General features: G+C 41.6%; 5 protein-coding genes, 1 long non-coding RNA gene, 1 other non-coding gene and 4 pseudogenes across 7 annotated transcripts; 5 read left to right on the top strand and 6 right to left on the bottom strand.

Moving 5' to 3' along the window:
- Nucleotides 1–9,286: 9,286 nt before the first annotated feature.
- Nucleotides 9,287–10,189, top strand: LOC148915132 (uncharacterized). Its single transcript, XR_016122090.1, has 3 exons — nucleotides 9,287–9,401; nucleotides 9,542–10,004; nucleotides 10,096–10,189. It is a non-coding gene; the product is annotated as an uncharacterized LOC148915132 (long non-coding RNA).
- Nucleotides 10,190–10,688: 499 nt separating this feature from the next.
- On the top strand, nucleotides 10,689–11,480 carry LOC148915131 (uncharacterized). The gene is made up of 4 exons (XM_089041582.1): nucleotides 10,689–10,796; nucleotides 10,894–10,963; nucleotides 11,069–11,167; nucleotides 11,294–11,480. The coding sequence occupies exons 1-4, from the start codon at nucleotides 10,699–10,701 to the stop codon at nucleotides 11,309–11,311; spliced, it is 285 nt and encodes a 94-aa protein (XP_088897708.1). The 5' UTR covers nucleotides 10,689–10,698; the 3' UTR covers nucleotides 11,312–11,480.
- A 20,171-nt stretch (nucleotides 11,481–31,651) lies between these two features.
- LOC148915130 (uncharacterized) lies at nucleotides 31,652–32,234 on the bottom strand (annotated as a pseudogene).
- A 25,168-nt stretch (nucleotides 32,235–57,402) lies between these two features.
- Nucleotides 57,403–62,461, bottom strand: LOC148915128 (uncharacterized; annotated as a pseudogene).
- Nucleotides 61,878–61,986, top strand: LOC148915129 (small nucleolar RNA R71). The gene has a single exon (XR_016122406.1). It is a non-coding gene; the product is annotated as a small nucleolar RNA R71 (small nucleolar RNA).
- A 7,392-nt stretch (nucleotides 62,462–69,853) lies between the features above and the next one.
- On the top strand, nucleotides 69,854–76,162 carry LOC103337351 (uncharacterized). Its single transcript, XM_008240509.3, has 9 exons — nucleotides 69,854–69,988; nucleotides 72,212–72,306; nucleotides 72,953–73,182; nucleotides 73,264–73,515; nucleotides 73,621–73,694; nucleotides 73,778–74,108; nucleotides 74,793–74,849; nucleotides 75,477–75,526; nucleotides 75,620–76,162. Exons 2-9 carry the CDS (start codon nucleotides 72,216–72,218, stop codon nucleotides 75,696–75,698), a joined length of 1,164 nt encoding a protein of 387 aa, XP_008238731.1. The 5' UTR covers nucleotides 69,854–69,988; nucleotides 72,212–72,215; the 3' UTR covers nucleotides 75,699–76,162.
- Nucleotides 76,163–76,744: 582 nt separating this feature from the next.
- LOC103337350 (uncharacterized) lies at nucleotides 76,745–78,876 on the top strand. Its single transcript, XM_008240508.2, has 3 exons — nucleotides 76,745–76,939; nucleotides 77,376–77,491; nucleotides 77,854–78,876. The coding sequence occupies exons 1-3, from the start codon at nucleotides 76,826–76,828 to the stop codon at nucleotides 78,335–78,337; spliced, it is 714 nt and encodes a 237-aa protein (XP_008238730.2). The 5' UTR covers nucleotides 76,745–76,825; the 3' UTR covers nucleotides 78,338–78,876.
- A 281-nt stretch (nucleotides 78,877–79,157) lies between these two features.
- LOC103337349 (subtilisin-like protease 4) lies at nucleotides 79,158–81,529 on the bottom strand. Its single transcript, XM_089041245.1, has one exon. It carries the CDS (start codon nucleotides 81,420–81,422, stop codon nucleotides 79,158–79,160), a length of 2,265 nt encoding a protein of 754 aa, XP_088897371.1. The 5' UTR covers nucleotides 81,423–81,529.
- A 2,403-nt stretch (nucleotides 81,530–83,932) lies between these two features.
- Nucleotides 83,933–101,629, bottom strand: LOC103337365 (subtilisin-like protease 4; annotated as a pseudogene).
- A 6,658-nt stretch (nucleotides 101,630–108,287) lies between these two features.
- On the bottom strand, nucleotides 108,288–110,907 carry LOC148915127 (subtilisin-like protease 3 pseudogene; annotated as a pseudogene).
- A 1,639-nt stretch (nucleotides 110,908–112,546) lies between these two features.
- On the bottom strand, nucleotides 112,547–114,858 carry LOC148915126 (subtilisin-like protease 3). The gene is given in 2 exon segments (XM_089055690.1): nucleotides 112,547–112,662; nucleotides 112,665–114,858. Coding segments are annotated over 2 exon segments (2,310 nt in total).
- Between the last annotated feature and the right edge of the window lie 8,470 nt (nucleotides 114,859–123,328).

Raw genomic sequence — 123,328 nt, 5'->3', positions numbered from 1 at the left:
ATATGGGATTGAGTCCAAAACTTGGGGAACATTATAATATGGTGGTAGGAGTGATTTGGTGGGTTTTGAGTGAAATCCAATGCCTAAAACTATACAATGCACTAACCAATCCATTTCATAACGAACTTCGTACGAACCTGAATTGTCCGATTTCGTAGACTAATTGATATGGGATTGAGTCCAAAACTTGAGGAAAATCATACTATGGTGGGAGGAGTCATTTGGTGCGTTTTGAGTGAAATCCAATGGCTAAAACCATGCAATGTACCTACCACTCCACATCATAAAGAACTTCCTGCGAACCTGAATTGTCCGATTTCTTGGACTAATCGATATGCGATTGAGTCCAAAACTTGGGGAACAACATAATATGGTGGGAGGAGTCATTTGGTGGGTTTTAAGTGAAATCCAATGGCTAAAACTATGCAATGCACCAACCACTCCATTTCATAAAGAACTTCGTACGAACTTGAATTGTCCAATTTCATGGACTAATCGATATGGGATTGAGTCCAAAACTTGGGGAACATCATAATTTGGTGGGAGGAGTCATTTGGATTGTTTTGAGTGAAATCCAATGCCTAGAACAATGCAATGCACCAACTACGCCATTTCAGAACGAACTTCGTACGACCTGAATTGTCCAATTTCAAGGACTAATCGATATGAGATTGAGTCCAAAACTTGGGGAACATCATAATATGGTGGGAGGAGTCATTTGGTGGGTTTTGAGTGAAATCCAATGCCTAAAACTATGCAATGCACCAACCACTCCATTTCATAAAGAACTTCGTACGAACCTGAATTGTCCGATTTCATGGACTAATCGATATGGGATTGAGTCCAAAACTTGGGGAACATCATAACTATGGTGGGAGGAGTCATTTGGTGGATTTTGAGTGAAATCCAATGGCTAAAACTATGCAATGCACCAACCACTCCATTTCATAAAGAACTTCGTGCGAACCTAAATTGTCCAATTTCATGGACTAATCGATATGGGATTGAGTCCAAAACTTGGGGAACATCATAATATGGTGGGAGGAGTCATTTGGTAGGTTTTGAGTGAAATCCAATGCCTGAAACTATGCAATGCACCAACCATTCTGTTTCAAAATGAACTTCGTACGACCCTGAATTGTCCGATTTCAAGGACTAAGCGATATGGGATTAAGTCCAAAACTTGGGGAACATCATAATATGGTGGGAGGAGTCATTTGGTGGGTTTTGAGTGAAATCCAATGGCTAAAACTATGCAACACACCAACCACTCCATTTCAGAACGATCTTCGTACGACCCTGAATAATCCGATTTGAAGGACTAATCGATATGAGATTGAGTCCAAAACTTGGGGAACATCATAATATGGTGGGAGGAGTCATTTGGTGGGTTTTGATTGAAATCCAATGCCTAAAACTATGCAATGCACCAACCACTCCATTTCATAACGAACTTCGTATGAACCTGAATTGTCCGATTTCAAGGCCAATCGATGTCGGATTGACTCCAAACTTGAGGAACAGCATAATATGGAGGGACGAGTCATTTGGTGGGTTTTAAGTGAAATCCAATTTCTAAAACTATGCAATACACCAACCACTACATTTCAGAATGAACTTCGTACGATTTAACCTCAATTGTCACATTTCAAGGACCAAACTTGGGGAACGTCATAATTTGGTGGGGAGTAATTTGGTGTGTTGTTAGTGAGATCCAATTTCTAAAACTATGCAATACAGTAACCAATCCATTTCAAACGAACTTCGTACGAACCTGAATTGTCCGATTTCATGGACCAATCGATATCGGACTGAGTCCAAAACTTGAGGAACATCATATTACGGTGGGAGGAGTCATTTGTTGGGTGTTGAGCGAAATCCAATGACTAAAACTATGCAATAAACCAACCTCTCCATTTCAGAATGAACTTTGTACGAGCCTGAATTGTCCGATTTCATGGACCAATCGATGTCGATTTTGTCCAAAACTAGGGGAACATCATAATATGGTGGGGGGAGCCATTTGGTGGGTTTTCAGTGAAATCCAATGGCTAAAACTATGCAATAAACCAGCCACTCCGTTTCAGCAAGAACTTCGTACGAACATGAATTGTCCGATTTCATGGACCATGCGGTATCGGATTGAGTCCAAAACTTGGGGAACATGATAATATGGAGGGATGAGTCATTTGGTGTGTTTTGAGTGAAGTCCAATGGCAAAAACTACGCAATAAATCAACCACCCCATTTCAGAACGAACTTCATACGAACTCTGAATAGTCCGATTTCAAGTATCAATTGATATCCGATTGAGTCCAGAACTTAAGGAACATCATAATATGGTGGGAGGAGTAATTTGGTGGGTTTTGAGTGAGATCCATGGGCTAAGATTATGCAATACAACAACCACTCCATTTCATAACGAACTTCATACGAACCTAAATTGTCCGATTTTATGGACCAATCGATATCGGATTGAGTCCAAAACATGGGGAACATCATAATATGGTGGGAGGACTCATTTGGTAGGTTTTGAACGAAATCCAATGGCTAAAACTATGCAATAAACCAACCACTCCAATACATAACGAACTTCATACGAACCTGAATTGTCCGATTTCATGAAACAATCGATATCGGATTGAGTCCAAAACTCGGGGAACATCATAATATGGAGGGAAGAGTCATTTGGTGGGTTTTGGGTGAAATCCAATGGCTAAAACTATGCAATGTACCAATCACTCCATTTCAGAACGAACTTCGTACGAACTTGAATTGTCCGATTTCAAGGACCAATTGATGTCGGATTGAATCCAAAACTTGGGGAACATCATACTATGGTGGGGGGAGTAATTTGGGGTGTTTTGAGTGAGATCCAATTTCTAAAACTATGCAATACACCAACCACTCCATTTCATAACGAACTTCGTACGAACCTGAATTTTTCGATTTCATGGACCAATCCATATCGGATTGAGTCTAAAACTTGAGAAACATCACAATATGGTGGGAGGAGTAATTTGGTGGGTTTGGAGTGAAATTCAATTTCTATAAGTATGCAGTGCACCAACCATTTCATTTCATAACGCACTTCGTACAAACCTGAATTGCCCAATTTCATGGACCAATCGATGTCGGATTGAGCCCAAAACTTGGGGAACATCACAATATGGTGGGACGAGTAATTAGGTGTGTTTTGAGAGACATCCAATTTATATAACTATGCAATACACCAACCACTCCATTTCATAATGAATGTCATATGAACCTGAATTGTCTGATTTCAAGGACCAATCGATGTGATTGAGTCCAAAACTTGGGGAACATCATAACGTGGTGGGGGTGACTTATTTGGTGGTTTTTGAGTGAAATCCAATAGCTAAAAGTATGCAAGACACCAATCATTCCATTTCAGAACGAACTTCGTACAAACCTGAATTGTCCGATTTCGTGGACCAATCGATATCGGATTGAGTCCAAAACTTGAGGAACATCATAATATGAAGGAAGGAGTCATTTGGTGGGTTATGAGTGAAATCCAATGGCTAAAACTATGCAATACACCAACCACTCCATTTCAGAACGAACTTCATACGAACATGAAAAGTCCGATTTCATGGACCAATCGATATCGGATTGAGTCCAAAACTTGGAGAACATCATAATATGGAGGGAGGAGTCATTTGGTGCATTTTGAGTGAAATCCGCTAAAACTACGCAATACACCAACCACTCGTTTGTCGAACCGTGCGAACCTGAATGTCGATTTCATGGACCAATCGATATCGGATTGAGTCCAAAACTTGGTGAACGTCATAATATCGTGGGGACACTTATTTGGTGGTTTTTTGTGAAATCCAGTGGCTAAAACTATGGAATACACCAGCCATTCCATTTTAGAACGAACTTCGCACGAACCTGAATTGTCCGATTTCATGGACCAATTGATATCGGATTGAGTCCAAAGATTGAGGAACATCATAATATGGAGGGAGGAGTAATTTGATGGGTTTTGAGTGAAATCCAATGGCTAAAACTATGCAATACACCAACCACTCCATTTCAGAACGAACTTCGCATTTACGAACCAATTGTCCGATTTCAAGGACCAAATGATGTCGGATTGAGTCCAAAACTTGGGGAGCATCATAATATGGTGGGGGGGAGTAATTTGTTGTGTTTTGAGTGAAATTGAACGGCTAAAATTATGCAATACACCAACCACTCCATTTCAGAACGAACTTCGTACGAACCTGAATTGTCCGATTTCAAGGACCAATCGATGTCGGATTGAATCCAAAACTTGGGGAACATCATAATATGGTGGGGAGTCATTTGGTGGGTTTTGAGTGAAATCCAATGCCTAAAACTATGCAATAAACCAACCACTCCATTTCAGCACGAATCGAACATGAATTGTCCGATTTCATGGACCATGCGGTATCGGATTGAGTCCAAAACTTGGGAACATGATAATATGGAGGGAGGAGTCATTTGGTGCATTTTGAGTGAAGTCCAATGGCAAAACTACGCAATAAATCAACCACTCCATTTCAGTAACGAACTTCATACGAACTCAATAGTCCGATTTCAAGTAGCAATCGATATCCGATTGAGTCCGAACTTGAGGAACATCAGAATATGGTGGGAGGGGTAATTTGGTGGGTTTTGAGTGAGATCCATGGGCTAAGATTATGCAATACAACAACCACTCCATTTCATAACGAATTTCATACGAACCTGAATTGTCCGATTTTATGGACCAGTCGATATCGGATTGAGCCCAAAACATGGGGAACATCATAATATGGTGGGAGGACTCGTTTGGTAGGTTTTGAGCGAAATCCAATGGCTAAAACTATGCAATAAACCAACCACTCTTTTACAGAACGAACTTCACGAACCAATTGTCCGATTTCATGAAACAATCGATATCGGATTGAGTCCAAACTCGGGGAACATCATAATATGGAGGGAGGAGTCTTTTGGTGGGTTTTGAGTGAAATCCAATGGCTAAAACTACGCAATGCACCAACCACTCCATTTAACGAACTTCATACGAATCTGAATTGTCCGATTTCAAGGACCAATTGATGTCGGATTGAATCCAAAACTTGGGGAACATCATACTATGGTGGGGAGTAATTTGGTGTTTTGAGTGAGATCCAATTTCTAAAACTATGCAATACACCAACCACTCCATTTCATAACGCACTTCGTACGAACCTGAATTGTCCGATTTCAAGTAGCAATCAATATCCGATTGAGTCCAGAACTTGAGGAACATCATAATATAGTGGGAGGAGTAATTTGGTGGGTTTTGAGTGAGATCCATGGGCTAAGATTATGCAATTCAACAACCACTCCATTTCATAAAGAATTTCATACGAACCTGAATTGTCCGATTTTATGGACCAATCGACAAAATTTTGTTGTGTTCCTTCCGAGTGCCAATATATGGTTAGTATAATGGTACAAGTAAGGGTGTCGAACCACAGGGACCGATTGGACCTCTATAAATTACTAGTTTTGAAAGAACCCTAACTAAAAATGAAAGTGACAAATTGAGAGTAGCTTGTGTTGTAAATGAAAAATAACTTAAAATGCAAGAAGAATGTAGCAACGGATGAGATATTGATGTAAGAAGAATAGGGATGAGACCAGGGATTTCAAATTCACCATTGCAAAACCAATTCCATGTTTACAAAGTTAAACCGTATTCAACTACCAACCTGTTTCCAGAGTTCGTTTCACATATATATGATCAGCCATATGATGTGTGGTTTTGATCAAATTCTCCTAATCTGCAACCTAATTGGGATGTTCAACTTTGGTTCCAGGTTTAGAGTATTAGCATGCAAGAAAATCTTAAAGAACCGAAGAAAACACACGGCAGGATGTTTGCATAGCATTCTCTTCATCCATTCACATGTCTACCAAGATTAAGCATGATGTTTACAATAACCTTAATTAGATAATCAGAGGCAACCCTAATGGTGATCAAACATTAAAATTGACAAACGAATTTAACAATAGATTCAGTGAATGAAACAAGAAATGTATTGATGAATCAATACTTTAACTTAGAAACATGGATCAATGTTGCAAGGCTACATCGAAATCTAGCTATGAATTTAGTTACACATCATGTTCACAAATATTAAAACGATAATAAACAACATGAGTGAAAATAAATTCATGAGAGGAAACCCTTGAACCAATTCTGATGTTGAACTTCTCCAAGAACAGCCTCCTGCAATAAGTCTTGATGGTGGAAATTTATGAAACGGCTAGGGTTTTAGTGTGTATGAAAGGAGAATAACAAAAAGAAGGATGTCTTGGGTTGTGAAATTCGTCCAAAATAAATAGGGTCTGTAAAAGTGGCTAAAAGGCAAGTTTTTATGGGGTAAAAGAGGCTGTCAGATATTCCAAAGAGATCCTAATAAATCAGCCTTTATTTTGCACGTTTTGCCTTATTTGGCACCTCCAAATCAGGCTAGAAATCCCCATTACTTTCCCATTCCGCTCTTAGTCTTTAAACAAGCCAGTTCACTTTGGATCTTTATTTGGACTTCAAAACAGGTCACGAAATTTCTTTCCACGTTTGAATAGTGGCCACCCAAAAATGACATGTTTTGATTTCTTTTGCCTTCAACTTGATCCTAAAGTAGGTGCAACTGCATACTAACACAAAATAGGGTAAAACGCAACATGTTTAACTCAAAAACATCACAAATAGACTAGAAATAGATGGTATAAATGTATAAATATATGAGTTATCAGTAGGTTTTGAGCGAAATCCAATGGCTAAAACTATGCAATAAACCAACCACTCCATTTCGTAACGAACTTCGTCTGAACTGAATTGTCCGATTTCATGGACCAATCGATATCGAACTGAGTCCAAAACTTGGGGAACAACATAATATGGAGGAAGTAGTCATTTGCTGCGTTTTGAGTGAAATCCAATGGCTAAAACTACGCAATACACCAACCACTCCATTTCAGAACGAACTTCGTACGAACCTGAATAGTCCGATTTCATGAACCAATCGATACCGGATTAAGTCCAAAACTTGAGGAAGATCATAATACGGTGGGAGGAGTAATTGAGTGAAATCCAATTTCTATAACCATGTAGTGCACCAATCATTTCATTTCATAACGCGAACCTGAATTGTCCGATATCAAGGACCAATTGATGTCGGACTGAGTCCAAAACTTGGGGAACATCATAATATGGTGGGACGAGTAATTTGGCTTGTTTTAAATGAGATATAATTTCTATAATTATGCAATACACCAACCACTTCATTTCATAACGAACCTCATACGAACGTGAATTGTCGATTTCAAGGACTAATCGATGTCCGATTGAGTCCAAAACTTGAGGAACATCATAATATGGTGGGGGGGACTTATTTGGTGGTTTTTGTGTGAAATCCAGTGGCTAAAACTATGGAATACACTAGCCATTCCATTTTAGAACGAACTTCGCACGAACCTGAATTGTCCGATTTCATGGACCAATTGATATCGGATTGAGTCCAAAGATTGAGGAACATCATAATATGGAGGGAGGAGTAATTTGGTGGGTTTTGAGTGAAATCCAATGGCTAAAACTACGCAATACACCAACCACTCCATTTCAGAACAAACTTCGTACGAACCGAATTGTCCGATTTCAAGGACCAATTGATGTCGGATTGAATCCAAAACTTGGGTAACATCATACTATGGTGGGGAGTAATTTGGGGTGTTTTGAGTGAGATCCAATTTCTAAAACTATGCAATCTGATACAAAGAACCTACTCCATTTCATAACGCACTTTGTACGAACCTGAATTGTCCGATTTCAAGGACCAATCGATGTCGGATTGAATCCAAAACTTGGGGAACATCATAATATGGTGGGTTTTGAGTGAAATCCAATGGCTAAAACTATGCAATACACCAACCACTCCATTTAACGAACTTCGTACGACCCTGAATTGTCCGATTTTATGGAGCAATCGATATCCGATTGAGTATAAAACTTGAGGAACATCACAATATGGTGGGAGGACTAATTTGGTGGGTTTTGAGTGAAATCAAATTTCTATAACTATGCAATGCACCAACCATTTCATTTCATAACGAACTTCGTACGAGACTGAATTACCCAATTTCAAGGACCAATCGATGTCGGATTGAGTCCAAAACTTGGGGAACATTGTAATATTGTGGGGTGAGTAATTTGGTGTGTTTTGAGTAAGATCCAATTTCTAAAACTATGCAATACATCAACCACTCCATTACATAATGAACATCATACGAACCTGAATTGTCCGATTTCATGGACCAATCCATATTGGATTGTGTCCAAAACGTGGCGAACATCATAATATGGTGGGAGGAGTCATTTGGGGGGTTTTGAGCAAAATCCAAAGGCTAAAACTATGCAATAAACCAACCACTCCATTTCAGAACGAACTTCGTACGAACCTGAATTGTCCGATTTCATGGACCAAGTCGATATCGAACTGAGTCCAAAACTTAGGGAACAACATAATATGGAGGAAGGAGTCATTTGGTGCGTTTTGAGTGAAATCCAATGGCTAAAACTACGCAATACACCAACCACTCCATTTTTCAGAACGAACTTCGCATTTAACCTGAATAGTCCGATTTCATGGACCAATCGATACCGGATTAAGTCCAAAACTTGAGGAAGATCATAATACGGTGGGAGGAGTAATTGAGTGAAATCCAATTTCTATAACCATGTAGTGCACCAATCATTTCATTTCATAACGCACTTCGTACGAACCTGAATTGCCCGATATCAAGGACCAATTGATGTCGGACTGAGTCCAAAACTTGGGGAACATCATAATATGGTGGGACGAGTAATTTGGCTTGTTTTAAATGAGATACAATTTCCATAATTATGCAATACACCAACCACTTCATTTCATAACGAACCTCATACGAACGTGAATTGTCTGATTTCAAGGACTAATCCATGTGATTGAGTCCAAAACTTGAGGAACATCATAATATGGTGGGGGAACTTATTTGGTGGTTTTTGAGTGAAATCCAATGGCTATAAGTATGCAATACACCAACCATTCCATTTCATAACGAACTTCGTACGAACCTGAATTGTCTGATTTCATGGACCAATCGATATCGGATTGAGTCCAAAACTTGGGGTACATTGTAATGTGGATAGAGGAGTCATTTGGTTTTCAGTGAAATCTAATTGCTAAAACTACGCAATACACCAACCACTAGTTATCTTGTAGTTACAAACAATGCCTGAGGAAGACATAGATCGATCAACATTATGGAGGAAAGGACATGAAGCTAAAAATGGGAAATTTCCAGATGAGAAGATAGCAGAGAAAGCTATAATAATTGTGAGTTAGAGTGAGCCAATAAGCTAAGCAATTTTTGCCATGCGGATTTTATTTCAACCTTATTTATTGTACAATCTGTTTTGTTGTATTTAATTTGCTAATTGTGATATTTATATTTACAGTATGTTTTGTTGTATCAGGACGATTTGAAGAAACAAGTACTTGAAGGGTCTCTGACCATATCAGGTAGTAATGATATCCTTACAATGGCATTGGGGAGTCCAGAGCATAGTGGACGAGTTAGAGGGTTGGGAGCTTATGTGAATCCAAGCTCATATTTCAAAGAACCAGTACGACACGGCAAGCATGTGAATGAGATCATTAAAGAGACAAGTAAAGCAACTTATTGAAGAGGAGCGAACTAAGGGGCATGCTTTGGCGAAAGAAATGGTGGCTATAGAGAGAGGATATTGGATGGATAAGATGACTCAATTAGAGGATAAAATTGAAAGATTTTCTGAGGCACAAGGTAGTCCAATTCTCCCTAATCTCTTGATTCCCACTACACATCTTTCCGACAAAGGTAGTTGTTCAGCTGCAAAGGTTCCTGATGAAAATAATGTGGAACCAAAAGCTTGCAATGATAAGAATCTGACTTTAAAGGTATATCTCACATTACTAAGTTTTAGAAAGCATTAATGTGTCTATTCTAATCTTGTATGTAGTAACATACAATTTTTTTTTCTTTACATAGAACAAAGCAAAATGCTTGAATTTTACACAGCCAAGTATGCATTACAAAATCTGCAACCAATGCCATCTTCACTAAAATTGTTGTGCCGGTTTGTCAAAGAACTCAAGGTGGCGGGAAACTATAAATTTCATCATGGAAGCAGTATGTTTGGGTCACCTGCTCAACCCATATTTTACATGAAGACATTCTACAATTTGGTGAAATATCGGAGATATCAGGCACATGCATAGTGGTATACATGAGGTAACAGGCTATATTTAATAACATATATATTTTCTGTAACAAACTGATTTTACAATGCACATGTACTTACATGAGGTGCTGAAAACGTCAAACATGTTAAGCATGATTGGGTTTGTTGACCCTGCTGTAATTGGTGCTCTAGGGTGTGGAGACATTAGTCAAAGATCACGTGTCTTAGCAACTCGGTTTTCATCAACACATCTTGACAAGATTTTCTAAATTCCTTACAACTCTAGGTCAGTCTAAAATGCTATCTAAGAGGTTTATCTAATTACTTTGAAATAAATAATGTGAAAAAGTGAATTGGTTGCCTTATGATGGATTTATTTCATATTCTACTACGTTGGCAGAAATCATTGGATGTTAACTATTGTTAATGTGGACAAAGAGACCATTTATTTCATGGATCCCCTAAATAGGATCATCATTGATGAGGAATGGAAACAAGTTGTAAACACGTATGTTTGTCAAAGTTATTTTTATTTAATTCGGCTTCAATGAAAGTTTTATGAAATTATTATCTTTGATTACTTGTCATTCTCTTTGTTGATGAAGTGCCATTAAAGTGTTGAATGTGAAAAGGAATAGGAAAAGAAGAAAAACACCGCAGTGGATTATTTTGATGGTAAGTCCCCATCTAATATAGGATAAATGATCCATTTGTTATTTGTTGTGTAAGCTTATATTGATTGTTAATCACGTCTTACAACTAATCAATAATTATGTGTAGGGAACTCCTAAACAACCAACAAATACGGAGTGTGGATATTTTGTGATGCGTTATATGAAGGAGATCGTTGAAGATAAAAATTTGGAATTTGCATCTAAGGTACTAAATATCCATATAGCATGGTAGAATAGTACATTTAATTTGAATGGAAACTAAATCTTTGATTAAGACTGTTTTTTATATTATGAGACTTGGCTAAGTCTTATTTTTGATATCTTGTTACAGTGGAGCAAACACAAATGATTGTACATATACCCAAAATCAAATTGATGAAGTATGGCGTGAGTGGGCAGATTATGTGATGACCAATTATGTGTAGATTAGACCTCAAAGTGGACAAGTTTTTTTTTGCTCAGAATAGTAGACAAGGCATATCAACCACTCTTTTGGTTCCTTTTGCACATGATTACGTGGCAATCACTTTGGTTGTCATTTTGTGAATGGTAGAATTTTCACATAGAATGTACAAAGTTTTAGATTGCCTATAGACTTAAATTGTTGTAATTGAACCAATTTTGGAATTGTATGGTTCAAATACTTTTCATATTGAAATATGAATACATCATTGTCCGCCTATATTTGTTAATTTTGGAATGCAACAATATTAATTTTATAAAAAAATCATATTCAGTACTAAAGGAATATCATTATTACAACGGTCACTTTCTTAACTACAACGGTTACCCATTCAAACAAATGTAGAAATTCTTTATTACAATGGTTAAACCCAACAACCGTTGTATAACAAGGACATTTACGACGGTTATTATGAAAACCGTTATACAAAGTTATCAATAACCATTGTGCAAAGAACCATATTACAACGGTTATTGATCAAAACCGTTATTGAAAGTTCTATTTTACAACGGTTATTATATAAACCGCTGTGTAAATGACCATATTACAACGGTTATTAAGCGTAACTGCGTTGTTGAAAGTTCTATTTACAACGGTTAGTTTGAATAGTAAGATAATATTATACAACAGTTTTGCTCAATAACCGTAGTAAGGATATACTACAACGGTTATTGAGCAAAACCGTTGTTACAAAGGCCATATTACAACAGTAGTTTTTTATACATGTTTTTATATGAGAATTGACAACGGTTAAAAACCGTTGTAAAGTGACATATTACAACGGTTTTTGACCGTTGTCATAAATAGTTAGAAAAGACGACTCTCCTAACCTCAACGATTTTAGAAGACTTTCAACAACGGCTATAAACCGTTGTCTATTAACTTTATTATAGCAGTGCTTGGGCAACATCATAATATGGTGGGAGGAGTCATTTGGTGAGTTTTGAGTGAAATCCAATCTCTAAAACTATGCAACACACTAACCACTCTATTTACGGAATGAACTTTGCACGAACTTGAAGTGTCCAATTTCTTTGGCTAATCGATATTGGATAGAGCCCAAAACTTGGGTAACGACATAATATGGTTGGTGGAGTGAATTGGGTGAGTTTTGAATGAAATCCAATCGCTAAAACTCTGCAATGCACCAACCACTTCATTTACAGAACAAACTTCAGACGAACTCATGTCCAATTTCATTGGCTACAATGAAAATTGGATTAAGCACAAAACTTGGGGAAAATTATAATATAGTGGGAGGAGTCATTTGGTGAGTTTTAAGTGAAATTCAATCGCTAAAACAGTGCAATACCTCAACCACTCCATTTACAGACGTCAGACGTATTTAACATGAATTGTCAAATTTCTTCAACCAATCATTATTGGATTGAGCCCAAAACTTTTGCAACATCATAATGTGGTTGAAGGAGTCATTTGGTGAGTTTTAAGTGAAATCCAATTGCTAAAACTATCCAATACACCAACTATTCCATTTACAGTACGAACTTGAAGTGTCCAATTTCTTTGGCCAATCAATATAAGATTTAGTCCAAAACTTGGGTAACGTCATAATATGGTGGGAGGAGTGAATTGGTGTGTTTTAAGTGAAATCCAATCGCTAGAACTATGCAGTACACCAACCACTCCATTTACAGTACGTCTTCGTACGAACATGAATTGTCGAATTTCTTCAACTAATCAATATCGGATTGAGCCCAAAACTTTTGCAACATCATAATATGGTGGGAGGACTCATTTGGTGAGTCTTGAGTGAAATCCAATTGTTAAAACTATGCAATACACCAACCACTCCATTTACAGTGCGAACCTAAAGTGTTCAATTTCTTCAACCAATTGATGCCGGATTGACCCCAAAACTGGGGCAACATCATAATGTGGTGGGAGGATTGAATTGGTGAGTTTTGAGTGAGATCCAATCGCTAAAACTTTGCAATGCACCACCCATTCCATTTAGGGAACAAACTTTGTACAAACTTGAAGTGTCCAATTTTTTGTTGCCAATCTATATCAGATCGAGCCCAAAACTTGGGCAGCATCATAATATGGGGGGAGGATTGAATTGGTGAGTTTTGAATGAAATCCAATCGCTAAAACTCTGTAATGCACCAACCAATCTGTTTACGGAACGAATTTCGTACGAACTTGAAGTGTCCAATTTCTTTGGCCAATCGATATCGGATGGAGCCCGAAACTTAGTCAACATCATAATATGAGGGGAGAAGTCATTTGATGAGTTTTGAGTGAAAGCCAATCGCTAAAACTCTGCAATGCATCAACCATTCCACTTACGAAATAAACTTCATATGAACTTGAAGTGTCCAATTTCTTTGGGCAATCGATATCGGATAGAGCCCAAAACTTGGGCAATATCAAAATATGGTGGGAGGAGTCATTTGATGAGTTTTGAGTGTAATCCAATCGCTAAACCTATGCAATACACCAACACTCCATTTACGGCACGAACTTCATATGAAGTTGAAATGTCCAACTTGCAATACCTCAACCACTCCATTTACAGTTCGTCTTCATACGAATGTGAATTGTCGAATTTCTTCAACCAATCAATATTCAACATCATAATACAATCGAAGGAGTTATTTGGTAAGTTTTGAGTGATATCCAATCGGTAAACCAATTCAATATGCCAATCACTCTATTTAGGGCACGAACTTCATACGAACTTGAAGTGTCAAATTTCTTTGGCCAATCAATATCGGATTGAGCTCAAAACTTGGGTAACATCATAATATGGTGGGAGGAGTCATTTGGTGTGTTTTGAGTGAAATCTAATGGCTAAAACTATGCAATACACCAACGACTCCATTTACAGTACGAACTTCATACAAACGTGAATTATCCAATTTCTACAACCAATCAATATTGGATTGAGCCCAAAACTTGTGTAACATCATAATATGGTGGGAGGAGTCATTTGGTTTGTTTTGAGTGAAATCTAATGGCCAAAACTATGCAATACACCAACCACTCCATTTATAATACGAACTTTATACAAACTTGAATTGTCCATTTTCTTTGACCAATCGATATCGGATTGAGCCCAAAACTTGGGCAACATCATAATATGGTGGGAGGAGTTATTTGGTGAGTTTTGAGTATAATCCAATCACCTAAACTGTGCAACACACCAACCGCTTCATTTACAGTACGAACTTCGTATGAACGTGCATTGTCCAATTTCTTTATCCAATCGATATCGGATTGGGCCCAAAATTTGGGCAGCATCATAATAAGGGGGCGGAGTCATTAGTGAGTTTTGAGTAAAATCCAATTGCAAAAACTGAACAATGCACCAATCACTAAAGCTTGGGTAACGACATAATATGGTGGGAGGAGTGAATTGGTGAGTTTTGTGCGAAATTCAATCGCTAAAACTCTGCAATGCACCAACCACTCCATTTACGGAACAAACTTCGTATGAACTTGAAGTTTCCAATTTCTTTGGCCAATTGATATCAGATTGAGCCTAAACCTTGGGCAATGTCATAATATGGTGGGAGAAGTGAATGGGTGAGTTTTGAGTGAAATCCAATTGCTAAATCTTAGCAATACACCAACCACTGCATTTACAGAACGAACTTCATGCGAACTTGAATTGTCCAATTTCTTTGGCCAATCAATATCGGATTGAGCCCAAAACTTAGGTAACATCATAATGTGGTGGGAGGAGTCATTTTTTGAGTTTTGAGTGAAATCCAATTGCAAAAACTATGCAACACACCAACCACTACATTTATGGGACGAACTTTGAACGAACTTGAAGCATCCAATTTCTTTGGCCAATCGATATCGGATAGAGCCCAAAACATGGGCAATGTCATAGTACGATGGGAGGAGTGAATTGGTGTGTTTAGAGGAAATCCAACTAAATAAACTATGCAATACACTAACCACCCCATTTACGGAACGAACTTCGTACGACCATGAAGTGTCCCATTTCATTGGCCAATTGATATCGGATTGAGCCCAAAACTTGGCCAACAAAATAATATGGTGGGAGGCGTTATTTGGTTAGTTTTGAGTGAAATCTAATCGCTAAAACTAAGCAATACACAACCCACTCCATTAATGGAACGAACTGCGAACGAACTTGAATCGTCCAATTTCTTAGTTCAATTGAGATGGGATTGAGCCCAAAACTTAGGCAACATTATAATATGGTGGGAGGAGTCATTTGGTGAGTTTTGAGTGAAATCCAATCGCTAAAACTATGCACTACACTAATCACTCCATTTACGGAACGAACTTCATACGACCTTGATGTGTCCAATTTCTTTGGCCAATGTATATCGGATTGAGCCTAAAACTTGGTCAACATCATAATACAATGGGAGGAGTTATTTGGAGAGTTTTGAGTGAAATACAATCGCTAAAACTATGCAATACACCAACCACTCCATTTACGGAAATAACTTCGTACGAACTTGAATTCTCCAATTTCTTTGGCCAATTGAAATTGGATAGAGCCCAAAACATGGACAACGTCATTGTATGATGGGAGGAGTGAATTGATTTGTTTATAGTGAAATCCAATCACTAAAACTATGCAATACACTAACCACTTCATTTACGGAAACAACTTCATACAAACTTGAATTGTCCAATTTCATTGGCCAATGGATATCGGATTGAGCCCAAAACTTGGTCAACATCATAATATGGTGGGAGGAGTCATTTGGAGAGTTTTGAGTGAAGTCTAATCGCTAATACTATGCAATACACCAACCACCCCACTTACAGAGGGAACTTCGTTCGAACCTGAATTATCCAATATGTTTGGCCAATCGACATCGGATTGAGCTAAACTAATCTGCCCAATTTCATTGGCCAATCGATATCGGATTGACCCCAAAACTTGGTCAACATCATAATATGGCGGAAGGAGTCATTTGGTTAGTTTTGAGTGAAATCGAATCTTTAAAACTATGCAATATACTAACCACTCCATTTACGTAACGAACTTCGTACGAACTTGAATTGTCCAATTTTTTGGTCCAATCGATATCGGATGGAGGACAAAACTTAGGCAACATTGTAAAATGGTGGGAAGAATCATTCGGCGAGTTTTAAGTGAAATCCAATCTCCAAAACTATGCAATGCACCAACAACTCGATTTATGTATCGAACATCGTACGAACTTGAATTGTCCAATTTCTTGGTCCAATCGAGATCGGATTGAGGCCAAAACTTCGGCAACATTATAATACGGTCGGATGAATCATCCATTGAATTTTGAGTGAAATCCATTTGCGAAAACTGTGCAATACACAAACTACTCCAATTACAGAAAGCACTTTGTATGAACTTACACTGCCCAATTTCTTCAGCCAATTGATATCGGATGGTGCCCAAAACATGGGCAACGTCATAATTTGGTGGGAGGAGTGAATTTTGTGTTTTCAGTGAAATCCAATCCCTAAAACTATGAAATACACTAACCACTCCAATTACGGAACGAACTGCGAGCGAACTTGAATTGTCCAATTTCTTGGTTCAATTGAGATCGGATTTAACCCAAAACTTGGGCAACATTATAATATGGTGGGAGAAGTCATTCAGTGAATTTTAAGTGAAATCCAAATGCTATAACTATGCAATACACCAACCACTCCATTTATGGAACGAACTTCGTACGAACTTGAATAGTCCGATTTCTTTAGATAATCGATATCGGATTGAGCCCAAAACATGGGCAATGTCATAATATGGTGAGAGGAGTGAATTGGTGAGCTTTGAGTGAAATCCAATCGCTAAAAATATGCAATAAACCAACCAGTCCATTTACGGAATGAACTGCGAATGAACTTGAATTGTCTAATTTCTTGGTTCAATTGATATCGGATTTAACCCAAAACTTAGGCAACATTGTAATATGGTGGGAGGAGTCATTCGGGGAGTTTTGAGTGAGATCCAAATGCTATAACTATGCAATACACCAACTACTCCATTTACAGAACGAACTTCGTACAAATTCAAATAGTCCAATTTCTTTGGCCAATTAATATCGGATTGAGCCCGAAACATGGGTAACGTCATAATATGGCGGGAGGAGTGAATTGGTGCGTTTTGAGTGAAATCCAATTGCTAAAACTATCTAAAACAACATCCACTCCATTTACGGAACAAAACACAAACAAACTTTAATTGTCCAACTTTTTGGTTCAATCGAGATCGGATTGAGCCCAAAACTTGGGTGACTTTATTATATGGTGGGAGGAGTCAATCGGTGAGTTTTGAGTGAAATCCAATAGCCAAAACTATGCAATACACCAACCATACCATTTACAGAACGAAGTTCGTACGAACTTGAATTGCCCAATTTCTTTGTCCAACTGATACCAGATTGAGCCCAAAACAAGGGCAACGACATAATATGGTGGGAGTTGTGAATTGGTGAGTTTTATGTGAAATCCAATCTCTAAAAGTATGCAATGCACCAACCACTCCATTTACGGAAAGAACTTTGTATTAACTTGAATTGTCCGATTTCTTGGTTGAATCAATATCGGCTTGAGCCCAAAACTTGGTCAATATCATAATATGCTGGGAGGAGTCATTTGGTGAGTTTTGAGTGAAATCTAATCGCTAAAACTATGCAATACACCAACCACTCCATTTACAGAACGAACTTCGTACGTACTTAAATTGTCCAATTTCTTTGGCCAATTAGTGTCGGATTGAGCCTAAAACATGGGCAACGTCATAATATGGTGGGAGGAGTGAATTGGTGTGTTTTGAGTGAAATCCAATCGCTAAAACTATGTAATACACCAACCACTCCATTTACAAATTGAACTTCGCACGAACTTAAATAGTCCGATTTCTTGGGCCAATCGATATCTGATTGAGCTGAAAACATGTGCAACGTCATGATATGGTGGGAGGAGTGAATTGGTTTGTTTTGAGTGAAATCCAATCACAAAAACTATGCAATACATCAACCACTCCATTTACGAAACGAAGTTCGTACGAACTTGAATTGTCAAATTGCTTGGTTGAATCAATATCGGATTGAGCCCAAAACATGGTCAACAACATAATATGGTGGGAGGAGTTATTTGGTGTGTTTTGAGTGAACTCCAATCGCTAAAACTATGCAAAACCCCAACCACTCCATTAACGGAACAAACTGCGTTCGAACTTGAACTGTCTAATTTCCTAGTTCAATAGAGATCAGATTGAGCCCAAAAGTTGGGCAACATTATAATATGGTGGTAGGAGTCATTCAGTGAGTTTGGAGTGAAATCCAATCTCCAAAACTGTGCAATACACCAACCACGTCATTTACGGAACGAACTTCGTGCAAACTTCAATTGTCCAATTCCAAGGTCCAATCGAGATCAGATTGAGGTCAAAGCTTGGGCAACATTATAAAACAGTGGGAGGAGTCATTTGGCGAGTTTTGTGTGAAATCCAATCACTAAAACTATGCAATACTCCAACCACTCCATTTATGGAATGAACTTCGTGCGAACTTGAATTGTCTAATTTCTTTGACCAATTGAAATTGGATTCAGCCCAAAACTTGGGCAACGTCATAGTATGGTGGGAGTAGTGAATTGGTGTGTTTTCAGTGAAATCCAATCACTAAAACTATGCAATACACTAATCACTCTATTCACGGAACGAACTGCAAACGAACATGAATTGTCCAATTTCTTGGTTCAATCGATATCGGATTGAACCGGAAACCTGGTCAACATCATAATTTGGTGGGAGGAGTCATTTGGTGAGTTTTGAGTGAAATCTAATCGCTAAAACTACGAAATACACTAATCACTCTATTTATGGAACGAACTTCGTACGACCTTGACGTGTCCAATTTCTTTTGCCAAATGAAATCGGATAGAGCCCGAGACATGGGCAACGTCATTGTATGATGGGAGGAGTGAATTGGTGTATTTTGAGTGAAATCCAATCACTAAAACTATGCAATACACTAATCACTCTGTTTACGAAACAAACTTCATACGACCGTCAAGTGTCCAATTTCATTAGCCAATCGATATTGGATTGAGCCACAAAATTGGTCAACATCATAATATGGTGGGAGGAGTCATTTGGTAAGTTTTGAGTGAAATCCAATTTAAAAAACTATGCAATACACCAACCACTCCATTTACATAACTAACTTCTTACGAACTTGAATTGTCCAATTTCCTTGGCCAATCGAAATCGGATTGAGCCCAAAACACAGCCAAAGTCATAGTATGGTGGAAAGAGTGAATTGGTGAGTTTTGAGTGAAATCCAATCTCTAAAACTATGCAATACACCAACCACTCCATTTACGGAATGAACTTCGTATGAACTTGAAGTGTCCAATTTCATCGGCCAATCAATATCGGATTGAGCCCAAAACCTGGTCAACATCATAATACATTGGGAAGAATCGTTCGGTGAGTTTTGAGGGAAATTCATCCACTAGAACTATGCAATTCTCAAACCACTTCATTTAAAGAACGAACTTCGTACTAACTTGAATTGTTTAATTTCATTGGCCAATCGATATCGGATTGAGCCTAAAACTTGGGCAACATCATAATACGGTGTGAGGGGTCATTCGGAGAGTTTTGAGTGAAATCCAATCGCTAAAACTATGGAATACACCAACCACTCCAATTACAGAACGAACTTCGTTTGAATGTCTATGTCCAATATCTTTGGTGAATATTTATCGGATTGAGCCCAAAATTTAAACTGCCCAATTTCATTGGCCAATTGATATTGGATTGACCCCAAAACTTGGTCAACATCATAATACGGTAGGAGGAGTCATTTGGTTAGTTTTGGGTGAAATCGAATCTTTAAAACTATGCAATACTCTAACCACTCCATTTACGTAACGAATTTCGTACCAACTTGAATTGTCCAATTTTTTGGTCCAATCGAGATCAGATTGAGGCCAAAACTTAGGCAACATTATAATATAGTGGGAAGAATCATTCGGTGAGTTTTAAGTGAAATCCAATCGCCAAAACTATGCAATGCACCAGCAACTCCATTTCCATAACGAACATCGTATGAACTTGAATTGTCCAATTTCTTGGTCCAATCGAGATCGGATTAAGGCCAAAACTTCGGCAACATTATAATACGGTGGGACGAATCATTCGTTGAATTTTGAGTGAACTGCAATTGCTAAAACTGTGCAATACACCAACTACTACAATTACAGAACGCACTTCTTATGAACTTGAATAGTCCAATTTCTTTAGCCCATCAATATCGGATAGTGCCCAAAACATGGGCAACATCATAATGTGCTGGGAGGAGTGAATTTTGTGTTTTCAGTGAAATTCAATCCCTAAAACTATGCAATACACCAACCACTCCAATTACGGAACGAACTGCGAACGAACTTGAATTGTCCAATTTCTTGGTTCAATTGAGGTCGGATTTAGCCCAAAACTTGGGAAACATTATAATATGGTGAGAGGAGTGAATTGGTGCTTTTTGAGTGAAATCCAATCGCTAAAACTATGTAATACAACAGACACTCTATTTACAAAACGAACCGTGAATGAACTTGAATTGTCCAACTTTTTGGTTCAATCGAGATCGGATTGAGCCCAAAACTTAGGTAACATTAATATATGGTGGGTGGAGTCCATCGGTGAGTTTTGAGTGAAATCCAATAGACAAAACTATGCAATACACACCCCATTCCATTTACGGAACGAAGTTCGTACGAACTTGAATTGTCCAATTTCTTTGAGCAAGTGATATCGGATTGAACCCAAAACAATGGCAACGTCGTAATATGGCGGGAGGAGTGAATTGGTGAGTTTTGAGTGAAATCCAATCCCTAAAAGTATGCAATACACCAGCCACTCCATTTGCGGAAAAAACTTTGTACGTTGGATTAAGCCCAAACCTTGGTCAACATAATAATATGGTGGAAGGAGTCATTTGGTGAGTTTTGAGTGAAATCTAATTGCTAAAACTATGAAATACACCAACCACTCTATTTACGGAACGAACTTCGTACGTACTTAAATTGTCCAACTTCTTTGGCCAATTGATGTCGGATTGAGCCTAAAACATGGGCAACATTATAATATGGTGGGAGGAGTGAATTTGTGTGTTTTGAGTGAAATCCAATCGCAAAAACTATGTAATACACCAACCACTCCATTTACGGATTGAATTTGGTATGAACTTGAGTAGTCCGATTTCTTTAGCCAATCGATATCTGATTGGGGCGAAAACATGTGCAACGTCATAATATAGTAGGAGGAGTGAATTGGTGTGTCTTGAGTGAAATCCAATTACAAAAACTTTGCAATAAACCAACCACTCTATTTACGGAACGAAGTTCGTACGAACTTGAATTGTCCAATTACTTGGTTGAATCAATATCGAATTGAGCCCAAAACATGGTCAACATCATAAAATGGTGGGAGGAGTAATTTGGTGTGTTTTGAGTGAACTCTAATCGCTAAAACTATGCAAAACACCAACCACTCCATTAACGGAATGAAATGCATACGAAGTTGGACTGTCTAATTTCTTAGTTCAATCAAGATCAGATTGAGCCCAAAAGTTGGGCAACATTATAATATGGTTGGAGCAGTCATTCAGTGAGTTTGGAGTGAAATCCAATCCCCAAAACTGTGCAATACACCAACCATTCCATTTACAGAATGAACTTCGTGCGAACTTGAATTGTCCAATTTCAAGGTCCAATTGAGATCGGATTGAGGCCAAATCTTAGGCAACATTATAAAACTGTGGGAGGAGTTATTCGGCAAGTTTTGAGTGAAATCCAATCGCTAAAACTATGCAATACACCAACCACTCCATTTTTTAAAGAACTTCGTACGAACCTGAATTGTCCATTTTCAAGGATCAATCGATATCGGATTGAGTCCAAAACTTGGGCAACATAATAATATGGTGGGAGGAGTCATTTCGTGAGTTTTGGGTGAAATCCAATGGCTAAAACTATGCAACACACCAACAATTCCATTATGGAATGAACTTCGTACGAACCTGAATTGTCCAATTTCATGGGGCAATCGATATCGGATTGAGTCCAACACTTGGGGAACATCATAATATGATGGGAGGAGTCCTTTGGTATGTTTTGAGTGAAATCCAATCTCTAGAACTATGCAATACACCAATGACTCCATTTCTGAACGAACTTCACGAACCGTAACTGTCCAATTTCGTTGACCAATCGATATCGGATTGAGTCCAAAACTTAGGGAACATCATAATATGGTGGGAGTCATTTGGTGTGTTTTGAGTGAAATCCAATCTCTAGAACTATGCAATACACCAACGACTCCATTTCGAACGAACCGTGCGAACCAGAATTGTCCAATTTCGTGGACTAATCTATATCGGACTGAGCCCAAAACATGGGGAACATCATAATATGGTGGGAGGAGTCATTTGGTGTGCTTTGAGTGAAATCCAATCTCTAGAACTATGCAATACACCAACGACTCCATCTCTGAACGAACTTCGTATGAACTAGAATTGTCCAATTTCTTGGACCAATCGATATCGGATTGAGTCCAAAACTTGTGGAACATTATAATATGGTGGGAGGAGTCATTTGGTGTGTTTTGTGTGAAATCCAATCTCTAGAACTATACAATACACCAACGACTCCATTTCTGAACGAACTTCGTAACCGAATTGTCGAAATTCGTGGACCAATCGTACCGGATGGAGTCGAAAACTTGGGAAACACCATAATATGGTTTGAGAAGTCATTTGGTGATCAAATCTCTAGAACTATGCAATACACCAACGACTCCATTTCGAACGAACTTCGAACGAACTGTCCAATTTCGTGGACCAATCGATATCGGATTGAGTCCAAAACTTGGGTAACATCATAATACGGTGGGAGAAGTCATTTGGTGTGTTTTGAGTGAAATCCAATCTCTAGAACTATGCAATACACCAACGACTCCATTTCTGACCGAACTGTCAATTTGAATTGTCCATTTCGTGAACAAATCGATATCGATTTGAGTCCCAAATTTGGGAAACACCATAATATGGTGGGAGAAGCCATTGGTGTGTTGTGAATGAAATCCGATTTCTAGAACTATGCAATACACCAACGACTGTTTCGAGCGAACTTCGTACAACTGAACTGTCCAATTTCGTGGATCAATCGATATCGGATTGAGTCCAAAACTTGGGGAACATCATAATATGGTGGGAGTCATTTGGTGTGTTTTGAGTGAAATCCAATCTCTAGAACTATGCAATATACCAACGACTCTATTTCTGAACGAACTCGTGCGAACAGAATTGTCCAATTTCTTGGACTAATCTATATCGGATTGAGCCCAAAACTTGGGGAACATCATAATATGGTGGGAGAAGTCATTTGGCGTGTTGTGAATGAAATCCAATCTCTAGAACTATGCAATACACCAACGACTCCATTTCTGAACGAACTTGAACGAATTGCCCAATTTCGTGGACTAATCTATATCGATTTGAGTCCCAAATTTGGGAAACACCATAATATGGTGGGAGAAGTCATTTGGTGTGTTGTGAATGAAATCCGATCTCTAGAACTATGCAATACCCCAACGACTCCGTTTCGAGCGAAGTTCCTACGAACTGAATTGTCTAATTTCGTGGACTAATCGATATCGAATTGAGCCCAAAACTTGGGGAACAACATAATATGGTGGGAGAAGTCATTTGGCGTGTTGTGAATGAAATCCAATATCTAGAACTATGCAATACACCAATGACTCCATTTCTGAACGAACTTCGTACGAACTAGAATTGTCCAATTTCGTGGACTAATCTATATCGGATTGTGCCCAAAACTTGGGGAACATCATGATATAGTGGGAGGAGTCATTTGGTGTGTTTTCAGTGAAATCCAATCTCCAGAACTATGCAATACACCAATGACTCCATTTCTAAACGAACTTCGTACGAACCAGAATTGTCCAATTTCGTGGACCAATTGATATCGGATTGAGTCCAAAACTTGGGGAACGTTATAATATGGTGGGAGGATTCTTTGGTCTGTTTTGGGTGAAATCCAATCTCTCGAACTGTGCAATACACCAACGACTCCATTTCGAACGAACTCGTACGAACCAGAATTGTCCAATTTGGTAGACCAATCGATACTGGATGGAGTCCAAAACTTGGGAAACACCATAATATGGTGGGAGAAGTCATTTGGCGTGTTGTGAATGAAATCCAATCTCTAGAACTATGCTAAACGACTCCATTTCGAACGAACTCGACGAACTGAATTGTCCAATTTCGTGGACTAATCTATATCGGATTGTGCCCAAAACTTGGGGAACATCATAATATGGTGGGAGGAGTCATTTGGTGTGTTTCTGGAACTATGCAATACACCAACGACTCTATTTCGAACGAACTTCGAACCGAACTGTCCAATTTCGCAATCGATATCGGATTGAGTCCAAAACTTGCGGAACATTATAATATGGTGGGTGGAGTCCTTTGGTATGTTTTGAGTGAAATCCAATCTCTAGAACTATGCAATACACCAATGACTCCATTTCTGAACGAACATTCGTAACTAGAACTGTCCAATTTTGTGGATCAATCGATATCGGATTGAGTCCAAAACTTGGGGGACATCATAATATGGTGGGAGTCATTTGGTATGTTTTGCGTGAAATCCAATCTCTAAAACTATGTAATACACCAACGACTCTATTTCTGAACGAACTTCGTGCGAACTAGAATTGTCCAATTTCGTGGACTAATCTATATCGGATTGAGCCCAAAACTTGGGGAACATCATAATATGGTGGGAGGAGTCATTTGGTGTGCTTTGAGTGAAATCCAATCTCTAGAACTATGCAATACACCAACGACTTCATTTCTGAACGAACTTCGTGTGAACCCGAATTGCGCAATTTCTTGGACCAATCGATATCGGATTGAGTCCAAAACTTGGGGAACATTATAATATGGTGGGAGGAGTCATTTGGTGTGTTTTGAGGGAAATCCAATCTCTAGAACTATGCAACACACCAACGACTCTATTTCGAACGAACCGTGCGAACTGAATTGTCCAATTTCTTGGACTAATCTATATCGGATTGAGCCCAAAACTTGGGGAACATCATAATATGGTGGGAGAAGTCATTTGGCGTGTTGTGAATGAAATCCAATCTCTAGAACTATGCAATACACCAACGACTCCATTTCTGAATGAACTTCGTGACGAACCAGAATTGTCCAATTTCGTGGACTAATCTATATCGGATTGTGCCCAAAACTTGGGGAACATCATAATATGGTGGGAGGAGTCATTTGGTGTGTTTCTGGAACTATGCAATACACCAACGACTCCATTTCTGAACGAACTTCGTACGAACCAGAACTGTCCAATTTCGTGGACCAATTGATATCGGATTAAGTCCAAAACTTGCGGAACATTATAATATGGTGGGCGGAGTCCTTTGGTATGTTTTGAGTGAAATCCAATCTCTAGAACTATGCAATACACCAATGACTCCATTTCTGAACGAACTTCGTACGAACTAGAATTGTCCAATTTCGTGGATCAATCGATATCGGATTGAGTCCAAAACTTGGGGAACATCATAATATGGTGGGAGTCATTTGGTATGTTTATGTGAAATCCAATCTCTAGAACTATGCAATACACCAACGACTCTATTTCTGAACGAACTTCGTGCGAACCAGAATTGTCCAATTTCGTGGACTAATCTATATCGGATTGAGCCCAAAACTTGGGGAACATCATAATATGGTGGGAGGAGTCATTTGGTGTGCTTTGAGTGAAATCCAATCTCTAGAACTATGCAATACACCAACGACTCTATTTCTGAACGAACTTCGATGAACCTGAATTGCCCAATTTCTTGGACCAATCGATATCGGATTGAGTCCAAAACTTGGGGAACATTATAATATGGTGGGAGGAGTCATTTGGTGTGTTTTGAGTGAAATCCAATCTCTAGAACTATGCAATACACCAACGACTCCATTTCGAACGAACTTCAGACCTAATTGCCGAAATTCGTTGACCAATCGATACCGGATGGAGTGCAAAACTTGGGAAACACCATAATATGGTTTGAGAACTCATTTGGTGATCCAATCTCTAGAACTATGCAATACACCAACGACTCCATTTATGAACGAACTTCGTACGAACCAGTAATCTGTTCTAATTTCGTGGACCAGTCGATATCGGATTGAGTCCAAAACTTGGGTAACATCATAATATGGTGGGAGGAGTCATTTGGTGTGTTTTGAGTGAAATCCAATCTCCAGAACTATGCAATACACCAACGACTCCATTTCAACGAAATTGCACGAACAGAATTGTCCAATTTCGTGGACAAATCGATTTCGATTTGAGTCCCAAATTTGGGAAACACCATAATATGTTGGGAGAAGTCATTTGGTGTGTTGTGAATGAAATCCGATCTCTAGAACTATGCAATACACCAACGACTCCGTTTCGAGCGAAATTTGAACCAGAATTGTCCAATTTCGTGGACCAATTGATATCGGATTGAGTCCAAAACTTGGGGCACATTATAATATGGTGGGAGGAGTCCTTTGGTCTGTTTTGGGTGAAATCCAATCTCTCGAACTATGCAATACGCCAACGACTCCATTTCGAACTAACCGCATTTAACCGAATTGTCCAATTTCGTAGACCAATCGATACTGGATGGAGTCCAAAACTTGAGAAACACCATAATATGGTGGGAGAAGTCATTTGGCGTGTTGTGAATGAAATCCAATCTATAGAACTATGCAATACACCAACGACTCCATTTCTGAATGAACTTCAGACGGAATTGTCCAATTTCGTGGACCAATTGATATCGGATTGAGTCCAAAACTTGGGGAACATTATAATATGGTGGGAGGATTCTTTGGTCTGTTTTGGGTGAAATCCAATCTCTCGAACTATGCAATACACCAACGACTCCATTTCTGAACGAACTTCGTACGAACCAGAATTGTCCAATTTCGTAGACCAATCGATACTGGATGGAGTCCAAAACTTGGGAAACACCATAATATGGCGGGAGAAGTCATTTGGCGTGTTGTGAATGAAATCCAATCTCTAGAACTATGCAATACACCAACGGCTCCATTTCTGAACGAACTTCTGTTTATTCAATTCCTAACAACTAAAATGAGTTATTAAAAACAGCAACGTTAATTCTCGCAAGTGCACAAACCGTTTATAGTATAGCTTATGTAAATACTAGGTCGATCCACAGAGAACGGTGATCGAGCGCCTTGAAGACCCTAGGAGGAATCGCACCCAACTGAACACTGGAGGACCTCGAATCGGTCATTTTCCATGAGGACATCTCTGATCGACAGTCGATCGACACCTCCCTCTCACAAGAGCTTCGCCTGATCTTGTTGCTTTCCTCCGCCTCAAGTCTGAAGTCTTTGCTTGGTCTTATAACGACATGCCGGGCATATCACCTAATGTCATCTCCCATAAGCTAAGATTAATCCTGCCGTCCGACCCGTTCGCGTAAACATCGTGCTTATGACCCAGAGTGGTATGAGGCCATGAAGGCTGAGGTGGATAAACCTGAGCACCATTGGATTCATCAAGGAGGTGGATTATCCCACATGGCTAGCCAATGTGGTAATGGTACATAAACCAAGGAAGGGCTGGCGCATGTGTGTAGACTACACAAACCTCAACCGGGCCTGCCCAGAAGATAGTTTCCCTACCCGTATTGAGCTAGTTGACGCCAAATGACCACGCCTTCTCACTTCATGGATGCTTACTAAGGGTACAACAAGATCTTCATACACCCTCGAGAACCAAGCTCATACGCCCCTTATCACTAATCGTGGCCTTTATGCTACAAAGTCATGCCCTTCGGCCTCAACAACGCCGGGGCTATGTATCGTGTCGTGAACAAAGCATCTTCACTCCACTAATTGGCAACACCATGGAGGTTTATGTTGATGACATGCTGGTCAAGAGTCGCACTGCTGACCAGCACATCTCCAACCTCTCTGCCATGTTCACCATTTTGAAGCAGTATAGGATGCGGCTCAACCCCACCAAGTGTGCATTTGGGGTGGCCTCAGGCAAATTCCTTGGCTTCATGATCAGCCAAAGAGGTATTGAGGCCAACCCAGAGAAGATCCAAGCTATCTTGGACATGGCGATACCCAAGATCAAGGACATTCAGAGCCTTACCGGGCGTGTCGCAGCCTTCGACCAGATTTATCTATAAGGCCACTGATCGTTGCCCCATTCTTCAAGGCACTTAAGGGTAGCAAGCGCGGCATTACCGAATGCCGAATGTGACCAGCCTTCGCGAACTCAAGGCATACATGAGCCGAGCCCTTTATTGTCAAACCTCGAGTTTGGGGACGCCTTCACCATCTATCTCTTTGTCTCGGCCACAACGGTTAGCTCTGTGCTTATTCGACCACACGAAGGTGCTGAGCATCCGGTCCACTATGTGAGCAAAAGATTGCAAGATGCGGAGGTTCGATACCCGACATTGAGAAACTTGCTTTCGCCCTGGTGGTTTTGGCTAGACGCCTCCGACCATACTTTCAAGCTCATACCATCCATGTCTTAACCAACCAACCATTCCGAAAGTGTTGCGTGGCTGAGACTTCGGGAGGTTAGTTAAGTGGGCCATTAAACTTGGCGAGTTTGATATCCACTACAAACCCCGCCAAGCCGCAAAGGGTCAAGCCGTGGCTGACTTCATATCCAACCACCAACCCCATATTGTGGCCAGTTCACAGATTACAATCGAGCCTACTCCTACCTCAAGCCAGTCCACGTCGCCAGAACGCACCCTAGACTTGACTTAGCCCTTATGAACCTTGTATGTAAATGGCTATTCCAATGCCTGTGGATGTGGAGCTGGCCTCGCTCTCATCTCCCTGCATAAGGTTGTCCTTGAGTACGCCCTCCGCTTCAAATTCCACGCCTCCAACAATGAGGCCGAATACCAAGCACTTAGCCGGCCTTCGCTAGCCAAAGAGATGGATGCCAAGCAAATCCAAATATTCAGCGACTCGCAGCTTGTTGTCCACCAAGTCAACCCGGACTTCATGGCCAAGGACGTCTCTATGACAGCCATCTCCAACATACCCGTCATCCGCACAACTTTCAATGCTTATCTCATAGGCCGTGCCACGCTCTGAGAACAGCCATGCCGATGCATTGGCAAGGCTAGCCTCGGCGATGGAGCAGGGCATAGGTCGCAACATCCACATCGAGTTCTTGGACCAACCCAGCACACGGGCACCACTCATCCGTGTCATCGATCACAGCCCTACATGGATGGACCCTATCACTCAGCTTCTGCGTAACTGCATTACCTTCGATCTTGCTGAAGCGCGGAGTGTTTGCTATCTTTCCGCTTGATACTTGATCATAAATGGCGCCTTATACAAGCGCGGCCAGCCTCCCCTACCTTCGGTGCTCGACCCTGAGGAAGGTACCTACGCCCTAAGGGAGATTCATGAGGGCATCTGTGGCAACCACTCAGGCGCTCGCTCCCTAGCACACAAGGTCATTCGCAGGATACTTTGGCCATCACTTCACACCGATGTCCGACCTTCACCCGTATGCGATAAGTGTCGCGATTTGCCAATATCCTCAACTCCCACCTGAGCCATTGGCAGCCATGGTCAGTCCTTGGCCATTCACACAATGGGGACTTGACCTCATTAGACCTATGCCTGAGGGCAAGAGCCAGGTCAAGCACGCCGCCGTGGCCGCCGACTACTTCACTAAGTGGGCTGAAGCCGAGGCCTTAGCCACCATCACGCAGTCGCATTGAGACGCTTTGTCCGCAAAATATTGTATGTCGCTTCGGCATCCCCAACACCATTGTCACGGACAACGGCCGACAATTTGACAATGCCAAGTTCAAGTAATTTTGTTCCAACCTCAAGATAAAGCTTTGCTTCACTCCCCAGCCCATCTTCAATCTAATGGCCAGGTGGAAGCCATGAACAAGATCATCAAGAGAACTCTAAAAACCAAGCTTGACAAAGCTAAGGGTTGCTGGCCAGAGCTACTCCCAGAGGTTCTCTGTCCTAACGCACCACCTTCTCAGACTCAATGGGAGAAACACTGTTCTCCCTTTCCTTTGGTACAAGCCGTGGCACCAGTGGAGATTGGCCAGCCCACATACCGAACCTCCACTTATGAGGCCGAAGCCAATGACGAGCAGCTAGCCCTAAACCTCGACTTCATTGACGAGCTTCGTGACCAATCCAACATGCGCAATGTTGCGTTTAACAACGATCGCTAAGTACTACGACTCCCGAGTCAAGCCCCGTGCTTTCAAACTTGGGGACTAGGTCGTGTGCAAGGTTTCCTTGGCCACCAAGAATCCCACTGAAGGTACCTTGGGCCTAACATGGGAAGGTCCTTATGAGGTTACCAAAGTCTGCCGCCCTGGCACTTATCAGCTTCATGATACCAAGGGAAAGACCTTGCCTCATCCTTGGAATGCTGATCACCTCAAGTACTACTATAAGTAAACATACCTAGAGCTTAGGACATTATGTTTTCTTAGACTTTGGTCTCGAGCCTTGACTCAACCAATTCTTGTACTTTTGCCTTCCGGCACATATTAAATGAACGCCCGACCTTGGCTCATTCTCATCAATCACATGGTTCTCATTTTGCTAAGCACAATTGATATCAAATGACAACAAGTATCATAGCAAATCAAGGTAACCTTGCCCCAGGCAAGGCAAAATGTTCATACATAAGCAAATAAACATCAAGTGTTTAAACTAAAAAGCTAGAATACATATAGAAGGCAATGCCTTTAGGACTCGGTAGATAGAGCGTCCGTGGTGGCCGGCTCGCTCGCTCGAGCGCATCAATGGTGGGACTAGATGAAGGAGGCTCGCCACTCATGTCAAAGTTAATCTCCACCTAAGGGTTGAACATCGCCACCCTCTCCTCCCAACGCAACTGCATCGCCATCATTTGATCCATGATGTAGCTCCTCACCCTCCGAACCTCGAAATGACTCGATCGCTCGACTCGAGCAGCAGCTACCTCCTCGGCCCTCGACCGCTTCAAGCTCTTCCATCTTCTTGGCCATCGCCGCTTTCTGCAGCACTAGGTGTTCTTTTCTTGGATGGCCTCCTGCGCCTCCGCTATCTTATCCTTGGCCATCTCATTGCGCCTCTTCAACCTCTAGATCTCCTTATCTGCCTTGGCCATATTCACGTACATCTCGCCATAAGCCTGCAACACAACGCATGATCAATCAAAGGAAAATTTGAATCATATAAACAAATTCTTAAAGTATGACAACTTACATAGGCCTGGGTAAGGAGCGTCCTTTGGGCCCGATTTGCATAGGAGGTAGCCGGGTCCTCGCCAAAACCTCTGGGTCACTCTTCACGCCTTCCAGGAAGACGTTCACCAAAAGAACCTCCTGCCAATGCATGGCCAAGTTCACCTCCTTCTTTTGCCGATGCAGCCCAGAGAAGTCCACCTTCTCCACCCCCTAGGCGTAAACATCATCCATACCAAAGGGGAGCTTCAAGTGGCGCCATGCAGTCAAAAGGAGGAAGCCTCGCCTGCCCTATCACGCCCGATGAGCTTCCTCCAGCTCTCTTCTTTCCCAACACATCGCAACCAGTGCCTTCATCATCTCTGGGACGCCTTAAGATCGCTAAGCACCTCCCTTCTCCACCCTCTTGGCCCGAGACTCTCAACCATTTCTGCATCTCGGATCATCAAGATCCATGGCCACGCTCAGGCTTCCCTTTATGATACCTCACTGCACATCAAAAGCCAAGTCCGTTTCAACCACAACAAGAATCATAAGACAAACAACAACAGTGACCTGTACTTACTCCCTTGCAAGAGTCCGACTCGCAGCTCTTCAGGTGACTAAGTTTTTGCGCCACGCTGGTCTCGACAACAATGACCTCACTCACAACCTCGCCTTCTCGCTCCTTGGAGATCGGTCCCCACTTCACCGAACCTGCACCACAGTTTAGATATCAACTTAGCCATTTATACTTGCACAAGCAAAAAATGAAGACCCAAGAGTCAGAGCACAAGTAAAAACACTACAAAATAACTAGTCTTAAGGGATGAGGCTAAGGACCTATAGACTGGAAGTGGGTTGGAATGTGTCTGGAGATGGTCTTCCCTGGAGGACACTCCCAATCACCATAGGCTAAGCACCATCTGTTCCGCCAAGACTTCTGCGTACTCGGCTTATGCCCAATAAAATAACCTATCTCCTTTGCCTTCCAGCAATTGACTTGTACCCAGCCAAAGGTTCCCTGTTGCTTGGAGATCGAATACAAGTACATAAACTGCTCAAATATTGGCTCCCCCAACCCAACCAACCACCAAGCAATATAAACTCCATGCAGCCAAAAGTTGGAATTGTATTGCCCCGGCAAGATACCCCAACTTGGCCAACATCATCTGTACCCAAGGATGAAACGGTAGTCTGAGGCCATGCTTCACCTTACTCCTAGCAAGCTTGGCGACCATAGGCCATGCGGCCTTAAAACTCCCTTCACCTCGGGCGACAGAGCGGCGTTTACTTCCACGCCAAGAAGGGAGAGGCCGAATAGGGCGGCCATGTCTAGAACGGTCGGCGTCATCATGCCAAACCGGAGGTTCATAGTGTTTATGGCCGACGACCAGAAGCATAGGGCCACGGCCAAGAGAGACCAGTCCATGACGAGTGGCCGATTGAGCAGCGTGATCAAGTGGTAGATGCCTTGATCCTTCCATTGCTGGCCGAAGAAGTGCTCCATCCTCAGCAACCATTTTTCCTAGTCTGGGGTCGAGGTTAGCCATTAGGGCTGCGGCCTGGCGACATTCCAATCTGGAAGTCCCCTCCGCCAAAGGCCGAGAGGTCCACCAGATTGTTCTTCAAATGAGCCACCAGCCTCTCTGGCATCCCGCCATCTACAGAGGGGCCAAGGACGCAGGAATCGTGGCAGCGCCGTCATCATCGCCCAGGGCATGACGATGTTGGGTAGGATCTGAGCCTCGATGTCTTGGCAAATGTCTTCGAACCTGCCTGAAGACTTGGGACCAAGCTTCAATGATGTAGAGGTGCTTGTTTGTGCCTAATAAATCACGGTCATAAATCGACCAAGAGACCTCCTCTCGCCCTAGCACCTACTCATGAACTGAACGCCACGCTGTTAGGCCTTCGCCTTCAAAACAAAAGAAAAGCTGCAAAGGCGAATCCTCTCGGCCCGCGATCGCAGATATGGGTGAAGCCGGAGGCCGTGAAAAGACACGCACCAAGATACTCGTGGTCAAATCACCACGTGGCCTCGTGGTCCCACGCCCCATTTAATGAAGTAATGCCTCTGACTATCGCAGTAAGCCCACTAGTCACAAGAAGCATTTAATGCACGAGGGGAGAGGGGAAGTGACTGAAGTCAGGATTTGGTAATGGAAATTAGAGTGGTTAGGCACAAACATTCTCACAAGTATGCTTACAACTTAAGGTCAGATCACCAATCACCATACCAGGGCATTAAATGTGTTCCCACGGCCAAGGGGGCAGAACCCATGATCGGGACGGTGGCCGAGATTTACCCGGATCCATGGGAGTCACATCACCATGCTTCACGATCCCAAATGCCGATTTGACTACCCACTTGCCCCGATCAGGCTCCACCACGCAGATCTTTTCAGCCTCGATTGTCCCTCCATGACTCCCCCTATAAATACTAAGCTCAAGACTACATTCAAGGGTTCAAACACCAAACTAAAAGCCTCCCACAGAGCAAATTATATTTTCCTGTAATGCACTTTCAATACCTTTATTTGCTTTCCTAGGAGTAGTGGTAGATTGTAAGGAAAATTCATTCATCAATATATCATACGACCCTTGATTTTCAAGGCGTCGGAGCACCATCTCTATTGTCATCTCATTCACCTCATATATCATACGACTGTCGCTCTCTAAGCAACGTGCCGGAGCACCGCCCAAAAGCCAGCCACCAACACCACAACTAAACGGCCTTGTAGCTCAGGCCGTGAACCTGATGGCCGAGATCGTTCCTTTTTTTGCCATAATCGCTTGATTAGGAGTCAAACTCGAAACAGGCGCATCATTTAACCATCTTCTACCCAAACCTCATCACCATCTCGACGCACGGTAGACCGTGCTGGCATGCCCTCGCACAACCGCACCGCATCCAAAATAAGAACGTATGTGTTAACGCATATCCTCGCCCGAGCACCAGGCCGTGGGATTGCGCAGACAAAGGCTTGGAGGCCATTGAAACAGATTGAAGTAGGGTGTGTTAAAGGAAAAAGTCAAGAAAGGGTGATGAAGACGAAGCTACAAAGGAATCGAACACTCGTAAAAGGGCAAGAGTTCGTAAATTTTCTCGAGAAATGCAGTAAGAAGCTGATCAAGTCGTTGGTTACTAACAAAGGGATAATCGCAGTAAAGAGGTGGAGTGCTGAAATGTGAAGTTCGAAAGGGTTGAAGAATTGAGAGAATAGTTTGGCAGAGTTTGGGCGTCTGAAAATTCTGAAAGCGTAAGGAAGGAATGAAGAAGGATAGGCTTTTATATTGACGCTAGAATTCGAAACGAAAGGGCATGGTCCTCTCGAGAGACGTAACGGTTTGACAGCATGCTCAATACGCGATGATGTGTCAAGCCCAAAGGCCATCGCTTCAATTGACGACGGCGACGACTCGTGCGAATCAAGGCAATAATGGCTCGCACGACGCGTGCTTGCGCATTTAATGCGCCGACCGACTCACGATTTAAGGCGCCACCGCCAATCACTTCAGAGGCAAGGGTCAATCCCTTGAATCCATTTGGCCTCGCCAAAGCCGACCAAGAATCCAGGATGTGAGGGCAATGTTTGTGCCTAATAAATCACGGTTGTAAGCTGACCGAAGGGACCTCCTTTTTCGCTTTAGCACCTACTCATGAACTGAAATGGCCACATTTCGTTAGGCATTTCGCCTTCCTCAAAACAAAAGAAAAGCTGCAAAGGCGAATCCTCTCGCCTCGCGATCGCGGTATTATGGGCCGGCCGAAGGCAAAGACACTGCCAAGATACTGTGGTTAAATCGCCACGTGGCCTTAGGGTCCCACGCCCCATTTAATGAAGTAATGTCTCTAACTATCGCAGCAAACCCACTAGTTGCAAGGAGTATTTAATGCACGAGGGAAGAAGGGAAGTGACCTGAAGTCAGGATTTGGTGATGGAAATCAGAGTGGTTAGGCGCAAGCATTCTCACATGTATTCTTACAACTTGAGGTCAGATCACCAACCACCAGACCAGGGCATTAAATGCGTTCCCACGGCCAAGGGGGCAGAACCCACGATCAAGGCGTTGGCCGAGATTTACCCAGATTTATGGGGGTCACACCATCATGCTTCACGATCCCAAATGTTGATTTGACGACCCACTTACCCCGATTAGACTCTACCACGCAGATCTTTTCAGCCTCGATTGTCCCTCCAGGACTACCCCTATAAATACTAAGCTCAAGACTACATGCAAAGGGTTCAAACACCAAACCAAAAGCCTCCAACAAGGCATATTATATTTTCCTGTAATGCACTTTCAATACCTTTATTTGCTTTCCTAGGAGTAGTGGTAGATTGTAAGGAAAATCCATTCATCAATATATCATACGACCCTTGATTTTCAAGGCGCCGAAGCATCATCTCTGTTGTCATCTCATTCACCTCATATATCATACCACTGTCGCTCTCGAGCAACGCACCGAGCACCGCCTAAAACCCGCCACCAACACCACCACTAAACGCCCCTGTAGCTCAGGCCGTGAACCCGACGGCCGAGATAAGTTCTCGCCGGCCACAATCGTTTGATTAGGAGTCGAACTCAAAATAGGCGCATCATTTAACCATCTTCTACCTAAACCTCATCACCATCCCGACACACGGTAGATCGTGCTGGCATGCCCGCGCACAACCGCACCGCATCCAAAAGAAGGACGTCACATGTTAACGCACATCCTCAGCCCGAGCACCAGGCCGTGAGATTTGCGCAGCCAACACTAAAACTATGCAATACACCACCCACTCCATTTATAGAACGAACTTCGTATGAATTTCAATTGTCTAATTTGTTTGGCTAATCAATATCGGATTGAGCCCAAAATCGGGCAACGTCATAATATGGTGAGAGGAGTGAATTGGTTTGTCTTGAGTGAAATTGTAACAACTCGATCCTAAATCAATTTTTAGTTGTTAATTTATTCATGTAAAATACTATTTTTCCCCTAGAATATTTTAATAGGTTTAAAAGTTGACTTTTTGATCAGGAAGGAATTTGCAAATTTCAAATGTATCGTTGCGTGGAGCACGTCTAAACGAGTCCGTAGACATGTAGTGGGCTCGAATCGAAGATATAACGAGGAAGTTAGGATCAAAATACTCCTAGGGGCAAAATTGTAATTATCCAAAAACCAGATTTTTAAGCTCTCTCTCTCCCAACGAACTAGCCCCTCCCCAATTTTTCTTCCTCCAGTCGTTTCTTCCTCAAGCCACCATCATCGTCACGAGTTGCCACCAGCCACGAGGTCGGGCTCAAATGAACCGCCACCATCCCAGCTTCCTATCCCGACCTTCCTCCACTGCCAACCTCCAGCCCTGTCGTCAGAAAATTCAAGAATCTGACCAAAAATCATTCGGTTTGTAGCCTACTTTTCTTGCTCTAGTTGATGGTTAGGTAGGATTTGATCAATTTGTAGCGTAGGTCGTTCAATTTATAACTCAAAATTTGGCCGAATTTCGAGTTGAAATTCCTGCCAGTTCACCATTTTTGGGTAGGTGCAAGAACAAAAGTGGCTCCAATTGATGTCCTGAACCTAGGCAGGAAGCTTGGCTTAGACACGCACAGGGTTTTGCTTGGATTCTAAAGTGGAATTCGGGTCGGGTCTTGTCAGAAATCCAATCACTAAAACTATGCAATACACCAACCACTCCATTTACGAAACAAATTGTGAACGAAATTGACTTGTCCAATTTCTTGGTTCAATCGAGATCGGATTGAGCCCAAAATTTGGTCAACATCATAATATGGTGGGAGGATTCATTTGGTGTGGTTTGTTTGAAATCCAATCTCTAAAACTAAACAATACACCAACCACTCCATTTATCTGAACAAACTTCGTACGAACTTGAAGTGTCCAATTTCTTTGGCCAATCGATATCGGACTGAGGCCAAAACAAGGGTAACTTTATAATATAGTGGGACGAGTGAATTGGTATGTTTTCAACGAAATCCAATTGCTAATATTATGCAATAAAACAACCACTCTATTTAAGGAACAAACTTCGTACGAAGTTGAAGTGTCAATTTCATTGGCCAATCGATATTGGATTGAGCCCAAAACTTGGTCAACATCATAATATGGTGGGAGGAGTTATTTGTCGAGTTTTGAGTGAAATCCAAATGCTAAAACTATGCAATACAACAACCACTCCATTTACATAATGAACTTAGTACGAACTTGAAGTGACCAATTTCTTTGACCAATTTATTTCGAATTGAGCCCAAGACTTGGCCAACATCATAATATGGTGGGAGTAATGAATTGGTGTGTTTTGAGTGAAACCCAATTCCAAAAACTATGCAACACACCAACCACAGCAGTTACGGAACGAAATTCGTACGAACTTGAAGTGTCCAATTTCATTGGCCAATCGATATCGGATTGAGCCCAAAACTTGGTCAAGATCATAATATGGTGGAAGGAGTTATTTGGTGAGTTTTAAGTGAAATCCAAACACTATAACTATGCAATATACCAACCACTCCATTAACAGAACGAACTTCGTATGAACTTGAATTGTCCAATTTCTTTGTTCAAGCGATATCGGATTGAGCCCAAAACTTGGGAAACATTATAATATGGTGGGAGGAGTCATTCAGTGAGTTTTAAGTGAAATCCAATTGCTAAAACTCTGCAATACACCAACCACTCTATTGACGGAACGAACTTCATACGAACTTGAAGTGTCCAATTTCTTTGTCCTATCGATATCAGATTGAGTCCAAAACTTGGGCAACGTCATAATATGGTGGGATGAGTTATTTGGTGAGTTTTGAGTGGAATCCAATTGCTATTTATGGAACGAACTTCATGCGAACTTGAATTGTCCATTTTCTTTGGCTAATCGATATCGGATTTAGCCAAAAACTTGGGCAACATCGTAATATGGTGGGAGGGGTGAACTGGTGTATTTTGATTGAAAATCGCTAAAACTATGCAACACACCAACCACTCCAGTTACGGAATGCACTTCGTACGAACTTGAATTGTGCAATTTTTTGGTTCAATCGAGATCGGATTGAGCCCAAAACTTGGGGAACACTATAATAAAGTGGAAGGATTCATTGGGTGAGATTTGAGTGAAATCCAATCACTAAACTATGCATTACACCAACCACTCCATATACGGAACCAATTTCGTACGAACTTGTAGTATATAATTTCACTGGCCAATTGATATCTGATTGCGTCCAAAACTTGGTCAACCCCATAATATTGTGGGAGGAGTTATTTGGGGAGTTTTGAGTAACATCCAAATGTCAAAACTAAGCAATACACCAACCACTCCAATTACGGAACGAACTTGAATTCTCCAATTTCTTTGTCCAATCGATATCGGATTGAGCCCAAAACATGAGCAACATCATAATATGGTGGGAGGAATGAATTTGTGTGTTTTGAGTGAAATCCAAATGCTAAAACTAAGCAATACACAAGCCACTCCTTTTACGGAACGAACTTCGTACGAATTTGCACTGACCAATTTCATCGGCCAATCGATATTGAAATGAACCCAAAACTTAGTCAACATCGTAATATGGTAGGAGGAGTTATTTGGTGAGTTTTGAGTGGAATCCCAATGCTAAAACTATGCAATACACCAATCACTCCATTTACGAAACGAACTTCGTACGAACTTGAATTGTCCAATTTCTTTGGCCAATCACTATCAAATTGAGCCCAATACATGGGCAACATCATAATATGGTGGGAGGGGTGAATTCGTGTGTTTTGAGTGAAGTCCAAACTCTCAAACTATGCAATACACCAACTACTCCATTTACGGAACCAACTTCGTATGACCTTGAAGTGTCCAATTCCACTGGCCAATCGATATGTGATCGAGCCCAAAACTTGGTCAGCATCATGATATAGTGGGAGGAGTCATTTCGTGAGTTTTGAGTAAAATCCAACTGCTAAAACTATGCAATACACCAACCACTCCGTTTATGGAACGAACTTGGTACGAACTTGTATTGTCTAATTTCTTGGTCCAATCGAGATCGGATTAAGCCCAAAACTTGGGCAACATTATAATATGGTGGGAGGAGTCATTCAGTGTGTTTTGAGTGAAACCCAATTCACAAAACTATGCAATACACCAACCCCTCCATTTACAGAACAAACTTCGTACGGACTTGAATTGTCCAATTCATTGCTTCATTCGATATCAGATTGAGCCCGAAACTTGGTAAACATAATAATACGGTGGGAGGAGTCATTTGGTGAGTTTTGAGTGAATTTCAATGGATGAAACTATGCAATACACTAACCACTCCATTTACAAAATGAACTTCGTAAGAACTTGAATTGTCCAATTTCTTGGGCCAATCAATATCGGATTGAGCCCAGAACATGGTCAACACCATAATATGGTAGAAGGAGTTGTTTGGTGATGTTTGAGTGAAATCCAATTGCTAAAACTGTGCCACACTCCAACCACTACATTTAAGGAACGAACTGCAAATGAACTTAAATCGTCCAATTTCTTTGTTCAATCAAAATTGGATTCAGCCCAAAACGTGATCAACATCATAATATGGTGGGAGGAGTCAGTTGGTGAGTTTTGAGTGAAATCCAAATGCTAAAACTATGTAATACACCAACCACTCCATTTACTGAACGAACTTCGTACGAACTTGAATTGTCAAATTTCTTAGTCCAATTGAGCTCGGATTGAGCCCAAAGCTTGGTCAACATCATAATATGATGGGAGGAGTCATTTGGTGAGTTTTGAGTGAAATCCAATGGATAAAACTATGCAATACACCAACCACTCCATTTACGGAATGATCTTGGTACGAACTTGAAATGTCCAATTTCTTGGTCCAATTAAGATCGGATTGAGCCCAAAGCTTGGGCAACATTATAACATGGTGGGAGGAGTCATTCGGAGAGTTTTGAGTGAATCCCAATTTCCAAAACTACACAATACACCAACCACTCCATTTACGGAACAAACTTCGTATGTACTTGAATTGTCCAATTTCTTGGTTCAATCGATATCGGATTGAGCCCGAAACTTGGTCAACATCATAATATGGTGGGAGGAGTCATTTGGTGAGTTTTGATTGGAATCCAATGGCTAAAACTATGCAACACACCAACCACTCCATTTACAGAATGAACTTGGCACGAACTTGAATTGCCCAATTTTTTGGTCCAATCGAGATCGGATTGAGCCCAAAACTTAGGTAACATTATAATATGGTGGGAGGAGTCATTCGGTGAGTTTTGAGTGAAACCCAATGGCTAATACTATACAATACACCAACCACTCCGTGTACGGAACAAACTTTGTACATACTTGAATTGTCCAATTTCTTGCTTCAATCGATATTGGATTTAGCCCGAAACTTGGTCACCATCATAATATGGTGGGAGGAGTCATTTGGTGAGTTTTGAGTGAAACCCAATTCGCAAAACTATGCAATACACCAACCACTCCATCTACGAAACAAACTTCGTACGAACTTGAATTGTCCAATTTCTTAGTTCAATCGAGATCGGATTGAGCCCAAAACTTGGTCCACATCATAATATGGTGGGAGGAATAATTTGGTGAGTTTTGAGTGAAACCCAATTCACAAAACTATGCAATATACCACCCACTCCATTTACGAAACGAACTTCGTACGTACTTGAATTGTCCAATTTCTTGGTTCAATTGAGATCGGATTGAGCCCAAAGCTTGGTCAACATCATAATGCGGTGGGAGGAGTCATTTGGTGAATTTTGGGTGAAATCCAATGGCTAAACTACCCAATACACCAACCACTCCATTTACGGAACGAACTTGGTACGAACTTGAATTGTCTAATTTCTTGGTCCAATCGAGATCGGATTGAGCCCAAAACTTGGGCAACATTATAATATGGCTGGAGGAGTCATTCAATGAGTTTATAGTGAAATCCAATGGCTAAAAGTATGCAATACACCAACCACTCCATTTACGGAACAAACTTCGTACGTAATTGAATTGTCCAATTTCTTGGTTCAATCAATATCGGATTGAGCCCAAAACTTGGTCCACATCATAATATGATGGGAGGAGTCATTTGGTGAGTTTTGAGTGAAATCCAATGGCTAAAACTATGTAATGCACCAACCACTCCATTTATGGAACGAACTTCTTACGAACTTGAATTTTCTAATTTTTTTGGACAATTGATATTGGATTGAGCCCAAAACTTGGTCAACATCACAATATGGTGAGAGGAGTCATTTGGTGAGTTTTGAGTGATATCCAATGTCTAAAACTATGCAATACACCAACCACTCCATTTACAGAACGAACTTCATACAAACTTGAATTGACCAATTTCTTTGGCCAATCGATATCGAATTGAGGCCAAAAAAAGGGCAATGTCATAATCTGGTGGGAGGAGTCATTTCATGAGTTTTGAGTGAAATCCAATTGCTAAAACTATACAATACACCAATCGCTCCATTTTTGAAACCAACATCATACGTGCTTGAATTATCCAATTTTTAGGTTCAATTTCTTTGGCCATTGATATCGGATTGAGCCCAAACTTGGTCAACATCACAATATGGTGGGAGGAGTCATTTGGTGACTTTTGGGTGATATCCAATGGCTAAAACTATGCAATACACCAACCACTCCATTTACAGAACGAACTTCGTACGAACTTGACTTGACCAATTTCTTTGGCCAATCGATATCGAATTGAGCCAAAAACAAGGGCAACGTCATAATATGGTGGGAGGATTCATTTCGTGACTTTTGAGTGAAATCCAACTGATAAAACTACACAATACACCAACCACTCCATTTACGGAATGAACTTTGTACGAACTTCAGTTGTTCAATTTCTTTGGCCAATTGATATCGGATGGAGTGTAAAACTAGGGCAATGTCATAATATGGTGTGAGGAGTGATTTAGTGTATTTTGAGTGAAATCCAATTGTTAAAATGATGCAGTACACCAACCACTCCAATTATGGAACGAACTTTGTACGAACTTGAATTGTCCAATTTCTTGGTCTAATCGAGATTTGATTGAGCCCAAAACTTGGGCAACCTTAAAATATGGTGGGAGGAGTCATTTGGTGAGTTTCGAGTGAAACCCAATTCGCAAAACTATGCAATACACCAACCACTCTATTTACGGAACAAACTTCGTACAAACTTGAATTGTCCTATTTCTTGGTTCAATAGAGATCGGATTGAGCCCAAAACTTGGTCCACATCATAATATGGTGGGAGGAATTATTTTGGTGAGTTTTGAGTGAAACCCAATTCACAAAACTATGCAATATACCACCCACTCCATTTACGGAACAAACTTCGTACGTACTTGAATTGTCCAATTTCTTGGTTCAATCGAGATCGAATTGAGCCCAAAGCTTGGTCAACATCATAATACGATGGGAGGAGTCATTTGGTGAATTTTGGGTGAAATCCAATGGCTAAAACTATGCAATACACCAACCACTCCATTTACGGAATGAACTTGGTACGTACTTGAATTGTCCAATTTCTTGGTTCAATCAATATCGGATAGTGCCCAAAACTTGTCAACATCATAATATGGTGGGACGAGTCATTTGGTGAGTTTTGAGTGAAATCCAATGGCCAAAACTATAAATACACCAACCACTCCATTTACGAAACGATATTCTTATGAACTTGAATTATCCAATTTCTTTGGCCAATTGATATCGGATTGAGCCCAAAAGTTGGTCAACATCACAATATGGTTGGAGGAGTCATTTGGCGAGTTTTAACTGATATCCCATGGCTAAAACTATGCAACACACCAACCACTCCATTTACATAACAAACTTCGTACAAACTTGAATTGACCAATTTCTTTGGCCAATCAATATCGAATTGAGCCCAAAAGAAAGGCAACGTCATAATATAGTGGGAGGAGTCATTTTGTGAGTTTTGAGAGAAATCCAACTGCTAAAATTTGGCAGTACACCAACCACTCCATTTACGAAACCAACATCGTACGTACTTGAATTGTCCAATTTCTAGGTTCAATCGATATCGGATTGAGCCCAAAACTTGGTCGACATTATAATATGGTGGCAGGAGTCATTTGGTGAGTTTTGAGTGAAATCCAATGGCTAAAACTATGCAATACACCAACTACTCCACTTACAGAACGAACTTAGTACGAACTTCAATTGTTCAATGTCTTTGGCCAATTGATATCGGATGGAGTGTAAAACTAGGGCAATGTCATAATATGGTGTAAGGAGTGATTTGGTGTGTTTTGAGTGAAATCCAATTGTTAAAATGATGCAATACGCCAACCACTCCAATTACAGAACGAACTTTGTACGAACTTGAATTGTCCAATTTCTTAGTCTAATCGAGATCGGATTGAGCCCGAAACTTGGGCAACCTTAAAATATGGTGGGAGGAGTCATTCGATTAGTTTTGAGTGAAATCCAACTGCCAAAACTATGCAATTCACCAACCACTCTATTCACGGAACGAACTTAGTACGAACTTCAATTGTCCAATTTCTTGGTTCAATCGAGGTCAAATTGAGCCCAAAACTTGGTCAACATCATACTATGGTGAGAGGAGTCATTTGGTGAGTTTTGAGTGAATTACAATGGCTGAAACTATGCAATACACCAACCACTCCATTTACAAAACAAACTTCGTACAAACTTGAATTATGCAATTTCATTGGCCAATCGAAATCGGATTGAGCCCAAAACTTGGGCAACATTAGGATATGGTGGGAGGAGTCATTCGGTGAGTTTGGAGTGAAATCAAATTGCTAGAACTATGAAATATACCAACCACTCCACTTACGGAACAAATGTCGTACGAACTTGAATTGTCCAATTTCTTGGTTCAATCAATATCGCAATGAGCCGAAAACATGGGCAACATCATGATATGGTGGGAGGAGTGAATTGGTGAGTTTTGAGTGAAATCCAATCTCTAAAACTATGCAATACACCCACGACTCCATTTACGGTACAAACTTCGTACAAACTTGAATTGCCCAATTTCTTGGTTCAACCAATATCGGATTGAGCCCAAAACTTGGGCAACATTATAATATGGTGGGACGAGTCATTCGTTGAGTTTTGAGTGAAATCCAATCACTAAAACTATGCAATACTTCGAACGAACTTTTATTGTATAATTTCTTGGTTCAATCGAGATTGGATTGAGCACGAAATTTGGGTAACATTATAATATGGTGGGAGGAGTTATTCGGTGAGTTTTGATGAAATCCAATCGCTAAAATCATGCAGTACGCTAACCACTCCACTTATAGAATAAGCTTCGTACGAACTTCAATTGTCCAATTTCTTTGGCCAAACGATAACGGATTGAGCCCAAAACATGGGCAACGTCATAATATGGTGGGAAGTGTGAATTGGTGTGTTTTATGTGAAATCTAATTGCTAAAACTTTGCAATACACCAACCACCCCATTTACGGAACGAACTTCGTACAAACTTGAAGTGTCCAATTTCATTGGCCAATTGATATAGGATTGAGCCCAAAATTTGGTAAACATCATAATATGGTGGGAGGAGTAAAGTTTTGAGTGAAATCCAATTGCTAAAGCTATGTAATACGCCAACCACTCCATTTAAAGAATGAACTTCGAACGAACTTAAATTGTCCAATTCCTTAGTTCAATCGATATTGGATTGAGCCCAAAACTTGGGCAACATTATAATATGGTGGTAAGAGTCATTCGGTGAGTTTTGAGTGAAATGTAATCGCTGAAACAATGCAATACACCAACCACTCCATTAGCGGAATGAACTTCATACGAGCTTGAAGTGTCCAATTTCTTTGGCCAATCGCTATCGGATTGAGGCCAAACCTTAGTCAACATCATAATATGGTGGGAGGAGTTATTTGTTGAGTTTTCAGTGAAATTGTCCAATTCCTTAGTTCAATCGATATTGGATTGAGCCCAAAACTTGGGCAACATTATAATATGGTGGTAAGAGTCATTCGGTGAGTTTTGAGTGAAATGTAATCGCTGAAACAATGCAATACACCAACCAATCCATTAGCGGAATGAACTTCGTACGAGCTTGAAGTGTCCAATTTCTTTGGCCAATCGCTATTGGATTGAGGCCAAACCTTAGTCAACATCATAATATGGTGGGAGGAGTTATTTGTTGAGTTTTCAGTGAAATCTAATTGCTAAAAATATACAATACACCAACCACTCCATTTGCAGAACGAACTTCGTACAAACTTGAATTGTGAAATCTCTTTGGCCAATCGATATCGGATTGAGCCCAAACCTTAGTCAACATCATAATATGGTGGGTTGAGTCATTTGGTGAGTTTTGAGTGAAATCTAGTAGCTAAAACTATGCAATAGACCAACCACTCTATTTACATAACGAACTTCATACAAACTTGAATGGTCCAATTTCTTGGGCTAATCGACATCGGATTGACCCCAAAACATGGTCAACATCATAATATGGTGGGAGGAGTCATTTGGTATGTTTTGAGTGAAATACAATCGCTAAAGCTATGCAATACACCAACCCCTCCATTTACGGAACGAACTTCGTACGAACATGAATTGTCCAATATCTTGGTCCAATCGATATCGGATTGAACCCAAAACTTGGTTAACATTATACTACGGTGGGAGGAATCATTCGGTGAGTTTTGAGTGAAATCCAATTGCCAAAACAATGCAACACACCAACCACTCCGTTTACAGAACAAACTGTGAGCAAACTTGAGTTGTCCAATTTCTTTGTTCAATAGAGATCATAATGAGCCTAAAACGTGGTCAACAACATAATATGGCAAGAGAAGTCATTTGGTGTGTTTTGAGTGAAATCCAATTGCTAAAACTATGCAATACACCAACCACTCCATTTACATAACAAACTTCGTACGAACTGGAATTGTCCAATTTCTTGGTTCAATCAATATCGGATTGAGCCCAAAACTTGGGTAACATTATATTGCTGCAGGAGGAGTCATTCATTGAGTTTTTAGTGAAATCCAATCGCCAAAACTATGTAATACACCAACCACTCCATTTACAGAACGAACTTTGTACAAACTTGAAGTTCTTAATTTCCTTAGCCAATCGATATCAAACTGAGCCCAAAACTTGGTCAACATCATAACATGGTGGGACGAGTTATTTGATGAATTTTGAGTGAAATCCAATCGCTAAGACTATGCAATTGTTGGCTGTGCAAATCTGACGGCCTGGTGCTCCGGCCGAGGGATGCGTTAACAAGTGACTTCCTTCTTTTGATGCGTGTGGCTGTGTTCGGCATGCCAAAGCACGGTCACCGTGCCGAGATGGTGATGAGGTTCGGGTCGAAGATGGTTTAAATGATGCGCCTGTTTCGTGTTTGACTCCTGATCAAATGATTGTGGCCGAGAGAGGAACTAATCTCGCCGTTGTTCACGGCCCGAGCTACAAGGCCGTTTAATGGTGGTGTTGGTGGCGGGTTTTAGGCGGTGCTCCGGAGCGTTGCTCAGAGAACGACGGTCGTATGATATATGGGGTGAATGAGATGACAACAGAGATGGTGCTCCGGCACCTTGAAAATCAAGGGTCGTATGATATATTGATGAATAGATTTTCCTTACAATCTACCACTACTCCTAGGAAAATAAATAAAGGTATTGAAAGTGCATTACAGGAAAATATAATTTGCTCTGTGGGAGGCTTTTGGTTTGGTGTTTGAATCCTTTGAATGTAGTCTTGAGTTTAGTATTTATGGAGGGAGTCCTGGAGGGACAATCGAGGCTGAAAAGATCTGCGTGGTGGAGCCTGATCGGGGTAAGTGGGTAGTCAAATTGGCATTTGAGATCGTGAAGCATGGTGGTGTGACTCCCATGGATCTGGGTAAATCTCGGCCACGCCTGATCATGGGTTCTGCCCTCGATCGTGGTAATGCATTTAATGCCCTGGTCTGGTGGTTGGTGATCTGACCTCAAGTTGTAAGCATACTTGTGAGAGTGCTTGTGCCTAACCACTCTCATCTTTATTACCAAATCCGACTTCACTCACTTCCCTTCTTCCCTCTGCATTAAATGCTTCTTGCAACTAGTGGGCTTGTTGCGATAGTCAGAGGCATTACTTCATTAAATAGGGCATAGGACCCTGAGGCCACGTGGCAATTCGACCACAATACCTTCTTCCATGTCTTTTACTGCTCTCGGCTTTGGCCCATAATACCCGGTCGCGAGGCCGAGAGGATTCTACCTTCGCAGCTTTTCTCTTGTTTTCGTGAGGGCGAATCGCCTAATGAATCGTGACCGTTTGATTCATGAGTAGGTGCTATGGCCGAGAGGAGGTCCCTTCGGTCAGTTTATGACCGTGATTTATTAGGCACAAACATTGCCCCCACGTCCCTGGATTCTTCGATTAGTTTACGACCGTGATTTATTGGGCAAAGGCCGAATGGATTCTAAGGGATGAACCCTTTGCATTCCTCTTGAAGTGATTGACAGCTAGCGCCTTAAATGCCTAGGCGCATGCGCAAGCACGCTTTCGCGAGCCATCATTACCTGACTTGCGCGAGCCATTGTTTCGTCTCGTTAAATGAAACCACGGCTTTCGGGCTTTTGACACGCCATCGCGCATGCGAACATACTATCAGACCACGCTTCTCGAGAGAGCCACGCTTTACGCCTCTCGAGAGAGTCATGCCCTTTCTTTTCGAATTTAGCGCCAATATAAAAGGCCTTGCCTTCTTCATTTTTTCTTTACGCTGTAATCCTCGACGCCCAAACTCCGCCAAACCCTTCTCTCAACCTCAACCTTTCGAACCTCGCCTCGATGCCTCCTTTTTCTCGAGTGCTTGGTTCCCGCCATTCTAACTCGCTCTGATGCTCCTCCCCATTTCTCCAAAACCGGGTTGAGCCAAACCACGATCCTCGCCGTGGCTTGATCCAGATGGTTTTTCCTCTCCCGCTGTCACTAACTATCCTTCCAAACTCGGGAGAATGACCTCCCTCCTTATGGGGCCGTGAAGAAACTGAATGCGATTGATGAAGATGGGTGGTATGATGATTCTAACTTGGCCACGCTGCTTGGTCTAGTACCTTGGCCACACCTGTCCAGAGTGACGCCTGCCCATGTCTCAATGACGGCCTCGGCTTCAACTTGGCCATACCCATGTCCAGAGTGACGCCCCGCCCATGTCCCGAGTGATGGCCTTGGCCTCAACCTGGCCGTACCCATGTCCAGAGTGACGGCCTTGGCCATGGCCGTAGCCAGTGAAGATTTGGGCGGTGGAGACACCACTTAGGGAAGAAGCGTCTCACTGTTCTAGCGAGGGGATCAAGAAGCGACCGTTCATAGATTTAGAATGCACTCTATTTTTCGCACATGTATGTTTATATGTTTCATTCGGCCATGACCGGCCGTTCTTTTTGTAACCATGACCCCTTTCTTTTAATCTAAATAAAGTATGACTCCCTTTTTCTTCTGACCGAATGCATGTTTTTGTCTCTTTTTTTTTTCTTTCATCTTTGTCGATTGTAAACCTCATAACCCGCTCTGGGCCGCCTCCCATAATGACGGGGTATATCTCTTCAAATACTGGCCGCTTATTGGCAAGTTGTGCCATTCTCCATCCCTATCTCTTAACTGAAATGCACCTCGCCAAGAATTCGCTCGATAATAAAACAGCCTTTCCCAGTTAGTTGAAAATTTGCCGAACCGAGGGTCCTTAGTCCCGATAGGAAGCACAAGACGCCATACCAAGTCACCTTCGGCGAAAGTTTTTGCTTCACCTTCCGTTGTAGGCCCGCGATCTACTTTTGTGCCTGGATTAGGTTATAAGCATCGAGTCTGGATTGCTCCGAGTCTTCTAATTCCTGAGCCATGGCTTGCGCATAGTCCTTCTCTTCCTCGTCCAAGTCGCTCGGTCACACGGAGAGACCAACCTTTAACTCCATCGAACGATGGCGCCATGGCCGTAGGTTAAGGCATAAGGAGATGTACCAGAGCCGATCGTTTTGAGACTCGGTAAGCCCAAAGGACTTCAGGGAGTAAGTCGCCATGCCCTAGGTTTTTCCTTAATCATTTTCTCGAGGATACCCTTGATTACCTTGTTGCTCGCCTCGCTTGTCCGTTACATCTGTGGGTAGTAGGGTGTCGAGTGGACCAATTTGATCCCTATCCTTTCGGCGATTCTCGAGTCTCGGCCGATGAAAATCGGGCCGCTATCGTCATGATGGTTTCGGTATACCAATCTATGGACGATGTGATTTTTGAAGAATCACCACCGCGGCGCTTAGGAATAGACCGACAGGACTCACTCACCCATTTAGTGAAATTGTCTGCCACCAAAATCCTGCATGCCGTTGACACGCCGGGTAGATTTTGCGTATAATATCCACGGCCCATTCTCCAACGCCACGATTTAGTGACCGGTGGAGGGCTTCACCGGCACCCTTTATATGGGTCAGATTTGACAGCTTGATACGCCTTTCGATACTCTATGCAGTTCTTTAAAATGGTCACCAATAATAGCATGCCTCAACCAACCATCTCATCTTGATGCCGATCAGAGCTTACAAATCCTTTGTGGATTCACCATAATAACCTTAATATCTTCGCACTGGGCATAGGAGCAATAAGTCGTCCGATCCTTTTCGATACACTGCTCGTAGATCAAATAACACCGAGCTCTAAACAAGTAGTCCTCTCATGGTTGCCGGAGGGATCGCGCAGATATTTTACTATGGGGTAGCGCCACGGCTTGGCCGCCTCGACTCGCCGGTACTTCGCCGATGATACTTGCGCCGCTATTCCTCGCCACAAAGTCGATGTGGCACGCCGATTCTTATCACGCGCCGTGGTCGCCGCTCGGAATGTTCACACCGACGCTACCTAGGCTATCTCGCTGGCCTCATGGTTTTCACCGCAGATGTGAACGGAAGGAGATCCTAGAAAACTCGCCGGCCGATTGAGGGCCATCACATAATACATGGTTAAATTCCCGCCGTAATCGTATTCCCACCGCTGGTTGATTACCGCTAAGAATCACCGAGACCAGACACGGGTCGCTTCATTTCCTTTAGAATTTCAAGACCGATGATGAGCGCTTCATATTCGGCCCTGATTATAGGTGCATTTGAAATCAAGTTGGAATGCAAATTGCCACCTTTGTCCTTGGGGACTCAATCACGGCCCGCCCCGGATCTAACCTCGATCGGCTTCATCAAGCACATAGTCCAGAGTTCTTCTCCATGCGGGCCATGCCAATCTCGACCTCCAACTTTTCCCGCCTCGAGCCGGGTGGTGGGCCAAGAAATCGCCAATGCCTGACCTTTGACCGACTCTGAGCCACATATTGAAGGTGAATTTGGACAATGCCATCGCCCACTTCGATTCGCCGCAGATGATCACCGAGTGAGCATGTATTTGATGAGGTTGGTCTTGGAGATGATCCAACGACCGAAGGAAGCATATAATGGCGCAACTTGGTAGCCGCGAAATAAGGTGCCAAGCATAATTTCTCGATCGGTGAATAGTTTAGCTCGGCCATGTTAAGGGTGCGCTCAGATAGTGCATCGCTTGCTCTCATTCGCACTTGTTGTTCGAGCCGCCAGATAGCCGATAGAGCCCTCGCCAATGTAAAGCCTCATGGGTTTCTCTTTCGCGCATAAGGACCAAGTGGTTGAGATAAATATTTTTGATGTCGCCGAGGGCCGCTGATGTTCTGCCCCGCTTCACACGACTCATTCTGTGTCTTTCAGCTTTGAGCAGAGGAGTCAATGGCAGGATTTTCCATGCCAAATTGGATATGAACCGTCTCAAAAAGTTGACCTTACCGAGGAATGACTGGAGTTCCTTCTTGGTCCTCTGAGGCACTGCCGTAATGGCCATGGCTTTAATTGGGAGTTTCACTAAAACACCCAAAATGGGGGTTGAAATTATAAAAAAACCCAAGCACTATTTAAACATATAAACACACCCAAAACCCATTATTACACACACTCAAAACCCATTTATAAACACACCCAAAAAGTTGACTTTGGGGTTGATTTTGGGTGTGTTTCTATGTTTAAATAGTGCTTGGGTTTTTTTATAAATACATGTCTAAGATTGGGTTTATTTATAAATTTGTATTGTTTTTAGCTACCTCGATCCCTCGCAGAACCAAGAAACTGAGAAAGTTCCTGCAGTGACGCCAAAGCACATTTCTTAGGGTTCATCTTCAGCCGTGTCCGATTCGATTGAAAGCCTGTCGGAGATGCTTCACGTGGTCGGCTTTGGATGGGGATTTTACAATGACGTCGTCGATGTAGACCTCAATGGTTCGGCCAATTAGGTCGTGGAAAATAAGGTTCATAGCCCGTTGGTACGTTGCGCCGGAGTTCTTCAGGCCGAACGGCATGACCAGCAATTCATAAGTCCCGATTGCGCCTGGACATCTGAACGCCGTCTTGTGGACATCTTCCTTGGCTATGAAGATTTGGTTGTAACCAGCATGGTCGCCCATGAAAGATAGGAGCTCATGCTTCGCGGCTCAGTCCACCAGAGGTCGGACATAGGCATGGGATACTCGCCCTTCGAGGTCGCGAGGTTTAGATTTCTGAAGTCGGTGCACACCTCAAAGCCCCCGCCTTTTTCAAAACTGGTACGATGTTAGCCAGCCATTCAACGTACATCGAGCCAGCAGATGAAGCCGGCTTTGAGGAGCCGCTCAATTTCCTCTTTGACCTTAAGTCGCACGTCGGTCGAGAATCACTCATCGACTATTGAAAGGCCTAAACCCTTCCCTAATCTTTAGTTCGTGCTGTATAAACCAAACTTCTTGGCAATCCAGGCATCTCATGATAATCCCAAGCAAAACAATCCTTATATTCATGGAGCAGGCCGATAATCTCGGCTGCTAACTCAGGGTTCAAAAGTCTGGCTTACAAAAAGAGGCCGTGGTTCGGACTCGGTCCCTACATTTATTTCTAATAACGGGTCTTGGACCTCGGGCCTATCCTCCATCTCGGCGGCACCGCCTGAAGTCGCCAAAGGCTGAAGTGTCCGCTTTATCCGATTCGTGGAAGAATTCGATTAGGTTGATCAACGAGTTTGGCTGTAGGATTCCTCCGCCAATGTTCCAGCTGGTCTTTCCAAGAGGTCGGCCACGCCACCGCTTCTCTTCTTTAGTGGTTTTGTCTGTCATCTAAAGGCTAGTGAGGGCGATCAATACGCCGCCAATCTCGCCGAACATTCTCGGCGCCTAACTCCAAAGATTCTCGGCCGTTGTCCCGTCGGTCGGCCGCTTGCATTGTGGCCGTGAGGACAACCCATCCAACGCCGTTGTCAGAATCCGCGCTTGCACAAAGCATTGGTTTCGAAGGGTTTCGCTGGCCGGGTGTATAGATACCCCCGGCTGTCCAAAAAAAAAACAGTTGGAAGAGGGAGGATGGTATGCATCCGGATCGTGGATCCAGTCACGACCGGGCAATATATTGTAGTCCACACTGGATTCGACTACGAGAATGCCGCGACTTGTCTAGTCGGCCACGGTGATTTTTAACAGAATACCCCGATGGTCTTAGATTTATCGCCGACAAAGTTGCTCATAACCACGTTGCTGGGGATGAGGTCCTCTTTGACTTATCCAGCTTCTTCATCAGGGAATAGGGAAGGATGTTGACCGTCACCCCACAGTCAACAAAGACCTTGGACACGGGCACACCCTCTACATGAGCCGAGATGTACAACGGCTTGAGGTGTCGTGATTTGTTTGGCTTGTCCCCTGGGTATTACCTCGTTAAAAGCTACGGCCAACAACTCTTCCTTTGTTTTTTGCCTTTGATCAAGCCGCCTCGCCACGCCATTATCCAGCCGCTGGTCCGCCTCCCGAGCCGAAAACTCATATGGTAGCACCAAGACCATGTTCATGCTGACCTCCTTTGGCTCTTGTTGGTTTCCCCTACCAGCCTCCTCTTTGCCCTCACAGCCACCACTGGTTTTTCCTCAACCACCCCTAGGACCTCGTATTCTTTGTCGGAGATTTCCAATATGGAGTCGCCTTCGGCCCCGTGTACAAAGAAAGGGTCGCCGAGGCCCTCGACCATAGGCCTCGCAATTCCTGCAGGTATCGTCCGTGGATGCTTTGATCTTAGGGGGTCCGAGGTCTCGACCTCCTCCTCGAGGGCTTGTCTAGCCTTAGCTAACGCATCCCCGTCTGCTAAGTAGTCATCAAACGCACTTACCCGGCCCTTTCTTCTGGCCAAACCAAGATAGTGTCGGCCGAGTCACAGAAAATATTGCCGAGGTATTCTGTTGCTCCCGCTAAAGGGTCTTGTCCTCCACCTTCCCCGATCGGGTCGGTAACCCGCATCCTCTTGCCCTAGCCTCTCGGTTTCTCGTATACGGCCTTAATGGCCGAGCCGACTACTGTAATGAGGAGCCCCTCCGCCTTTAGCGCTTTTGAGAGCCAACTCCACGATTTCACTGCTCTTGGGGTCATGCCGATAGGTCGGTGGCAAGTGGTCCTTATGGAACTCCATGAAAAATGGGGTCCTTCCATGGTAGACGTCGATGATACCTCATATGTTTTCTCCAAGGCCGCGACCTTTGGTTCGACTAAAACAGCCACCACCCGCTGGAAAACCATCCCGCCTAGGCGCCACGCCCTGGAGGCTTGATGCCGCAACCTTCGCTGTGGGGAACGATTGGTACGAATAATGGCTCGTCTGCGGTCGCCATCTTCTTTGGCTTAATCCCTCGACCGGGCCGTCAGATCTTGGCTCCGAACTTGTCTTTACATCCTTCACCGGTTTTTGTTCGGCTCGGTGTTGCCCTGTGTCGAGCATGATACCAACGGTCATCCCACGACCGGTGGTTTCAAAGTCTTTACCACCTAGAGCGGATTCGCTTTGTGGCATGCCAAGGTATCGGGCTTTGTGCCCCTAGTTGGTCGGAAACCGCCTTGCTTGGTCGGCCGACGGCCGATTGGGCCGAATTTCTTCATAGGCGGTCAAGATGGCTCAGCCTTTCTTTTGTTCTCGGCAGTCCGAGCCGATTGATCTCGACTTGCACCGACCGCACGATACTAGTTCGCCTGTTTGGCCAATGGCTCCTTTCCTTTGCCGCCGACGAACTTCCCTATATTCGCCCGAGCCGAGCGCAACCATGTTGATGACATGTGGAGGGAATGGCTTGAGCCCGACCGCATGGCCGCTTTTTCGAAATTGAGCTTTTCGTCTATCAACTTATGGATGACGTCTCGAGAACAACGCAGTTGTTGGTGGTATTTGCAAAACGCCTTTCCTTTGAGCTCTTCGGTTTTCAATTTTATGGTCAAGGACAATTTGACCTTTTCTCGCCAATGAGGTCAAAGATAGCTTCGCCCCGGCCAAATCAAAGTGTAGGCCTTCGCTTTCGAGTCGCGAACTTGGCATCGGAATCTTCGTGCGATTATTGTCGGCCTTGACAAGTCCTTTGCAAGCGAATGTTTTGTCTATGCCGACTCGCCGAGCTCATCTCAACTTCGTCGCTCTCGCCTCGGGGCCGTTTCGGCATAGCCGACAACAGATTCCGATAGTAAGTCCCTTTTGAAGCCGTCCTCTTCTGCACCTCTTCTTTGTGAGAATAAAATGTAACAACAAGTGAAATTATATTCATTAAGCCAAAATTATATTATAAAGTCTCCAAAATAATAGTAAAAAGATGTAATTTGAGACTCTCATCACAACCCCCAACCAGCTTATTGCTAGTCCCTAGCTATTCAAGCGACTAAAAGAAACTCAAATTTAAGTAAAAATGACAAAAATAAAATAACAAATAAAACAGCTAAACCACTTTCGCAGGATACGATTGCATTTAGCGTATGCAACAAGCCTTTAAACCCTTAGGTTACCCCTAAAGGACGAGTTGTAGTCTCGTGAGGGTTTCCAGGGATGATACCCACAAACATCAAGTATGAGGCTAGCACAATTATTCAGAAACATGAAATAAAATAAAATTTGGAAAATAATTTCAACATCTGTCACCAACAAAAAGGACAAAGCACAAAGTCCAAATTTTCAATTCATGAACGTTAAAAGGGAGAACACTTATTTAACATTTCAAGTTAATCCCACCTCGAAGTCCCAAATCATTTATAATTAGCTAGCAAATTTTTCACATGTTTCCTTTGGTGTAAAGTGAATCAACACAATTGAGTGGCATTAGCTAAATTCCAATCATACCAACCTTTTGATCTCAAGAGTTGTTGAACTCCCTTGTGAGAAACAAACCAAGGTTTTTATTTTTATTTTTATTTATTTTTAATATACTATTCTTTCCTTTATGTGGGCTGTGCAATGCTTAGCTCCATTAAGCTTTCTAATTAACCCATATAGCGAGTGTTAGGCTAGTGACCCTCAAACCAAAAAGGCTTTTAAGGCACTAGGTGTAGAGACACCCCTAAGAGCTTACTAACTCGAGTTAAAAAGGCTACGAAACTAAACTAGCCACACAAAATTATTCACACCCAGAACTTCACCGTTTGACGCAAACACTCACTGCTGATTAGGCAAGAGGCCTAGTTACTAAGTAGAAGCTTGAGTAGAACACTATTATTTCATGAACCTTTTTTTTTTTTTTTTTTTTATTTATTAATTTTTTTAAAAAACCAAGATGAGTCAAAAGCAAGGTCGTCCAAGTTTACCAAAGACAAAAGATTAAGCACAATTGGTTTTTAACTTTATACCCCGCAAAAGGTGTCAGTGTGCTTGTGTCAATTGTCAAAGTATAACTCATGAATCATCCACTAACTAGAAATAAATGAAAAAGACACAGAAGTGGGATAATTATCATATAATTCATATGTTCTCAATCTTAAAATCATTCATGAATATCAAATAAATCTAAGTGCAATGTAATCTTGTCACATGCATGCATCAGAAAAACAAACAACACAAAGGCACTAACCTCATAAACAATATTTTTTCTTCACACTTTTCAGTTTTTTTTAATTTTTTTTTTTTGTACAATTTAAATAAATGACGAAAATAAACAAAAATAAACAAAAACAAAATACAAAAACAAAACCAAACCAAAAACCAAAAACAAAAACAAAAATGAAAGGAAAACTAACATGTTGCAACAAGAAAATAATACAATAAACACATCTTCTCCATCCCTAACCAAAGATTGACATTGTCCTCAATGTTTAAACATATAAGCATAATAAAAAGAAGAGGGTAGCGTTACCTGAGAATTGACATCCAAAGTAAAAGCCAACAATGTGTTAGTGTAAAAACAAAATAAAAAAAACAGAAATGTCGAATATATATATTTTTTTTTCAAGTGAACAAAAATTTCTAAACTAATTATATACAACAGATGGACTAAGGGAAGTCCAATCAATCCTGGTAAAATGTTCGTTCAAAGAAACTGCCTCATCTTCTCGAACACATCTCCCCAAGTAAGGTTTAAGTCGTTGGCACATTAACCTTAAAATATTTCCATTCTTGGGATCCTCAACTTCAACAAAGTCCCATATGGGAAAACTTTTTTAACAATGAAAGGCCCTGTCCATTTAGTTCTTAATTTTCCAGGAAACAAATGAAGTCTAGAATTATACAAAAGAACAAGTTGAGAAGGCTCAAAATTTTTCCTCAAAATATTTTTATCATGAAAAACTTTAGTATTGTAAATTCATGAGTTCTCATATGCATCATTCCTGACTTCCTCAAGTTCATTCAATTGGAGTTTTCTCAAGGTACCTGCATCTCCAAGACTAAAGTTAAACAATTTGATAGCCCAATATGCTTTATGTTCTGATTCAACAGGTAAATGACAAGATTTACCATAAACTAGCCTATATGGAGATATACCAAGAGGTGATTTGTATGCAGTACGGTATGCCCACAAGGCATCAGTTAGTCTCAATGACCAATCCTTCCGGGTTGGATTCACCGTCTTTTCCAAAATTTGCTTGATTTCCCTATTTGCAAGTTCTGCTTGGCCATTTGTCTGTGGATGGTATGGAGTGGAAATCTTATGGGTTATCCCATATTTTTTCATCAAAGCTTCAAATGGTCGGTTGCAAAAATGTGATCCTCCATCACTGATGATCGCTCTAGGAATACCAAACATGGACAACACATTTTCTTTCAAAAATTTCAAAACAGTTTTATGATCATTCTTCCGACATGGTATGGCCTCAATCCATTTTGAAACATAATCCACAGCAACAAGGATATATAAGTAACCAAAAGATGGAGGAAAAGGACCCATAAAATCAATGCCCCAACAGTCAAAAATTTCAATAATTAAAATTGGGTTAAGAGGCATCATATTACGTCGAGTAATTTTTCCCAACTTTTGACAACTTGGACAAGTTTTGCAAAATTCATACACATCTTTAAAAAGTCTAGGCCAATAAAAACCACATTGAAGAATTTTGGCCGAAGTCTTTTTGGAAGAAAAGTGACCTCCACAAGCCTCAGAATGACAAAAAGATATGACACTAAATATTTCATCATCAGGAACACATCTACGGATTACCTGGTCGGAATAATATTTGAAGAGATACGTTTTCTCACCTCAACCATAAATTTCTTTTTATCTTGTGAGGTCCAATGAGGTGGAATAAGACCTGTACTAAGAAAATTCACAATGTTAGCAAACCATGGTAATGTAGAAACACTAAACAATTGTTCATCAGGAAATGAATCTTTTATAGGCAAATATTCATAAGGCTCCTCAAAAGATATCCTAGAAAGATGGTTTGCAACAACATTCTCCACTCCTTTCTTGTCCTTGATTGTAAGATCAAATTCTTGGAGAAGCAAAATCCATCTAATCAATCGTGATTTGGGTTCCTTCTTTGTCAATGAATACTTCAAGGCCGAATGATCTGTAAAAACAACAATTTGTGAGCCCAAAATATATGCCCTAAACTTTTCCAATGCAAAAACTACAGCAAGCAATTCTTTTTCAGTTGTAGTGTAATTTTTCTGTGCACTATTCAAAGTTCTGCTTGCGTAGCAGATGACAGAGCTTCTTGTCTTTTCTTTGGCCTAGCACTGCACCAATAGCACCATCACTAGCATCACACATTATTTCAAACGGCATGGACCAATCTGGGGCTGCATTACAGGAGTTGATGTTAGCATTTTAATCAATTTCTCAAATGCTTCTTGACATGCATAATTCCAATCAAATTTAGCATATTTCTCCAAGAGATTATTCAATGGCCTTGCAATTGTACTAAAATTTTGTATGAATCTTTGATAAAAACCTGCATGTCCTAAAAAAGATCTAATATCTTTAACAGTTTTAGGAATAGGCAGATTAGCAATTAAATCAATTTTTGACTAATCTACTTCAATTCCTTTGTGAGAAACAATGTGTCCAAGTACTATGCCGGATGTGACCATGAATTGGCATTTCTCCCAGTTAAGCACCAATTTTTTCTCCTTACACCTGATAAGAACATTTTCCAAGTTAGATAAACAGTCAGAAAATGAATCACCAAACACAGTAATATCATCCGTGAAAACTTCTAAATATTTATCTACCATGTCACTAAATATGCTTATCATGCAACGTCGGAATGTAGTTGGTGCATTGCAAAGACCAAAAGGCATTTTTCTAAAAGCGAAAGTTCCAAATGGGCAAGTAAAAGTTGTTTTTTCTTGATCTTCTAATGAAATCTCAATTTGATAATATCCTGAATAACCATCTAAAAAACAATAATACATATGCCCTGCAACTCTTTCCAAAATTTGGTCAAGAAATGGTAAAGGAAAATGATCCTTTCTTGTGACTGAGTTCAATTTACGATAATCAATACACATTCTCCATCCAGTAGTGACCCTAGTTGGTACCATTTCTCCATTATCATTTTCAACTACTGTGACTCCTGATTTTTTAGGAACAACCTGTGTATGACTTACCCATTTGCTATCAGAAATTGGATATATGATACCTGCATCCCAAAGTTTAAGTACTTCTTTTTGCACAACTTCTTTCATTGTTGGGTTAAGTCTATGTTGAGCCTGCCTAACTGGTTTAGCATCTTCTTCAAAAAAAAATTTGTGTGTGCAAACCAAAGGACTTATACCTTTAATATCAGATAAAGTCCATCCAATAGCAGTCCTATGATCTTTCAAAACTTTAAGTAACATACCTTCATGCAAAAGCTCTAGTTTAGAAGATATTACCACAGGATAGGTCTCATCTTCTCCCAGAAAAGCATATTTAAGTCTAGCAGGAAGAGGCTTCAATTCACACTTTGGGGCTTCTTCTCTTGATGATTTTGTCTCATTACTCACAGTTGGCAGCTCCTCATATTTTGGTATCCAACCATTATGTTCTTGTACCTGTGCAGAATCCAACAAAGAACAAAGATATTATACTTCAAAATCTTGTGCAAAATTACAATCCCCATTTACTAAACAAATTTGCAATGGATCAGAAGGAAAAGAAGAATTAAAGCAATTTTGAACAATCGTCTCGATCATGTAAACTTCTTTGTCATCTTCATTGTTTGTTGGCTGCTTGCATATGTTAAATATGTTGAGCTCCAATGTCATGTTCCCAAATGATAGTTGCATAAGTCCATTCCTGCAATTTATATGAGCATTAGATGTAGCAAGAAATGGTCTTCCAAGAATAACAGGAATTTGAGAATTAGAATACACAACTGGTTCAGTATCCAAAACTATAAAATCAACTGGAAAATAAAATTTGTCTACCTGAACCAGCACATCTTCCACCATACCTCTTGGGATTTTGACTGAACGGTCAGCCAATTGCAATGTTATTGAGGTGGGTTTTAATTCACCAAGACCCAATTGCTTATAAACCGAGTAAGGCAACAAATTAACACTAGCACCCAAATCCAATAAAGCTTGTTCAATGATAAAATTTCCAATAATACAAGAAATTGTGGGACAACCTGGATCTTTGTACTTGGGTGGAGTATTAGTTTAAAGAATTGCACTTACATTTTCAGTTAAAAATGCGGCCTTATCAACATTGTGTTTTCTTTTGATAGTGCATAAATCCTTTAAAAATTTTGAATATGAAGGAATTTGTTTTATAGCATCCAAAAGAGGTATATTGATTTTCACTTGTTTAAAAACCTCCAAAATTTCAGGATTTTGAATTTTCTTTCCAACCTTAAGTGCTTGTGGGAATGGAGCAGGAAAAGGGCACTTAACAATTTCAGAATCATTATTTTCTTTTTCATTATTTTTGGATTTTTCTGAATTCTTTTTATTTTCAACTGTTACTAAATCATCTTTCCCAATTATTTTTCCACTACGAAGAGTAGTGACAGCCTTCACATATTCATGCTTATTTTCATTCAAAGAAGAAGAAGAAGAAGGGTATTTACCTCTAACTGTGCATGTGGATTAGGTTGGACTTGAGAAGGAAATTTACCCTTTTCTTGAATTGACAGTGAAGAAGTGAGTTTGGAAAGAGTGCTCTTAATCTCACCAATGTCATGTGCATTCTTTTGATTTGTGGCAGTTTGGCTTTGTATGAATTGCTTCATAACATCTTCCAAATTTGATGACGATGATTGTCCTTCCACCTGTGGAGAATAATAAAAAGAATTAGATTTTTGTTGAGGCACATTATTATTAGTATTATTTCTCCAACTGAAATTTGGGTGGTTTCTCCATCCTGGATTATAAGTTTCAGAAAAAGTGGATGGTTTTTTAAATTGATTCACAAAGTTTGCTTGATCATGCAACATTTCTCTGAAAGCTGGAAGTGTTGGACACTCTTTTGTTACATGTCCCATGACCCCGCAAACTTCACAAATCTCAAAAATTTCTTGACTTGCAATTGAATTAACTTTTTGAGGCAATTTTGATTTTAGAGTTTCAACTTCCCTAGCCATTGTTGCCAATTGAGCTTTGAGACTATCTTCCTCCTTAAGGTGATAAATACCGCCGCTAGAAGGATTAATGGAAGATTTTGCCTTTTGGGAATTAGGCTCAAATGTGTTGGGAGTGCTCCAAATCTGAGATTTCTCTGCAATTTCATCAAGAAAATCAAAAGCATCTTCAGGATCTTTATACATAAAATTTCCATTGCACATCATCTCAATAAATTGTCGATCTTTAGGTGTTAAACCATCATAAAAATGACTTACCACCCTCCATCTTTCAAAACCATGGTGAGGACATAACATTAACAAATCTTTAAATCTTTCCCAAGCTTGAGGTAAAGACTCATTATCTTTTTGAGAAAATGTGGTCATTTGTCTTTTCAAAGAATTTGTCTTTTGAATTGGGAAAAATTTCTTGAAAAATTCAGTTTGCATTTCAAGCCATGTTCCAATTGTTCTTGGCCTTAGAGAATAAAGCCAAGTTTTCGCTTTATCTTTCAGTGAAAATGGAAAAAGTTTTAGCAAAACTGTATCAAGCCTACACCCTTGTGTTGGAAAAGTTCCACAAACTTCCTCAAACTCACGCACATGTGAATATGGATTTTCAGATTCCATTCCATGAAAAGTTGGTAAAAGTTGTATCATGCCCGGTTTAAAATCAAAAGTTTGACCATTCAACGGAAAAATGATGCAAGATGGCACACTTGTACGAGCAGGATGCAAATAATCATGTAATGTCCTAACAAGTGGATTCTCATCATTATGAACACTACGATTCTCATCATTATGAACACTATGATTATCTTCATCATTTTGGGGGCCTTCCAATGCATTATTATTATTATTATTATTATTCTCAGCCATTTGTGATGAAATTTAGTCAAATTGAGGTTTCTTTGCAAATCTACCAAACCGATCACGATATCTCATAAACAAAATAAAGAAGTAACAAATAAATAAATAAAATCTAAACTAATTTTTTTAAAATTTTTTTAATATTAAAAAAACTAAGACAAAAACAAACAAAAATAAAAACAGAAATGAAAAATTGAGTTTGATAAGCCTTACCGAATTAGCTTTGGAAACTAAAACCGCAAACCTTAACAATGAATTTCCTTGTGCTACTTTTCGCTTCACCGCTCCCCGGCAACGGCGCCAAAAACTTGTTGCGTCTACCCAAGTGCAAGTAGTCACACGTAGTAATAATCTTGGAAGTCCAAGTATCGTATCCTCAAGGAGCAGTTAGGCAAATATCTGCACACAAAGAAATAATTAAACGTACCACAATAAAAGTGACAAGCAAAATGGAAAAGTAATTTGATTTGATTGTTGTGGAAAATTGAGTTTAAAAATGAAATATCAATAATGAAAATGTTGATGCATCAAGGTTCAATTCTTTAAACAAAATATGTTTCATGCTCTTTAATCCAAATTATAACTCGATTAAAATCATCATTGAGAAACTTTAACCGGAAGATAAAGAAATTAAAACCAATTTAATTTTTCAATGTAATCTTTTATTAATGATTGTTCAGAAAATGGAGTTGCTTAATATCTACTCTTTTAATTTAAAAGCATGCCAAGTCAGTTCTTAACAATGAGAAAAATATAATTGAACTCATGAAAAGATAATAGCACTTAACATCAATCAAAATAAAAGGATATGAAAATATTGAACAACCAAAAATAAAAGAATTTAGCAATTCATACCGTATATTGGATTAAAGAACAATTCACAAACTTACTCAAAGAACATTCCCTTTAGCCTTAGCTAGAGTTCTAGCAACTCATTACAAAGGAAAACATAAACTAAATGGATAAAGAAATCTGTCGTAGGGGTGCCCTTGCCAAATAAGTTGATGGGTGATTTATAGTAGTCAATGAGGTGAGTGGGAAGTTAATACATTCATGGTGGGTGATGAAGGGTTTAATTGAGGGATTAATTGGATTAAACATGTGTTGATGGTGAAGAGTTAGTGGAAAAGAAATAACGGTGAGGTAAGTGGGCGTTAAATGGCTATGAATGACATAAAATAGGCTCTTTAGCTTCAACGGTTTTGTCTTCTCTTCTCCCTCTTTACTTCTCTTTATAATCACAATAATCCCACAATCAATTCTTCAATTAAATCTGCCAGCAATTCTCTTCACACCTAGCTTGAACTTGGACAAATGTATGTCTTCATCTTTTGGCTTTCCAACTTCCTACAGAAGATAAATTCACCTAATAAGTTCACCAAATTAATATAGAAAATTCATAAATCCAGTTGGTGAGAATAAAATGTAACAACAAGTGAAATTATATTCATTAAGCCAAAATTATATCATAAAGTCTCCAAAATTATATCATAAAGTCTCCAAAATAATAGTAAAAAGATGTAATTTGAGACTTTCATCACCCTCTCTGGTAGGTTCGTGCGGCACCAGTTCCTACAAGTTTTGAACCGCTGTAGGTAGTCGCAAGGCGATTCATCCGATGCCGCTCATCCTTGCCAGCTCGGCGACCGTTATCTCTCGGTTGGTCGATAAAAACGTTCATGGAATATTCTTTCCATGTCAAACCAATCCTTCACCGAATTCAGTGGAAGGTTTATGAACCATGAGAACTCCGCACGGCCGGAGAGTGAACGAATAAACGGAGCCTCAGGCGTCTAAATCGCCTCTCGCACTTGGGCCGTGAAGCGCCTATGTGTTCAATGGAGGAGGTCCGCCCATCCCGGAGAATAGAATGAATTCGGGCAATCGATAGTTCTAGGAAAAGGGTCCGATCAATTTCTGGTGGGTACGGTTTGGTATACCTTGGCGCCAGCGTCTCGAGCGAGCCGTCCTCGATCATTCGCGGACGTCTTGAACCGGAGTCCCCGAGGGGCCGCTTCTTCGGGCAGAACCGCCGCGGAACTTGTTGCCCCTCGCTTTGCGGCCTTATCGCTAGGCCACTTGAACGAGGTTAGGCCGCTGCGACCGAGCACGGCGGCACTAGATACTGCGTTGTAGGTTTGACCAAGTGCGCATGTGTTGTTGTTAGAATGGCCAAACCGCATCGAGGGTGGGACTGGCCGATCAAATAACAACGCCTATAATGGTGAAACGGTCGATTGCTCTGACCGCATCTTGCGTGATGAGGCATCGGTCGCGCTGCTTGGGCTTGGATGGTCTGGACGGCCACGGTGAATCGGGCCGAGTTGCCGGACGAATGCATGGGGCTGCTTTGCCTTAGTGATACTGCCAAAGTGTGGAGTGGGTCGTATGATGTTTCGTGGGCGGTCGGTCCGATTCACCCATGTTACCGGGATTGCCTCAGCTATTTGTCGGCGGTGAGAATGCCGCCGTAGCCCGACGCGGGTGCGGGCAGAGGTGTCGAGGTCTTTGCTGCCGTAGGGCTCAAACCTCTCGTGCTCTTGGCTTCTCGTCCGGCTCGGGAGGCATCACGGATGACGTCACCGACATCTTCTCTGAAAGATTGTCCGTAGCTCGAGGAGAATCTGTCCATTACGACCATAAAGGATGTCTCTATCCTGTAGGCCTGCTTAGCCATCAGATCCTCCACTACTACTTGCTCTCCCATGGACTCGGCCGCACGATCCGTCATTGTTGGAATCTGGCCGAGATTCTAACCGCGTGTTCGGTTTTGGCGATAGTGATTGGTGAGGTAGAGTCAGGAGCCTCGGAAGTCATTTCGACTGTTTTATGTTTGAGCTTTGCTGTGCCCTAGTTTCCACCATAAGTTTTTAACAAAGTCCCATCAAGCGTGCAAAAGTGTTTGCTGTGCAAATCTCACGGCTGGTGCTCGGGCTAAGGGATGTGCGTTAACACGTGACGCGTCCTTCTTTGGATGCGTATGGTTATGCGGCGTGCAAGACGGCCATCTCGTGTCGAGATGGTGATAAGGTTCGGTCGAAGATGGTTTAAATGATGCGCTGTTTCGTGTTCGACTCCGATCAAACAATTGTGGCGAGAGAGGAATTGATCTTGGCCGTCGGTTCACGGCCTGAGCTACAAGGCCGTTTAATGGTGTTGGTGGCGGGTTTTAGGCGGTGCTCCAGCGTTCTTTGAGAGAGCGACGGTCGTATGATATATGGGATGAATGAGATGACAACAGAGATGGTGCTCCGGCGCCTTCAAAATCAAGGGTCGTATGATATATTGATGAATGGATTTTCCTTACAATCTACCACTACTCCTAGGAAAGCAAATAAAGGTATTGAAAGTGCATTACAGGAAAATATAATTTGCTCTGTGGGAGGCTTTTGGTTTGGTGTTTGAACCCTTTGAATGTAGTCTTGAGTTTAGTATTTATAGGGGGAGTCCTGGAGGGACAATCGAGGCTAAAAAGATATGTGTGGTGGAGCCTGATCAGGGTAAGTAGGTAGTCAAATCAGCATTTGGGATCGTGAAGCATGGTGGTGTGACTCCCATGGATCCGGGTAAATCTCGGCCACCGCCCTGATCGTGGGTTCCGCCCCGCCGTGGTAATGCATTTAATGCCCTGGTCTGGTGGTTGGTGATCTGACCTCAAGTTGTAAGCATACTTGTGAGAGTGCTTGTGCCTAACCACTCTGATCTCTATTACCAAATCTTGACTTCAGTCACACCCCTTCTTCCCTCGTGCATTAGATGCTTCTTGCGACTAGTGGGCTTGCTACGATAGTCAAAGGCATTACTTCATTAAATGGGGCGTGAGACCCGAGGCCACGTGGCGATTTGATCTGCAGTTTCGACCATGTCTTTTATCGCTCGGCTTTGGCTCATAATACCGCGGTCGCGAGGCCGAGATGATTCTGCCTTCTCAGCTTTTCTCTTGTTTTCAAGAGGGCGAAATGCCTAATGAATCGTGACCGTTTTGGTTCATGAGTAAGTGCTAGGGCCGAAAGGAGGTCCCTTCGGTCAGTTTATGACCGTGATTTATTAGGCACAAACAGCAATACACCAAGCACTCCATTTACAAAACGAACTTTGTATGACCTTGAATTGTCCAATTTTTTCGTCCAATCAAGATTAGATTCAGCCCAAAACTTGGAAAACATTATAATATGGTGCGAGGAGTCATTTAGTGAGTTTTGAGTGAAATCCAATCGCCAACCACTCCATTTATGGAACGAACTTCGTATGAACTTGAATTATCCAATTTCTTGGTCCAATCGATATTGGATTGAGCCCAAAACTTGTGTAACATTATATTGCGGCAGGAGGAGTCATTCGTTGAGTTTTAAGGGAAATCCAATCGCCAAAACTATGCAATACATCAACCACTCCATTTACAGAACGAACGTCGTACGAACTTGAAGTGCTTAATTTCCTTGGCCAATCGATATCAAATTGAGCCCAAAACTTGGTCAACATCATAATATGGTGGGAGGAGTTATTTTGTGAGTTTGAGTGAAATCCAATCACTAAAACTATGCAATAAACCAAGCTCTCTATTTACAAAACGAACTTCGTATGAACTTGAATTGTTCAATTTTTTCGTCCAATCGAGATCAGATTGAGGCCAAAACTTGGAAAACATTATAATATGGTGGGAGGAGTCATTTAGTGAGTTTTGAGTGAAATCTGATCGCCAAAACTATGCAATACACCAACCACTCCATTTATGGAATGAACTTCGTACGAACTTGAATTATCCAATTTCTTGGTCCAATCGTTATCAGATTGAGCCGAAAAGTTGAGTAACATTATATTACGGCAGGAGGAGTCATTCGGGGAGTTTTGAGTGAAATCCAATCACCAAAACTATGCAATACACCAACCACTCCATTTACGTAACGAACTTCGTACGAACTTGAATTGTCCAATTTCTTGGTTGAATCGATATCAGATTGAACCCAAAACTTAGTCAACATCATAATATGGTGGGAGGACTGATTTGGTGAGCTTTGAGTGAAATCCAATCACTAAAATTATGCAATATACCAACCACTCCATTTACAGAACGAACTTCGTACGAACTTGAATTGTCTAATTTCTTGGTTCAATCGATATCGAATTAAGCCCAAGCTTGGGTAACATTATATTACGGCAAGAGGAGTCATTCGGTGAGTTTTGAGTGAAATCTAATCGCTAAAACTATGCAATATACCAACCACTCCATTTACGTAACGAACTTCGTACGAACTTGAAGTGTTCAATTTCCTTAGCCAATCAATATCGGATTGAGCCCAAAACTTGGTCAACATCATAGTATGGTGGGAGGAGTTATTTGGTGAGTTTTGAGTGAAATCTAATCGCTAAAACTATGCAATACACCAACCACTGCATTTACGAAACGCACTTCGTACAAACTTGAATTATCCAATTTTTTCATCCAATCGGGATTAGATTGACCCCAAAACTTGGAAAACGTTATAATATGGTGGGAGGAGTCATTCGGTGAGTTTTAAGTGAAATCCAATTACCAAAACGATGCAATACACCAACTAATACATTTACTACACTAACTTCGTACGAACTTGAATTGTCAAATTTCTTTGGCCAATATATATCGTTGATCCCAAAACATGGACAACATCATAATATGGTGGGAGGACTGAATTTGTGTGTTTTGAGTGCAATCCAATTGCTAAAACTATACAATATGCGAACCACCCCATTTACGGAACAAACTTTGTACGAACTTGAAGTGCCCAATTTCATAGGCCAATCAATATCGGATTGAGCCCAAAAGTTGGGCAACATTATAATGTGGTGGGAGGAGTTGTTCAGTGTGATTTGAGTGAAATCCAATCGCCAAAACAATGCAATACACCAACCACTCAATTTATGGAAAGAATTTCGTACGAACTTGAATTGTCCAATATCTTCGTTCAATCTAGATCGGATTGAGCCCAAAAATTGGCTAACATTATAATACAGTGGGAGGAGTGATTTGGTGAGTTTTGAGTGAAATCCAATCACTAAAACTTTGCGATACAACAACCACTCTATTTACGGAACGAACTTCGTACAAACTTGAATTGTCCAATTTCTTTGTGCAATCTAGATCGGATTGAGCCCAAAACTTGGGCAACATTATAATATGGTGGGAGGAGTCATTCGGAGAGTGTTGAGTGAAATTCAATTGCCAAAACAATGCAATACACCAACTAATACATTTACGAAATAAACTTCGTACGAACTTGAATTGTCCAATTTCTTCCTCCAATCTAGATCGGATTGAGCCCAAAACTTGGGCAACATTATAATATGGTGGGAGGAGTCATTCGGTGAGTTTTGAGTGAAATCCAATTGCTGAAACTATGTAATACACCAACCACTCATTTACGGAACGATCTTCGTACGAACTTGAAGTGTCCAATTTCATTGGCCAATCGATATTGGATTAAGCAGAAAACTTGGTCAACATCATAATATGGAGGGAGGAGTTATTTGGTGAGTTTTAAGTGAAATCCAATCCCAAAAACTATGCAGTGTCCAATTTCACTTACCTCTTTTTGCTTGTTTTTGCGAAGTCAGTTTTTAAAACCAAAACCTTTCTCTCTCTCGTCCCACCTACGCAGCCTCTTTTTCTCTCTCCTCTATTCAGAAAACAGTCAAGGCCTCCTTGGCTTGCGGCGATGATTCCGCCACGTCTGGCAGTCTCCACCATGAAATTGGTTACATTCTCTTCGTCTTTCACTCCTTTACACATCTATACCAATTTCCAGCCCCAAATATAAGAAAAATTAAGCCAAAATTCAAGCCAAACTCAGCCCAAATTTGGGCAGCTTCAAAACAGTGATTTTGTGGTCTTTTCCGGCCAATTCTGGGCGCCACAGCTCATGTAATTACATCCAAAATACTCTCTTATCTTCCCTTGGTGTTATCCCTTGAAAATTCAAAGTGAATCCATTCCAATTTCTTTGATTTTGAAACTAAAATTTTCTAGGTTTTTAAGAGATAGAAAACTTCGTTCGAGAGCTTTAAAGGTGGAATTGATCGTTGATTTAAGATATAAAGTTACTTCTCTTGATGTGCTTAATCCGTAGGTAAGATCATTGGGCGAATGTTTGGAGTTTTTTGATCGTCAGAAAATTACTCAATACATCTGCCGGCTGTGGCGGCCCGTCAGCGAGGTGTCAAGGTTGGGTTTTTGCCCATCAAGGCCCCAAATGGCAAAAGGACAAAAAGAAAAGAAAATTTGTAAATGAAAATATCCATTTGACTTCTACCAAAAATCTTAAATGAGGACACGTGGCGGAAGTGACCCATTTCATCTGCGGTCTCCCTCACCGACCTGTAATGCTAGCACAAGTGAGTTCAGGAGCCGTAAGCTGTTGCTTTACAACTACCAAGTACTTTTCGAAAACTAGGGCTTTGGAGGAAGATTACACAGACAACGTTACACACTACACAACACATACTCCTCGTACTCTTTCACTTCGTCTCTCTTCAACTTCTTTGTCTTCTCTCTCTAAAAAGGTAAGAATGTTTCTGTTTCTGTTCTTCTTAACGTGTTGTTCTGCTTAAATGGGTTTTGATGTTAGCTTGTGCTTTTTTTGTGTGTGTTTTGCATTGGAGGGAAATTCAATTCTTTGAGGTGTTGAATTGGGTTGGGACAATTTTGTGTGAGTTTATGACTAAATGGGTGAATCTTGTTTTGTATGCTCTCATTGATTGTTGAGAGCAAATGTGGTGAAGTAAAATGAAGAAATGATTATTCCAATCTTTATGCAAATTTTGTGTAAGAGGTCAAGAAAAGTTGTAATGGAAGTCAATATTTGTTTATTTATTTATTTTATAAAAAAAATTCCCTTAGTTATATCTGCAATGATTGAGGTTGAGTTATGAATCATAGAGAGTGCTTTGATGGCTTCTTGGCTTCTTGGATTCAGGCTCTTAATAAAACGTTGTTGTCCTAGAGGTGGACTCTCTGCTTTATACTTTCAAATGAGTAGGAACTTGGTTTTAGTTCAATAGCCACTTTTCAGTATTAGATGTTAATGATACATAAACTATGGGATTTGCTAAAATTGATGAGCTAGAGTGGTGTTTAAGAGAGGTTTTGTATAGTAGCAATGCTGGAAAGTTATCGCTATACACTGATTATATTTTGAGTTGGATAGTGACTTTGGTTGAAACTTCTCTAATTGAAAATTTGACATGCTATTTTTGTGAGAACTACCCTCTTTGTAATTTTTGAAATTGTGATCTACATGCAAAGAAATTTGTTACACTGTACACAGCGTGCCAATAACTTTTATTTAGTATGAAGTTGTGGGGCTTGCTTCTTATAAGATAGTCGAATCCTCAGTTATTATAAATACCCCTTATTAGTAATTCATTATGGAGAGTTTAGATTTGTGATATTGAGTAAAGCTTATTTTCCAGAGATTGGGGACTTCTTGGTGTGAAGCCAAGACATCGTTTTCCATCTACTTTCCGTTTTATCATTGTGTTCGCTTCGGCTAAATTACCTAAATACTCAATTCGTCCATATCCTACGTCATCGAGGATTAGGAAATGCTTTTTAGCAGGTTCTTAGAACTTACTTAAACTTCGGACAGCTAGTTTTTATCTTTCTTTTTTTTAAATTATGAGAAATAATAAGGGAGTTTCACTAAAACACCCAAAATGGGGGTTGAAATTATAAAAAAACCCAAGCACTATTTAAACATATAAACACACCCAAAACCCATCATTACACACACTCAAAACCCATTTATAAATACACCCAAAAAGTTGACTTTGGGGTTGATTTTGGGTGTGTTTCTATGTTTAAATAGTGCTTGGGTTTTTTTATAAATACATGTCTAGGATTGGGTTTATTTATAAATTTGTAAAATAATAAACAGATAGGTAAGCATACCCCATCTAGTTAACGAGTCATAACCTTAATTTTGGGCACTGTAAAAAGCTTATGCTTGAGTTTTCACCTTTGTGATATCAGTGCTGCAACTTGCAAGTGCTAATAAAGTTTTTATTTATATATTTATATGGGTTGTTAGTCTCAACTCTTCACTATTTATGTATGGTAAAGACAACAACAGACTGCTTGTTTCTTTTCATATTGAATCCCCATCTACCATATTTCTTCGTCTGTAATGCTATGCAGATTTTGTACTCTTTAGTCATTCTTGCGTATTCAGCTTGAATGGGGATTATACTTTTTGAATTAGACTCTGTTTGTTTTGATGCGAATTAATTCAGCAGAAAAATTTTCGTATTGAAAACCTTTATGATGCCTGTTTAAGTGGAAAAGACTTTCCACTTGGCAAATATTTTTTGGGATACATGAGCTTTTCTGTAGTTCTTGTCATGTAATGTTTTATTTTTTAATTGGAAGTCTGGATATGTTTTCCGAGGAAAAATAAAGGATAACTTTTTTTTTTTGGGTGAACAGAAAGGATAACTTTACCTAACCTTATGTTGAGTTAAAGCCTTGACCAAAACACAATAATGAAGAAAAATAATCTTGATGGAATTTAGGTAGAATTCAGGGGATTCCCCTAAAAATGATAGTTTCTGTTTAAACAGATGGACATAGTTCATTTGGCTTCCTTTATAAAGATATTTTTGAATTTTTTTGACCATATTTTCTTTTTTGTTTTTGTTTTATTGGTTTCTCCTACCTTACCATAGTTCTGCATAGTCTCCAGTTTATGCTTACATTTCACCTGCATTTATGACGTTGTACGTTGATAGGGATATGTCTTGTGATACTGCAAAAGAGAATGCATCTGTAGTTGACTCATCTGTTACTGAATGGAAACAAGACATGGGAAACTCAGATGATCCAGGTAACAATAATGGAAGTTCTTTCTTTTTATAATTTCATGCCACTTTTGATTTTGATATACTTTTATTAGTTTGACATAGATTAGCTGTTTCACAAGCAAATATACATTATTGATGTGTTGAATGCAACAGTTTTAAACTTTTCAGCTACTACTGATGTTTAAGATCTCTGTTGTGGAAGTGTTCCTTTATAAGTTCTTTGGTGAATGTACAAAGTATGATGTTGTGCATCTACACTGTTTTACATTTTTCATTGTGTAATACATTCTCGGATCATCATATAGCTTGTATTGTTATGTGCATTCGACAAATTTCCAGTTTATGTGGGCTTGGAGTTGGAAGGTGCAGTTGATGATTTTTCATGCTGTACTTGGTTTTCAAAGATGTACTGATATCTTTCATTTATATATTTTTGACAATACATATATTTCTAGGAGATTAATTTCAGTGTTTTTAACTAATATAAAAATGCTTTTGCCTTTACTTCTTCTACAAGGTAATATCATTTGAAGCAATTAGATAGATAGATATTGGCTGCTTGATTTAATCATCTTCAGTTCATGTATGCATCATGCAAAACTTTGTAATACATTTTCTAATTTTCATCTCAAGCTGTGATCTGTGGATGATATGATATTTTCTTGTCAGATAGTTCAAGTCACAAAGTTAATGAGGAGGGTAATCCTTCTAAGTCAGAAGAAGGGGGGCATTGTCATGATCAGGGTGGAAAAACAACTGGAAGAAACAAGGGTACTTTGTATGATACAAGATATTTCATCATTAAGAGTTTGAATCATCAAAATATCCAACTATCAATTGAGAAAGGAATTTGGGCTACTCAAGTCATGAATGAACCAATTTTGGAAGAGGCCTTTCATGTAAGATCGTCTATGTTTTAGTATCATGCTTTTCTTTTCCAATCTAGATACTTTATAGGGAAGCATATGGTTGTGTTGCAGAATTCTGGTAAAGTAATTTTAATATTCAGTGTCAACATGAGTGGTTCCTTCCAAGGGTATGCCCAAATGATGTCTTCTGTTGGATGGAGGCGAGACAATGTATGGAGTCAAGGAAGTAGTAGAAGTAATCCATGGGGGCGCAGTTTTAAGGTCAAATGGCTGCGGTTAAATGATCTGCCTTTCCAAAAGACTCTTCATCTCAAGAATCCATTGAACGAATACAAACCTGTTAAAATTAGCAGAGACTGCCAGGTTTTTAGTTATTATATTAAGTGTCTTCTGATTCTTTTTGTTGTTTTTTTATTCTTCTTGGAAGAGTGTTTTAAAATATGACTTGGAAGTTCTGTATTCTTTCAGGAGTTATCTCCAGATGTTGGAGAAGCGCTTTGTGAGCTTCTTGATGGGACAAATGATGTGAATGGACTGAATAGGTAATAATTTCACGCTTCAAGATGAATTTACTTATTTCTAAGCCAGTTCATGAGCCTTTTGTTATGACTTTATTTTGGAACAGTACTGCTATGGATGATTTTCCATCAAAAAGGCCTTGTATAGAGCCTCCATGTTCATTAGGTGAGGAAGAGTATAATGTAGGCCCCATGCATCTCTCATGGTCCCAGGCACCCATGCACTATCCCTCCTTGCTTTACCAACATCAGGCTGAAGCAAATTTGCCTGTCAACTCTGTTGCATCAAAAGTTACAAGGGCCAAACATTCTCGCATTAATGGACACCATTCTAATATACGAGTGGACAGGGATTTGTCATCTCGGTTTGATGTTTGGGGTTTGTCTGCAGAAAGCCGTCTAGCAAGTGTTCTTACTGAGGATGATTTTCTGGAAATGGTATTATGTTTCTATCTTTGTATCTTTATTTCTGGACTACTCTTCTTTTTTCCCCATATCTTCACTTTAGGCCTGTAGTACTGTTTAAAATCGCCCTTGCAAATTAGTGAACTTAGAGACATGAAAGGCAAATGGTGATATCCCGTTGAAAATAATTTGAAGCTGAACTTAGGACTTGCTCGTTGTAGTATGTTAAGAAGGTACGGGCTTTAAATCATTGAGACCAAAAAAAGAAAAAAATTTAAGGAAAATGTTTATTTTGATTTACTCTTGTTGAAATTGTTGAAGTTCCCAGCCATGTTTTCTAGTCTCTCTCCCTCCCTCTCTCTCTTCCAAAGTCTCTTTTCTAAAGTTGTGTATACATTATTGGGAATTGGGCCTGGGGGTTAATGAAGCTGAACTAGCTCACTGTAGCTTAACTAGAGTATTCTAGTTTTGCTCGCTTTATTCATAAGACTTCCATTCTGAATGCTCTGACAAGGAAAGTTCACATTTTTCATTTTTTTAAAATCTTTATTTGTAATGTTATATTTTCATTCTACTTTTGATATTTAATCTTATTTGTCATGTTAAATCTCCATCTTAATTTTGATAATTTAAATCGTAAATCTGTTCTGTTGAGAACAATCTTGTCATATGTTATTGGAATGTTGTCTCTGATAATTGTACTTCTTGTTATTGCAGTCTTATGAAGAATACCTGGAGGCCCAAAGTAGAAGTAGCAAGGAATTATCTCTGCCTGTCAGTATGCTATCTAAGATTATCTAGTTGACTTTACTATGTGGTTTATATCCAAATATGTGACAGTATGATAACTTTAAAGCCTTGTCTTCTTTATGATCAATTGATGCGTCCCTTGCTCATAATTTCTGGTTTTTGAAAAGCAGTCTCATAGCCAGACTTGTATTTTTATTTTCCCTTTTTTGTTTTGTTTTCAAGTTTATATATTTAAGTGCATATTTCCTCAGTGGATTTAATATTCTTTATACATTTAATAAAACCTGGAAATAACTGGATGCCTATCAGTTGGACATTCTGGCTGATGATCATAAAATTCATCATAGGAATTAACCTCACTTGTAGAGGGACTTACACCATTCAGTGAGAGCCTCGAATGCTCTTATGTTATCAAGATTGTCAGGATCTTTGATTGCATCCTTCATTGGAATGTCTCTTGCTTTATTCTATGTAGAAATGCTCTTGCTGAAAATATTAGTGTTGGGATAGATTATTCATGTGCTTGTAGAACATTCCCCTTTGCTCTAGAATTTGACTTCAGTGCCCTGTCCTTTTATCTGATTGGACTGCACATTGTCTCTGTAAGTGGATAGAAATGCAAATGCTTCTAAAGTAACCCCTATTTGACAGGGTTCGAGACCACATGTGTCATCAAGAAGTAAAATGCAGGAAGATGATTTGTAAGTACAATTTTATTGCTTAAATGATGAACCGAAAGTTGAGTATTAGCTTGGTGTGTAGCTTGCTGATTGGCTTCATGAATCATTCTGCAGAAGCTCAAGCTATGGAATTGACCGCAGCTGCTCAAGGAAAAGGGCTCACCATTCATCCCATAAGAAATCACAATGCTAACGCAGCTGTGACTTCCCTTGGTCGTTTTTGGATAATAGCTTTGTCATCTGATGGAGTTTTGCGTTTCCTTCAGGCAATCATTCAGTGAAGTCATTTCTTTATCTGTAAACCGTTGTGTCCTGTTCTTGTACACACGTCTGTTGTTTAATGTTCCATAATGTGACTGGTGTTGGGGCTGGTTACTAAATTGTACAGTCATTGAATTGGCAACATGGCCCCTACCCTTCCTCCTCCATGTTGACCTAGATTAGATAAATGAATGCTATGAATTCAGTGGTGCATTTTTATATGGTCACTGACTCAGAAGCGTAGTTTGTTTGGATGTAAAATTGTTGACGTGCTCAGATGCTGGTGCATGAATGATTGACATGGATGTAAATGAAGTTAGAGCCTAGATGCGTGTATGTGGAACTAATTCACAGAAGCTTGATGATCAGTGTTTACTGAGATTTATTTTTCAGACAGGGATCAGTGTTTTCTAATTATGTAATTGTCGTGTAACTCCACACCTTGGCGATAATGTAAGGAGCTGCTGTCTTGGAGATGGAGAAGCAGGAGGTATCGCTTCTATGCAAAAATGTTTAGTTTAGGCAACATGCGACTGGCTTTGAGAACTAGGGATGCTTGGGTATGTTGTAAGCTTTTGATTTTGTTGTCTGGTCCATACAAAGTAGAATCCAATTCAGGCATGCATGGAAACCAAAGGTTCCAGTACTGATCATAATCAGCATTTGTTACAAGGCAAAACATGCGAAGCTTGTCCTTAAAAAAAAAAAAACCAAACCATTAAAATTTATCTTCATAAAAGTAGAATTATGAAGGGATATTGCTTGCCTCCTTCATTGGAATTACGGTTTATCGCATGTACAAAAATAATTCGTCAAAAACAAAAAAATGAAAAATTTCTTCACACATGTCAAATGCCATTGGTAGGAATGTAGCGTTCCTTGGGGGGGAAGGTGAATTCTCCATATTTCCTACATTTTATTAGGGACACTAATTTCCCAAGGAAAAAACGTATTCAGTCATAGAAAAAGAAAAATAAATAGCGAATATAAAAAGTTATTATGGCTGTGGCGGTAAATAAGTGAAGGGGTCTAGAGCAGAAAACGCAAAGCGAAAATCCGATGGAGTGCTCGTACGTTCCCCAGGTTAGCAAAGAGGAGGTGATAGCGAAGCTAAAGGACGACGGAGACTTCGACAGACTCCGCCGCAAGATCATTCAAAAGCTCAAGCACAACGTACGCACCATCTCTCTCTCTCTCTCTCTCCCCTTATTTGATTCTTTTCTCTTTCCTAGGGTAACGAAATTCGCTTGCTTCTCCATTTGTTTCTGTTACTTTGAAGAAATAAAAAATTAACCAGTGCTTAAATGCTAAAGCTTAGGGTGTTGGTGAGAATGCTGGAATTATATTCAATTTTGTCACACTATGAAAATCAAGTCTTTTCTACTGATTCATGAAGTATTAAGGGAACATTGTTTTTTAGCCAAACAATGTGAATGGGTTTCTCTTTTTTTATGTAATTTAATTTTAAATTTGGCCACAATTTGGACTTTAGGATTGGATTGGGGTACATTGAAAGCATGCATGAATGAATGTTTGGCAATTTTTTCCTTTTATGTTCCTGAGCCAAATTTGTGAGTGGATGTTCTGAAACAAATGCAATTGATTGCAGGATGAATTGCGTGAAAATATTATTACAATTGTGAAGCAATCGGCAGCGCTTAATCGTGAAGGTGCCGAGAATATGAAACCCAGACAACTTTCTGATGACATTTATCAGGAGGTTGGGTAAGTAACCACTTTCTCTCAATGACTTTAATGTGACTGATGACTGTATACGTTTATGTGGTGGTGGTTCTGTATCTCTTTGATGAAATACTAGAATATGGTTTTTTTGGGTCTAAATACTAGAAGATGGTTTACTAATTTTAAATGGAAGAAATTTTGTTCTGACTTGATAAGTCTCTGGTATCACTCTTCACAGTTTAATGATCGTAACATGGTAATTTTGTCTTCCTAGACTTCATGCTATAGTCACAAACTTTTATTTGATTTCTCTTCGATTTGGTTGTTGTCATAGGATACAAAGGTAAAATCATGTGAGATCCAATATTGACAATTTTTTCTTTTGGTGTGCTTCCAATTGCTAGGGACCAAGTAATGAGCCACATATCTGATGGTTTGTGGGGTATAATCAGATCAAGTGATGGCATGAAAAGTGAAATCACAGAAACTGTTGAATCTGTCTACAATAAATTAACTAACCCGAAAGGGAAAGCTGAGAGTGAAGCTTCCACACGTGATGTTCCAGTTCGCAAGGAAGCTGACAATAACTGTTTAGTTGTTGCTGCAGCCAAAGAAATTGATTATACGTTGTCTGGCAATGAACCAAAAGCACCACCGGGATTTTCTTTATCTCATAATCATCTGATAAACAATAATGATGAGTTACAGCTACCACTGCGTCATGTAAAAGGAGCCATGGAAGAACAAAAGGAAAGTTCACACCAGTTACAGGATAAGCTGAATGCCGATGATAACAGACTTGTGCCTGGATTTTGTACAGACATGGAGCACAAGCAGGCATGTGATGCTGGTGATGAGGATCCTGATGTGCCTCCTGGTTTTGGTTGATGAGTTTTCACGGTTATTACATAGCCATAAAATTTCAGAGACAATGCATTCAAGTATGCTTCTATGGTAACTACCTGAGGAAGCTTGCATTGAGTTCTTGCGGGGGGAAAGTTTCTATGCAATTTCCTTGAATAGAATGTGAGATGATTCATACTATTGACATTTTGTTGCATGAGGGCATCTGGCTCCTGGCTATGCAGTGTATTTAAAATGACTAGCTTCCTTACACCTGATGCCCTGATGTGTGAGCAAAACATGAAATCTGTATGTAGGTTTGGCAGGTCATGTGCAAAGAAGCTTGACAGCATTTGCAACATTTATCATTCTTGAGCAAGGTTTCTTTTCTCCACGTCTAATTCTTTACTGAAAGTGTGCAACATCTGGGTGAGAAAATTATAGGGTCATCCCAGTGTAAGTTAAGTAATTAGATTTCTATCAGTAGTTTTCATTACTGAATTAAAAATAAAACTTGAGTTAGATGTGAGAAAGTGCATTGGATTATGGTATTTCTATATTTGTGACATTGTTTTCTTTCTAAACGCCGCGTATTATATTTAATTTTTATTTAATTTAATTTTAATTATTCTTTCAACGGGAAGCAGCAGACCCAAGATTTCTCTATCTCTGGTAACTTGGGGTGTCAAATGGTTTCTTTTTGCCCTTTGCTTAAATTCTCCGAGTGGTCTTTAAATAGTTGTCATGTTATTGAAAAAACATAAGGAAATGAGTAGGTACAAATATGTTTGATCACATACAGCACCATGAACTTTGATGAAACTACAAGTCACCACGTGCCCACTATATGATATGCATCCATTACTTACTGGAGTTTAACAGAAATTGGACTCCTAACGACGTGTTTAGCAGAAACCCATGTTAGAAATCCTTGAGTAAATTCACCAGCTTTGCCTCTTGAACCAATACGGCTGAATGTCACTGAATACGACAGCTTCTGGTTCACCTTTGAGAAGTAAAGTGTTTTGGGATTGATACTCACATAGACTTCTTCTGGTGCAGTAACCTTGACTGCATAAGATGAATATGCCTCACCAACGTTTGTCACAGTTCGTGTGAATGTCTGAGATGGTCCCAGTGTGACAGAAAATGAAGGGTAGTTCAGCTCTCCTTCAGATATGCTTGATACCTTTGAGCACTTTGTTGGTCTGTGCACAAGGATACTTACTTCATCGTCTTTGTAGCCCAAGCCACAAAGATAAGGGATATAATCATCAGGTTGAATATCATATACTAATCCTGGGTCATTTGCCTTTGATGGATTGACATGGCCTGCACCGGTGGCTAAGACATCTGCAGGCTGAAGTGTTTCATCGGGAATTGGTTTTCCTTCCAAATTTAGAAGATCAGCTGAAGTCATTATAGCAGATTTGATGGCAGCTGGTGACCAGTAAGGGTGAGAGCTCTTGAGCAAAGCTGCAATTCCACTGAGATGCGGGCATGACATTGAAGTTCCAGAAATTATGTTGAAATTGATTTTTGAATTTGTGGTGTTGTCCACAGGGAATGGCCATGCAGCAAGAATGCTTACGCCTGGTCCAATAATGTCTGGTTTCAGAATACCTGGACTTGCCAGGCTGGGGCCTCTTGAAGAGAAGGAAGCAACGGCGGGAGTAGATGAGTCTCCGATGACAGTTCCTTTGAATAAGATTGTCGCTGTTGGTGTTGCTGTTGAATTTATATACGCTTTGATCTTCAGTCCAGCTGCATGGCTCACATGTGTTGCAGGAAGAACATGAACATCAGCTGATGTACTGAAGCCATCGGTTTCTTCGTTCACAAGAATCATGGCAGCACCTCCAGCATTTTTCACTTCCTCTCCCTTGGCAATTCTTCCTATTCCCCCACCTCGTTCACACAAAACTACCTTACCTTTAACACTGAGACCTTTCAAGGATCCTTCAGCGCACAATGCAGAATCTGCTTTACCATTTGCTCCAGCATAAACAAGTGGCAACAATGTTGAAGGGAAATCTTTTGGCTGGAAGAGAGATTCGCCATCAAATTCTTCTCCATTTCCAAGCTTTGCAGTGGCTACAATACGTCTATCTATGGTGCTTGCTCCGACTGTTAGAATCCAGGGGGCTTCATTGGAAAGAGTGCCATTAAATGGGCCAGAATTTCCAGCTGCACAACTTACAAATATTCCCTTTTGGATTGCTGCAAATGAGCCTATTGCAGTACTGTCTTTGAAAAATGGAACTGAAGCTTCGCCAAGAGAGATTGAGATCACATCAACACCATCCTGAACAGCCGCTTCAAGTGCAGCTAGTATATCGGCCTCGGGACAGGGTTCTCCGAAGCACACTTTGTATATTGCCAGGTGAGCATAAGGTGCTATCCCAACTGCTGTACCTTTTGCATTTCCCAGCACATCAGCATTCTGCACAAATGCACCAGCAGCTGTGCTTGCTGTGTGGGTCCCATGTCCGTCTATATCGTTTGGTGCCTCGGGTTGATCTCCTTTCAATGCCTGAGCTGCAAGATTGAAAGCCCTTGCACCAATTAATTTGTTATTGCAGTCTGATGCATTAAAGTCACACCTCCCTTTCCATTTTGCAGGTGGAGGGGGAATTCCCGCACCACTAAATGAAGGATGGTTGGGCTCAATTCCACCATCCAGTACTCCAATGATCACTCCCTTCCCGAAATTGGATTCTTTCCATATACCTGTCTGTTGATGCAGCCCCAAGAAGTTGGGTGTGTGTGTAGTTTTCCGATGCAATACTCTCTCGGGATGTGCTGCCACAAAGCCATCCATCTCCGTCATTGCTCTCACTTCCTCCTGAGTGAGTCTAGCTGCAAAACCACTGATCACTTCTTGGTACGAGTAAAGCATGCGTGGCTGATCATCTGAGCTTGCTGTGGTAATGGCCGGCAGGAAAGATTCATGCCAGTTCTTCAGGTCTTCTGTTTGAGCAAAAACCCTGCCCTCTGGTTTCCTTACATGGACAATGTATGTTTGCAAATTGCTCCATTTAGTAGTGGTTGGAAAGAGGTCATTTTGCTGAGCAATTGCACAATAGAAGCTAAACAGGAAAATGAGAGTAAGAAAAGGGATCAAAGCCATGGCGAGCAAAACCCTTGTGAATGAGGTAGAAGGGGATAGTAGCTGATGCCTATGCTTCTATTATCTGTTGGGAAAGGATCATTTATAGGGTAAGGAATCAGAGAATTGGCCGGCATTTTCACAAAAGTGTCGAAATGTATCTGTTGGAGCTTTATGGTTCGGCTCCCAGTGAAGTTTATGCTATTGTAGCCTTATTATCGTCTTGTGTCCCATGGAGAATTTTATTTAGTGACTCTACTTCTCTTTAGGCGGCAACATGGATGCTGTGCAGGGTTTTGTCTGGTACTTTAGTTCGAGTTTAGTACTGTGTCCGACTGTCTTGCCAAGCTTGATTTGGTTTTACACTAGTACTGCATGTTTGACCAGTTCAAGGATGCGTCCATATTTCCTTCCAACCTTTTGTTTTGAACTGGACGGTTCTTAGCATATCTGTAGGTTATTCTCTTCTAGAAGGACCCAAGCCATTATATTTGTGTAATAATGGGTGTCACATTAATCAGCCATTTGTGTGATTTTTATTGTGTTTAGACTTCCATGTCCTTTACTGTTTGGTTATATTTTGGCACCAGCAACAATCTCATAGGCATTAGAGAAGGCATTGCGTTGTATTTGGAAGCCATATTTCTTGGTGAATTACTGGTTTCCCTCTTCTCATCTATTGTGAGAGTCGAGAACTTTTATATATTTTGTATGTGCTTAATTTCTCCTGTGGAAGTTGCTGTTGGAAATGTTTTCTTAAGGGCATTTTTTTTTTTGGGAGATTCACTATAATACCCAATATAGAAGCCCAAATTATAAATAAATAAATAAAACCATATATGAAATGGATTTTAGAAATACACCTAAAGCCCATTTATAACATAACAAAAAGGCTTTTAACTTCTTTTAAATTACAAAACTGTCATTGATTTCTTAAAACAAACCTAACTCAAAAACCTCATAAAAAAGCCCAAAACACTCAATGGGACATCAAAGTAATTTAATAATTAAAATTAAATTCAATAGCATCAGCTGTCATTTTTTGGGTGTTTTTTGGGTATGTTAATAGAAATTAAATGGTGTAAAGTTTATTTATAGTTTTAGTTCTAAGAAGGGGTATATTACTAAATATCTTTTTTTTAAATGTAAACTAATCACGTGACACTTTGCAATTATAGAGAACAACGCATGTTTAAAAAGGAATATATTAAGCATATATGGGTTAGGCCATTTGTTGAAAATAGCGTGCCCGGCGGCCCCGGTCCCTTAAACCTGAGCTTAATCCCCCTCTTAGTAGTTTAGTTTAGAATATCAATTTGTAAAATATATAGGGTATATAAAAATTAATTTGTAAAATATATAGTTTCTTTAATATGTGCTTCCAAAATTAGTTATATCTAACCAATATTCATTAGATATAAGTGATTGCTGTATTCCTCTTTAGTAAATTTAGGTCAAAGAATACATTTTCGGTTTGTTTATTACCTATCAAATGTGCTAGACATGAGTATATGCCCCTTTTAATATTATATGAAGGGCAATGCTGCTGCTCATATAAACAAATTTGAATTGTTATTTCTTTAGTTTTCCTTCTTACCCTCCTCATCCAGAGCTCCCAGTTTTTAGTATAGTCTTAGCTTGACCTCTGAAGATATGGTTTGAGGTTAAAGAGCAGTCTGATATGGAGAATGAGGCGGAGTGGTTTTATGATGCTAGTTTTGATATTATTTAAAATAGGGTTTCATTAGGTGGAGATGAAGAAGACAATGGTGGTTGCAGTGGTTTGTAAATGGTAATTACTTTGAGGTTAAAAATTGTGGAAGCTTTGGATAATTACAGAACATTCGAAGAAAACCAAGTATAACCGAGCGGCTACATCAGATTCGCTAGCTGCATTTAGTTATTTTTTTATTAAAAATCTTATAGCCGCACGGCTATACTATTTATGACACGTGGCAAACCGGGCGCTAGGCCCTAGAAGTCAGGCGGGAGGTCCTTGACAGTATAGCCGTTAGTATAGCCGTGGGGCCATACTGCGGGTTAGTATAGCCGCTCGGCTATACTATGGTTTTTATTGTAAAAATAGTATAGCCGATCGGCTATACTATTTTTGACATGCCTCCCAGCGTGCTTTTTTTTTTATAGCCGCGATTTTTTATTTTAAAAACGGCTATACGAGTTTTTGTCGGCGGGTGCTAGCGCGAGTCCGCTGTCCTTTTTAATTATAAATAGTATAGTCGTGTGGCTATACGCTGGTTTTTTTAAAAGCCCGCTATACTCGGTTTATATTATTAAAAATAGTAGAGCCGCGTGGCTATACGATTTTTGACACATAGCGAAATGAACGCTAGGCACCAAGCGGGCCTTTTTTTAATAAATAGTATATCCGTTTGGCTATACTTGGTTTTTTTTAATAAAAAGAGTATAGCCAATTGGCTATACTACGGTTTTTTATTATAAAATATAGTAGTAGCCGGGTGGCGATACGCATGATTTTTTTATTTTTTTAAAGTGTTATTGTTAATGACATGTTAATTAAACATGACAGATATCGGACTTCTAACACTACGATAAAAAGAAACCCACTTCCGATATCCTTCAGCAAATTGGTTTCTTGCTTCCCAAGTACTGTCGTTTGTTTGAGTAGATGTCATTGCTGTCTGCTTCACCTCAGTGAATGCAATTACATCAGGCACGGTGATATCAACACCGTTGAGAATGCAGAGCCAACATTAGTCACTGTCCTTGTGTCTGGGCCTGGGACCGTATGCAACCAAAAGTGAAGGATAGTTGAGTTGTGCTGCAGGTATGCCTTTTGGACTTTAGCACTGTATGTTGTGTTGTGTGATCATACCTATCTCACTGTCTGTAAGATTCAAGTCACAAAAGTAATTGCCATACTCATCAGGATGGATGTCGTAGACTAACCTCATATCGCTTGCTTTTGATGGGTTAACATGTCCAGCACCAATAGCAATGAATTTGGCTGGAAGAAGATCAGAATCAAGAATTGGGTTTCCTTCAAGATTTAAAACATCAGCTGCTGTCATGATTGCAGATTTTATCGCGGCCGGAGACCAGTCAGGGTGCGCACTCTTGATCAAAGCTGCGATGCCACTTGTATTTGATCCCTCTTTGATTTGATTGTTGCCATAATGTTACAAAGTAGAATCATGTGATTTCTGTCATAAGATTACAAATTAGCGGGGAAGATCAGTCTGCAATGGAGAAGCCAGTACACCATATCCATATGTGTGGTCATTTCTTTCTTTCATAGGACAGCACATTTAGTTACTGAAAGTTGACAAATTTGCATGGTACTTAACCTGTCTTGGGAGCCTATCTTAATTTGGCAGATTCAAATTTTGGTCTTCACTCAAGGCTTGGTTATCTGATATAAGATACTATTTGAATATGAGTAACACTTAAGGTCAATTGGAATTTTTGATATATTTCATTTGCTTTCTTAAGAGGAACAACTAGAACAGCCTGTCTAAATGAATTCAAGTGCTTCCCCTTTACTTGGTCAAGATATAAGTGCACACGAACTTTTCTTCTTTTAATTTTTTCTAGTTATACAATAAAACATATTTATATTAGAAGGATGCATATATATTGATATCACTTTCTGGGATACATATAGAGGTTGCTGTAGAGTTTAAACTGAACTTTTCTAAGGTGTGAGTAGCAGCATCCTATCGTCATTTTTGAATGCGACAAAAATTGGGCTACTAACTGTTGGTGTGTAATCCTTCAGCCGAGTTTTTGGAGCTAAAGGAATTGTGTCTGCTCTGTTTTCATTTCTTTTAGTAGTTTATTTTTTTTTTTCTTCAGCTTTATTGTGCACCCTTGGATCACAGTCCAAGTGTTTTAATCTCTAGCATAGGATTAAGTGACATGTGTAAGCATCTAATAGGATGCTAGAACTTGAGCTTATTGTAAATATGGTACAGGGAAGAATATCTCTTTTTTTTCTTCTCTCTGCCTAACGATTATAACCAAACAGTGGAACAAATATGAAATATACAGAAGCATTTTTCATTCTCTAGAGCAACGCTCTCTCTCAATTTTTTCTGTGATTTTCTTCTTTGCTCCCAAAATATCCAAAATATGAAATGCTGAAACAAAGAATTCTAACATGGTATCGCGAGCCAGGTTCGATTGCTTGAGCTGGGCGTGAATCTGTGATTGAATCGGAGAAATTGGGTTTTGTTTGAGCTAAACTTGAGCTCATCCTGAAGATCGCGATTTCTCAAATCCAATGTCTAATATGGCAGGATCGAGTACCTCTGAGCTGCGAACTCCAATTTTCAATGGAGAAAATTATGAGTTATGGAGTATCAGAATGAAAACTATTCTGAAATCTCATGGTTTATGGGATCTGGTCGAGAATGGGTTAAGTGACCTAGATCTGAAGAAGGAGAAAGAGGAGGCTGTAGACACTGAGAAGTCTATGGTGGTTCAGACTCTGATGAAGGATGCTCGTGCACTTGGATTGATCCAAAGTGCTGTTTCAGATCAGCTATTTCCAAGGATTGTGAATGAGGAAACTTCGAAGGGAGCTTGGGATATTCTGAAGCTGGAATTCAGAGGAGATAAACAGGTACGAAATGTCAAATTGCAAGGGCTGCGTAGGGAATTTGAATATACCCGCATGAAGGATAGTGAATCTTTATCTGTATATCTGGTTAGGTCGTTTGATATAGTAAATCATATGAAGAGTTATGGTGAGGAACTATCTAGAGAGAGAATTGTCCAGAAGCTATTGTTTAGTTTGCCTAAATCTTATGATTCTATCTGCTCTGTAATTGAACACTCTAAGGACCTTGAAACTCTTGAGGTTCAAGAAGTTGTTGCTTCACCGAAGAGCTTTGAGCTCAGATTGGATAGACACACTGAGAATTCTACAGAAAAAGCCTTCTCTAGTCTGAATGTTGGTAGGAAAAACCCTGAAAATGGAATTGCTTCAGCAGATCAAATACCTCAGAAAAATTGGAAATCCAATGACGGAAACAAAATGGCCTGCAAACATTGTGACAAATTTCATTATGGCAAATGTTGGTATGAAGGGAAACCCAAATGCCATGGTTGTGGGAAGCCTGGACATATGATCAGAGATTGCTATGGACACAAGAATGTGCAGAGAGTGAATTATGCAAATCAGGAGGAAGATTGTGGCACTTTATTTTATGTGTGTAATGCTGCAACTGATGTGAAGGTAAATCACTCTTGGTCTATTGACAGTGGTTGTAGTAACCACATGACAGGAGATGAGGGACTTTTGGTCAATATTCAAAGGAATTTGAGCTCTAAGGTGAAGATGGGAACTGGAGAAGTGGTCCCAGTTGCTGGAAAAGGGATTTTGGTGATAAAAACTAAGTTAGGCAAGAAGCACATTCATGAAGTAATGCTTGTACCTGGCCTTGAAGAAAATCTGCTTAGTGTTGGGCAAATGATGGAACATGGCTATCACCTTATGTTTGGAGGAAATGTGGTGAGTGTTTATGACAATCAGTCACTAGAAAATCTGATTGTGAAGGTGCAGATGACAAATAACAGATGCTTTCCATTGACAATGATGCCTGCGAGTGAGTTGGTCCTAAAAGCAAGTGTCACACATTGCTTGCAGACATGGCATAAGAGGCTGGGGCATTTAAATGAAAGAAGTATAAAATTGCTTGAGAATCAAGGGATGGTTCATGGCTTACCTCACTTGGAGCAGAAGTTAGTTGTATGTGATGGTTGTATGCTTGGAAAACAAGCATAGGGATTCTTTCCCTTTGGAATCCACTTGGAGAGCTTCAAACCCTTTGGAATTGGTTCACACAGACATATGTGGACCAATGAAAACAGAATCACTATCTGGAAACAGGTACTTTCTACTGTTTACAGATGATTTTACTAGAATGTCATGGGTGTACTTCATCAGAAATAAGTCAAGTGCATTGGAATGTTTTAGAAAATTCAAAGCTATGACTGAGCTGCAAAGTGGGTATAAGATAAAAGGCTTGAGAAGTGACAGGGGTGGAGAGTTTCTATCTGGAGAATTCAACAAGTTTTGTGAGGAATCTGGTATTCAAAGGCAGCTAACTATGGCATATTCTCCACAGCAAAATGGAGTGGCCGAGAGGAAGAACAGGACAGTAGTGGAAATGGCCAAGTCCATGTTGCATGAGAAAGGTGTTCCCTATGAGTTTTGGGCAGAAGCTGTAAATACAGCAGTCTATTTGCTGAATAGATGTCCTACCAAGGCTCTTAACAAGATAACACCATTTGAAGCTTATACTGGCAGAAAACCTAGGAATTGCCCATTTAAAAATATTTGGATCTCCTTGTCATGTGCTTATTCCTTCAGCATTGAGGCATAAGCTTGAAGAAAACAGTCACAAGTGTATTTTTGTAGGCTATGGTCTCTGTGAAAAGGGATATAGGCTGTTTGATCCAAGTACTAGGAAGATAATTCTGTCCAGAGATGTGCAATTTGATGAAAATGGCTTATGGAAGTGGGAAATACAAATGAAGAAGAGATGGTAGTCCCTTTGCCTACTGAGAATCAAAGCTGTGAACCAAGTCAAAGCTTGGATACATCACTGCAAATGGATGAAGAAGTCACATTACAAGCTAAACCAAGTCAAAGCTTGGATACACAAACTCAAATAGTTGAAGATACCACTCTGCAAGATGAAGGCATAGGTGAAAGTTCTCATTTCTTTGATCACACACCAAAGAAATGGAGAAGTGTAAGTGAAATCATGGCTAAGTGTAATGTGTGTATCGTGGAACCTGAAAATTATGAAGATGCAGCTCAAGATGAGTCATGGAGAAAGGCAATGGAAGCTGAACTGGAAATGATAGAAAAAAATGACACTTGGAAACTTGTCGAGAGACCATTTGCTAAACCTGTGATTGGTGTTAAGTGGGTCTACAAGACTAAACTGAATCTAGATGGTACTGTGCAGAAAAACAAGGCTCGTTTAGTGGCTAAAGGCTACTCACAAAAGCCCGGTATTGATTACAATGAGACTTTTGCCCCTGTGGCAAGGCTAGACACCATTAGGACTTTGATTGCTCTTGCTGCACATAAGGAATGGAGCTTGTATCAACTAGATGTGAAATCTGCATTTCTTAATGGAGTTTTAAAGGAGGAAGTATATGTGGAGCAACCACAAGGATTTGTAAAGAAGGATGAGGAAACAAAGGTATACAAGTTACACAAAGCTTTGTATGGTTTGAAGCAAGCACCAAGAGCTTGGTATGACGAGATTGATGCCTATTTCAACAAGGCTGGTTTCAAGAAAAGTCCAAGTGAGGCAACTTTATATGTTAAGGCAGAAGGTTCAGATGTTCTTATTGTTTCTCTATATGTTGATGACATAGTGTACACGGGTAGCAGCTCTCAAATGAATGAAGAATTTAGGAGAGATATGATGGAACACTATGAGATGACAGATTTGGGAGTATTACACCATTTTCTTGGAATGAGGGTGATACAGTCTAAACAAAGCATTTTCTTGCATCAGAAGAAGTATGGACAGAAGCTGGTTAAAAATTTGGTTTGAAAGATTGCAAAATAGTGGCTACACCACTTGCAATGAATGAGAAGTTAAGTAAGAATGATGGAAGTAAGGCTGCAGATGAAGGAGAATATAGACAAATTGTGGGCAGTTTGCTCTACTTGACTGCAACTAGGCCTGACATAATGTTTGCAGCTAGCCTCTTGGCAAGATTCATGCACAATCCCACCAAGAAACACATGGGAACTGCTAAAAGGGTATTGAGATACATTCAAGGAACAATAGACTTTGGAATTGTATTTGAGAAAGGAAACGAAACTACTCTTATTGGCTATTGTGATAGTGATTGGGCAGGAAGTGAAGATGACATGAGGAGTACCTCAGGGTATGCTTTTACTATGGGATCGGGAGTGTTTTCATGGGCTTCAATTAAGCAAAATACAGTTGCTTTGTCTACAGCAGAGGCAGAATATATAAGTGCTGCAGAGGCTACTTCTCAAGCAAAGTGGCTGAGATTTGTACTTGAAGATTTTGGAGAAGAACAGATTGAAGGAACACAGATAATGTGTGATAACACATCAGCAATTGCTATGGCAAAGAACCCTGTTTTCCACCAGAAGTCAAGGCACATTAACAGAAAGTTTCATTTCATTCGAGAAGCAATTCAAGCCAAGGAGATAGAACTTGTCTACTGCAGAACTGAGGAGCAAATTGCAGATATTCTGACTAAAGCTTTGCCTAAGGACAAGTTTGCATACTTAAGGGAATTACTTGGTGTTAAGTCGGCTAAAGGATTAGAAGGGAAATGTTGGTGTGTAATCCTTCAGCCGAGTTTTTGGAGCTAAAGGAATTGTGTCTGCTCTGTTTTCATTTCTTTTAGTAGTTTATTTTTTTTTTCTTCAGCTTTATTGTGCACCCTTGGATCACAGTCCAAGTGTTTTAATCTCTAGCATAGGATTAAGTGACATGTGTAAGCATCTAATAGGATGCTAGAACTTGAGCTTATTGTAAATATGGTACAGGGAAGAATATCTCTTTTTTTTCTTCTCTCTACCTAACGATTATAACCAAACAGTGGAACAGATATGAAATATATAGAAGCATTTTTCATTCTCTAGAGCAACGCTCTCTCTCAATTTTTTCTGTGATTTTCTTCTTTGCTCCCAAAATATCCAAAATATGAAATGCTAAAACAAAGAATTCTAACACTAACACCATGTTCAGCAGAAATCCATTGCAGGGAGCCTCGAGCAAATAACTTATGGCCAGCACTCTGACTATAGCCCTCATCCTCTAGGCTGAAAGTCACTTTGTAAGTTGTGTCTGTTTCAGCAGTGAACACAATCTCCTCAGGCTTTACTTGAATGCTTACTCCCTCTGGAGAAACAACCTTCACAGTGTAATTTGATGAAGCTCACCAACATTAGTTCAAATTGTGATTCGTATGCTTTTATCTTGGAGCAGTTCACTGTTTTTTGTGTTATTGCTTCTACCTCTTTGTCTTTGTACTTGAAACCGCACAAATAAGGAATGTAATCGTCTGGTTGGATGTCATAGACAAGCCCCAGATCGTTTGCTTTGGAGGGGTTAACATGGCCTGCACCAGTGGCAAAGAGTTCAGGGAGCATAATTGTAGTCAAGAATGGGCTTGTCTTCATGATCAGTACATCGCCAGTTGTCATCATTGCACACTTAATAGCAGTGGTGACCAGTCAGGGTGTGAGCTCTTGAGCAATGCTGTTGTACCATCGACGAGGACATGACATCGAGGTACCCGAACTCACCGAAAATGATGAGTCGACGGACGGTGCTCCAAGAATATTTCCTCCAGGTCCAATAATGTCCGGTTTGAATCCCGGGGCTTGCTGCATATGGACCTTGTTTATACCCAAAATAAGCAACCTATGAGAGCCAGACACGTGGAATAAAACCGCGCTCCACTATGGTAGCCTTCGACACCATCCCTACTGAACCCGTGGCTAAGGCAACATTTCCTTCGGGGCATGTGGCAGTCCCACAATTGGAGTCCACAGTCCTACATCGAAATTTTAAACAACTTGCACACCTCCCAAGGTCTATAAAAGAGAATAATTATCCCAAGAAGGAGGTAATCAGAACTTACGGCATACTGCCTATTGATCTGTAGTCTAACTTTACTAAATCCGTGATTTACTTAAGCATTGAGAGCCTTCGGCGGTACCACACCGGTGCCCTAGGTCTTACTGAGCGTTTGCTATCTTGCATCACATGCCCTACCGAGGCCCGGGAATACCGAAGGCTCCATATCACTAAGTTACGCGAAAGTGCCAAACCATTTTTGCGTCAAGTAGCTTGTCCGTGGGAATCGACAGAAAATTGACCCATATTTGTCCGTAATACATGGGGACCACTTTAGTACCAACGCTCTTATCGGAGGAGGGGTTACCGCTCGCAGGCCAAGCGGTGCTACCTGCGCTGCCCCTGCACTCCCTTTGGTAATACACTAGTAATTCAAACTACGAGGCAGAGCTTCGGCTCAAATCACTTCCCTTCGGAAGGATATGGCAAAGCTCCAAGAACATAACAACCTCCTCGCGTCCAAAGTAGACGAAACCCCGGCTGCTCAATCAACAGAAACGCAGAATATCCAAGCTACGGAATCTTCCCAGTCTGCGGACTCCCAATCGCGTAAGAAGGGGAAGATGGGGCAAAGGCAACGCCTGCAGCTTCCAAAGCAGTTGGTAGTCCGGCTCCACGGTACTAGCCTCACATACCGAAGAAGGTTTACACCGATTGTCGCCATCGAATCAACGACAAGGGGGCCGAACGGCAGAGTCCCCTATCAGGATTAATGCCCGCTGCGGGACTCACGGATGAGGGTCCTTGAAACAAATCACCCCTTAGAAAGGTCTAAAGGTTTGAATCGGAGGTAGAATCTGACGATGAATATGTCCCCTCCAAGGGCACCGAATCGAACTGCCTTTCGAAACTCCCACGGAGTATTGGAAGGCAAGACCATCGAGTCCGTGGAGAACTTTCGAAGAGTATGGTTTCGAGGAGGTCCCGAGCAGAGACCCCGCTATCCGTCTGCTCTTCCAAAAGATTCGAAGATGGAGAACGATAGAACCCGCTCCCAAGAGCCCGATCGGGCAAGCCGGCCAGACCGTTCACCGAACGCATAAAATGTTCGCGGCGGGATAGGGATATACAGCCACTTCGGATACCGTTCTACACGATGTCGAAGACCCTTAACGCACCTTCACTCATTCCAATCGCAATGGATGCAAGGGTCTAGCGACGAAGGGCAAGTGTCGTTGTTCCCATCCTCCCTTACCAAGCGCATTAAACTGGTTTTACCATTTGGAGCCGGGATGGTAGACTCCTTCGACGAATTGAAGCAGATTTTCCTTAATCATTTTATGATCCGACAGATCACCGTCACTGCCGATGATCTGTATACGATTCGACAGAGAGAAGACGAACCCTACAGGAGTACGCAGCACGCTTTAGTCACGAGTACCTGTGTCTCAGAACCGACGATAGGGCAGCCTACGATGCCTTTAAGAGTGGCTTTCGGTCCTCTCACTTTCGGTACCTCGTACACAGCAGAATGGCGCACATATGACGAGTTAATGAAGCAAGCGGCGATCCACGCCAAGGCGAATATTTCAACTCCAAATTCGGGCCTTCACTCGGCAAGATGAGCCAACATTAAAAGGTTATCCTGTGCAGAGATCACCATACCCCACAAGAAAGTGTGACGAGCCTTCGACAGGGCACAAGCGAAGGATGACCGTGATAATCAGCAGGGAAGTTCAGAGAAGGGACGAGGAAAATGCGGTCGCAATGACCACCGAGCACCATTGCCGAACCACGATCGCACGTGGGAAGTCTTTACTTTGTTGAACACGACCTATGAGGTAGTCTTGATGAATGAAAACGAGATAATACCCAAGCCAAATAACCGAAACCCCAATCGGCAGGACAATCGGGATACGAATAAATTCTGTCGATACCATCAGCATAACAATCACAACACTGAAGACTGCATAAGCCTAAGGAAGATCGTTGAGAGATTGATTCGAGAGGGATGGACCAATATATTGCTAGACCTCAGCAGTCACTAGTTCCGAACGCAAACCGACCAATCAACATGATCAGCACCATCAGCGGAGGTCCCACTTTGGCGGGATTATCAAACCGATCGGTGAAGCATTACGTTCGTGCAGCTCACTACCCTCAAGTCTTCGGCATAGAGGTCAACCAGCACAACAAGGTGCCAAAGGTGGGATGAGAACCTATCACTTTCTGTGAGGAAGAAGAGGAAGGGGTCATTTATCCCCATGACGACCCGATGATCATCCGGGCTGAAATCGTTGACTATGATGTGGGACGGGTGCTGATCGACAATGGAAGCTCAAACGTAATCTTTGCCGATGCTTTCAAGGGAATGGGAGTGGCAGATAGCCTGGCAGATAACCCCATTGTTGAGCTTCAGGACCTAGTCCGGCCGATCAGCAAAGGTCGTCATCGCCCATCGCCTTCGGCGTTCCCATGGAAAACAATGATCTACGACCAATTCCTTATTTTTGACTACCCGACGGCATACAACGTCATCATCGGACGAACGGCACTCACCGAATCAAGGCTCACCTGTCCATCCACATTGTTGATGAAGTTCCCTACCGCAATGATATCGGCATCATCCGAGGAGACCACCACGGACGTGCTATGCGATCGCTCAAATTAGTAGCTTGCAAACCTCCGGAAGCCATGTCGTGCATGGGCTATCGAACGTAGCGGGCCTATAGACGACCCAATAGAGGAAATGCCAACACCGATAGCGACCCTGCCGAAGAACTCAAAACAAGAATCGAATGAAGAGTATCCCGACCGGTGTGTAAAGATCGGCACCACCTCAAACCCCACCACCGGACGCAGTTCATTGACTTCTTGCGACACCATGCCGAGGTCTTTGCTTGGTCTTATGACGATATGCCCGGCATATCCCCGCACGCCATCACCACAAGCTCAAGATCTCCCTTCCTATAAGCCCGCCGCAGCGGCGTTCTTATGATGCCGAACGGCACGAGGCCATGCGCATCGAATTTGACAAGCTTAAAGTCATCGGCTTTATTAGGGAAGCCACGTACCTGTCTCGCTTGCAAACTCGGTCATGGTTCGAAAGGGCAATGGCGGATGGCGAATGTGTCAAGACTATACTGACTTGAGCAAGGCTTGTCCAAATGATAGTTTTCCTTTGTCCAGGATCGACCAGCTTGTTGACGCGATTGCCGGTCACGAGTTGCTCAGTTTCATGGACTCCTATTCGGGATACAACTAGATCTTCATGCACCCTGCCGACAACGAACATACGGCATTCATCACAGATCGGGTATCGCATAACGCTATGTCGCTCGACTTGAAAACGAGGGCAACATATCAAAGGCTTGTCAACCGAATTTTTGCCAAACACATCGGCAGCATCATAGAGGTGTATGTCGACGATATGCTAGTCAAGGCCGAACGATAGGGGAGCATTTAGAAAACCTGGCCCTCATGTTCAGTATACTAAAAGATTACCGAATGAGACTAAACCCAACGGCGCGCCGTGTGTCTTCAGTGCAAGTTTCGATTTTATGATCGCTAGAGAGGAATCGAAGCCAATCCTGAGAAAATGAAAGCCATAATCGACATGGAGATGCCGAAGACGCATAAGGACATTCAAAGCCTTACCGGACATGTCGCTGCCTTAAAGCATTTCATCTCCAAGGCCACCGATAAATGTGTACCGTTCTTTAAGGCCTTGAAATGGGGCAAACAGAATATCACATGGACTGCCGAATGCGACAAGACATTTCAAGACCTAAAGAACTATATGAGCAGAGCATCGAAGCCACTTCGTGAGAGGTTCTGCTTCTATCTCTCGGTATCCAAGATCGCCGTCGGTTCAATATTCATACGCAGACCGAGAAGGCGGAGCTATCGATATTTTATGTCAGCAAAGCACTGCAGAGCGCAGAGCTTCGGTATCCCCCCTTGGAGGAGCTAGCACTAGCCCTTGTTGTCTCAGTTAGAAGGCTCCACCCATACTTCCAGGCGCACGAGATCACAGTTTTGACCAATCAACCGCTTCGGCAAGTACTACAAAAACCAGAAACATTCGGCCGATTGATCAAATGGGTGATCGAGCTCGGGGAGTTTGACATACAGTTCAAGCTAAGGCCTACCGAGAAGGGTCAAGCTGTCGCGGACTTCATTTCCGAACGTTGAAACCGTGGATCCAGAAAGGTTGAATGCCGAATAATTTGATCCTTCCATTCCTGTATGGACCCGCACGTCGACGGCTCGGCAAATCAACAAGGGTGTAGGGCTGGTCTGGTATTGACTACTCCAGACGGAACAAAGATCGAATATGCCCTCCGATTCAACTTCAGAACCTCTAACAACAAGGCGGAGAATGAGGCTCTCTTGGCCAGCCTTCGGCTAGCCAAAAGCATGAGGGCAATACAAATCGTTATTCACAGTGACTCCCAACTAATAGTGAATCAAATAACGGCAGACTACGCAGCGAAGGATGCCTCTATGTCCGCCTACCTATCAGCAGCCCACCAACTCTTAAAGAAGTTCCAGGCCTACGAGATTCGCAGTCCCGGATCGAAAACGATCACGCCGATGCACTCTCACATTTGGCTTCGCAATAAATGATAAGATCGGAAGGAAGGTGTCGGTGGAGATACTATCCCAGCCAAGCACGACAACTGCTGAAGTATGTACCGACGGTACGAGGGCACATGGATGTTTCCAATTTATGCTTTCTTAACAAGCGGGACTCGCCACCGACAAGTCCCAAGCACGGAAGCTACGCTACCGATCAGCGAGATACATAGTCAACGCGATTTATATCTCAGACAAATGAGGCTGTACCACGTCGTATCGAAATGCCTCACCGAGGAGTAGGGAACTACGTCCTTCGGGAAATCCATAGCAGAGTCTGCAGTGACCATTCAGGGTCCCGATCGTTGGTACACAAAGCCTTCCGGCAGGGGTATTTTTGGCCGACTTTGCACCAAGATGCAAATGCGTTAGTAAAAAAGTGCGACAAATGCCAATGATTCGGTAGTGTGCCTTACATTCCTGCCGAGCCTCTATCACTGATCGTAAGCCCATGGCTTTTCGCCCAGTGGGGACTAGACTTGATCGGTCCGATGCCACAAGGCAAGGGACAGGTAAAGTACGCTGTTATTGCCATGGACTACTTCACCAAATGGGTACAGGCTGAAGCTTTAGCAACAATAACGGCAGATAGAATGGAAGATTTCATTTGGATGAACATTTGCTACCGATTTGGTATCCCCTATGCCACCATCACCGATAACGGCAGGCAATTCGATTCGGAAGTCTTTAGGCAGTTCTACACTCGCCTCAAGATCAATCTTTTCTTCGCTTCGCCAGCTTACCCCCAATCGAATGGTCAAATCAAAGCAATGAATAAAATAGTGAAGAAGCTACTAAAACGACAACTTGACAAGGCCAAAAGAGCCTGACCGGAAAAACTTCCAGAAGCATTATGGGCTATCCGGACATCCTACCGAACGACAACTGGGGAAACACCCTTCTCTCTTACCTTCGGTTCAGAAGCAATGGTTCTTGTGGAGATCGGAGAGTCCTATTACCGAATAGAAACCCATACTCCCAAAGCAAATGAGGAGGCACTTGCATTAAGCCTCGACCTGATCGAGGAACGCCGAGCGTAGGCCAACCTTCGGAATGAAGCCTATAAACACCGCGTCACTCGGTATTACGACTCCAGAGTTAGATCCCGCTCTTTCGAGTCGGTGATTGGTTATGCGAAAAGTCTCTCTGGCAACTAAGAACCCCACGGAAGGAACCCTTGGACTTTCTTGGGAAGGACCTTACGAGATCATCGGCATCCAGCGGTCGGGAACATATCGGCTCAGAGATTCCAACGGAAAGGCCCTCGGTCATCCTTGGAACGTAGACCATTTGAAATATTATTTTAAATGAAGTCACCTAGCTCACGGTAGTATAAAAGTGTAACTCATGAAACTGTAACCTTGCCTTCGGCACCATTTATGAAGAAGTTTTCGGCTTATTTTGCTCACAACCTTCGGTATAATGAATCACTTTTTCATTAATTAACGCAACACCTTAAGCCTATTTTCGAGTTATCAATCTCTAAGCCAATTACCGATCGGAAGTTAACTTGGGAATTTGTCTCTTACTCTCAGCCTTCGCTAGTAAGCTTTTATTTAGCCATCGGCACGTAAAAGTAGTTATGTCTTACCGATTACGGGTGCACTCATTTTGTGTCTGATACTAGCCTACGGCAGTTAATCCTGTAGTTTCTTTTCCATAATTAAAGGTGTTCGGGTTCTGTCTCTAACTAGCCTTCGGCAGTGAGAGTCTACTCCCGATTCATTTACAAAGCGATTGAGCCCTAAGGTTGTTACCAACCTCGAGCTCACTTGGAACTTGCTAAGTGATACTAGTTAGCCCTCGGCAACAATGTGAGAACACAGTTAATTAACGAAAACATAAATACTACCGATAGAGTAGACACTTTAAGATTTAAAAATAGCTTAAAATTAAAAAGATGCCCTCGGCACCAAGATGTTCAGAAGAACTGCCTTATGGCAGATACGATAATACAAATTATAAAAAGAAATAAATAAAAACTCCTAGGCGGCGGCATCCTCATCGTCGGCGTTGGCACCCTCAACGGCAGCAGCTTGGTTACAAAGTCCTTAGCGGTGAAGGCCTCTTTCAAGGCCATCCCCTTCGTAATCCTCGATCATCTCTTCGGTGAGGCCTTCCGAAAGGGGAGGAGGGTCAGCAATGAACTTAAGGTTGAGCTTTCGTCCGGGATTGTACCTTTTGAATCTGTAGAGCAGATCCGCCATCTCCACACCGACCTCCTTGTCCAGTGGGATGGAGAACTCGATCGACTGACGGAAGCTCCTTATTACCTCCCGAACGGCAGCGTCAATCTCCGAAGTCTTGGCCCGCTCCGATTCTTCTAGTGCCACCTGGACGGCATCCTTTGCCTCCTCGGCCTCCTTTGCCGCCAGCTGAGCCCCTTCCATAGTTGTCATCATCTCCGCGAGCTTGGCAAGGGTCCGATCTTCGATCCACCCCACCGCAGTCACGCCTCCGCCTGCCGTTCGCCTTCTTGCCTTGAAGGCCTATCATTAGGCGCCGCTTGGAGGACTCGTTCATCCTCTTCGCCTCGGCAGCCCTCCTTTCTTCTGTCACGCACAAGCAAGGATCGATAAGAGTTTTATTCTAGCGATAACGAACTCACGATGAACGATTACACTCAGCAGGGTCGACAAGTTGTGCTTGGATGAGGTTGGCCGTGAAAAGGAACTGGGGTACACCTCTTAATGGCGTGGACCTTGCTCCTCGCCCTCTCGACTTGCCGAATCTCGATTGGGTAAGGATCGGCTGCTTCAGTTCGCCTACAAGAAAAACAACAAAAAGAAGACGGTTAATCTCAATAGAGGTATTACCGCAACGCATCAACGGCATGTCATCCTACGGTAACTGGAAAGTCATAGGGATAGGGAATTGACAGCTGTCCCCAAGGCGACTCCCGCCTCCGAAATGGGCACCGCCGATTCCTCCATGACTTATGAGAAGTCGGCACCGCGCCACAAAGTGACCCGCTCTGTAGCCCGAGATTCGCTGTACTCCATCCACCGTGGTCGGCAATCTTTGATTTTGTGATGTGTCAGATACGAGAACTACTCGTATGAGGGCTCTCCTTCACCAAGGCTGTTATTACTCCCATCAAGGCCACCCGAGTTTGGGTTAAATTGGCCAGAGCGTAGCGATCGGGCTAAGATTCTCTGAATCTGCTACAACGGCAATCGAGTGCCTTGAATGAGGACGTCCGTAAACAAAACCACATCGCCGTCCCTTCGGTTTGCTAAGCGATTCGGTGGCACCCGGAATCCTCATTTTTACCGAATCTGGGATACGGTACTCCACCCTATACTTAGCGATCTCCCGCTCGGTTATTTTGTTCGGCACCAAATAGTCAACGCCGAACAAATGCTCCTTCGGCACTCCCATAGGCACCCTCGGATACTAGGATATACTACGAAACCCTAGGGCAGGAAGAAGGTTCGCAGCTGCCTCACCACGGCCGGACGTGGAGGTTTTCGATTAGCAGCGCCGACTCATCGTCTCACGTTTACGCCAAAGTGGCTGCCATCACGGAAGATCGCAGCCAACGGCTTTGGCTGCCTTACCATGAGCCCCTTACCGATCCCGTGGGTAGGGACGGAGGTTGTGACTTCACCGATTATCTCCACATCGGTGTCTTCTCCATCCTCGGCACCGATGTTTTCGGTAGCCTCACTTTCCGAATCGAATGCAGCTAGATGACTCCCCCTCGAAGGCATTTGGCTCACCCTCGTAAAGTGACTCGCTATCAGACATCTACAAAATAGACAAGGAAACTAAGGCTCATGCCGAATACTAGCCTACCGACCCCTACATCGCTACATATGGTGACTAGACTAAACGGAACCCTATGGTCAGTCTAGTTCATGCCAAGGAAGGACGTGGCAGTAATAATTAGAGGGGAGAGTTAAATAAGGGTGCCGAATGGTACCTTAAATCGAGCTGTATAAAGATCACAAACTATGTTACCGATCGCCTTTGTCGAAATTCGCCCTGCTTGCCGTTGGCTATGTTGGAAATCGCCTAATCTACCGTTAGAACATCTCAGAAATCGCCTTGAATGCCGTAAGCTCGCGTCGGAAATCGCCTCAACAGAGCTCTCGTTTCTCACAAACACAAAGTGAATTCCTCTCTGGAGTCACCCTTATTTATAGGGTTCGCAACGGTACACCTCGAAAAACCAAATAGCGACACGCGCTGCGCCTAATGAGTGCTCGCGCCACGTGTCACTCACCTTGTGGGCGATCGACAAGACGCGAGACATGGAAGACGGCGCCAACACATCTCTTCGCATAAACTCGGAGCGACTTTTCGACTTCCCGACTTCACTCGAATGAACACCAACGGAAGGGCCAAGGTTGAGCCCTCCATCTGCTAGATTATCGAACGGCAGACAACATTTCCTGCCGAAGATAATTTCAAGTCCCTTTCCAAGAACTCTCGCAAGAGAACTTGGGGGACTCCTGTTTATACCCAAAATAAGCAGCCTATGATAGCCGACACGTGGAATAAAACCGCACTCCACTATGGTAGCCTTCGGCACCATCCCTATCGAACCCGTGGCTAGGGCAACATTTCTTTGGGGACATGTGGCAGTCCCACAATTGAAGTCCACAGTCCCACATCGAAATTCTAAACAACTTGCACACCTCCCAAGGTCTATAAAAGAGAATAATTATCCCAAAAAGGAGGTAATCAGAACTTACGGCATACTGCCTATTGATCTATAGTCCAACTTTACTAAATCCGTACTTACTTAAGTATCGGAGAGAGTACCACACCGGTGCCCTAGGTCTTACCGAGCGTTTGCTATCTTGCAGATTGCATCCCCTACCGAAGCCCAGGGAATACCGAAGGCCCCATATCACTAAGTTACGCGGGAAAGTGCCAAACCATTTTTCTGCGTCAATAGACCTCTTGAAGAAAATGAAAGCACAATGGGAGAAGATGAGTTTCCTGTTTGAGTTCCTTTGTATAAGATTGTGGCAGTAGGTGTTGAGGTTGAATTTATATAGGCCTTGATTTGCAACCCTACTGCATAAGTCACATGTGTTGCAGGTAGCACATGAGTTTCTGCCGAGATAGTATAGCCATCAAGCTCTTCATTTATTGAGAATCATGGCAACCCCTCCATATTTCTTCACTTCTACCCCTCTAGCAATGCCGGCTTCCCCTCCACGTCCCTGACATAGCACTACCTTTCCTTTCATCATGTCCATGACATTTGCCAACGTTCCCTGATAGCAGAATTCAGATAACGTGTGGTTGCTTGTGGTGGGGTATACAAGAGGTGGCAATGTTATTGGATTCAACAAACCAAGAGGCTGGTAAAGGGATTCACCTTCAAATTCTTCTCCATTTCCACACCGCGCCACGGCTCTGAAACTCCTATCAATGGTGCTTGCTCCAACAGTAAGGATCCATGGAGCTGCATTTTGCACTGTACCATTGAATGGACCAAGATTCACAGGCGAAGCGCTCCCGAGGAAACCCTTTTGGATTGCCGTTATATCATTTACCAAAGATGGGATTGGACCAACGCCAAAGGAGAAGCTGAGCAGATCAACACCACCCTCAATTGCTGCATCAAAGCCCGCCAGTATGTTACTACATACTATGGTTTTTAATATAGCTGGGCGGCTATACTACTGTTTTTTATTATTTAAAAAAGGTATAGCCTTTTTGTCACATGGAGAACCGGGTGCTAGGCGTTGGGCGCCAGGTGGGTGGACTTTTTTAAATTATAAATAGTATAGCCATGTGGATATACTCGGGGTTATTTTTAATAAAAAAAAAAGTATAATCCTAGCTCCCGTTTCATCACGTGTTCAAAAGAATATAGCCGCGCGGCGATACTATTTTTAATTAAAAAATAGTATAGCGCGGCTATACTACTGTTTTTTTATTGTACAAAAATAGTATAGCCCGTGGTGAAGCGGGCACTAGGCGTCAGGCGGGTGGTCCTTTTTTTATATTGTAAATACGGCTATACTATTCTATTGCTTTTGCCTGCTTTGCTGTCATTCTTGCCGCAAACCCGGTGACCACATTTCGATATGAATGAACCAGGTACCTAGGTATGGATTCGGGTTCACGGTTTCTGTCTCCGTGGGCCAAAATAACTGGTGCCAGCTTTGTAAGTCTTGCAATTCTGAAAAATCTCTGTCATGTGGCTTTTTAAGGTGAACAATGTAGGTTGCTACAGTACTTGGAGATGGGGATTCTATTACCTGTGTTGAACAGATTTATGAGAAGGAAAGGATGATTAGAAGAATAAGAACTTCCACAAATGACAGCAAAACACACATTTTGTTTTCTGTTCTTGTAGGTATATCTTGGCTCTTACCTTCTGTAATTTAGTACTCGATATTTACTTCAACTTGGTATTCCGATTTCGAATAAATACTGTCGATTTTAACTTTAGTTTCTATCAATCTAAACTTTTCAATTTCATTGATGCTGTTCTTACTATCACACCTGTTAACTTCAATGGAAGAAAAAAGAAAGAAAAAAGAGCTAATTAACCTAAATTATATGTCAAGTTATATGGATTCAACCCATTTGTAGGCATGGTAGCTTGTTTCTCTTATGCCAAGGGACATTGCTTGTTGCAATGGACCAAGCGGTTTTGGCAAAAGTCATCTTTCTTGAAGCAACTCTATTAGTAATTTTTTATTTATAAGTGAAAAGGTTTTCATGATGAGAATATAATAAATAAAATAGTTGTAAAATATTCAACCAAGACCCTTCGAGTGAAAGAAAGAAACAATATCTACTTTTATCTCTTAATATTAGTGCCTATCACCGTTTGATTTTAGGATTATCATTGGACTCTTACTTTTTGTTTGTAGAAAAGTCACATAGAACCTTGATTAAGATGGGAGGCTTTTCTTTCTTTTGGTTAAATGACAGGCCTAAACCGACAACAAACTAAACTAACAAGGAATGAGCCGGGGCTGAGCCCTGACTAAAACATCAGTAGCCAAAATGTTAGTAATAGGAGGGGGAGGTACGAAGGCTTCTGGGCAATTGACGTTCATTCTTTAATAAAGAATGGACGGTCGATGTGCCTATCGATAATGAGTCGATATTATTGTACCAACAAAATGTACTACATTTTCAAAGAAATCAAGGCAAAAAACTTGATTTGAGGTCTATGCACAACACTAATCGATGGAGAAACTTTTTGTATGATTTTAAATCGTCTATATTAAGCATGAGATAGTGAAACATTTTCCCAAGAGAACTATAAATTGTTTTAAGTGTTTTACTAGGGCTAAATGGGTTGGGTGAGGCTGACCCTAAAACATGTGGTCATGTGATTATGTAAGTATTGTGAACTGTTGAGTATATATTGAGTTCATCTAGACTATATAAAACAACTATAAAGAGTCTCATTATTGATTAATCTTTTACCATTATTACGAGTGATGTCCTTAGCGTTTTTTTGGTCAAGACGTCCTTTTTTGTTGTTCATACAATTGATATTGAGGAATGTAAGAATCGATAACTTAGGACCTCATGTGCAAATGTAAATATTCTTAAGTATCTTAGATACGCCTTGCGGTCAAAACATCCTTGAGATACGCCTTGTGGTCAAAACTTCCTTAGGTTATGATAAAATCCGATTAAAATCGAGCCACATTGGCCAAATGATTAAACTTATGTCCTCATGCTATTTTACAGGTTTGTTTAGTTAATAGACAGTAGGGGTTGGACCTATTCTTAACAACTAAAATGAGTGATTAAAAACAATAACTTTAATTATCGCAAGTGCACGAACCGTTTATAGTATAGCTTATGTAAATACGAGGTCGATCGCACGGAGAATGGTAACTTAGTTCCAAGTTAAATTACTTAGAATGTTAGAAAAACATAGAACAAAGAAACTGACTAACTAGCTAAAGACAAGGTCGAATTCAACAATGCCTCTTGCTAATTACTCAAGGTCTAGGACAGAATCCTAGCACCACATACGCACTCGAAATGGGGGGTTTTGTTGTTGAAATGAAAAGAAGAAAGTGAAATGAAAGTGCTCGAAAGTAAATACTGGCAGCAATCAACAAGTTGTGAAACAATGATTGAGATGTGTTAAAGCCTTGGAATCCACCACCAGTTTTCCTATCCAAGTTCTGAATGCATAGAAATTGACTTACGCTTCATCAACAATAGATTATCACATACAAGCCTATGGTATCTAGGTGCAGGATGCATAATTCTCCTAAGGCATGTAATCGTGCATGGTATCTACACAACACGTGATCTCTAATATGCAACCTAAGCATGGTATCTACTTAGAAAAAAGCATACAAGAGTCATTAAGCTCTATGAGAATATGATAATCACACAAGTCCTAGAACATAGTATATGTCCTAGTCAACATATGGTTATTAACCCCTTGAATGATTCGTAGGCCATTCATGTGTTGCTTGTGAAAGGAGCGTAGAATTGGTGAATTTAAACCCCTTCACAACCTGTGCTAGATGCATAAATCCTAGTTAGCTACTCCAAGAAAACATACATCAAGCACATAATAAATTGGAGATTAACAACTTGATAATGAAAGTAAGGAAATCAATTAACTATAAAATCATCCATAACATTGAATATTCATGACTAGGGCTTCATCCTAAGCCCTAACTAAGTGGATTAGTTAAACATAACTATGAATACAGAAAATAAGAAATACATAGATAGGATAAAGAGAAGAGAAGAACTAGCTGGCAGCAATGTAGTTCCCAGGACAGCTCCAAGCTCTCTTCTCTCTTTGTGGTGAATCTGAATGTGTGTATGAGAGTAATGGATGAAGTGAATGTGTGTGTCTACCCTCCTTGAATGAGTGTGCAGCTCTCTATTTATAGAGTGCAATTTTATCCTCCCTTTTGGCTGATGAAGCACACCTCTCTTAGCTGCTCCCAACTGCTCTAGCTATCCATACATGCCAACTGCTCCAACTGCCCATACTTGCCAACTGCTCCAGCTGCCCAATACATGCTTTGGTAGACTATTCTTGGTTTCTATATGGAAAGCTTGACTTTTGTTCATCCTTTTGAGTTACTGAGCTGATTTGACTCTCATGTTTGGCTGCCCATGTGTAGCACATGGCTCTAGGGATATAGCCACATTAAATGTGATGGCAGCCAACATGACATTTCTGTGAACTTGGTTTATTCTTTGACGTGTTTAGGGATCCAGATTTATCCAATCGGGCTGAAATTTGGATATGTTATAATAGACACCCATTGGAACAACTTCTATCCAGGATGTCTCCTCATCCGACCTATGTAAGTTGCTGAAATGAGGCCTGCAAAATGACCTACGAAACTGGACTGACAAGGTGTGTGGCTCAAATTGGTTGTCTTTAAGCTCATATTCCTCTTATCCCAATCAGCCCTTAACATGCATGAATTGTATCAAATGTTATCCCCTTTCTGTCTTAACCTACAAAACACACAAACATAGGTAAGAGACTCAAAATAAAGAGAAGCTAAATAAAATTACTAAGCAAAGAAGACATGCAAATGTGTGAAAGTATGAGCTTATCAGGTGGGCATTTAAATTGGAAAACATAGTAGAATTAAGTCGAAAAAACAAGAAAAAAATTGGGTGGACCAAAAATCAAACCGAACCAATTTAGTTCGATTCTGGTTCTTGTAGTGAAAAAACTGAATCCACTGTGTATTTTTATTTTTTCAATAAAATATTTAGGCAAAATTGTAGTAATGGTTCTTGTTTACTTTGGATTTGCTAGCTTCTTGGTCACTTCTTATAGCTATGTGTTTGTGTATTGGCAAAATTGTAGCTATGAGTTGGGATTTTGGTTCGTTGGGGAGATTAATCATTTCTCTCTCTCTCTCTCTCTCTCTCTCTCTCTCTCTCTCTCTCTCTCTTTTGCTTCTGGTTCAAGGTTCAGGGTTTGGTGAGGGGGAAGAGAAATTAAGGGGGGAAGAAATCAGTCTGTGGAGAGAGATAGGGAAAGAGAAATTAGGGGGGGAGAAATCGAGGCTGTGGAGAGAGAGAGAGAAAGAGAGAGATTTGATTTATATTTTAAATTTTTTGTGTGAAAAGACATTTTTGCCCATGCCAAGTAGGACTTGTCATTGCCATGTCATCATTTTGAACAAAAAAGTTGAGTGAGATGATGGAAATGACGATTTCTCAAAGTAGAGGCATAATTAAAGTACCACCATAACAATTTAATAATATGAGGGACGAAAACTAAAGTTTGGTATTAGTCCAGGGACCATTGGTACATTTTTGCCAAATATTTAATTCCAATGCAAAATTTCTAAGCCCATAACTAATATTTCTCCAAATGCAACTCCAAATCACCCCTTGCATGAAAGCCATTTGTGAATTTTTAAGCCCAAAATATAAAATTTTAGTTGGGTTTTATTATAAAAAAATTCAAAAAATAGAAAAAAGATTCTGGTCCAAAACCCAAAAAATGGAAACTGAACGATTTATGGGCAAATTAGACAGAAATGGTTTTATAATTTTTTCGTTAAAATCAGACCAAATCAGACTAAATGAATAGTGCTATTCTGATTCCAATTTCAGGTGAGAATCGGACCGTACCCAACCCTAACGGACATTGGATTAAACTTAGGGTGATTTTATTGACACCACAAAATTTGCTCTTTGCACCCCACATTCTCTTTACACCCCACTGAATTTTAGTAAAATTTAAAATTACTCACTACACCCTATTTTTCTTCCTAAATTGTCCTCATGAACCTCATTCCTTAACTTACATGTGTAAATCTCACCAAAGTCGTTATCTTGTTTCAGTGTTAGTCCACCGAATTTATTTCCGTTTTTAAGTGGCTGTCCACTGAATATGTTTTCATTTTTCAGTGGTAATCCACCGATTCTATTCAGTTTTTTAGTGGTAGTCCACCGAATTTGTTTCCATTTTTCAGTGGTAGTCTACCAAATTCGTTACTTGAGTTTTTACTTAATATTGTTTTTTAGATATGAAGAGGACCCGCAGAGGTACTATTGAGGCTTCATCATCTCGACCTAATAGACAACGTCCCACAGCCTCAACAAGGAGACATAAAGCGGCGAGGTTAGCCCCTTAAGAGGACCAGCCCCAACATGGTCCCCCAGACCACTTTAAGAATACTACAGAGGTTGAAGATGTAGCTACTACTTATGATAGTAATGTTGAGGTAGATGTCGAGCCTACTGAGCCATCTCAAGTAGGTGTAGGTCCCATTAATCCATATTTATTTACGAGTTTTAAAACTCACATAGCAGCTACAATTTGGAATAACTAGGTAAGTCATTTTACTGTAATAATGGAAAGCAGAATATAAGTCTAGTTCATGGTAATTAACCTAAATATTTTATTTGTATTTGGCTAGGAACCCTTAGGTGCATGTCGAAGACATCTATCCTTCTTGAGTGGAATTGGTGGGCTAATCCAAATAATAGTATTCGAGAGCAACTTATTAGGTGTTCTTATCGGAATGCAGATAAGATTGTTGTATCTAGCTTCGTTGAGAGGTGGCATCCCAAAACGAACATCTTTCACATGCCTTTTGGTGAGATGACCATCACATTGGATGATGTGTCATCTATTTTAAGGGTGTCACCTTGTTTTTGTTCCTTCAATGGGAGTAAAGTCAAAATAGCTTACATTAAATTTGTGGTCGACAATAAGTTACTGAAAAATAAATATATTCGGTTCGTTGCCACTGAATTGTAGGTAAAAATTCAATAATACACCACCGAACACCGTTCCATGTTATGGTGGATCTTCACTGCATCTTAAGTTAACGACCAGTCAAACACAACCGAAATAGGTGCAATGTTTCGGTGGCATCCCGTTAAATTTACCTATTCAGATCTTGAACGCGACCAACGACCATCATGAAATCCTAAACTTGAAAAACGCCAAAAATAAACTCATACCTCATTCGAAGCCCCTCTAACTTCAGTCTCATCATTCATGAATAAATACAAGATATTGTTTCACCAATATAAGTGTATAAACCTCATTAGGGTTGTAAGAACATGATGGTTTAAGAAAAAAGTCTAACTAGAGTTGCAGGAACATATGTGGTATAGTGAGCAAATTTAATTTTTATTTTAAATATTTTTTATCCTTAATGGCAATTATGTACAAGGGTAAAATACATTATTCATATTTAAAATTAGTATAAAGCGCAAAGAGCAAATAATAGAGTACCAATAAAATCACCCTTAAACTTATGATATCTTTCATTAGTAAGTAGAAATGTTATTAAACCAAAAACTAGTTGGTGGCTCTTTTTACGACTATCACATAATGTACTCCATAATCCTTTGGTTCCAGGATTTGTTGGTTGAAAAAATTAGTAGACTTCAAATTCACCCGAAAATTTAATCAGTACACCCGGGCTCAAAAAAAGAAAGAACAAGAAGAACAAGAAGAATTCTCATTTCCTAAAAACCCAGCACAACTACCACATAAAACACTCTAACCCCTACTCTGAACTCTGAAGCCAAGGAGACGGATGGGGCAGACGCCATAGGAGTGCATGGAAGTCCATTAGTCTTCAGAACACTGCATTATGGAAGATTGGATTCTGAAACCCAATTGTCAATTCAAGGTATGTATCCTATTAAACCTTGCAGACTTGGCTTGAAGCACCTATAATTTTGTCTATTGGGCGGGTTAGATAATCCCCAAATTTTCAGTTACCATGTAAACCACTGCCCGAATTTATATATTGGTTGATGCCATTAATATATTAATATTAGTGCTTGCCTCCACAACTAGCTCTATCTGGGAAAATAACATTAAAGAACTCTGTTTTCTTTTTGGTTGAAACATTATATAAGAAATGGTTGGCCTCACAATCACAATCAGAATCCTACACACACAGAGAGACATTGGTATGGAGGGGATTGCAAGTTAAAGATCAAATCTTGAAGACTAGAATGGCACCAATGGAGTAGTACTTATTTTGGGTTTCAATTTCTTCTGTTATTCTCTGCAAGCTTGTGACATTTTCTTCTGGGCCCAAGTTTTAAGTTCATTGAGTGCTGAAGGTAGCAACTATTCGGGTGGTAACAGAATGTTTATCAGAAACCCATCTCAAATATCCCTCAGCAAATGGGACACCGTCCTTCCCAGCATCGTCGTGTGCGTTGAACTCGACATGGTAGGTAATTTTCTGGTTAACCTCTGTGAATGTGAGCACCTGAGGATTTACACTCATGCCCACTTTAGGTGGTACTACAAGAGCCAATTCGTAAGTTGAATTAGCCGGGCCAACATTCGTCACCGTTCTTGTGTAATACTGAGTCTGAGTCTCTGAGGACCCGGTTTTGATAGAAAATGTAGGATAATTTAGCTGTGCTTCTGGTACGGCTCCTACTTGAGAGCAGTTCACTGTTTGTTGGGTGATGACCTGTATCTGCTCGTCTGTGTAATTCAAACCACACAAGTAAGGAATGTAATCCTCTGGTTGTATGTCGTAGATGAGCCCTGGGTCATTTGCTTTTGAAGGGTTAACATGGCCTGCACCAAGGGCAAAGATATCTGCTGGAAAAAGTGTTTGGTCAACAATGGCAGAGCCTGCGAGGTTTTCTACTTCAGCGGTTGTCATGATTGCTGACTTAATGGCAGCTGGTGACCAGTCAGGGTGGGAGCTTTTGAGCAAGGCTGCAATGCCACTTAAGTGAGGGCATGACATTGAGGTACCTGAAACCATGTTAAATGTTGCCTTGCCTTCTGTTCCATTGTCCACAGAAACAGGCCATGCAGCTAGGATGCTAACACCGGGACCAATGATGTCAGGCTTCAAAATTCCAGGGCTTCTAATGCTTGGTCCTCTTGATGAGAAGGAAGCAACCTTGGGAGCAAGTGGATCTCCGATTACAGTGCCTTTAAACAAGATTGTGGCTGTAGGTGTTGAGGTTGAGTTTATGAAGGCTTTGATATTCAAACCTGCCTGATAACTCACATGTGTTGCAGGGAGGACATGAGCATCAGCTAAGACGCTATAGCCATCTATCACTTGGTTCACAAGAATCATGGCAGCACCACCAGCTCTTTTCACTTCTTCCCCTTTGGCAACTCTTCCTCTTCCTCCTTCGCACACCACTATTTTACCTTCAAGATTTTCAAGGGATCCTGGACTGCACAAAGCTGATGATGGGTTGCCATTTGCGCCAGGATAAACAAGAGGTAACAATGTTGAATTAAAATCTTTAGGCTGGAACAAAGATACGCCGTCAAATTCTCCATGATCTCCAAGCAAGGCTGTTGCTCTTATGCTCCTGTCAATGGTGCTTCCTCCTACTGTGAGAATCCATGGGGCCTCATTGGATAAAGACTCATAGGAAGGACCAGAATTTCCAGCTGAACAACTGACAAAAATTCCTTTTTGAATTGCTCCGAATGCACCTACTGCAATTCCATCTTCATAGAAAGGAAATGAAGGACCACCAAGTGAAAGGGACAGCACGTCCACACCATCTTCAACAGCAGTATCTAGAGCAGCTACAATGTCACCTTCTGTACAACCATCCTCAGAGCAGATTTTGTACATTGCCAAATGAGCATAAGGTGCCATGCCAGCCGCTGTGCCATTGGCCATTCCAAAAGCATTGGCGCCTTTCACAAAATTCCCTGCAGCTGTGCTGGATGTGTGGGTGCCATGGCCTTCATCATCAACTGGAGGGCCTCCTGTAGTTTTTCCGCTTTGGAAATTTCTTGCACCAATAAGCTTGTTATTGCACACTGTTCCATTGAAGTCGCACTTCCCTTTCCATTTAGCTGGAGGAGGCGGTACTCCTTCATCACTAAACGAAGGATGATCCGGTCCGATCCCAGTATCCAAAACTCCAATTATTACACCTTCACCGTAATTTGCTCCTTTCCAGACTCCCAATCCTTGCTGCAACCCCAAGAAGTTAGGACTATGAGTAGTGTGCAAAGGCAGAATCCTCTCTGGATGAGCAGACACAAACCCTTCTTTCTGTTCCATTGCCTTTACTTCCTCTGGCGTCAGTTTTGCTGCAAATCCAGTGGCCACATTGTGGTATGTATGAACCATTCTTGGCTTTGTCAGCTCGTTTGAGTTTGCAATAGTGTCCGGCAAAAATGTTTGATACCAGCTCTCTAAATCTTCATGAGATTTTGCAAAAAACAAGTTCTGGACCGGCCTTTTCACCCAAACAATATAAGTTTGCATGCTACTTTTGCCCTCATCTGTCTCCGCAGCAACTGCTACTGATAAATAAAACATGACACTGAAGCCAAGAAGATATATAATCTGCAACATCACACACTTTTTGTTCTCCATCTTTTGATCAAGAAGAATTTGGGAGTACAAGTGCTCTGTGTTTGTCTACCACTAATGCAATTATATATAGAAGATAGCAAGAGATCGAGCTGGAAAAAGCCTGCATTTCTTGTACAGATTGAAGGTGAAGGTTGGCTTGGTGTGACTTGGTTAAATTAAAGTGCTCATTGACATAACAGTCAATATAGAGGACTTGGTAATGCTCGCAAATCCATAGTTACTTACACCAAACTGGCGATAGGCTTTATGTTATAACTTACACTAGATTTATTAGCAATTTGGTGCCAACTTTTGTTTTATTTTATTTTTATCATTCTTGTTAAAATTCATTGTTGTTCTTGGTACGTAGTTTTGGAGCTTGCTGCTGATACAAGTTGAGAATGTCTCCTGCGGGGAAAAACTTGATCAAAATGAATTATCAAATAAGCAGGCCAATATTTTTAACTTACATATTTGAGCTCACTGCAAGAGTCAAACCATTGAGACAGGTCATGTAAGTGGTTAATTTATTTTTATTTTTTATAGTGTGCTGAAGTTATCATCCGCACCAGTTAATAGTGTTCAAATGGTCATATAATTGGGATTAAATAAAGAGTTATTTACACTAACAGGGTTATTAAGAAAACTCATTTTGCTAGAAAAAAAAAAACATGTTGTGAATTATTACATTTAAGTTCCAAGTATACCATTGTTATATGAACTACATGTTTTTTTTTTTGTTCAAGCGAACTACGTGTTAGGTAGTGGTTTTTATCTTTCAATATTATAAGAAGTTTCATGTTCAAATCTCCTCCTTCAGTCAACAAATGTATACCCTTAGGTGATGTTTGGTGGCTTGGTTTGGAGTGGATTGGTCAAGAGCAATATAGGAATTACATATTTATCATAATTTAACCAATTGCTCTCTAATTTAAACACACCTTTCTTATTAATTTGTATTGCACTTGAACTTACATATAGTGTATGTGACCCATAGTGTATGTGAACCTGCTGCAAAGCCGAAGAGAGAGAGAGGCCCTGCATTAAGGAAGATGGGGTTCTGAAACCCAAATTCTACCCTGAAGACTCACATTTTCCTTCCACCAAGACAAGCAATCATATCAGCCTCTGGGTTTGCTTCTCTTCTGTCCACTGCACACACTGACTGGACCTCAGCTTCGAGGTAGTATCATCTTAAACTTGCAAACTTGACTTGAATTGAAGTGCCTACAAATTTGTACACAATGCCCAAATTTGCAGTTTCTAGTTTCTACCGTAAAAGGCTATAGTTAATGCCATTCATCAAAAATGAAGAAAACAAAAAGATAATAAAAGCTAATCTCATTAATATATTAGAGCTTCACTCAAAGCTAGCTAAAGCTCTATATGGAAAAATTGATAAGCAACAAACAATCCTTTTTATTTTTTTGCTGTCAATTTCAAATTATTGCTGAAACATCATGTAAGACATGGTTGACCTCACAATCACAATGCTGCACAAGCAGAGGAGACATTGGTTTGGAGGTCTTCCAAGAAAAATATCAAATCTTCTAGGACTTCATTCAATTACACCACTGGAGTTGCACTTACTTTGGGCTTGAGTTGTTTCTGTTATTCTCTGCAAGCTTGTGACAACTTCTACTGGGATCCTATTTTAATTTCATTTGCTGGCAAAGATAACAGATATTGGGCTAGTAACAGAATGCTGATCAGAAACCCATCGCAAATATCCCTGAGCAAATGGTACACCATCCTTCCCAGCACTGTCTTGTGCAAAAACTCCGCTTCGAATGTAATCTCCTGGTTAACCTCTGTGAATTTAAGCACCTGAGGGTTCACACTCATGCCCATGTTCTGTGGCACAAAAAGATCCAAGTTGTAAGTTGAATTAGCCGGGCCAACATTCTTGACGGTCCTTGTATAATACTGAGACCGAGAGTCTTCGGACGACCCTACTATAATAGAGAATGAAGGATAGTTTAGCTGTGCTTCTGGTATGGCTTCTACTTGAGAGCAGTTCACTCTTTGTTGGGTGATGACCTGTATCTGTTCGTCTGTGTAATTCAAACCACACAAGTAAGGAATGTAATCCTCTGGTTTTGTGTCATAGATGAGCCCAGGGTCATTTGCTTTTGAAGGGTTAACATGGCCTGCACCAGTGGCAAAGATGTCTGCTGGCTTAAGTGTTTCGTCTACAATGGGCTTTCCTTCGAGGTTATGTACTTCAGCAGTCGTCATGATTGCAGACTTAATCGCAGCTGGTGACCAGTCTGGGTGGGAACTCTTGAGCAAGGCTGCAATGCCACTTAGGTGGGGGCAGGACATTGAGGTGCCTGAAACCATGTTAAATGTTGCCTTACCTTCTGTGCCATTGTCCACCGAAACAGGCCATGCTGCTAGGATGCTAACACCGGGACCAATGATGTCAGGTTTCAAAATTCCTGTGCTTGCAATGCTTGGTCCTCTTGATGAAAAGGAAGTAATCTTGGGAGCAAGTCCGTCTCCAATGACAGTTCCTTTGAACAAGATTGTGGCTGCAGGATTTGACGTGGAGTTCAGATAGGCTTTGATTTTAACACCTGCAACATAACCCACATGTGTTGCGGGAAGTACATGAGGGTCAGCTAAGGTGCTATCACCATCAGTCTCTGCATTCACGAGAATCATGGCAGCTCCACCAGCTCTTTTCACTTCTGCCCCTTTGTCAATTCTTGCTACTCCTCCACCTCTCTCACACAACACTATTGCCCCTTCAACGTTTCCAAGTGATCCAGCATCACAGAATGCTGATGATTGTTTTCCATTTGCGCCTGCATAAACAAGAGGTAAAAATTTTGAACTAAAATCTTTTGGCTGGAATAATGATTCACCATCATATTCTGCTCCATTTCCAAGCACTGCTGTCGCTTTTATGCTTCTGTCAATGGTGCTTGCTCCAACTGTGAGAATCCAGGGTGCCTCATTTGCTAAAGAAGCATAGAAAGGACCCGAATTTCCAGCTGAACAACTGACAAAAATTCCCTTTTGTATTGCTCCAAATGCACCAATTGCAATCCCATCAGCATAAAAAGGAACTGAGGCACCTCCGAGCGAGAGGGAGAGCACGTCCACACCATCTTCCACAGCAGTATCAAGAGCAGCTAAGATGTCACCTTCAGCACAACCCGCCTCTGAACAGACCTTGTAAATTGCCAGGTGAGCATAAGGTGCCATGCCAGACGCTGTGCCGTTGGCCATTCCAAACACATTGGCACCTTTCACAAAATTTCCTGCCGCTGTGCTGGATGTGTGGGTGCCATGACCTTCATCGTCAACTGGAGGGCCTCCCGTAGTTTGCCCACCTTGGAAATTTCTTGCACCAATAAGCTTATTATTGCAAACTGTTCCATTGAAGTTGCACTTGCCTTTCCATTTAGCTGGAGGAGGGGCTACTCCTTCATCACTAAATGAAGGATGATCAGGTGATATCCCAGTATCCAGAACTCCAATGATCACACCTTCACCATAGTTTGATCCCTTCCAAACTCCCAATCCTTGGTGCAGCCCCAAGAAGTTAGGACTATGAGTAGTATGCAAAGGCAGAATTTGCTCTGGATGAGCTGACAAAAAACCTTCTTTCTTTTCCATTGCCTTTACTTCCTCTGGCGTCAATTTTGCTGCAAACCCAGTCGCCACATTGCGGTATGCGTGAACCATTCGTGGCTTCTTCAACTGGTTTGAGCTTGCTATAGTTGTGGGCAAAAATGTGTGATACCAACTCTCTAAATCTTCATGAGATTTTGAGAAAAAGTATTTCTGGACTGGCTTCTTCACCCAAACAATATAAGTTTGCATGTTATTCTGCTCCTCATCTGTCTCAGCTAGCGGTTCCAGCACTGCCTCTTCATTAGCAACTGCCACTGATAAATACAACACGAAACTTAAGCCAAGAAGATATATTATCTGGAAAGCTAAAAACTTTTTGTTCTCCATCTTTTGATGAAGAAGAACCTCAAAGTGCAAGTGCCTTGTGTTAGTCTACCATTTGAGCTCCTATATATAGCGGACGGCAAGAGATGGAGGTGAAATGTGGGGTTTGAAGGAACATTCGCCGGCATTTCTTGTACCGATGATGGTGATTCAAGGTTGTGAACGTATGCTTGTTGTGACTTGGTTGATTAAGGGGCTGCCAAATGAGGCTGAGCATAAGAGTCTAAACTGCGGCACATTTGGAATTAAAAAACAGGACTTGGTAATGCTCGCTAATTTCTCTCAGTTATACCAAAGCGTCGATAGACCTTATGTCTGGATTTTGGAGGCTGTTCTGTTAGTCTGGTGCCAGCTAGTTTATTGTTCTTATCAATTAATTGAGACAAGAGTGGCTAAAATAACAATTGATGATTTTGATTCTTATTTGGCACTATATAATGTCAAACAAAATGGCTGGCATGGCCTAAATATGAAGACAATAGTTTAACATTTTCTTTTCCTTTAGGGGGATTTGAGAAGTGTGAGAGTCGGATAATTTCCACACATTGTTTTTAGGTGTAACTGTTTTACTGAAGTTAATAAGTCCACACATTTTTTTTTTTGTTTTTTTGTTTTTTTTTTTTTTAATTTTAAGGGAAGGGAATGCTTCATCATGACCAAGATCTAGAAAATCGATTGTTTTTTTATCATTTTTATCTTAGGGCAATATAATAGCGGTTTACCACACAGTTTTAAAATCCCTTTTTTTTTTTTTTTTGTTGAATCTCTCAAATTATAGCAATTTTCGGTCAAGTTAAGTTGAATTTCTCAAATTATTGAGACTTTCTATCAAATTGTCGCCCTTTCTTCATGCAAAGGTTAATTGCAATTTGCAACCTTGGATCTGTTCAGAGGGAATAACAATCAACACGATGAGTCTCATGTCTTGCTAAATAAGTCATCCTTGAAATGTTTAAAGAGTTCACGCTAATAGTTGACAAAATAAACATCTCAAGTTTCACTCAAATCCTTTCTTCTAATTTCCATTGCTTCTCTCAAATTTTCACTGATACCGATTTTGTGTCAATATTTCGATGAAAATCGATTTTTAAAACCGGAGGTGATAAAAGGGATGATTTGAACTTACAGAGCCCTTAACAAAATTGCAGCTAGGGTAGACTCAGCTTTAACAAGGCTCTTAATCCCCCTTGACTTTATATATTCACAGGTAAATTATTATTACAATATATGAAAATACATTATTATTTGTAACTATATTAAGATTGAATGATTATTACCTACTTAGAGTCAAAGATCACAGATATTGGGCTAGTAACATTATGCTTATCAGAAACCCATCTCAAATACCCCTGACCAAATGCTACACCATCCTTGCCAACACCATCTTCTGCAATAAACTCCACATGGTATGTAATCTACTGGTTGACCTCTGTGAATGTAAGCACATCAGGTTTCACACTCATGCCTATTTTATGTGGTACAAGAAGATCCAAGTTGTAAGTTGAACTAGCCGGGCCAATGTTCCTCACTGTCCTTGTATAATACTGAGACTCAGTCTCATTGGATCCTGTTGTAATAGAAAATGAAGGATAGTTTAGTTGTTCTTGTGGTATGACCCCAATTTGAGAGCAGTTCACTGTTTTTCGGGTGATGACCTGTGTTGATGCTCAAAATGGTTAGGCCAAGATTGAGTCCAACTTAGTGATGAGGTGTGATGGATGATGAATGAAGGTGAGGACCTTAAACATGTGTGTAAAGACTTGGGCAAGCGATAAATGTAAAGAAGACAAGATATACGTGGTTCACCCTTAATGAATGGGCTACGTCCACGGAGAATTATGTTCTCATTATAATAGTGTATGATTACATTTGTACATGAGGTTGGACCCGAATATAAAGATGACAAGTGAGATGCCCAGGCTAGGGATCTAGAAGAGTCCTCGGACCTAGGGTCTAGCTCTGAGACCCGGATCATCTTCTAAGTGGAGAGAGGAAGTCCCCTTTTCACATGGATACTACTCCCTATTTATAGGGAGGTGAAAGTGGGAGGTTTGTGTAGATTTCCGATGTGGGACTTTGTGCAAGTCGCTATGGTGGTGACACGTGTCTGCCTTTGTGCTAGTTGTTTTGAGGCTGGATATGCTCGGTTGATTATGGTGTAAACAGTAGTCCCCCAAGTTCGCGGTCAAGAAGTAACTTATGGGTTGGGAACTTGTTAGATTTTGTATAATCATAACCGAGCATTCCAAGTTCAGTGGGAGCCGTAGGGCATTCCTTAGTCCCCAAAGTTGGCAAGCTAGAAGTTGTGTTAACACTTGAAAGGTATAATAAAAGTTGTGTGAGCATTGGACCTGTTGGTAGCTGGGTACCTAGACTTTTGGCAAGGAGCCCGGGACTGAGCTTTGTGGGGCTGAGCTTTGGTAGAGGTCGTGGCCTTGAAGTTTTGGCAAGAGGGGCCTTGGGGAGCAAATTTTGAAGAGCAAGGAGCTGGGCCTTTGGAGTATACTTAGGTTCCTGGTAAAGATCTGGGATAAAAAAGGATGGGCCTTAATAGAGAATTTGGAAAAATTCCCCTTGGAGCTAGGCTTTGGCAAGGGACCCAAGTGATTTGGGCTTAAACGATTTTGCAAGGGCTGAGCCCTGGGCTGAAATGAGAGAGGTGGCAAAAACAGCCTCAGATGGTCCTTGCCTGCTCGCAAGGGAAAATTGGAGTGGGGTTTCAACGTGGATTTTTGATGTGGCTGGGCCCCTTCTTTTTGAGGCATAGCTGGGCTGTTTTGTGGCTGGGCCTTTTTTTTTTTCTTTTGAAAAGATTGGGGCCCTAAAATTGTATTTGAGCACCCAGGACAGATGGCATGACCATTCCCCGTTCGGCAAGGGTGTGAGTGCATCGAGTTTTGGCTTAGGGTGGGTAAAGAGATGCGGGCCTTCTTTCTCTTTCCATGGTCCTTGCCGTTCGGCAAGGGACCAAAGTGTCTTGTGGTAACGGGTTTACAGGCCTGGGCCCCTAAATGAGCTTCAACAAGACTTTGTTGACTGGTGTTTTGTGGGAGAGGAGCAAGCATCTAATAGCCGTTACAGCCCTTGCCGTTTGGCAAGGGTGTGTTTGGAGAAAAAATTTCGGAAAATAAAGAGTGGGCCTTTGGGGTGTTTTTAGGTACTTGCAAAGTCACTCGAGCTAGGTTCAGCAAGGCCAAGAGGTGTGGTGAGCTAGGGTCCGCTTGCTTGCTTTCCAATTTCCCTTGCCGAACGGCAAAGGAGGGCTGAGTTTTCTTGAGGTCTCCTTCGTGAGAGCCGGGTGCTAGTTGCCTTTGGGCCGAGACCTTGAGAGCTTTGCATGGATTGAAGGGCTGGGTTCGAAGGAAGGAGAAGGTGCCGATCGGCAAGAGACGTTCGAACGGAATTTTGGTGAGGTTGCACCTTGGGTCGTGGGTTTCGGCCAGAAGGAGAGAGTCTAGGTGCAGGTTTTCGCGAGTTGGAGCTGGGTCCGTATCCTTGCTGCTCAGAGTTTGAGCACACATCCTAAGCTTTCGCAAAGTTGGATGAGGCATGGGTCACCCGAAAGTTGGGCTATCTTTCAAGGAGGCTTCCTCATATTTTCATCATGGTAAACCCAAGATGGAGATCGCTGCTCGGGTGGGTAATCTTGAAAGAATTCGTAGTAAGGTCCGAGGGGACGAAGGTAGGTTTGGCAAGGGCAGCTTGGGGGAGAATTTATGCACCGCTCGATCCAATGAGTGGTTTGGGTCTTGCGAAGATTCGTCAGTCGCGTCTTGATTCTCGGACGGTGAGTTGTTTCCCGACCTCGGTAAGGTTGGTTTGGTGAATTGGTTTTGTTAAGCACTAGCCTTGCCGTTGGGCAAAGCAAGGCACAAGGACCAATTTTTGTCGAGAGATCCACGGTGTTTGACAAGCTTCGCACCAATCCTTCCGTGATTTCTTTGAGTCTTTGAGTCCGTGAAACACGGACTGCAGCGATATTCGGGCGTCGCGATTTTTGAAAGAGGCTAGGCTGCTTGGGATTTCGAGGAGCTGCTGAGGAATTGGTGCTGGTCTTTCCGCTCGGCAAGGTGCGTTAAAATTATTTGAGAGTCCTCCTTTGGGTCTGAACGGGCTTGCCGTTCGCAATTTGTTGCCTGGCTCGTGTGACCTTGAAGTCTTGGTTCGGGCAGAGTTAGCAAAGAGCCATGTCAGAGTGGTCGGGCCTTTGGAGCTAGGTCTTCGGCAGGTGTTAAAGTGAGCTTTTTATGGGTGTCTTGATCACAAGTTAAATGTGACTTGGAACCGGGTAGAGCAGCGGTGGTCTTGCTTCGGCAAGAGGTGTGGTCGAGAGCCTTCAAGAACCTTTAGCAAGGCACTTGCAGATCGGCAAGGGCCTTGTGAGTTTGGTGAGCTTCCGGTTTAGACGTTTGGGTGTGCTGGGTAGATTCGGGAGCCTAGGAGTTTGAATTTGTTTACACCATAATTAACCAAGCGTGACTAAAACACCAAGGTAGACATGCCTTCCTCCCTGCCAAAGGGAGATGCTCTTCCGAAGGGACAACCACTTGCCGAAGCTCGAACCGCCAAACCTTAAACACAGGAGACACGTGTCATCATCACGGCAACTTGCACAAAGTCCCACATCGGAACTTTGTGCAAACCTCCTACTTTTACTTCCCTATAAATAGGAACAGAATCAAGAAAATGGTAACTCTCTCTCACTATTATCAAGTATTTTGCAATAGTCACCACCCCTAGTCGACTAACACGGAGAGCCTTCGCCGGCATTTACACCGTGTCCGGCTTAACGATCGCTTCCTATCTTTGTCTTCTCGGCTAGTTTCATCAAGGCCAGCCCTTCTCTTGCTAAGGACAATCCCCTATCTCTTAGCTGGGACCTTCCGGAGCATCAAGCTTACGGCGCCATTCGGGAAACCAATACTTAAAACCCATTTTCTAATCAGCCTAATGGTTCACCTATCCGCCCTCCGCTTTTCTTCACTCCATACTCAGCCATGCTCTAACGAGGATAGCCGCTGATGCCCAGCGCAATACCCTCAGAGGGTACCTCCCGTAGGGGACCACCGGCGAGGTCAACCTCCGTGCCGAGGTGGAGCTCCTCCACGCCAAAGGTCGCTCAAGATGTCCGAGAGGTGACCATCTTCACTGCAGGAATGTTGAGCCGAACACGACTCACAGATCCTCGGTTTAAATCGAACGGAATCCAAGCCCAGGCTCTAACGCAGCCTTACCCAGAACCCCGAGTGCACACAAACCAAACCAGCCGGAGCATTCCCACCATAGCCCTCCAATCCAGCCTAGGCCCAGCAAGGTTAAGGACCCCGTCCATCCGGAGACGACCAAGTCGCGCTTTCTCGTATCTCCCGCCAAGGAACCGCATCATGAACCAACGAAGGTCTAGTGGATTGCGGACCGTATTCGAACCGCCGACGGACCCTTCTTATCCCCGTTAATCTCCAAGACCCAAAGGTGACACACCTAGGCCCCCCACCAAAACCAACCCATGTGCCTACAGAGAGGGTATGGGGACTGATGACTGGGAGCATGATTACTCAAGAGCACGAGCCTCATCACCGAGGAGTTCGTGGACCTCGACTTTATCTAGCTCCCGCCAAACACACACACCGGACCTCCAAGACTCGAGACTCTCCTCATGCCGACTCAATGAGACTTTCTTGAGAAGGTCCGCGTCTGGGAATGAGCAGCAAGAAGAACCACCAACCCTCCAGCGGCCACCACCGAGCCTCTTTACCAGCGCATCCCACTCCACTCAGAGAAGGAAATCCAGCCCCTCTCGATCGCTTTCTACACCGCACGGAGGATCCTCACCCACATACATTCTTTCCAGCCGCCATGGGATGCAAGGGCTTAACTGACGAGGGCATGTGCCTCCTTTTCCCATCTACCTCGCGGTGCGCCCCGATTGGTTCTACAGCCGAGCCCCGCACCATCAATACGCTTGACACCTGGCAGCTTTCTCGGACCATTTCATGATCCGCATCGATCGCTTCTACTCGCGGGACGACCTGTACATGCTTAGGCAGGTGAGGATGAGCTCTTCGAGTATGTCCGTGTTCAGCCACGAGTACTCCCACGCCTGCGAGACCGATGATCGGCCGCCTTTGGGGCTTTCAAGAGTGGCCTCCGAGAGTCTAACTTTGCACCTTGTCTACAAAGAACCTTGGAACACGATGCTGAATTAATGAAGCAGCAGCAATGCACAAATGAGTATTTCAACTCCAACGCGTCCCACCACCCAGACATCATCCTTTCACGATCCCCACCGCTTCAGACCCACCTCACCTACCAACATTCTACTCCCGGTACCTGTGGTACCAAAGACCTCAAGCGGAAGGATAACTACCAGATACCTTCAACAATAACAAACGGGCGATATAACAACCACCACTAAATCCAATGGTCAACTCAAGACAGGTGTGATCGGCTCCACTCTTCTCACCCAAGCCTAGATTCGAGGTCTTCACCACCCTGAACACCACCTACGAAAATGTCCTGGTGAGGCACCTATCATACCCAAACCTCCCCCCCGGAGACCGGGCAGCAAGCCCATGCCCAACACGGGTGTCTTCTGTCGCTTCCATCAGTTCGGTGGACACGACACCGAATCTTGTGTTGCCTTGCGCAACATCATCGAAGGACTTATTCGCGATGGGAAACTGGATAAATATGTGCACAATCTCCCACCCCCACCTAACCCTCACCAACGGCAGATCAACATGATCTCAACTATCAGTGGTGGTCCCACCCGTTGGAACTCTAACAACCCATCAAACATTATGTCCGCTCCACCTATACGCACTGTGTGTCTTCAATGAGCAGGACGCTTGTCAAGACCATAAATCAGCTGGCCTCATTACCTTCTGTGAGGAGGAAGAGCGCGGTGTTATCCTCTCACGATGACCCAATCATTATTCGCGCCGACATTTCTAACTTTGATGTGGGCGATCCCGTGGACACCGCGCCCGTCACCGTGATGTTTGCCGAGGCCTTCAACGAGCTCCAGTCCCATCCACCTGCCGACAAGCATCACACCCTAGTGAGCTTCTCGTGAGGTGGTCCAGCCCATTGAAGCATTCATCTCCTAATCTCTATTGATCGGCACCCAGCTGAGGACAATCACCACCCTTCTCATTATTGATCGCCCCATGCCTACAATGTCATCTCGCCGCCTCGCCATGGCCCAAATGAAGGTCTTCATTCCACCCATATGTCGCTGCTCGTTTCTACGCTCATGGCATTGCATCGGTGGCGCGGAGACTACTTGGCGCCCGGTCGTTACGCTCGCGCAGAAGGTCCACCAACCGCCAACATCGGGCGAGGCCCTCGCAGAATCCTAGGCTCCAAAGACCGTCTGCGCCGGCACCGAGCGCCCGTGAGGACCTCAAGGAGGAATCTGTCACCGCAGGCCGAACCTATGGAAGACCTTAAGCCGTTACTCTAATGACAACATCTCGGACCGGCAGTCCGGATCGGCACTTCTCTCACAGAGCTTGCTCGATCTTGTCGCCCCTTCGCCTTTAATTCGAGGTCTTCGCCGTCATACAATGACATGCCGTATATCACTGAGATCATATCCCACGGCTAAGCACATCCGCCGCTCGACCCGCTTGGGCGGCTGCCGTATGACCCAGAGCGATATGAAGCCATGCGGGCAAAGGTGGACAAGCTAACTAGCATTGATTTATCAGGAGGTGGACTATCCCACCTGGCTGGCCAATGTGGTGATGGTTCGAAGGCAAAGGGCCGCGATGTGTGTAGACTACACCAACCTCAACGGCCTCGCCCGGCGATAGCTTCTCTACCCCGATCGACTGGGCTGGTTGATGCCACACGGCCAAGCCCTTCGCTTCATGGATGCTTACTCGGGGTACAACCAGATTTTCATGCATCCTGAGGACCAGGCACACACCTCATTCATCACGGATCATGGCCTTTATTGCTACAGTCATGCCTTCGCTCCAAGAATGCCGAGGCCATATCGGCGCCCTGTGAACGCTTACTTCGCTTCCCTAATTGGCCACACCATGGAGGTTTATGTTGATGACATGCTCGTCAAGAGTCGCACTACTGACCAGCACATCCCCAACCTCTCAGCCATGTTCACCATTCTGAAGCAGTATAAGATGAGGCTTAACCCCACCAAGTGCGCATTTGGGGTGGCTTCAGGCAAATTCCTTGGCTTCATGATCAGCCAGAGGGGTATTGAGGCCAATCCAGAGAAGATCAAGACCATATTAGACATGGCAATACCCAGGACGATCAAGGACATCCAGAGCCTTACGGGCGAAGCCCCACTGCATTCATCTCCAAGGTCACACGACACGCGCTCTTCTTCAAGGCGCTTAAGGGTAGTGCGCGAGTATTACCGGATCACGAGTGCGACAAAGCTTTCAACGAGCCGAAGGCTTATATGGGCCGAGCCCCTTATTGTCAACAATTGAGCCTCGGA

This window comes from Prunus mume, linkage group LG7 (assembly GCF_029339155.1).
Source record: "Prunus mume cultivar Tortuosa linkage group LG7, ASM2933915v1, whole genome shotgun sequence".
In the NCBI taxonomy this organism is placed as follows: domain Eukaryota; kingdom Viridiplantae; phylum Streptophyta; class Magnoliopsida; order Rosales; family Rosaceae; genus Prunus; species Prunus mume.
The sequence above is the reverse complement of the archived record's forward strand: the minus strand, read 5'-3'. Positions and strand labels throughout refer to the sequence as shown.

Coding starts and splice junctions, on each gene's coding strand:
- LOC103337350 (XM_008240508.2), top strand. CDS start 76,826: ATGGAGTGCTCGTACGTTCCCCAGGTTAGCAAAGAGGAGGTGATAGCG. Junction 76,940..77,375: donor TTCAAAAGCTCAAGCACAAC/GTACGCACCATC, acceptor AATTGATTGCAG/GATGAATTGCGTGAAAATAT. Junction 77,492..77,853: donor GACATTTATCAGGAGGTTGG/GTAAGTAACCAC, acceptor TCCAATTGCTAG/GGACCAAGTAATGAGCCACA.
- LOC103337349 (XM_089041245.1), bottom strand. CDS start 81,422: ATGGCTTTGATCCCTTTTCTTACTCTCATTTTCCTGTTTAGCTTCTAT.
- LOC148915131 (XM_089041582.1), top strand. CDS start 10,699: ATGTTAACTATTGTTAATGTGGACAAAGAGACCATTTATTTCATGGAT. Junction 10,797..10,893: donor TGGAAACAAGTTGTAAACAC/GTATGTTTGTCA, acceptor TTGTTGATGAAG/TGCCATTAAAGTGTTGAATG. Junction 10,964..11,068: donor CGCAGTGGATTATTTTGATG/GTAAGTCCCCAT, acceptor AATTATGTGTAG/GGAACTCCTAAACAACCAAC.
- LOC103337351 (XM_008240509.3), top strand. CDS start 72,216: ATGTCTTGTGATACTGCAAAAGAGAATGCATCTGTAGTTGACTCATCT. Junction 72,307..72,952: donor GGGAAACTCAGATGATCCAG/GTAACAATAATG, acceptor TTTTCTTGTCAG/ATAGTTCAAGTCACAAAGTT. Junction 74,850..75,476: donor GCAAGGAATTATCTCTGCCT/GTCAGTATGCTA, acceptor CCTATTTGACAG/GGTTCGAGACCACATGTGTC.